General features: G+C 41.7%; 3 protein-coding genes, 1 long non-coding RNA gene, 3 pseudogenes and 2 gene segments (V, D, J or C); 3 read left to right on the top strand and 6 right to left on the bottom strand.

Moving 5' to 3' along the window:
• Nucleotides 1–21,037: 21,037 nt before the first annotated feature.
• Nucleotides 21,038–21,480, top strand: LOC147303246 (Ig kappa-b4 chain C region pseudogene; annotated as a pseudogene).
• A 19,810-nt stretch (nucleotides 21,481–41,290) lies between these two features.
• Nucleotides 41,291–44,848, bottom strand: LOC147303245 (Ig kappa-b4 chain C region pseudogene; annotated as a pseudogene).
• A 1,276-nt stretch (nucleotides 44,849–46,124) lies between these two features.
• LOC147303241 (Ig kappa chain V-III region MOPC 63-like) lies at nucleotides 46,125–88,967 on the bottom strand. The segment is given in 5 exon segments: nucleotides 46,125–46,450; nucleotides 68,807–68,824; nucleotides 69,684–69,694; nucleotides 88,490–88,808; nucleotides 88,916–88,967. Coding segments are annotated over 5 exon segments (726 nt in total).
• Nucleotides 53,472–105,841, top strand: LOC147303240 (immunoglobulin kappa light chain-like). Its single transcript, XM_086279559.1, has 4 exons — nucleotides 53,472–53,640; nucleotides 53,748–54,081; nucleotides 94,410–94,444; nucleotides 105,272–105,841. Exons 1-4 carry the CDS (start codon nucleotides 53,589–53,591, stop codon nucleotides 105,604–105,606), a joined length of 756 nt encoding a protein of 251 aa, XP_086135685.1. The 5' UTR covers nucleotides 53,472–53,588; the 3' UTR covers nucleotides 105,607–105,841.
• LOC147303244 (uncharacterized) lies at nucleotides 55,120–56,716 on the bottom strand. Its single transcript, XR_015126807.1, has 3 exons — nucleotides 55,763–56,716; nucleotides 55,628–55,684; nucleotides 55,120–55,195 (listed from the first exon to the last, which is right to left on the bottom strand). It is a non-coding gene; the product is annotated as an uncharacterized LOC147303244 (long non-coding RNA).
• On the bottom strand, nucleotides 65,334–67,700 carry LOC147303243 (histone-lysine N-methyltransferase set-1-like). Of its 2 annotated transcripts, none has more exons than XM_086279561.1 (4): nucleotides 67,138–67,700; nucleotides 66,318–66,443; nucleotides 66,072–66,234; nucleotides 65,334–65,958 (listed from the first exon to the last, which is right to left on the bottom strand). In XM_086279561.1, exons 2-4 carry the CDS (start codon nucleotides 66,418–66,420, stop codon nucleotides 65,718–65,720), a joined length of 507 nt encoding a protein of 168 aa, XP_086135687.1. In that variant the 5' UTR covers nucleotides 66,421–66,443; nucleotides 67,138–67,700; the 3' UTR covers nucleotides 65,334–65,717. The 2 variants fall into 2 exon arrangements, with proteins under 2 accessions (XP_086135687.1, XP_086135688.1); XM_086279562.1 differs by having other exon boundaries at nucleotides 65,345–65,470; nucleotides 65,766–65,958; nucleotides 66,318–67,700.
• LOC147303242 (uncharacterized) lies at nucleotides 70,832–84,848 on the bottom strand. Of its 3 annotated transcripts, XM_086279558.1 has the most exons (17): nucleotides 84,332–84,848; nucleotides 83,518–83,638; nucleotides 83,272–83,434; nucleotides 82,962–83,154; nucleotides 81,539–81,640; nucleotides 80,572–80,643; nucleotides 80,302–80,403; nucleotides 79,351–79,422; nucleotides 79,081–79,182; nucleotides 78,118–78,189; nucleotides 77,848–77,949; nucleotides 76,899–76,970; nucleotides 76,629–76,730; nucleotides 76,314–76,419; nucleotides 72,024–72,182; nucleotides 71,889–71,945; nucleotides 70,832–71,459 (listed from the first exon to the last, which is right to left on the bottom strand). In XM_086279558.1, exons 1-17 carry the CDS (start codon nucleotides 84,368–84,370, stop codon nucleotides 71,212–71,214), a joined length of 1,884 nt encoding a protein of 627 aa, XP_086135684.1. In that variant the 5' UTR covers nucleotides 84,371–84,848; the 3' UTR covers nucleotides 70,832–71,211. The 3 variants fall into 3 exon arrangements, with proteins under 3 accessions (XP_086135684.1, XP_086135682.1, XP_086135681.1); XM_086279556.1 differs by lacking the exons at nucleotides 76,314–76,419; nucleotides 76,629–76,730; nucleotides 76,899–76,970; ... (9 more) ...; nucleotides 83,518–83,638; nucleotides 84,332–84,848 and adding an exon at nucleotides 72,481–74,612 and having other exon boundaries at nucleotides 71,889–71,942; XM_086279555.1 differs by lacking the exons at nucleotides 76,314–76,419; nucleotides 76,629–76,730; nucleotides 76,899–76,970; ... (9 more) ...; nucleotides 83,518–83,638; nucleotides 84,332–84,848 and adding an exon at nucleotides 72,481–74,611.
• A 7,443-nt stretch (nucleotides 105,842–113,284) lies between the features above and the next one.
• LOC147303239 (Ig kappa-b4 chain C region-like) lies at nucleotides 113,285–116,937 on the top strand. The segment is given in 4 exon segments: nucleotides 113,285–113,382; nucleotides 114,822–114,889; nucleotides 115,625–115,732; nucleotides 116,462–116,937. Coding segments are annotated over 4 exon segments (597 nt in total).
• A 5,357-nt stretch (nucleotides 116,938–122,294) lies between these two features.
• Nucleotides 122,295–122,841, bottom strand: LOC147303238 (immunoglobulin kappa variable 6D-21 pseudogene; annotated as a pseudogene).
• Nucleotides 122,842–144,179: the final 21,338 nt, after the last annotated feature.

Genomic DNA, 144,179 nt, shown 5'->3' with positions numbered 1-144,179 from the left:
GTGCAAACTGTTTCTTTTCTGGGTTTCATTGTGGAACAGGGGCGTTTGCGAGCTGACCCAGCCAAAGTCAAAGCCGTAGTGGAATGGCCTATTCCCAAGACCCGCATGGAGGTGCAGAGGTTCCTGGGCTTTGCCAATTTCTACCGCCGCTTTATCAGGTATTTCAGCAAGGTAGCCCTTCCTCTAACCAACCTAACTTCTCCTAAGTTGTCTTTCCAGTGGTCCTCCGCAGCCCAGCAAGCGTTTGATCGGCTCAAGCACCTGTTTTCCTCGTCCAGGCGGACCTCGGCCGGCCTTTCACCGTGGAGGTGGACGCGTCCGATTCGGGCGTGGGGGCGGTTCTCTCCCAACGGATCGACGGCAAGCTGCATCCCTGTGCGTTCTTCTCCCGCAGGTTGTCTCAGGCCGAGAGAAATTACGATGTGGGTGACCGGGAGTTGCTCGCCATCAAGTGGGCCCTCGAGGAATGGCGACATTGGCTGGAGGGCACTGAGCAGCCTTTCGTTGTGTGGACGGACCACAAAAATCTGCCGTATCTCCAGGCAGCCAAGCGCCTCAACGCCCGACAAGCCAGGTGGGCCTTATTTTTTTACTCGTTTTCACTTCTCCATTACTTACAGGCCCGGTTCTAGGAACACTAAGTCAGACGCGTTGTCGCGCCAGTTCGCACCCGTGACCGATGAGGATGAGAAGGAAAAACCCATCCCCCCACCTGCATTGTGGGTGCACTGACATAAGAGATTGAAAAGGTGGTCAGGGACGCCCAGCGACAGGAGCCCGACCCTGGCACGGCCCGAAAGGGAAACTGTATGTTCCGGCCACAGCGCATAGTCAGGTCATTCACTGGGCACATACTGCCAAGTTTTCGTGCCACCCAGGTAAAAATCGCACTGTCTCCTTTCTACGACGTTTGTTTTGGTGGCCCTCTCTTGTTCTCGATGTCCAGAACTATGTTGCGGCAAGCCCGGTGTGCGCACGGAACAAAACCTCCAACTCACCTGCTTCTGGCCTCCTGCGACCGTTACCCACTCCAAAACGCCCGTGGTCACACATCGCCCTGGACTTCGTCACCGGCTTGCCTCCCTCTTCAGGTAACACCTCCATTCTAACCATTATTGACCGTTTTTCCAAGGCCGCCCACTTCATTGCTCTGCCCAAGCTCCCTTCTGCCTTGGAGACGGCCCAGTTACTGACGCAGCATGTGTTTCGGCTCCATGGCATACCCCAGGACATCGCTTCCGACCGTGGCCCTCAGTTCACCTCGCGGGTTTGGAAGGGGTTCTGTGCAGAATTGGGAGCTCAGGTCAGTTTGTCCTCCGGGTTCCACCCCCCAAACTAATGGTCAGACCGAAAGAGCCAATCAAGAGCTGGAGGCCATGTTGCGTTGCGTTGCATCATCGAACCAAGCGACCTGGAGCGACCAGTTGGCCTGGGTGGAGTATGCCCACAACGCAAGCATGTCATCAGCAACTGGACTCTCGCCCTTCGAGGCATCGCTGGGGTATCAACCCCCCCTCCTCTCCATCTCTGAGGGAGAGCTGGCGGTTCCCTCGGTCCAGCACCACCTTAGGCGCTGTCGTTGGGTCTGGCGGGCCACGCGCGCAGCACTCCTGACAACGGCCGAGCAGAACAAGGCATTGGCGGATCGCCGTCGCACTCCTGCTCCGGATTATCAGGTCGGCCAGCGGGTGTGGCTCTCCAGCAAGCACATCCCTCTTCGGACTGAGTCCAAGAAACTGGCCCCTCGGTCTCTTGGCCCCTTTGCCATCCAGGAGGTCCTGAACCCGGTGACGGTCCGGCTGGTCCTTCCGCCTGCTATGAACGTACATAACGTCTTCCATGTTTCTCAGGTTAAGCCCGTCCGGACCAGCCCTTTGTGCCCGCCCTCCGGGCCCCCACCACCCGCCCGGGTTATCGACGGCGCCCCGGCGTATTCCATTACTCGCATTATGGATGCCCGGCGCCGCGGTAGGGGCTTTCAGTTTTTGATGGATTGGGAGGGGTACGGTCCGGAAGAACGTTCTTGGGTGCCGTGGTCTGCCATTCTCGATCATCGCATGAATTACGCCGCTGGCATCTGGACAAGTTTGCCAGGTCACCCGGAGGCTCCCGTTAGAGGGGGGGTACTGTCACGGTCGGGCGGCTCTTTCCGGACGACCCTGCTTGTGTTTATGTTTTCTGTGTGTGTGTGTGTGTTTGCTTCTTCCTCCCTGGTCCTCGGGGCTGTTTACGGAAGTACGCGCCATGGGAGAGGCATGTCCTGGCGACTGTCGTCATTGGGAGTCCCTCTTCGCTGTTGCCAGCCCACCTGCAGCTGATTACCTGACCAGCGGTTGGTAATCTTTCCTCCAGGCTAGAAAGGGGTATTTAACCTGGACTCGCGGCGACAGTCGACGTGGGATTATTACTCCGAACTGGTATAGTCTGTGCGAGCAGTGTGAGCGTGTTATTCGGCTAGCGTGTGGCTAATGCTGGATTTTCCTTCTTCCTCCAGGAGGGGCGAGCGGAGAAGCGAGTTGGGGAGCACACACACTAAGGGAGTTACAACACGGAACGCACTGGGAGCAAGGGACGAGCACGATTGGAAAATTGCACTTTTGAGTGAATTGTTGGACTTGTCTGTTTCACTGTAAATAAACGCACTGTGTTTCTGTGAAGAAGAACCACGCCTGGGTCCCTATTTTCCGTGACATCACATCAGCTGTCAGAATTACACAGGGAATAAATCGACCAAAAAAAACCCCAAAAGTGCAGCCATAGCTCAGTACTTAGCTGGTGATGGGAAATCCGGCTCTTTTTAGAGAACCAGCTCTTTCCCCATATGGAAAAGATATATATAAATCTCATAAATTTTGTATCTGTCTTGTGTGAAACTTGTATGAAAAGCATACAAGAGTGAAAACGGATATAAGATCCCTTGAAAAATTATATAAATGAAACTTGTATGTTTTGGATACTTCCTAAAACAATATATGGAAGTGGCCACTTTCATGAGTAACTACGAGTGTAACTACCTCCCCTTCTCCCTCTGCCCAGCGCAAGCACAATGAGTTAAATGCACAGAGCTAATTTTCTACAGGATTAATAAAGTGTGCAAAAAAATTGTTTGTTTGTTTCAGAGTCAGAGAGCCGTGTCTCTCTACAGTCAGAGGTTTTTGTACGGCGGCTCAATGAGTTTGTATCACTGTGGTACACGTTCGGTGGAGGAACCAGACTGGAATTTGGAAGTAAGTCAAAAACAAAGTTACTTCTATGTCCCGTTTTTTAGAAGAAAAAAAAAAAAAAAAAAAAAAATATATATATATATATATATATATATAGGCTTGGAGTTGGCCTCTAGTGTTGTACGCCACATCCCCATTGAGTTCCTGATGAAGGCTCTTAGGGTCCCATTGATCTTGTACAATTCTAGGCATTCCAGTATCCAGCTGTGGGGCATTGAGTCATAGGCCTTCTTGTAATCAATCCAGGCAGTGCACAGGTTGGTCAGTCTGGTCTTGCAGTCTCGGCTGATTGTTCTGTCTACCAGTAGCTGGTGTTTTGCACCTCTGGTATTCTTGCCAATTCCTTTCTGTGTCCCGCTCATGTATTGACCCATGTGCCTGTTCATCTTAGCCGATATGATGCCTGACAGGAGCTTCCATGTAGTACTGAGGCAGGTTATTGGTCGGTAGTTGGAGGGGACCGGTCCCTTCTTGGGGTCCTTGGGGATCAGGACCGTCCGGCCTTCAGTTAGCCATTCCGGGTGTCTTTCGTTAACTAGCAGCTGGTTCATTTGTGCTGCCAGACGCTCGTGGAGTGCAGTCAGCTTCTTCAGCCAGTAGGCGTGAACCATGTCGGGCCCTGGTGCTGTCCAACTCTTCATACTGGAGACCCTTTCTTGGATATCTGCCACTGTGATGGTTACTGGACCCTGTTCAGGGAGGTCGCTGTGGTCTGCCCTCAGATCCTCTAGCCACTGAGCATTGCCGTTATGGGTTGCATCCTTCTCCCATATGCTCTTCCAGTATTGCTCCGTCTCCAGCCTTGGTGGTGCTGTTCTCTTATTGTTCCCTTGCCACTGAGAGTACACCTTTGCTGGTTCTGTGGAGAACAGCTGGTTTATTCTCCTGCCTTCTATCTCTCTGGTGTACCTCCTCAAGCGGCTGTGAGTCTTTGCTTGGCAGTTTCCAAGGCCTCAGGTATGGACAGCTTGCTGTATTTCTTAGGCACCTTATTTGTCGCACCTTTCTGCAACTCCGTTAGTTGGCTAACCTCCCTCCGTGCTACTTTGATCTTGCCCTCTAGCCTCCTTCTCCATGGAGGGTACTGCCCCTTGTGGCTGTTCAACTTGTAGCCAAGCATCTCACTGATCACTGCTGCCGTATTGTAGATCAGCTTGTTAGTGTCGGTAATCGTGGTTGTAGGTATTGCCCGTAGTGCTGCATTAACATCATCTAGCAGACCTTCTGAGGGTACTTCACGTAATCTTGGTAACCGGCTACGGGGGATCCAGGTTTCAAGCTTGGCCATGATCCTATTTTTCAGGTCAGTTCCTCTCGCACTCAACGATCCTTCTCCTATCGCACTTGGGGCTATGTACCCAATCTCCGGTGGGGGTGATGATATCTCCCCCCTGACCTGGCGTCCTGACTCCTCCTTGCCGTAGCATTTGTGTTGTACCTCGTCAATCTCTAGCTGTGAGAGCAGTCCCTTCTTTCGAATGTTGGAACACTGAGCTACTAGTTGTTTCGCCGTCATTGTGGATGTTGGGTATCGAAGAATCCATAGGTCCCTCATCCTATTCATGTAGCCCCTTCCGCCGGGGTTACTTGCGTAGTAGCATTCCAACAACACCCTGTTTTCGTCCCTTGCCCACCGCCAACTCCAAGCCCATAGCACAAGTTACCATCAAGTGCGGGATCTACCAAGGAGATGCTCTGTCCCCACTGCTGTTCTGCATAGGCCTGAACCCCCTCAGTGAGATCATTAACAAGACTGGCTACGGATACCGACTACGGAACGGAGCAGTTGTCAGCCACCTCCTGTACATGGATGACATCAAGCTGTATGCCAAGAGTGAACGAGACATCGATTCACTGATCCACACTACCAGGCTATACAGCAATGACATTGGAATGTCGTTCGGACTGGAGAAGTGTAGTCGGATGGTAACAAAGAGAGGGAAGGTAGTCAGAACTGAGGGGATTGAACTACCAGAAGGCAACATTGCAGACATAGAGGACAGTTACAAGTACCTGGGGATCCCGCAGGCAAATGGGAACCATGAAGAGGCCGCTAGAAAGGCTGCAACCACCAAGTACCTGCAGAGGGTCAGGCAAGTCCTGAGGAGTCAGCTGAATGGTAAGAACAAGATCCGGGCCATCAACACATACGCCCTGCCCGTGATCAGGTACCCTGCTGGGGTAATAAGCTGGCCAAAGGAGGAGATAGAAGCCACTGACATAAAGACAAGAAAGCTCCTGACCATGCATGGAGGGTTTCACCCCAAGTCCAGCACCCTGAGGCTGTACGCTAAGCGGAAGGAAGGGGGCCGGGGACTGGTGAGTGTCAGCACCACAGTCCAGGATGAGACAAGGAACATCCAAGAATACATTGGGAAGATGGCCCCAACTGACCGAGTGCTCAGTGAATACCTCAGGCAGCAGAAACCCAAGAAAGAGGAGGGAGACGAGGAACCATCATGGAAGGACAGGCCCCTGCACGGTATGTACCACCGGCAGATAGAGGAGGTGGCTGATATCCAGAAATCCTACCAGTGGCTGGACAAAGCTGGACTGAAAGACAGCACAGAGGCACTAATCATGGCAGCACAAGAACAAGCTCTGAGTACAAGATCCATAGAGGCTGGGGTCTATCACACCAGGCAAGACCCCAGGTGCAGGCTGTGTAAAGATGCCCCAGAAACAATCCAGCACATAACAGCAGGGTGCAAGATGCTAGCAGGCAAGGCATACATGGAACGCCATAACCAAGTGGCCGGCATAGTGTACAGGAACATCTGTGCCGAGTATAACCTAGAAGTCCCGAGGTCAAAATGGGAGATGCCCCCAAGGGTGGTGGAGAATGACCGAGCTAAGATCCTGTGGGACTTCCAGATACAGACGGACAAAATGGTGGTGGCTAACCAACCGGACATAGTGGTGGTAGACAAACAGAAGAAGACGGCCGTAGTGATCGATGTAGCGGTTCCGAATGACAGCAATATCAGGAAGAAGGAACACGAGAAGCTGGAGAAATACCAAGGGCTCAGAGAAGAGCTCGAGAGGATGTGGAGGGTGAAGGTAACGGTGGTCCCCGTGGTAATCGGAGCACTAGGTGCGGTGACTCCCAAGCTAGGCGAGTGGCTCCAGCAGATCCCGGGAAAAACATCGGAGATCTCTGTCCAGAAGAGCGCAGTCCTGGGAACAGCTAAGATACTGCGCAGGACCCTCAAGCTCCCAGGCCTCTGGTAGAGGACCCGAGCTTGAAGGATAAACCGCCCGCAGGGGCGTGCTGGGTGTTATATATATATTCTCATTGATGTCCATGTTATGATTTTTTTTTTTTTTTTTTTTTTGGTTTGGTTTTGGTGGGCTGAGAGTCTGTTTTCTAAAAGTAAACATTTAAAATTATTTAAATTTGGAAAAAAAGGTTATTCAAGACAATTATTTGCTTTAAATGTTTGAGCTTGTAGGTTTAGTTCAGTCTGACAGTCAACGAGTCGTGGTGGACTTTTGGTGGAGGAACCAGACTAGAATTTGGAAGTAAGTTTTTACTGTTTAAAGCTGTGAAAATAATATCTTATATTTGCTTCAATTGTTGACTGTTGGCTGAGAGAAAAACATCACAATTTATTTTTGATGTTTTTCCTGATATCACAAGGAGGCTGACAGAATTTTATGTGTAAATTTGTGTTTGAAATTTTTACCTACTTGCTGTTTTCTCTATATTCTTTATAGTGAGATGTGGATAAACTAAATTCTATTTGAATAAAAATTCTTCTGCATCATGTTCCCCCATTTCAGATTAAGGTTTACTGTACAGTAAATATCTCTGTTAATGAAGAAAATTTTTTGGGTGAATTGTGTTTTTAAACGTACTTCCAGATAACACTTAAAATCATGTGTGAGTCATATTTTCCTGACTTTGACACTCTTTTGTAAAATGTTGCACTTTTTTCCTTCTGTATGTGGTTTGGACATATTTCAGTGCTGTTATTTCTGTGCTGAGAGGTTTCTTAAAGGGAAGTGAAACAATGTGTGAGTGACTGTTGGAGCAGAAAAACATCTGACAGAAACTACCTGTTACCCGTTCTCTAAGCTGATTGGTGTCTCCTAGGTGATGTCCGTCCCACCCTGACGGTGCTCGCCCCTTCCAGTAAGGAGCTGGAGCAGGGGAATGCCACGCTCACATGTCTGGCCAACAAGGGCTTTCCCTCAGACTGGAGTCTGTCCTGGATCGTTGACGGCCGCAGATGCAGCGGCATTGGTTGGGAAGTGAGCAGGAGCCCCGGGGCGCTGCAGACGGACAGGCTCTACAGCTGGAGCAGCACCCTGATGCTGCCTGCAGACCAGTGGGAGAAGGTGGGCTCTGTGACCTGTGAGGCCACGAGGGGCTCCCAGACTCCATTCTCAGAGACACTGAGGAGAGACCAGTGTTCCCAGTCCTGAACTGATTCACTGGGGGGATGATGCTGATTTTTGTTATTGTTGGTGTTTTTCAAACTTTGCTACAGCTCTCAGTCTGCAGTCTTTTTCAATCTCAGTCTCTTTATTCTTAATCAGTTTGTTGCCTGTTTTATCAAGTTGTCAAGATTTTACAACAATAAAGATTTTTCAGCAGAACATGTCCTGTTATTTCTTCTGTTTGTTATATATGTTTATAAATATATTAACATGGATTTCAACGTTTTTAAAATTTCAACATACTTTATTAAATAACAGTTTTAATGTGGTTACAAGCACACTGATTAATTGAAATAAATAAACCAGTTAAAGAAAAAAGAAAAAAATGTATACTTGATAAGTCAACATGCTAACAGACAGTAAATTGTGTTTGTTTGTAAATAATTTATATTCATATGTATCATGTTGATGACAACAATCATGATATTTGTAAATAAAAATATTATATTTATTATTTATTATTTTTCCTGCACCTGACATAGACGAGCACATGACTTCCAACAATGACCCAGTCTAAAGTTTAAATGTTAAACGTCACCCTGACGTCCAGGTTGGGTCAGGGGTGGACGTCGAAATGTCCACAATTGATCATGGACCGACAGACCCAACATAGACATGATCTGCATGTTTATCTGATGTCCACTGTTCCTTTTATGGGTCACCACATTGGTCATCTTCTACATCCATGAACAAACTCTGAGATCTTCCTCTTTTCCTCCTGCCTGGAAGCTTCATATCACCTCAGCGCTCTTAAGGGTAATAACTGTAATCTTTGATGTACTCATTTATAATCTTATCCATTCTGGACACTCCTAATGGGAATCTCTGCCACCTCCACCACAGCCTCCTGTCTTTTAAATTTGTATCCAAATTTTGATAATTTTAAACATTTCTGCTTCTTTAATCTAATATTTTTAATTAACCGTTTAAACATGTGTGTGTATGTGTGCATGTGTGTGTGTGTGTGTCCTCAGTGAACTGTATCAGTCTCTGCAGTATCTTCCAGCTGCAGCAGTCAGTTCAGTTTCTGTTCAGTCTGACTGAGGGAGGTTTTTGTACGGCGTTGTATCACTGTGTGAACGGAAAGCTGTTACACTGCTGACAGTAATAAACTCCTGCATCTTCAGCCTGAACTCTGCTGATAGTCAGAGTGTAGTCAGTCCCAGATCCACTTCCACTGAAACGATCAGAAACTCCAGACTTACGGCCGGTAGCAGAATAAATTAAGAGTTTGGGAGATTCTCCGTCCTTTTGAAGGTACCACTGGAGGCATGAGTTTTCACAGAGAGTCTCACCCTGAACAAGGAGCCCCAGGGTGGCCAGCAGTAGAGTCAGTGACATCATCATTGTGCTGCTGGTGTGTGAGTGGCTCTGAAAGGCCTGGACAGCCACTGATCAACACTGGCCTCTTAACAGCTGTGAGCAGAGAGGCAGGACACATATGCAAACACACAGAGTCAGTCAGCTGCAGCTGTCCTGAGCTTACAAAGCTTCCCTCAGTGAGACTGAATAATGAAAGAATTCATGACATCTAGTGGAGAGAAATAGTTTTGATTTCTTCTCCTGAGAAATGCTGATAATTATTCAGAAACATAATGACTCCCAGGCCCTCCAAGGCCTATCTCCCCTCACCACACTCCCTGCCGGTGACTGATGCCCTCAGGGGTCGGTGCATTGGTGGTTCTTGGTGTCCGGGGCTGGGCGCTCAGGTATGTACCGGCTCACTCCCGGTGGCTACCTGGCGGGGCCTGGCGCCTGTTGCTCGGTCAGGCCTCCTCCGGGGTGCGGGGGGCCCTCGGGCCTCCAGCCTCTGGGCCTGCAGCTCGGTTCACTCTGGCACAGCTGGCTGCCGGCAGAGCCGGCGGGCACGCCGGTGCAGCCCCCTCTAGCTTCTGCTCGGTGGCTACTGGGTGACGCCTCGTCTGGGGATCCTCAGCCCTTCCCAGGAGGGTATAGCACGGATGCCCCTCCGGTGGTCCTCCTTGGGCTCTCGCACTCTGGGGCCTCTGGATGTCTGGGGCCTGGATCTCCTCCATGCCTGCTTCATGCCCTGGGGGATGGGGCTATGGCTCGCTACATCCTCTTGCAGACCATTACATGTGGAAACCATTTGAATACAAGCGCGCTGATCCACACAGGTGTGCACACGGATGTTCACTGCTCGTAGACTTAAATTACACCTTTCTTGGCTGCTACTTCAAAGCACATTGTGCGCTGTCTGTCCTGCGTGCTGCACAACAACATTGAATATTTAGTATTTACTGCTGTTTACACTTAGCTAGATTAATGCGATGGTGTTGTGTTTAGTATGTTGCTTTAGGTTTTTTTTTTTTTGCTTGTTTTCTATTCTTCTTCTCTCAACAGGTGATCCAGGAGATTTTTTTTCTCCCCCCCTTTCTCACTGTCCCTCTCCCCTTCTGTTTTTCTTTTCCTTCCTCTTTCTCTCTCCCTTTCCTATCCCTCACTCATGTCTGTCCCGTCTGTAACATCTGAAAATAAAATATAATAAATAATAAAAACAAAGGTCGATCAAACGATGATCCATTTGGCAAAGTAAATCCATTGGGTATCCTTGTTGGTCTTCAGACAACAATTCTGACGGCTAAAGAACCAAATGGGACAGGCAAAAAAAACAAACAAAAAAAAAACAAAAAAAAAAGAAACATAATGAACAACAGAACAGAAGACACAGTTCTAACATCAATGTATTTGTAACACTTAACATTGACACAGTAAAAAGCATTAGTAAGATATTAGTAAGTGCTAAATTCAGCATTTATAAAACATTGCTACATTACTATTATTACATAATGTGACCCACTGCAGAATTAAACTACCAACAGGCCGAGGTTACAGGAAGAACAACCTGTTTTCTAAATATCAAGATCATTTCTTTTACTGTGAACAGACATTTAATAATTAACATAATTACAATATTAAAGAAATCTCTTATACAAGAATCAGAATTTACAAGTATTAAAGAAACAAATGAATCTGCTGTATTTTGTAACCTTTTGTGGATCCTCAGCCTTCAGTCACACAGGCCGAGTGTCCCCCCATCAACCTCCAGTCACGAGGGGAAAATAAGTTTCCGTTGACCAGTTGGTGTTGCTGGAGTTTGTGGCTCCTACTGGTTGTAGTCAGAGCCAACAAACTCTTACTGCTGGCTCAAATCGGTTGCAATGACGGCGGTTTGGTTTCTAGCAGATCACTGCAGTCGCTGACTTGTCTGCAAACACTCGTTGATTCACCATGCAGGGGTAGTGAAACTTGTTAAAGTGCAACGCAAACAGGAAATAGAGAATGGATGATGCAGCTGTGTAATCTACAAACACGTGCAGGTACTACAGGTTAGTAACATTTACTAAACTTCCCAGTTTTAACATTTTCTGTTAATCTCTTTATCACAGGCCTGACTCACAGTGTGCAGCCTGACAGTGTGAAAGAAGGACAGACTGACACTATGAACATGTGAAACATCCTGCATGGACGTGGAAAAGACGTGAACCACCAGTTTCCATCCACTGGAGGATTTTGGGAATGATATTTGTTCTGCTGAAGGACAGAAATGAGGACAAATTGATATTTCTGGATGTTCAGTGAGACATTATGTACGGTGGCCCCTAGAGACAAAGCACGTACAAACTCCAAAACACTTGCAAAATCCAAAACACAACGGAAGTGCTCCAGGACGCTAGGGGCAGTGTTGAGCTCGATTTACAAAATAAACGGCAAGTTTGTCTGTATGGGACAGTCTAGTCTCCGTAGCGCTTCCCAGGTTGCCTAGCAACCATGATACTAACCGCTGGAAACGTGTCATACAACTTTGTTTGACAGAAATGAAGGAGAACATATTTTGTTAATTTGTTTGTTTGTTTCTACAAGAGCTTTGTGTGATTTGATAAGTATCTGAGGCTGAGACCACAGGACAGTAAAACATGATTTTTGGGCTTCATTTTTGTACTGAACAGTCATTTAAGATTAGCTAGTAAATAACAATTAGCTCATGTTGTTCATGAGACTAAAGTCATATCACTTTGGTAATGTAAATATAATATGGCCAATATTATAGTTATTATATTAATCATTATTAGCTATTACAGCAGTGAACATGAACTCTGTGTCAGCCTCAGTACAGATTCAAGTTGCAGTTATTTATATGTCTTATCACCTTAAATCTTCACTCAAAGACAAGTATCTTTGACAGTGTATATATAGGTGTATCCTATATAAGCAGTGTTGGGGAGTAACGGAATACATGTACCGCCGTTACGTATTTAGAATACAAAATATGAGTAACTGTATTCCGTTACAGTTACCGTTTAAAAAGGTGGTATTCCGAATACAGTTACTTTGTTGAAATAAATGGATTACATGGCGGTACTTTCCTGTTTCATTTTGTCGCGGGTCAGGACTGTTTGGGTTTTGTTTGACAGCTACGTTCTTTCGTTCCAGGCGGCAGCGTTACGGTTGCCATGGTTACAACAGGGCGACGCTCTCTCTCTCTTTCTGCGACTGTGTGTTTCCTGGGTGAGAGAGCGCCTTTTCGTTGTTGTTGTTGTTGTGCTAAGCTAACAGGCAGAATGCTACAAGCATAGCTCTAAAGAATGCAGCATCATGGGCAGTGTAGTCCGTGCTGCAGGGAGAATGGACTGCCATACACGTTATGTGTCTGTGAGCGCGAGGAGGGAGAAAAAGGCGAGTGGAAAGGTTGGAGTTGTCGTCGAGGAAAAACGGGAGCTGGAAGCATGTAAATATAATAATAACCACTTCAGCCAAGAAGAGAGCCTGACGAGCCCAGTTGTAAGTAAGCTATTAAGACTCGACTGTACACCGTGTTCGTGTTTTCCTCCAAAAACAATAAGTTCCGTTGGAGCAGCCTTTCAACGCCTCTCTCTGTCTCTCGCAAGAAAAATTGACCCACACAACAAAGTAAAGCTATTTTTCGGCTACGAGCCGACAGGGACCCCGCCGTATCAGTCAGAGGTCCCTTTACTACAGTTCGGAGTCGCGGACCTTCAGTAACAGTAATAAATCACACAGCAATAGTACATTCACGTTGTTGTAAAAAGCATGATAATATATTAAGTAATCCAAAGTATTCAGAATACGTTACTCTCATTGAGTAACGTAACGGAATACGTTACAGAATACATTTTGGGGCATGTATTCTGTATTCTGTAACGGAATACATTTTAAAAGTAACCTTCCCAACACTGTATATAAGAGACAAATATTGTTCCTTCAGTATGTTGGCATTACTAAATTTTGCTCATTGCTTACATATATTTATAAAAAGAAAATGTACAAGCTGTGATAACTGTTTCTGATAGAATGAAGAGTAGACTGATATATTGAATATTCCTTTATTGGGTGAGAAAATCAGACCATGTCATAACTGCTTTAAGTCATACAGAATAGATATCAGAGCCTTAAACAGGCTGACTTCTGCTAAATGGGTCAAACTGGGCAGAAAGTCTACAAACACAAAACATCCTTATAAAATATGATGTAACAGAGAGAGAGAGTGAAGGACAGACAGACAGGTGACAGTCTCAGGTGTACACACTGCTACAAAACAGCACAAAAGAAGGAGGATTTAGTTTGTGTTATTACGAAACAAAAAGAGTTCCCAGATGGTACAGTGGACACATGTGTGACTGCTGTGATTAAAGCATCTTTCTTTCAGCTTAACGAGTGAACCGTCAGCTCGTTCAAACACACGTTAAAGTGCGTTTGGCTCGACACCACCGAACAGAGGCAGCAATATAACATAGCTAACATTAACAGTGCAGTGAATCCTGCTGGTGCCGTGATATTCAGGACTGCAAACCGAGCAGCATCACCGACTTTCAGCTTGTTGTGTTTGTGGATATATGACTGACTTTAATTATCCATAAAATCATCAGATTCTCTTCAAGATTAAAGTCAACTATTGAACGGCGTAGATTTTGAAGTAAAGGCTTTAAAACCAAGTTAGTACAAACATCGCTAATGTCACATAACTTTCCCGACATGTGGCCAACAGTAATGTTTTAATGTTCTTCATTATAAAAACATTTGCGCATAAATAAGTGACATAATATTCAGTACTTACTTCTGAAAGTTTACTCTTCGGCGGCTCCGCTTCCGCCGTTTTTTTCGGCAAAATTATCAACACCACCGCCGCGCTATGAAATCCTGGATATGTTGGGCCCATCCTTAAAATTCAGGGAAATTAAGGATGCATTTGAGGGCCGCATTTCGAGCAGCCTTTGAATTGGGACAGCCTTCGTTGTGTCGCTGTGCCGTAATCGGCCTTAAAATGCGGCCTTTAAGGCTGCAGACCCTGAATTGGGATACAGCCCAAATCCGGTCATTGGTACTTCCTGGCTTGTGTAGTTACTAGGCTACAAAAGCTCAACGTCCTGGAGCACTTCCGTTGTGTTTTGGAATTTTGCATGTGTTTTGGGGTTTGCAAGTGTTTTGGATTTTGTACGTGCTTTGTCTCTAGGGGCCACCGTAATTATGAAACCAAACACGCCAAACTGTATCTGTAAAGTTGTTGGTGACTGTAAGTGTTTGTGGTTTTCATTTGTAGTTTGACTGAAGGTAATTTTCCTTGAAGCAAAGTAATTATTAAAAACAACTAAAACAAAGTAAATATGTGGTTTCATGCATTTTTCTGAATTCTGAAGAAAGTTTAAACTCAAAGGTAGAATTGTGTGAACTTGGAAGCCTAAAGAAAACATGAGACATTCTGACGTCAACAGAGTAACAGGAATCCTTGTTGATGGGTGTTTGGCTTGAAATGCTACTGATTTAGCATCAGTGTGTGAGCTAATGATAGTGAAGCTGTTTATTAAATGTGTGCCTGAGTTCTTCTGTGGCTGATCTAAATGAACAGAAGGTCCTCTTTGCAGAAGGCAATTGATGAGTTCACACTAATGCACTAAGTGACTTTATTCATCCTGAACTCTGCTCTGATTGACTGAAAGCTGCTAACATGCAGGCTAAAGGCCTCACTTTCAAATGTTTGTTGTCTGAACATGAAGACGAGAAAAAACTGAAAAACTCTCATAAGAGCTGAATGTAAACCTGGATATATTTTACTTTACACTGATTTGATATAATCTTCACAAATCGTTGAGCTTCAGGGTGACTGAGTGTTGAGATTTGTTTCTTTTATTTAAAGACAGTGTGTCTGTGATCCATTATGAAGCTGAGGTCAAAGTTCATGATCAAGCATCTTCTAACTACTCAAAGATTCACAGCAAAAACTGTGTTAGTTCGAGATTTCCTGAGTTTTGAGTGGGTAGAAAGAAGTTTCCACCATAATGATCATTTAATAGTGAACTTTAGATTTTTGAGTGATATGATGAAAAATTCAGTCCCTTCATGAAATTGTGTTTGTGCTCATTGAACTGTGTCAGTCTCTGCTGCAGCTGGAAGTTACTGCAGTTTCTGTTCAGTCTGACTGAGGGAGGTTTTTGTACGACTGTTTTTCACTGTGTGAAGAGCTCCCAAGTGCTAGAAGGGAATTCTCCTTTACAGTAATAAACTGCTGCATCTTCAGCCTGGACTCCACTGATGGTCAGAGTGAAATCTTTGTTTGATCCACTGCCTGTAAAACGAGCTGGAATCCCTGATGCTCGAGTGGTAGCATAGTAAATGAGCAGTTTAGGAACTCCTCCATCTTTCTGTTGGTACCAGGCTAAATGGTTGTTGCTATAAACATTCTGTCCAGTTGTACATTTAATATTCACAGTTCCTCCCACAGCAGAGCTCACTGCTCCAGGCTGAGTCACTGGGACCTGAGGTTTAGACTCTGAGGATACAGAGACAAAAACATAAAGCAGCTTCATGGTTTTGTGGGCTTCATTTCAGAGGGACAGATGTTGATAGAGGAGAGGAGTTTGATTCTCTGGACTTTACCTGTGAAGCAGCAGCAGAGAAGAGTCCAGATGAGGACGCAGATCAAAGTCATGTTTTTGATTAGGAGGATTTCTGTGGCTTCTGTTGTGATGAAGGACAGCTGTCAGTCATCCAGTGTTCAACTCTCAGGACTATAAACTCTCCCAGAGCACTGGAGCATGGTGCTGCTGATGCAAAGTGCCTCTATGGAAATCATCTGACTCTAACAGGACTTGCTTAAAAAAGTTTTTCACAGCATATTTAGCATGTGACACACATGAACCCTGTAGAATTTATAGACAGTGAACAAATGGTCTTTGAGCGCAAAATCTCCAACGGGAGATTGATGGACATTTAGATCGACTGTAAAATTGACATGCAGTTGTTCGCACTAAAGGAAACCACCATCATTTCATGTGGCTACCATATCGGCGCCAGCTGTGCTCTCAAGGCTGGAGCTGACCAACAGGAAACTCTGTTTCTGATGACAAACTCTGTAGACTCTTCGTTCCCATCCTGTGTCCCCCATCCTGGATTCCAAACACCTTTGAACGCTTATCTCCAAGGCTGAGGTCGAACGGCGGGTCTAGTCCCAGCGCATGCTGCAGGACCGGATGTGCTGTCTACACCGACTTACTCTCACCCCTTACTCATGCCTGTTTCTTGTCATGTGCTTCTATGGTGTATTAAGATTCATGTGCTTTTGTGCTGAGGTGGTTTTTTTCTGTCCTCAAACTGTTCACCCATCAGGAGCTCAGTCTGGGTGGAGCTTTTTTCTCCTTCTCTCACCTCATGTTGTGTATCCGGTCTTTAAGTCTGATGTCGTTAGCCATGTCTGGGCCCAAACTCCGCTGCAGGTCCTTAAGTCAAATGATCACTGCAGCATTACTGAGAGTTAAAATACTTTATAAATTCTTTCATCTTTAATAAAATGATCAGTGTGGCTGCTCTACCAGGTATAACAATTAAGTTTAACACCATGAAATCCATGAAAACAGAATTTATATTTAGACTTCCATCTAAATATATTACACCATGTTCTGACTGAGAGATTTATGAAACAAATTAAAATGTACAGCTCTGCTATCACTTCCTACATAAACAAAGACAGGAAAGTAAACAGCAGTGACGTTTGTAGGGTTACTGAAGTTGGACTACCTGGTATATAATGATGTGCTACGTGATCGCTAGCACGACAAAGCTATGTTAGCATAACATAAACAGTAAAGCTGGAGGACGAACGCTAACGGAGGACTTTTTTCCACTCGATAAAAGTTAATGTGAGGGTTCCCAATGGTTAGGGGCAAATGCAATCGCATGGCAGGATGCTGTAAAAGGACTAAACGTCAGTCCAGTGTTGCCAACTTAGCGACTTTGTAGCTATTTTTAGCTAGTTTTCAGACCCCCTTAGCGACTTTTTTTCTAAAAAGCGACTAGTGACAAATCTGGCGACTTTTTCTGGTGTTAGGGAAAAATATAACTCGACCCCTACAGTGAGGGGATGTGAACGCTGTATGAATTTGAACAGATGTGTTAGAGCTCACCTTTATCCTCCTGTATCATCACCATCATTGACACTGAATGAGGCGACATAATCATAATTATAAGACTTTAGAACAAACAGGAGAATCAGTGCCAAAGAGCACCGAAGGTTTTATAATCAATGTTGACTCAACAATGTAAACAAACACTTGTTCAGTTTTTGCTCCTTTGTTGTGAGTTACTTACCTCACTTTGTCACTGCAGAATGATGTCATGGAAATTTCATTAACAGTCCACAGACACGATGAGCAGTAGCCCACACCTTTTAATTCCCAAGCAGGTGAGAGAGAGGACATTCAGTGGGGCACTGAAACACAGTCTCTAAGGCTACGTCCTCACTAATGCGCTTTCATTGGAAAACACATCGTTTTCTCTCTGTTTTGGCGTCCCGTCTACACTGAGACAGCGTTTTCGCTCAAGGAAAATGCTGCGCTCTCATAAACGCATACATTTGAAAATGGTGCTTACGCGTCACAGTGTGGACAGCGAAAACAGAGACTTACTAAAACGATGATGCATGTTAGTCATGTGATGCAGTCATTTGACCAATTAAAGTAAGATAGCGGAGGGCATTATACAGCAGTTGTTTTGTTTGCTCTACTAAGACTAATATCAGTCTGTACATGCTCCAGATAGCTTTTCTTCAAATTCTTTAACTCTTACTCGCTTTTGCAACTTTGTACTTTTGTGTTACTCGCAGCAACAACTCCACCTCATTGTTAGTCCATTTAAAATACTCGGTGCTTTTCCTCAACATTTTGCCGCGACGTTTAAAGAGCTGGAAAATAAATATGTGGCAGACAGAAATGAAGCAGGTCGAATCTTCTTGCGTTTCACACATGCGCAGCACTGGAATTTAAACATTTTCAGCCGTTTCAATGTGGACCCGCAACTCTGTGAAAACAACTGAAAACCCTAGTGTGGACGTGGAGTGTTTTCAGATGAAAACACCGTTTTCAAATCTATCTGGGCTAGTGTGGACGTAGCCTGAAGATGAATGCCACAGCCCTCTTTAAATACAGTCAAACAGTTGTTGTTCTCACCCTTGTCCCGTCCGAGAGAGTTTACAACCTTGTCTCCTCTTCCAGTGTCACATAGAGACTGCTCTTTGCCTCTTCTCCCCATCCTCAAAGACCTGATTAACAAAAGACTTCACCACCTGTTGAATTCTCCCCCTCTGGGTGTCACCAACTTTCTCACGATGCCTGACTTTGTGCAATAGAGTTAAAGCTGAATGCTTCCCCACATGTGAACCTTGAAGTGACCCAAAAGTGATATTACTAAAACATGTGACAAATTCATAAAATAAAAGAAATTTCCAGCACATTTCCACTCTTTGGATTACTCTGCTAATCACATCAATAACAGACATTTCTTTTCTGGCATTCTGTATATATTACATCAACATCATTTTGTTCATCTCCAATCGTCCTCATAGCCTAAACTTCCATATGCAAAAGATAACAATAATGATAAAAAGAAAAAACTTCCCAAAAATGTCAAATTACACATGGACACATGATGTTCATTCAAAAGAAACTGTGGCTAAGATAACTGGCGTACTAGAAAAGCAGTGGTAGTTCTGACCGCTGGTATACCACAACTTTATGCTTTCAACAGCTATCGTTAAGCGACCTAGCTTGTATGAAGCTTATCTGATATTTATATAGTGATCCTCCAGCTTCCAACTGTATTACCCTTCCAGGACCTGAAGCTCAGTAAAGCACCCCTCCGACAGCCAAAGCCATCTGTTCTCTGATTGAATTGTTAAATTTGTGATTGACATGACATTGACCAATTAGCTGAAAGGAAGAAAAATCGGGTCAAAATTTGTACTTGTAAGTTGAGAGTCACACACATGAGCGCAGAGATTTGCACATAGTTTTTTGCTTTATATCTGTAACCAGACCTCAACAAACAAAAATTATAACTCGTGTATATTTTTGACACACACACAAATTTTTATCTGTAGATGCACAAACATAAAACTTTCACATATTTTGGTTTACAAGGTTACAAAACTCAGTTCACAACTATGCATTTGATTCACAAGTACAAAATATTTATGACCACAATTTGAGCCCATAAATGGCCTTCATCCCTCCAGTAGAGTTCACAGTCTTAGGCTATGTTCAAGCTGCAGGTCTTAATGCTCAATTACGATTTTTTTGTCTGGTTGTTCACACTACAAATAAAATGTGACATCAAACGCACTCTACTGTGAACGGTTCACGGCCCTCGAATCGGCCCGCATGAGCAAAAGAAGACGTCACACACAACGCGCTCTGTTTACGGAAGTAAAAATGGCGGCTACAGAGCTAGTAGGTGTTGTTGCAGCAGTCTATCAACTTTTGCACAACCAACAGAATTTTACAAATTAATTAGAGAATGAAGGACACTGAGAAAAAAGAGAGCTTGTGCTTTAACAATGGCCTTGTTTGGAGCAGTGGCTGCTACCTCCGTGTTGTTTAGCTTGAATAGAATTGTCTCCCCATATGCTAATAAAGTCGAAAACCTCAGTTTCTGTCCATTGACTCGCTCCGTCTCCAGTTTCCGCCGTCATGCTTTCTCGTTTGTCTATTCTGGCGCTGATAATTGGCACCTGTCTTGTGTCAGTGACGTAAAAGACGGATTTAATGCAACATGACCATTCACACAGCAGTCGCTTTCTAAAACATCAGATATGTATCGGATTCAGTACCACAGACAAAAGTGAACTAGGTCGGATTTGGAAAATATTGGATTTGTGCTTTCTGTCATACCATGATCGGATATGAGTCGCTTAGGGTCAAAAAAGTTGGATTTGATGCACTTTCGCCTGCAGTGTGAACGTAGCCTTAGTCTTGCTGTTCAGTGCTGGCTCAGTACCGTTGTATGTTTGTGTCCTTTCTCAATATATATGCATCTTTGTATGGAGTGGATCAGCCAGTTTATCAGAGCATCAAACACAAATATATCTGATTTTTCTATATTTATGAATATAGTCTCTAAAAATGTAGAAAATCAGCAAAGTCTTCATTTACACTGATGCATTTTAATTAACATTTAAATTTCTGTAAATTGGATCCACTCTGTTATTCTCAGATTTTGATATCAGAAAAAGTCCCAAGAAATCAAAGTCAAAAGTTTTACATTCCAAATAAATTATTCATTATTTAAATGTGATGCACTGTAATATTTTCAGTTTTCACATGAGCTGACAAAATGATACAAACAGTGAATGATTTTGTTGAGTTTGTTTGTTTCAGAGTCAGAGAGCCGTGTCTCTCTACAGTCAGAGGTTTTTGTACGGCGCCTCAATGAGTTTGTATCACTGTGGTACACGTTCGGTGGAGGAACCAGACTGGATGTTGGAAGTAAGTTAATTAAACTGTGTTTATTATTAAATGTTTTATCATTTTATGTTATAACTACTTGTTAGGCTGCTTAGATGAGAGAAAAATACTTTTTTATTAAAAATAATTGAGTTTTTGATGTTTGTCCTTTTTACTGGACTAATTCAGATGAGCTCTGCGAGTTTCTCTTGTTTAATCTACATTTCTGTCACAGTAAAATGTAGACAAGAGTAAACTTCATCATCTTATGATTAGTTTGTAAATTTCCACCACATCAGCTGCTGTTTGGATGAGTTAAAGTTTGCTTTCTGATGTTTTTATCGTGTCAGATGTTTCAGATTTAGTTTGAAATCATGTGAGCTGTTCAATAACATTTCAAATCTACATGAATGAGTAGCTGCTCTGTGCTTGTGTCCACTCATTTCTTCAGTCGTCCATGATTTAGACTTCTAATCATTTTAAAGCCAAACTTCTGCTGTAAATGTTTCCACATCTGCTTCTTTTATTTCCAGTGTAGTTTGAACATATTTCAGCTCAAACTGTGTGATGATTCTCTCTGTGCTGATATGCATGAGAGGTTTCTTGCAGGGAAGTGAAACAATGTGTGAGTGAATGACTGGTGGAGCAGAAAAAACACCTGACAGAAACTTCTTAACGGAGAAATTCAAATTGTGGTTCGTGTCCTCTAAGCTGATTGGTGTTTCCTAGGTGATACCCGCCCCGCCCTGAAGGTGCTGGGTCCTTCCAACAAGGAGCTGGAGCAGGGGAAGGCCACGCTCATGTGTGTGGCCAACAAGGGCTTCCCCTCAGACTGGAGTCTGTCCTGGAAGACGAGCGACAGCAGTGGCAGCAGCAGCATCAGAGGGGAGGAGAGCAGGACTCCTGGAGTGCTGCAGAATGACGGCCTCTACAGCTGGAGCAGCACCCTGACGCTCACTGCAGACCAGTGGGGGAAGGTGGGCTCTGTGACCTGTGAGGCCACCCAGGGCTCCCAGTCTCTGGTCTCAGAGATACTGAGGAGAGACCAGTGTTCCCAGTCCTGATGTCAATCACTGAGTCTTTCATGCTGTTTTTCCTCTTTCTCTCTGTTTCTTTGTGTTTGCAGATTTTAAAAAAAGCATCAAACAGTCATGTTTCCATCTCATAATGACAACAATCAGAGCAACAATCTCCTCTAGTTTCATCCTTTGGTGTCTGTTGTAAAGCTGATATTTCAAACTCTTAAAAGAATAAAAACATACCGAGAAAACATGTTCTTTGACTCTGTGAGTTTAATAAATGCACATTAAAAAATAAAAATGTTGTAAAATTTAGTTAGAAGGACCAAAAAAAATGTCAGGTGTAATGTGTAGTTTAAATAGCTTAATATATTTTTAAATCCACATATTAAATATTTTCTATAAGATTTAGAGGTCAAACAATAGATTATCTGTGTGCTCTTCATAATTTCTAGTCTCAAAGCTGTTTCATGATCTATATTTTAATCTGACCTAAAACCTAATAAGTAAATTAAAGAGCAGGGTGTCATCTGTATGTTTAAACAGAGATCATTTAAATGACATTTAAATGAAGATTTGCTGACGTTTGATTAATGAACTTTTTGACAGTGAAACTGTGATGAAGCACCAAAGCAGAGAAGAGTCTAGAAGCTGGCGGTGGCAGAGGTGAAGCAGGTGGAGACTTAGTTGAGGATCTCTAATTGAACTTTCTCAACAAATTACAACCATAAAGAATGAATGTGTGCAAAAGAAAAAAGGAAATTATCTTCAGTTAGAGCTCAAAAATCTTTTAAAAATCTTTAAAAGTAGGTTTTGTGTGTAAAAACAAACCATTCAGTATTTGATCCTCAGGTTTGTATTTCATGACCTTCAACAGCACAAAGTTTATAGAGTTGTAAATGAAAATTAACTAACTTAAATCTCCAAAATCTGAGAAGAGGGACATTTTGAGCATTTTATTGTTTCTGAAAATGAAAGCTTTTAATTGCTGGGGAAGTTCTTGCTTTATGATTTATTTTCAGACTCTCATTTTTGATAACGTTCATGGAGAAGTTGCTCTTATTAATTATCGTATTTATAATCGGCTTCATGGACCTGGTCCAATATATTTAAAATCATGATAATGAAATTTGTGTGTGTGTGTGTGTGTGTGTGTGTGTGTGTGTGTGTGTGTGTGTGTGTGTGTGTGTGTGTCCTCAGTGAACTGTATCAGTCTCTGCAGTATCTTCCAGCTGCAGCAGTCAGTTCAGTTTCTGTTCAGTCTGACTGAGGGAGGTTTTTGTACGACTGTTTTTCACTGTGTGAACGAATACTGACTGTTAGCATAGAATTCACCAAGACAGTAATAAACTGCTGCATCTTCAGCCTGGACTCCACTGATGGTCAGAGTGAAGTCAGACTTTGATCCACTGCCTGTAAAACGAGCTGGAATCCCTGATTCTCGAGTGCTAGCATACTTAATGAGCAGTTTAGGAACTCCTCCATCTTTCTGTTGGTACCAGGCTAAATAGTTGGAGCCAAAAACATTCTGACTGGTCGTACACTTGATGCTCACAGTTCCTCCCACAGCAGAGCTCACTGCTCCAGGCTGAGTCACTGTGATCTGTCCTCTGGACTCTGAGGACACAGAGACAAAAACATAAAGCAGCTTCATGGTTTTGTGGGCTTCATTTCAGAGGGACAGATGTTGATAGAGGAGAGGAGTTTGATTCTCTGGACTTTACCTGTGAAGCAGCAGCAGAGGAGAGTCCAGATGAGGACGCAGATCAAAGTCATGTTTTTGATGAGGAGGATTTCTGTGGCTTCTGTTGTGATGAAGGACAGCTGTCAGTCATCCAGTGTTCAACTCTCAGGACTATAAACTCTCCCAGAGCACTGGAGCATGGTGCTGCTGATGCAAAGTGCCTCTATGGAAATCATCTGACTCTTTTGTTGTGAGTCAGTTTGCTGCATTGACTTGGAACCAGTTGTCCTCTTAGAGTGAAGGGTCACTGAAAATGTATTAAAGTTGCTCTAATAAGTCAACACTATCCCCTAATCACATATTTATATCCTGATGGTTTAGTCTCTTCTTTTTTATGCAAATGTATAGACAGAGCTCTCTGTCACATCAAATATGTTTGGGAAAAATAATTTCCATCCCTTCATTCCTCGTATACCACGGAGACTCTCTCACATCAGCTGTTTTCTCTACATTTATGTCAAACGGATTTTTTTCTGTAAACAAGATTACAAAACTACATCCTCATATGATTCATTTTGAAATTTGTACCACATTAGTTGTTCTTTGGGTTCATTAAATTGGCTTTGTTTAAGTAAAACTGTGTATTTGTAAATATTATTTAGTCAGTTATTGATTCAGATTTATTCTGGTCATGATTGAAAAGTACATGAAATATATTTTATAGCAGAGAGTAGCTGTAGTACTTGTTTCCTCTGATTCCTTCAGTCTCACGTATGATCCAGACAAAAATGTTTCTGTAAGTGTTCCCATGTCTGTCATGCTGTATAGTCCTGCCTACATGTAGGGGGAAGAATGAAGAAGTCATCACATAAAACCACATAAAGTCCTACCAGGACAAAGACAAGGCACATGTCTGCTGCTTTTTCTCACATGTTTCTTTGTCTGAAGTTTATATATTACCATGTGTGTACAGCAATGTGAGTGTTGTGAAGCTCTTCGTGTTTCTTTAAGAATATTTCAATCATTCTGGACTCTTGAGGAAACAGAACAAGTTCATGCTTGATGATAAAACAGAGATAATGTCAGGGACCTGGGTCTGATGACCCAGAGTCCGGAGCAGTTTTGGACTTATCTTACTTGTTATATGTATGTTTGATGTATTCTGTGGCTCTCCCTGCTTAAAGGGAACCCAGTGTGTATGGGTGTGGGTGTTTCTGGTAGGCCGGCTTGCAGGAACCGTCAGGCCTGGTGGGTGTGGCCTGCCAGGTGGCTGGCCACACCCACCCCTAAGGATGAGGTTCACACACCTGTAGCTGATCAAGCCTCGTCGGGGAAGCTACTTAGGAGTGTGGTGGAGCTCTCTTTATCTCTTAATATTTTAAATTCCAAAAAAGAGGAACCTTGGTCCAGTCATGAAGAATTTTAATAATTCTGTTTCTTTAAAGACATTTTTAACATATTTAAACTGTGCGGTTAATGAATGGGGAAATAAAAAATTTTATGTCGTTTTTTACAAGTCAACAAGTGCCAAAAAATAACTTGAAAATCTCTTGAATTAAATAATTGTACAGAAGTAATGCCTCATCGATTTAAGAAAAATGACCAGTGAGGTATGGTGTAATGGTATCTGCATTCTCATTTGGGGTGTTTCTCACCTCAATTAATTTTGTTTGCACGCCACCAATCTTCCAGTCAAAGTACTGAATTATGATCGGGAATATTTTCTCGGCTCCATGTTTACTTCCGTCTGTAGAAACACCGCATTACTGGATTTCATTAAGAACTTCATGAATGACTCCCAGTGAATGTAGTGCTATCACACCATTGACAATCAGTCTTCAGTCGTGATGCGGGCACTGCTGAACCTTTTAGCTATGTTAAAGTCTGCAAATGCTTTTTTTAGCAACACACTAGTGCAATCCATGGATCTGTAGCTATTGTAATGCTTCACAGTATGAAATGCCAGTGCACCTTCTGCTGCAGATACCGCAGCATTGTCGTTTTTCCCAGGTGTAACAAACAACTCAGTAAACTGAGCCTTTTTATGTTTTTCTGTATCCTTGTGAGCAACAAGACTTCCAGCACCTTTGTTAGACACATAAGGGTATGTGCCAGCTCTGCAAACGGTGCACTCCGCCTCCCATTTATTCCAAACGGGGTGATACGAAGGAAATTTCTTTTGCAGTTCTTCTGAAAAGATACACTTGCTCTTTGGCATCTTTTAAACATCATCAGGTGTACCCGTCTGTGAGAGCAGAACAACCACTCACAAAGCAGCACCTCGGAGATGGCGTCACACATATAAGTCCTCTGTAGGCCTGTAGGAAAACCTGGACAGAACGTGAAAAGTAGCCATGTCCCAGGTGTGGCCTAAAATAGGGTGATGTAATGTCCTATGATGTGGACAAGGAGAGGAGAGAGAAGAAGAACATATATAAAAAATCCCATGCAGACGGAATAAGTAGTTCTGCCTCTAGTGGCTTGTGGCTCCAAACCGTAGTAAAGGGACCTCTTGCTAATACGTCGGGCTCGTAGCCTAAAACTAGCTTTACTTTGTTGTCTGGGAGAACTTTGCTAGCGAGAGACAGAGAGAGGCGCTGAAAGTCCTCATATTGTCTGAATGTTGGTAGTGTATTGTCCAGTGTGACATGGTTGAAGTCACCCGAGATCACAATGAAGGAACTCGGGTGCTGAGTCTGTAACCGGGCTATGGCAGAGTGGATAGTGTCACATGCAGCTGTGGGGTTAGCAGAAGGAGGGACGTAAACAGCCACTGAGATGACATGAGTAAATTCCCTGGGCAAATAATACGGCCTGAGTCCAACAGCACACAGTTCAATGTCCAGGGAAAAAATCCTTTCTTTGATTGTTACGTGGGCAGGGTTACACCACCGCTTGTTAAGAAAAACAGCAAGCCCACCTCCTTTTCACTTACCGCTAGCGATGCTGTCCCTGTCCCCCAAACAGTATGGAAGCCTTTCACGGATGCGTTATCGTTGGGAATGTCCTGGTACATCCATGATTCAGTGAAACACATCAAGCTACGCTCCCGGTGTTCCCTCTGACTCCGTACAAGTGCTGAGAGCTCATCAATTTTATTTATTAATGATTGCACATTTCCCATTACAATAGACGGCAGTCACGGTCTGTACCTCCTCCTCGCTTCGAGCCTCCGCTGTCTCACCGTCTCCTTCTTTCTTCTTTTCTGTACTTGACCTCTGCATCCCCGATGTGTTTTTCTCCAACTTTCAGCTGTTACGTCGGCGGTTCTGGCCGGCTTGCATGTGTTTTTGTCACGATCCTGGGTCTTATGACCCAGTGTTTTGAGTTTTAGTTCATTTTGATGTTTATAGTATGTTTAAGCTCATTAGGTCTCCTATGTTCATTTGCTTATTAGTTCCCCCTTGTGTTTCCAACCCATGTTAAGTCTCCCCTGCTCTTCATGTGTTTCATGTCTGCGTCTCATTACGTTTCCTATTTTATTTTGAAGAGATCTCATGTTTTTATATTATGGATTATGTTTTGAGTCCTTTTTTGTACTGTTTCTTGTTTCCCTAGGTCTCAGTTATGGTTATCATAGGTTTAGTTCTTTGGCTTTGTAATATGGCTTCCCTGTGTTCCATGTTGTGTCTACTGTGACGTTTTTGTACCATGTTTCAGGTTCCTATGTTCTGTCTCCCCAGTTGCTGTTAAGTTTACATGTCTAGAATTCAGTCAGTGTGTTTCCTGTTTTACTTTGAAGGTCCGTGTCTCATGTCAGTGTTTCTAGTTTTGCTTCCCTTGCCTCGTCCAGCCTGATTACTCCCAGCTGTGCTCTCCTTCTGTGTCTTGTTCCCTCGTTATCCCTCTGTGTATTTGAGCCCTGTGTTTCTCTTTGTCAGTGTCGTAGTCTCCCTCATGGCTGTGTTTCCCTGTGTGTTAGTTATCCATGTCCCAGTTTAGTTTTCCATGCCATTCTGCAATAAAGCAGCTTTTTGAGTTTAATTTCGTTGTCGTGAGTTTTGTGTTTGGGTCCTTCTCCTGCCTGTACACAGCTGAAACATGACAGTTTTACTCTAATTGAATAGTGTGCATGGTTGCAGTCTCCACAAGTGTGCCTTTCTAGACGTTTCTTAAGCCCCTAGTGTGTTAGATTAGCATTATACAAATTTCCGATTGCTGCAACGTAGAATTTGCCCTTACTATTATTTATTTTATTTTTTTTTAGCCACACAGATTCACATTGTCAGAATAGAACATTACAAGATTGAAAGACACAAGTGGAATATATTTGTGTGTTTTGTTCAATTTTGTAAGTATTTGTAGTAAATCTGATTATTTAAAAAATATCCTTTTCATATCCTGAATGTTGCAAGCTGTGCGTGTGAAATGCAGAGAACAACAGCTTCATCAAGTTCATCTGTTTTGAGGGCCAATTGACCTACAGATTGTTTTTGGAATGTGGTTAGTAAAAAACATCAATGTTTCCAGCGTTTATCATAGTGTCAATCAGTCAAGCTTTGGGAATGATGCTATAATTGCTACTATACCCACTTTTTAGGTTTATTTTGTTGAATTTATTTAACTTCACTTTCTTTGCCTTGTTTTGGTGTTTATAGTTACTAGTGTTCAGTTACCAGCTGTCAGATACGTAGAAACGGATCCTGGTGTTATTTGTCTCTCAGAAACAGTTCATAACTTCCCTTCAACTCATTCATGTCACCTAAAAGGTAAACCCGTTTCTCCATCACCTGTTCAGCTCTGATGGTTCAGTAAGGACATCTCCTGGTTTCATCTTCATGTTTCCCTCTCACCACATATCTAAACAGACATCATGACCAGCAGTTTTACAGCTGTGGCTCCAGCAAACATCAGCTGATATTAGAAATTAATATTAAATAAATTCTAACAACAGCTGATCAAGCTTAAATGTGCTGCTGTTGTTTAGCGAACATCCGCTGGTTTCCTTTTTCTGGCGCAAAGTGGGCGATAAACAAACAAGCGAGAAAAGCCGATCAGCTGATCATTGATCAGTTTCATGATTGAAGTAGAAACAGGGGTGGGGGGGGGGGATGACAGAAGAAGAGGCAGCTGTGCAGCAAAGACACAGAATAACTCCAGCTTCATGTCTTTTTTTCATTCTAGCTGAAGTACGGGACAAACTGCATTCCTTTTCACCTCAATACCATTTTCTTCTGTTTGTCTGTGATAAGATTGCTTTCAGAGCCATTGCCTAAGCAACGGGGCGGGTGCATCCAACCTCCTCAGCTGTAATTGGTCCAGCCCAGAGTCCATCATGACACACTGGCCAATCCACTACCTTTCTTTTAGTGATGGGACTTCCGGCTCTTTCGGTTCGGCTCACTAAAAAGAGCCGGCTCTTCAGGTTGTTTTGTTGCTTTAACTAATTTATTATTAACAATAATATAAAATTATGCACAAAAGGAATTACTAATGTAAAAAAAGTGGTTTTATTTATATGTTTTTATATATAAATATATGCGGTGGCCCCAAGAGACAAAACGCGTACAAACTCCAAAACACATTTCTAGCATGAACTGAACTTCCAAAACAGAGCTACCTAGATCACTTAAATTACACAATTGAAATCATATGTGTATCGTTTGTGTATTTATACACAAGCACTCATATATATTCAAATAATTTAAAAAAAAGTTCATTTACCTGTTACTACCACACATCAAATCCGGTCGTTGGTACTTCCTGGCTTGTAGCCACGAGGTAACAAAAGCTCAACACTGCGCCCAGCATCCTGGAGCACTTCTGTTGTGTTTTGGAGTTTGTACGTGGTTCGGAATTTTCAGCTTTTTCCATTTTAAACTAATTTTCCTTTTAAACAACACAAAACACTGCAAACCACAACACAATTAAATATAAATTAAAATATGAAAACAAAAAGAAGATGCACATTCTCTGTCATATGGGCCTGCATGACTAAACTTTCTGAATCCTTTATCATCTGCAACTGAAAATAGTTGTGGATGATTACTATACCTGTCACGGTCTGGCTGGCAGACCGTGGGGATGTGGGGAAAGGAGGACCCAAAACGCAGACTCTGCGATGCAAACAGTGCTCTTTATTTACAGTGGAAAACTGTAAACACAATAACTCCCCGTTGCTCCCTCAAACCCCGTGTGCGTGCTTCCCTCCGACGTCTGTGCTCGTGCTCGTGCTCCCCGCTGTTGTGTTACTGCACACCCTGTGCGTGTTGCCCTTCTGGTCCCTCGTTTCACCTGCAGGACAATACAGAAGCAGCCTACACACTGACTTGGAGTCTTAGCTTAATGATCCCGCGCCGGTGGGAGCTCCAACTCTCTCCTAAGTAGCTCCCCCGACGAGCCCTGATCACCAACAGGTGTGGCATGAACTTCAGGTGTGGCCAGTCCTTCCGCAGGGCCACACCCCTCAGGCCTGCAGGTGGCTGAGCTCCATCCTCCAGCCACACCCGCAGACATACACACCCATACCCTGCCTATACATATGAGTGGGGCACAGACTAACACAGCACAGTGCAGAAAAACACACACATCACCAAAATAATAAACAACAACAACATCAACAGTCAAAACTGCTCACGGACCCCGAGTCCTCCAGAGCTGGGTCCGTGACAGTACCCCCCCTCTAAGGGTCGGCTCCCGACGACCCAAAAACACAAACCAAAAACCACAGTACAACCAACCCAGGGCGGGCGGCGGGGGGTCCAGGACGGAGGGCCCCAAAACCACTCCGCTAAACAGCCACCACAAAGCAACAAAAGAAAAACACAGTTCAACAGTCTAATCCCCCGGTCCAGTGGCAGCAAACACAGTTCTGGCGGCCGACCTGCAGGACGGCAAAACAAGCAGGACCCGCTGCGGGTTAGGCAGTGGCGGCAAAACAGTTCAGGTGGCCTACCTCTAACCCCTTGATGGAAACGCAGCAGCTCCGGCGGGCAGCCACGGGTCCGGCAGCCGCGGCGGAACGGTTCTGGTGGCCTGCCACGGGTCCAGTGGCGGCGGCGCTGCTCCTCCAGCAGCCTGCCACGGGTCCGGTGGCGGCGGCGGAACGGTTCTGGTGGCCTGCCACGGGTCCGGTGGCGGCGGCGGAACGGTTCTGGTGGCCTGCCACGGGTCCGGTGGCGGCGGCGGCGCTGCTCCTCCGGCGGCTTGCCACGGGTCCGGTGGCGGCGGCGGAATGGTTCTGGTGGCCTGCCATGGGTCCGGTGGCGGCGGCGGCGGCGCTGCTCCTCCGGCGGCCTGCCACGGGTCCGGTGGCAACGTCGCTGCTCCGGTGAGCAACAGCGAGGCGTGCCACACGGTCTATGACACGCTGGTCGCTGACGTGGACGCACTGGACGTCGATGGCGTGGATGGCGTGGAGGCCGCGCTAGACGTGGAGGTCCCTCCGGTTCGCTGACCTCCGGCTGAGTGGGTCCCTCCTCAGCTGGCGGCTCGCCGAGCTCCTGCTCGGGCAGAGCGAGCTCCTCCCGCTCGCTGAGCTCCTCCGGCTCGTAGGGCTCCACGGCTGGCCGTGCGGGCACCTCCCACTCTCTGAGCTCCTGCTCCGCCTCGCTGAGCTGCTCCTCCCGCTCTCCGGGCTCCTGCGCCGGCTCGCAGGGCTCCACAGCTGGCCGTACGGGCATCTCCGGCTGCGCTTCAGCCACAGATGGATGACACTTTTCTTTGCAAGGACACTCAAAAGCCTGCCATCCATGGATTCTGTCAGTGTTTTGATCTGTTCACCATCAACATTGCGTGCAGCAGCAACCACAGCCTCCCAGACACTGTTCAGAGAGGTGTACTGTTTTCCCTCCTTGTAAATCTCAGATTTGATGATGGACCACAGGTTCTCAATGGGTTCAGATCAGGTGAACAAGGTGGCCATGTCATTAGTTTTTCTTCTTTTATACCCTTTCTTGCCAGCCACGCTGTGTAGTACTTGGACGCGTGTGATGGAGCATTGTCCTGCATGAAAATCATGTTTTTCTTGAAGGATGCAGACTTCTTCCTGTACCACTGCTTGAAGAAGGTGTCTTCCAGAAACTGGCAGTAGGACTGGGAGTTGAGCTTGACTCCATCCTCAACCCGAAAAGGCCCCACAAGCTCATCTTTGATGATACCAGCCCAAACCAGTACTCCACCTCCACCTTGCTGGCGTCTGAGTCGGACTGGAGCTCTCTGCCCTTTACCAATCCAGCCACGGGCCCATCCATCTGGCCCATCAAGACTCACTCTCATTTCATCAGTCCATAAAACCTTAGAAAAACCAGTCTTGAGATATTTCTTGGCCCAGTCTTGACGTTTCAGCTTGTGTGTCTTGTTCAGTGGTTGTCGTCTTTCAGCCTTTCTTACCTTGGCCATGTCTCTGAGTATTGCACACCTTGTGCTTTTGGGCACTCCAGTGATGTTGCAGCTCTGAAATATGGCCAAACTGGTGGCAAGTGGCATCTTGGCAGCTGCACGCTTGACTTTTCTCAGTTCATGGGCAGTTATTTGGCGCCTTGGTTTTTCCACACGCTTCTTGCGACCCTGTTGACTATTTTGAATGAAACGCTTGATTGTTCGATGATCACGCTTCAGAAGCTTTGCAATTTTGAGACTGCTGCATCCCTCTGCAAGATATCTCACTATTTTTGACTTTTATGAGCCTGTCAAGTCCTTCTTTTGACCCATTTTGTCAAAGGAAAGGACGTTGCCTAATAATTATGCACACCTGATATAGGGTGTTGATGTCATTAGACCACACCCCTTCTCATTACAGAGATGCACATCACCTAATATGCTTAAAATACTCATTTGCCTAATAATTCTGCACTCCCTGTACATCAATACTTTGGAAACTGACTAAATAACTTTAGGTTTTTACAACAGTAACAGTGATTTGTTTTTGTTGGAAATATCCAAATGAGGCTAAATCTTCACTGAACACATTTCCTACAAATACTGTTTACACAGCATTCTTGATTTGTTAATCAGCAGAATATCAGAATATTATAGACACTAGTTGTGATGTGACTACAATGATTTTCTGGATTTGTGTGATAACAATGACTGCAGCTGAGCTCCAGTTTAATATTTAACAGCTTACAAATAGAAAAGAGCTGCTCATCAGTGCAGAAACACTGACAACAGCATTTGTATTTTTAATAACAGCTTGTTATATTTTACCTTTCAGTTATGTCTTTTTATCTGAACTCTAAAGTCTATTTTCTCTTTCTGTAGTAGGTCGAGCCTCTCTCTCTGGACAGACTGTCTATTGTTATAAATGTAGAAACTAAGAATGAGTCAGACTGGTGGACTACAGAGAACATCAGTCATCTAAAAATAATGTTAATGTGTTAAAAATCTGGAGCCAGTGTTGTGTCTGTATTCTGTGACTCATATTTTTATTTGGGTACACCACTTCATTTTTTTTTGTTTTGTGTGTTTTATGTTACTAACAATTTATCTAATAAATCCTTTTAAATTTAAACTTGAACTGTGATTGTTGTTAAATTCTCCCAATTCTGTCATCTTTGGGCTGAAGGAAGGACAACACTCGGTGTATAAATGCTCAACAATCATTTTATACAATTCTCATTATTCCATGCAAACACTTTTGAGCATAAACCATCCGGAGGGGAGATGAGCGCGGGAAGGTGTCTGCCTGATCTCGACGTGTCTGACCGTTTGTCACATTCTTATAGCTTCAGCCCCCTCCAAACTAAGCATTCACATTCTTTCTCTCTTACGGCGCCTAAGTGACGGCCTTGGCTTCCTGTTTTATCTCCTCCTGATGAGATGGGGCAGAAAACCTCTCCAGTATCTTCTGTTCTCTTCTAATCAGACAAATAAGGCCATGATTCTCTGAAAACAGTATTTCTTATATTCAGCAGTATAATGCATCATAAAACAATATCATTCATTCACAATAAATCAGCAGTCTAATAAATGTAATAGTTATCACCTTCTTCTAAGGAGAATAATGCAAACTAAAACTACATAATAGTTTCACAACCTTTAATTAGGGGTATAATGTGGCATAAGATAATATAATAATCTCACAGTGCACACAAATGAAATTCCACAGTAAATATTAAAGTAATCGTTCCTCCCAGTCTTTTAGTTTGTTCTGCAGCTGTTGCTTCAGATCAGTTCCTCTTCAGCTGAGAGGTTTTTGTACGACAGTTTTTCACTGTGTGAACGGGCGGCTGTAACCACTTTGTCCACAGTAATAAACTCCTGCATCTTCAGCCTGAACTCCACTGATGGTCAAAGTGAAATCAGTCCCAGATCCACTTCCACTGAAACGATCAGAAACTCCAGAATGACGGTTTGTAGCATGATAAACGAGCAGTTTAGGAGCTTCTGAGGGTTTCTGAAGATACCAGTGGAGGTAGCTACCCATACTTGAACTGGCTTTACATCTGACAGAGACAGTCTGTCCTGGAACAACAGACTGAACTTCTGGAGTCTGAGTCAGGATGACATCTCCAGATGAACCTGAAACATAAAAAGAGGAGAAAAGTTATTGAGACAAATCGAGCTCTGTGAAAGATGACCAACATCCAAACATTAGAGGATCATTTCTCTAACACGGAGAACAGATGGAAGAAGGTCAGTGCTGCTGGTTTCAGAGTTTCTCCATCATAGCAGAACATCAGTGATGCTTTTCCCCAATCAAATTAGCCTTTCTCGTTGTTTTATACACACATACACACTGCTGTTGTTTCTACACTAATAAAGGGATTTGTTACTTCATTGATCCACAACTCACAGCTCACAACTGTTGTGATCGGGCTGTGTCCAGGCAGGAATTGGACCCAAACGCAAACTCACTGGAAAAAGGACTGAACTCAAAATGGCAGCTTTTATTGCTGAACAGAAAACTCCACAAAACCTAAACTGGGAAGAATCTAACAAAACACACACAGCACGAGGAAGATCACGGCACTGCAGTAAACAATCAATCGATCAATCAATCGATCGATCAATCTTTATTTATAAAGCACTTTTTGTACAGAAATGCAGCACAAAGTGCTTTACATGGTTAAAAGCAGCATTAGTCATTGGTCTTTTGGGTTTGAGAAAGTTGATTCGAGCTTTCATAATCCAAAGATAAAATATTTAATTGATTGCTTTCAATCGTTGCTCGTATCGATATTCTCTGTTTTACAGATAATTAATTGTAGCAATAAAATTCTATTTATAGGATAAATAACTTCTTGCTTAAAAATAAAAATAATAAAAACATTCACAAAATGATCATATTAACATTTATAATATGTATTTATAAAAAAATATATAAAACTATTTTATACAGATAAAATAATGTGTGTTTCTGAGCAGCTGTCAGTTCAGATGATCTTTTTTCTCAGTTCCTCTCCAGCTGTGTGAGGTTTTTGTACAGCGTTGTATCACTGTGTGAACGGGTGGCTGTAATACTGCTGACAGTAATAAACTCCTGCATCTTCAGCCTGAACTCTGCTGATAGTCAGAGTGTAGTCAGTCCCAGATCCACTTCCACTGAAACGATCAGAAACTCCAGACTGACGGTTTGTAGCATGATAAATTAAGAGTTTGGGAGATTCTCCGTCCTTTTGAAGGTACCAGTGGAGGTTGTTGCTAACACTTGAACTGGCTTTACATCTGACAGAGACAGTCTGTCCAAGAACAACAGACTGAGCTTTAGGAGTCTGAGTCAGGACTTTTTCTCCTGATAAACCTGAAAACATGAAAAAGTGGAGAAAAGTTATTGAGATGATGAACATCCAAACATTCGAGGATCATTTCTTTAACACGGAGAACAGATGGAAGAAGGTCAGTGCTGCTGGTTTCAGAGTTTCTCCATCAGAGCAGAACATCATTGTGGTGAACCTGGCTGCATGCTGAAGCAAAGTTTTCACAGAGAGTCTCACCCTGAACAAGGAGCCCCAGGGTGGCCAGCAGTAGAGTCAGTGACATCATCATTGTGCTGCTGGTGTGTGAGTGGCTCTGAAAGGCCTGGACAGCCACTGATCAACACTGGCCTCTTAACAGCTGTGAGCAGAGAGGCAGGACACATATGCAAACACACAGAGTCAGTCAGCTGCAGCTGTCCTCAGCTGAATAATTAAATCATTCATGACATCTAGTGGAGAGATAAATTTGAATAAAAAAAAATCAAATGGAAAATGTGAAATAATTCAAATATGAATTCTAATACAAATAAATATAGACATGCATGGATTTAAGACGGGCCTTAAGTTTGAACAAAGACTGAGACTCAACAATGTTAAATCAAAAGCTGTAAAATGGACTGGAAGAGTTCATGGAGTCAGGGGCAATCTTTTGAGACAGACTCAGGTTTCTGAACATTTTGCCTTGAACATCCTGTTTTTGCTGATTAAAATTTCTGCAACAAAAAGCAGTTTGCTTGTGTTTGAGATTTAGATCCTACCACATTTCTTTGCCATGTTTATGTCTCTTCAGGTTGAATCCTTTCCCCCCTATTGCTATTTTCTATCAATGATTGCAACTTCTTCTGTTTAACAGTCATATATATAAATCATATCCTCCAATGAGTGCGGCCTGTGTGCCAAAATAAATACTATGCTTTTCAGTTCTTCAACGGGGCTTAACACTTTTACCACGTTTGGCTGGACTCCAAACGTGAATTTAAAGTAAAAGATGGGAGTGATCTGTTTACTGTTCATGTTCTGTCATATATGGCAACAAACATCCACGGATACATCAGTAAGATGGCCCCAACCGACCCCGTGCTCAGCAGTGAATACCTCAGGCAGCAGAAACCCAAGAAAGAAGACGAAGAGGAGGCACCATCATGTAAGGACATATATATATATATATATATATGTATACATATATATATATATATATATATATATATATATATATATATATATATATATATGTATATGTATGTATATATATTAGGGGTGAAACGATATTCGTATCGATATTGAACCTGTCGATACAGTGCTTTCGGTTCGGTACGCATATGTATCGAACAATACAACATTTGTAATTTATTTTATCAACTTTCCTTCTGACGATGCTGTCTGTGTTGAGCACTCAGTGAATCTGCGTTTGACTACTCCGCCTAGGCTGCACTGTCGAGAGCAGATCCACTGAGCGTTCAACACAGACAGCATCGTCAGAAGGAAGAGCGCAGGGCAAGCTAGCGAGACAGAAGTTAAGCTCTCCTTGCAACATGGACCTCCTCGACCCTCATTCAGATCTGGCGTTTGGAATTATTTTGGTTTTCATGTGACATATGACCCTGAAGGTAAGCGCGTCATGGACTAAAGTAAAACAGTATGTTGGATGTGCCACGCAATGCTCAATTACATGGGTGGGAACTAGTGTGTTAGCGCAGTTAGCTCGTTAACGTGTTGGCCGTCTAGCCCCATGCACGGGGCGATCGGCGGTAGCTCGTTAACGGAGATTTGCCGTGTTGTGGCGTTAAGGTCATTTCAACGAGATTAACCTGAAAGCACTAGTGGGAACACAACGAATATGACTGCACATTTACGCCGACATCATCCTAGTGCAAAGACAAGTGGAAGCAGAAAAAAAACAAGCAAGCATGCTACTAACTTTAGCCGAGTCATTTAGACAGCTGTTTAATATGCTGCTGAGAATATAGCCCAGAAGAAGCCTATAGTATACCTTTTATTTTGGAAAGAGCCATTTCTCTGTAATAAACTCTCTTTTCCAAAGATGAGTGATTCCTCAATCAGATACAGGGCTCGCAATATCGCTAGCCCGACGTCCCGGAGCTAGCGATTTTTTCAGTCGGGCTACCAAAATCTATCTCTGCCCTGCCCGTCGGGCTATTGTAGGAAGGAAAAATATATGTCAATGCTTTTGCATTCTTTCAGAAATGTAGCTGGGTAATTATGGCATTGGCATCGGTGAGCCACTGTCAATATGTGACATATTGAAGTCGCGTTTGAATTTGCGCTTGTTTTTTTGCTTTCACTTTGCAATCGCGCGAACTGTGTATAGAGAGCGACAGCACTGATCTGTGAGTGATGATAATTTGTGCACCAATTCCTCTGACATCGTCTTATTAATCGTTAGCTTACTATGCAAACATGACAAGTGAAATCTCCCGCAGCTTAAACATGTGAGAGGTTGATCACGCAGAGAATCGCTGAGCTTATGTGAGTGCGTGTGTAAAAGCAGCAGGATTTATATTTGACTACGATGACCTGGATGACTGAGAACCTTCACAGACAGATATATATTTTAGTTCTGCTGAGCCAAATAAGACAGGTCAGGGTGAAGAAGTGACAGCCAAAGAAAAGCTTACCACAAAACGGAGAAGTTATGACAAATCAGGCAAAAAGAAAGTGCAGCTTTATGGTTTCATGGACAAAAGAATTTCTGTGGCTGCAATATGACGAGCTAAATAACCAGGGCTGCACATAAGTGGTCCGCAGGTGAGCATTCGCTGTCAAAATAAAAAACACGCACAAGGGTTAGGGTTAAATTTAAAAACTGTACTTTTGAGTTAAAATATATATTTATAATTTTAATAAATGACAAATTAAAAAGGCATGAACATTTTTTTGTATCGAAAAAATATCGAACCGTGACACCAAAGTATCGAACCGAACCGAACCGTGAATTTTGTGTATCGTTGCACCCCTAATATATATGTATATATTGTACTATTCTTAGCTAGCGTATTGTCTGTCATGTTAATGTTGGTTTATAATGGAGCATTGTAAGAAAAAATAATTTCCCCAGGGATCAATAAAGTATTCTGATTCTCTCTCTCACCTGCTTGGGAATTAAAAAGTGTTGGCTACTGCTCATCGTGTCTGCAGACTTTGTTAATTAAATTTCCATGACATTATTCTGCAGTGACAAAGTGAGATATGTCAAAACAAAGGAGCAAAAACTGAAGAAGTGTTTTTTTACATTGTTGATTCAACATTGAATATAAAAGCTTCAGTGCTCTTCGGCACTGCTTCTCCAGTTTTTTAACTATTATGATATGATTAGGATTATGTCCCCTCATTCGGTATCAATGATGGTGATGGTACAGCAGGATAAAGGTGAGCTCTAACACATGTGTTCAAATTCACCCAACTTTCACATCCCCTCACTGAAGGGGTCAAGATTTTGTTAATTTGTTACCTGTCTATAAATTCTACAGGGTTCATGTGAGTCACATGCCAAATATGCTGTGAAAACTCTTTTTAAACAACTCCTGTTGGAGTCAGATGATTTCCATAGAGAGACACTTTGCATCAGCAGCACCATGCTCCAGTGCTCTGGGAGAGTTTATAGTCCTGAGAGTTGAACACTGGATGACTGACAGCTGTCCTTCATCACAACAGAAGCCACAGAAATCCTCCTCATCAAAAACATGACTTTGATCTGCGTCCTCATCTGGACTCTCCTCTGCTGCTGCTTCACAGGTAAAGTCCAGAGAATCAAACTCCTCTCCTCTATCAACATCTGTCCCTCTGAAATGAAGCCCACAAAACCATGAAGCTGCTTTATGTTTTTGTCTCTGTGTCCTCAGAGTCCAGAGGACAGATCACAGTGACTCAGCCTGGAGCAGTGAGCTCTGCTGTGGGAGGAACTGTGAGCATCAAGTGTAGGACCAGTCAGGATGTTTATGTTTATAGCAGCAACCACTATTTATCCTGGTACCAACAGAAAGATGGAGGAGTTCCTAAACTGCTCATTACCTATGCTAGCACTCGAGTATCAGGGATTCCAGCTCGTTTTACAGGCAGTGGATCAAACTCTGACTTCACTCTGACCATCAGTGGAGTCCAGGCTGAAGATGCAGCAGTTTATTACTGTCAGAGTCTTCACTATCCTAACAGTCAGAATGTGTTCACACAGTGAAAAACAGTCGTACAAAACCTCCCTCAGTCAGACTGAACAGAAACTGAAGTGACTGCTGCAGCTGGAAGATACTGCAGAGACTGATACAGTTCACTGAGGACACACACACACACACACACACACACACACACACACACACACACACACACACACACACACACACACACACACACATTTGCTTCCAATCTAAAAATCGTTTCTTTTTCTCTTTTCCCTAAAAATTAAGTAAAAATCAGTCAACATGTTCAACAAGTCGAATAGTTATAGAGAAAACTCATCGTGACCTTTGACCTCCATTCCATACTAGAACCACCATAATATCATCTATGATTTGTTAAATTTTAACAGTTATCAGTAAAATAAGACCTTTATGTTAAAATATATGAAAATAAACTCAATAAATATCATACAGCTCGACATTAAAAATAAAGTTTAATTTAAATAATCTAAACATAAATTTGAGGCTCAAAAACAAACACTCTGTTTACACAGTGAAAATCTGTCGTACAAAAACCTCTCAGCTGAAGAGGAACTGATCTGAAGCAACAGCTGCAGAACAAACTAAAAGACTGGGAGGAACGATTACTTTAATATTTACTGTGGAATTTCATTTGTGTGCACTCACAGTTTAACATTCATAAAGTTATTGAATACGTTGTTAGTAACATGAAAAAAAAAATGAACACTGGCTCCAGATGTTTAACACATTAACATTATTTTTAGATGACTGATGTTCTCTGCAGCCCATCAGTCTGACTCATTCTTAGTTTCTACATTTATAACAATAAGTTCAGATGAAAAGACGTAGCTGGAAGGTCCACAAAGAAAAAAAATGTTGTTTTTGCTCATTAAAGATTTTTATATTAATCCAAGTTGTAAAATATAACAAGCTGTCATTAAAAATACAAATACTGTTGTCAGTGTTTCTGCACTGATGAGCAGCTCTTTTCTATTTGTAAGCTGTTAAATATTAAACTGATGCTTCTGTGGAGCTCAGCTGCAGTCCTTGTTATCACACAAATCCAGAAAATCATTGTAGTCACATCACAACTAGTGTCTATAATATTCTGATATTCTGCTGATTAACAAATCAAGCAGGCTGTTATAACAGTGTTTGTAGGGGATGTGTTCAGTGAAGATTTAGCCTCATTTGGATATTTCCAGCACAAACGAATCACTGTTACTGTTGTAAAAACCTAAAGTTATTTAGTCAGTTTCCAAAGTATTAATGTAGACAGAACAAAGAAGTAAAAAGTTTCTCTTTAAAATAATATCTTACTAATGCTTAAAAGTGTGACATTAATATAAAGTCGTACAAAAATCTGAAACCAATGAAAATAAGATGTGATCATCCTCCTGACAGACCGTGGTCTTTGTCTTGTGTTAAGAGGTTTAGTGAAGTGAGTTTCTCTCATTTTGCTGTGAACACTAGAAGAGATTAACTTCTATATAAGCTGATTAAAGCAGACCTGTAGTCTCTCATCTGCCTGCATTCCTGTGTTTGTTCTGTTAGTCTGTTCTTAACATCATGTCCACTTCAAGCTCAATTCTGTCGTCATTATTTGAGTCCAGTTGTTGTCTCGCTGCCTTCTGTGAGTTACTCAGCCTCTGTTTTGTGTGCTTTAACTCTCAGACTCCTGATCTCCACCTCATCCTGACAATTAGAGATCCTCAGCTAAGTCTCCACCTGCTTCACCTCTGCCACCACCAGCTTCTAGACTCTTCTCTGCTTTGTTGCCTCGTCAGAGTTTCACTGTCAAATAGTTCATTAATCAAACTTCAGTAAATCTTCACTTAAACTTGATTTAAATGATCTCTGTTTAAACATACAGATGACACCCTGCTCTTTAATTTTACTTATTAGGTTTTAGATCAGATTAAAATGTAGATCATGAAACAGCTTTGAGACTAGAAATTATGAAGAGCACACAGATAATCTATGGTTGACATGACCTCAACAGCTTATAGAGAAATATTTAATATGTGGATTAAAAAATATATTTAACCATTTTCACTGCACATTACACTTGATGTGTCTGTTTACATTTTTATTTTGGTCTGGTTTTACAAATATTACAAAATCTTTATTTTTTAATGTGCATTTATTAAACTCACAGAGTCAAAGAACATGTTTTCTCGGTACGTTTTTATTCTTTTAAGAGTTTGAAATATCAGCTTTACAACAGACACAAAAGGATGAAACTAGAGGAGATTGTTGCTCTGATTGTTGTCATTATGAGATGGAAACATGACTGTTTGATGAGTTTATTTTTTAAATCTGCAAACGCAAAGAAACAAAGAGACAGAAGAAAATCAACATCAAAGACTCAGTGATTGACATCAGGACTGGGAACACTGGTCTCTCCTCAGTATCTCTGAGACCAGAGACTGGGAGCCCTGGGTGGCCTCACAGGTCACAGAGCCCACCTTCCCCCACTGGTCTGCAGTGAGCGTCAGGGTGCTGCTCCAGCTGTAGAGGCCGTCATTCTGCAGCACTCCAGGAGTCCTGCTCTCCTCCCCTCTGATGCTGCTGCTGCCACTGCTGTCGCTCGTCTTCCAGGACAGACTCCAGTCTGAGGGGAAGCCCTTGTTGGCCACACACATGAGCGTGGCCTTCCCCTGCTCCAGCTCCTTGTTGGAAGGACCCAGCACCTTCAGGGCGGGGCGGGTATCACCTAGGAAACACCAATCAGCTTAGAGGACAATTCAATTCAATTCAATTCAATTCAATTCAATTTTATTTATATAGCGCCAAATCACAACAAAAGTCGCCTCAAGGCGCTTCATAGATACAGAGAAAAACCCAACAATCATATGACCCCCTATGAGCAAGCACTTTGGCGACAGTGGGAAGGAAAAACTCCCTTTTAACAGGAAGAAACCTCCGGCAGAACCAGGCTCAGGGAGGGGCGGCCATCTGCTGCGACCGGTTGGGGTGAGAGAAGGAAGACAGGATAAAGACATGCTGTGGAAGAGAGACAGAGGTTAATAACAGATATGATTCAATGCAGAGAGGTCTATTAATACATAGTGAGTGAGAAAGGTGACTGGAAAGGAAAAACTCAATGCATCATGGGAATCCCCCGGCAGCCTACATCTATTGCAGCATAACAAAGGGAGGATTCAGGGTCACCTGGTCCAGCCCTAACTATATGCTTTAGAAAAAAGGAAAGTTTTAAGCCTAATCTTAAAAGTAGAGATAGTGTCTGTCTCCCGAATCCAAACTGGAAGCTGGTTCCACAGAAGAGGGGCCTGAAAACTGAAGGCTCTCCCTCCCAGTCTACTTTTAAATACTCTAGGAACAACAAGTAGGCCTGCAGAGCGAGAGCGGAGCGCTCTAATAGGGTGATATGGTACTACAAGGTCATTAAGATAAGATGGGGCCTGATTATTTAAGACCTTGTATGTGAGGAGCAGGATTTTGAATTCAATTCTGGATTTAACAGGAAGCCAATGAAGGGAAGCCAAAACAGGAGAAATATGCTCTCTCTTTCTAGTCCCTGTCAGGACTCTTGCTGCAGCATTTTGGATTAGCTGAAGGCTTTTCAGTGAGTTTTTTGGACATCCTGATAATAATGAATTACAGGAACAGGAACCACAATTTGAATTTCTCCGTTAAGAAGTTTCTGTCAGGTGTTTTTTCTGCTCCACCAGTCATTCACTCACACATTGTTTCACTTCCCTGTAAGAAACCTCTCATGCATATCAGCACAGAGAGAATCATCACACAGTTTGAGCTGAAATATGTTCAAACTACACTGGAAATAAAAGAAGCAGATGTGGAAACATTTACAGCAGAAGTTTGGCTTTAAAATGATTAGAAGTCTAAATCATGGACGACTGAAGACATTAGTGGACACAAGCACAGAGCAGCTACTCATTCATACAGATTTGAAATGTTATTGAACAGCTCACATGATTTCAAACTAAATCTGAAACATCTGACACGATAAAAACATCAGAAAGCAAACTTTGACTCATCCAAACAGCAGCTGATGTGGTGGAAATTTACAAACTAATCATAAGAGGATGAAGTTTACTCTTGTCTACATATATTTTACTGTCCAAATCTGTCCAGGTTAAGTTAAGTTCAACCCCAAACCATTCTTCAAAAAATACTTATATTCAATAACATGTGAGCTGATAGATCCAAGTCCCTGTGTGAGTCAGTCAGATGATTTCCATAGAGAGGCACTTTGCATCAGCAGCACCATGCTCCAGTGCTCTGGGAGAGTTTATAGTCCTGAGAGTTGAACACTGGATGACTGACAGCTGTCCTTCATCACAACAGAAGCTACAGAAATCCTCCTTATCAAAAACATGACTTTGATCTGCGTCCTCATCTGGACTCTCCTCTGCTGCTGCTTCACAGGTAAAGTCCAGAGAATCAAACTCCTCTCCTCTATCAACATCTGTCCCTCTGAAATGAAGCCCACAAAACCATGAAGCTGCTTTATGTTTTTGTCTCTGTGTCCTCAGAGTCCAGAGGACAGATCACAGTGACTCAGCCTGGAGCAGTGAGCTCTGCTGTGGGAGGAACTGTGAGCATCAAGTGTCGGACCAGTCAGAATGTTCATTATTATTCCACCGTATCCAGCCGCCACCACGATTTAGCCTGGTACCAACAGAAAGATGGAGAAGTTCTTAAACTGCTCATTTATGCTGCTAGCAGTCGAGAATCAGGGGTTCCAGCTCATTTTACAGGCAGTGGATCAAACTCTGACTTCACTCTGACCATCAGTGGAGTCCAGGCTGAAGAATCAGCAGTTTATTACTGTCAGAGTCAGCACTACATCAACAGTCAGCATGTGTTCACACAGTGAAAAACAGTCGTACAAAAACCTCCCTCAGTCAGACTGAACAGAAACTGAAGTGACTGCTGCAGCTGGAAGATACTGCTGTCATGTTCGGCTGTGTGGCAGGCGGGAGGAGGACCCAATCGCAAGGTTCACAAACACGGGGATGAACTCAAAAGCAGCTTTATTGCTGACAGGCAGAACATAGGAAATACAGAACTCAACTAAACTGGGAATCAATAAACTAACACTCGTAGGGAGACACAGGGAATCCACACAACAATGAGGGAGAACGCGACACAGAACTGAGGGAGACGCAGACATAAATACACAGAGGGTTAACGAGGGAAGTGGGAGCACACGGGGAACACAGGTGACACTGATAATAATCACGGGACATGGCAGGAGTGAACACAACACTGACGGTAGAGGTGAAACAGGAAGTACAGAGGTTCAGACAGGAGGAGAGAGAGCACGGGGAGAACACCAACATAATGGGCAGGGGAGACACGGAATAAACACGAAAGGGGACGAGGGCTCATGAATACACAGAGGGGCACACAGGGGGTGAGAGTCACAAAGGGAAAGCACTCAGGGAACAACACAACAGGGCAACTCAGGAAACAGAGCCTAAACAGGGAACAAAATACAAACATACAAGAAAACTAAGAACACTGGGCCAACATGGCCCAGGACCATGACAACTGCAGAGACTGATACAGTTCACTGAGGACACACACACACACACACACACACACACACACACACACACACACTTTACCATATTCTCCATGTTCTTTAAAGCAACCACCAAATGATTTCAATATTTTAAACTCTGTTACAATATCCATGAATGAATCTCGACAAAATGAAAGACAGTCTTTCTAATGGAAATTCCAAATACAGCAAGACAAAACATGAGTGACCTACTACTAGTAACCCTACTGTACCAACATGAACACGCAGTATATAAAAGAAATCTGGGGAAGCTCCTAAACTGCTGATTCATGATGTTACCTCCCATCAGTCTGGAGCTGACTTCACTCTGACCATCAGTGGAGTTCAGTTTGAAGATACAGGAGTTTATCACTGTGAGCAGCATCACAACTACCCACTCACACAGTGAAACAACACTGTACAAAAACCTCCCTCAGCTGGAGAGGAACCGAGAAGAAGAAAATCTGAATCAGCAGCTGCTCAGAGACATAAACTATTTCATCATTTAATAATAGCTTCAATTAAACAATTTGCAGTTATTTGATTTTAAATATTTTTATGTTCAATTTTATCACATCAAATCAGAACAACAGTTACTTTAAGATTTTTATATTTTAGGTAAAGACACTACAATAATGTTCAATGAATTATGGTATAAACCATTAAAGAAATGTATGACTACTATATCTCTGGTTTATAGAAAATAACACCAAATATTAAGCTTCTGATAAAATGAGACCAATGCAGACTGTTTTGCGAGAGTTTTGAGTTTTACATTATTGATGAACTTTGATTTTGCCATTATTTATCATTTCTAGTCTTCTGGTTTCTGTCTCTGTGTTCCCTAGTTGCTGTGCCTCATCTGTCAGCTGTATCCCCTTGTCAAGTCTGTGTCTCTGTGTTATGTTTCCTGTTTTACTTTGAAAGTCTGTGTCTCATGTTAATGTGTCTGGTTTGCCCTGATTTGTCCCAGCTGTGTTTCCCTCCTGTCTCCCATTCCCTGATTGCTCCCTCTGTGTATTTGAGCCCTGTGTTTACTTTGGTCTGAGTTGTGTTCTCTCTGCTTGCCTACATTCAGCATTAAAGCTGTTTTGAGTTCATGTTTTTGCCTCTGTGTATCTGCACATTGGGTCCACCAATCCTGCCTGCACACAGCTCATGACGTACTTAAGTGGAGATGACATATAAGACGTCATGTCATCTGTGTGAGTGCGTGTAATAAAAAACAGGTGAAATAACTGTATGAAGACTAGAAATTATGAAGAGGAAATATATACCATCAACTTGGCTCCTATTTCTTTAAAAGTATATTAAATGTGGAAATAACAATATAGTCAATCTTTTCAAATTATATAACTCTTGTTTTTTTTATTTTGGTTGGGCTTATTAAATGTTTCTATTTTAAGGTGTATTTGTTAAACTCGAGTACTCAAAGACCATGTTTACTAATTTTATTCTTTTTAGAACAGATCATACACACAAAGGGATGAATGTAGAGGCATTTGTTATGATTTTGGTATTTATGAAATGGAACAATTTTTATTGTTTTGTTTTTTTTTTAATATGAGAAGTAGATGTAACAAGAAAACAAAGGATGTTACAGCACATAAGCAAAGAGCTGTACCACAAGAAAAACAGCAACAACGACTCAGTGATTGACATCAGGACTGGGAACACTGGTCTCTCCTCAGTGGCTCTGAGACCAGAGTCTGGGATCCCTGGGTGGCCTCACAGGTCACAGAGCCCACTTTCCCCCACTGGTCTGCAGGGAGCCTCAGGGTGCTGCTCCAGCTGTAGAGGCCGTCATTCTCCTGCACCACGGGGCTCCTGCTCTCCTCCCAGCTGATGCTGCTGCTGCCATCCACCTTCCAGGACAGACTCCAGTCTGAGGGGAAGCCCTTGTTGGCCACACACATGAGCGTGGCCATTCCCTGCATCAGCTCCTCACTGGAGGGACCCAGCACCTTCAGGGCAGGACGGGTATCACCTAGGAAACACCAATCAGCTTAGAGGACAGGAACCACAATTTGAATTTCTCCGTTAAGAAGTTTCTGTCAGGTGTTTTTTCTGCTCCACCAGTCATTCACTCACACATTGTTTCACTTCCCTTTCAGAAACCTGTCATGCATATCAGCACAGAGAGAATCATCACACAGTTTGAGCTGAAATATGTTCAAACTACACTGGAAATAAAAGAAGCAGATGTGGAAACATTTACAGCAGCTTTAAAATGACTACAAGTCTGAGTTATGGATGATATATACATACAAACATACATACATACATATATATATAAAAAAAAAAAACTAAACACCCAGCACGCCCCTGCGGGCGGTTTATCCTTCAAGCTCGGGTCCTCTACCAGAGGCCTGGGAGCTTGAGGGTCCTGCACAGTATCTTAGCTGTTCCCAGGACTGCGCTCTTCTGGACAGACATCTCCGATGTTGTTCCCGGGATCTGCTGGAGCCACTCGCCTAGTTTAGGAGTCACTGCACCCAGTGCTCCGATTACCACGGGGACCACTGTTACCTTCACCCTCCACAACTTCCCAAACTCTTGTCTGAGCCCTCGTCTCGAGCTCCTCATATTTCTTCTTTTTGATGTTGCTGGTGGTGGTTGCAGCTTTTCTAGCGGCCTCTTCATGGTTCCCATTCGCCTGCGGGATCCCCAGGTACTTGTAACTGTCCCCTATGTCTGCAATGTTGCCTTCTGGTAGTTCAATCCCCTCTGTTCTGACTACCTTCCCTCTCTTTGTTACCATCCGACTACACTTCTCCAGTCCGAACGACATTCCAATGTCATTGCTGTATAGCCTGGTAGTGTGGATCAGTGAATCGATGTCTCGTTCACTCTTGGCATACAGCTTGATGTCATCCATGTACAGGAGGTGGCTGACAACTGCTCCGTTCCGTAGTCGGTATCCGTAGCCAGTCTTGTTAATGATCTCACTGAGGGGGTTCAGGCCTATGCAGAACAGCACTGCTGTCCAGAGCATCTCCTTGGTAGATCCCGCACTTGATGGCGACTTGTGCTATGGGCTTGGAGTTGGCCTCTAGTGTCACAGGCCTTCTTGTAATCAATCCAGGCAGTGCACAGGTTGGTCGGTAATTTAGTAATTTAATGTTAGTGTCGGTAATCGTGGTTGTAGGTATTGTCCGTAGTGCTGCATTAACATCATCTAGCAGACCTTCTGAGGGTACTTCACGTAATCTTGGTAACCGGCTACGGGGGGTCCAGGTTTCAAGCTTGGCCATGATCCTACCTTTCAGGTCAGTTCCTCTCGCACTCAACGATTCTCATCACCCTTGGGAGCGTCTCCCATTTTGACCTCAGGACGTCCAGGCCATACTCGGGACAGGTGTTTCTGTACACTATGCCGGCCACTTGGTTATGGCGTTCCATGTATTCCCTGCCTGCTAGCATCTTGCACCCTGCTGTTATGTGCTGGATTGTTTCAGGGGCATCTTTACACAGTCTCTACCTGGGGTCTTGCCTGGTGTGATAGACCCCAGCCTCTACGGATCTTATGCTCAGAGCTTGTTCCTGTGCTGCCATGATTAGTGCCTCTGTGCTGTCTTTCAGTCCAGCTTTGTCCAGCCGCTGGTAGGATTTCTGGATATCAGCCACTTCCTCTCTCTGTCGGTGGTACATGCTGTGCAGGGGCCTGTCCTTCCATGATGGTGCCTCCTCTTCCTCTTCTTTCTTGGGTTTCTGCTGCCTGAGGTATTCACTGCTGAGCACGGGGTCGGTTGGGGCCATCTTACTGATGTATCCGTGGATGTTTGTTGCCATATATATATATATATATATATATATATATATATATATATATATATATATATATATATATATGTGTATATATAGAGAGAGACAGACAGAGAGAGAGAGAGAGAGATCTTTTTTTAAAACACAAAGTGTTTAAAAATAGGAAAATTTAATGGTCTTAAAGCATGAAACAAACAAAAAATACAGCAAGAGTGCAGATGAATAATGAGGTGTGGGAGCCCTGGGTGGCCTCACAGGACACACTGTGAAATGGCAAGAAATGAATCTTCTATGTGCTGTGACAGAACATGAACAGTAAACAGATCACTCCCATTTTTTACTTTAAATTCACGTTTGGAGTCCAGCCAAACGTGGTAAAAGTGGTAAGCCCCGTTGAAGAACTGAAAAGCATAGTATTTATTTTGGCACACAGGCCGCGCTCATTGGAGGATATGATTTATATATATATGACTGTTAAACAGAAGAAGTTGCAATCATTGATAGTCAAAGGAGCTTGCAAAGAAAAGCATCTGGACTTCTTTAAGTTGCTTGAAGACGTTTCACCTCTCATCCGAGAAGCTTCTTCAGTTCTAAGGTCAAATGGTGGAGAGTCCCAGATATAAACCTAGTGGGAGTGACCCCCCACAGAGGGACAAAAGGACCCCCTGATGATCCTCTAATCGCCTGAGCCAAGGTGTGAAATTGGGTGTGGGACCCAATCAGCCAGAGTTTCGGGTGTGTTCATTGTGAAACCTGGCCCCACCTTGTCATGCGAATTCCTGAGGTCAGATGGCCCAGGATGTGAGTGGGCGTTAAGGCGTCTGGGAAGGGATCTCAAAAACGGGCCTCACCACTACATATTTCAAGTACAACGAAGGCTTTTACAGACAAAAACATGGCTGTGCCATGGGCTCCCCCGTGTCACCTATTGTAGCCAACCTTTACATGGAGGAAGTGGAAAGGAAGGCTCTTGGCTCTTTCAAAGGAAGAGTACCCAGCCACTGGTACAGATATGTGGACGACACCTGGGTCAAAATCAAGACACAAGAAGTGGAATCCTTCACTGCGCACATTAACGCTGTGGATAAAAACATCAAGTTCACCAGGGAAGACACAAAGGACAACTGTTTGCCTTTCCTGGACTGCGCTGTGCACATTGAAGAGAACGGCAAACTCAACATCGAAGTTTACGGGAAGCCCACACACACGGACCAATACCTCCTCTTTGACTCCCATCACCCTCTGGAACACAAACTTGGAGTAATTAGGACCCTACACCACCGGGCAGAACATGTTCCCTCTAAGCCTGAAGGAAAAAAGAAGGAACACACACATGTAAAGGAAGCACTCAAAACGTGCGGCTATCCTAAATGGGCGTTCTTAAAGTCAGCAAAGAGGCACAGAAAAGAAGACCAGACACCAGCGAAGGAGGATAAGAAGGACAGACGCAACAACATTGTCATCCCCTATGTAGCCGGTGTATCAGAAAAACTCAGGAGAGTTTTCTCCAAGCATGACATCCCGGTGTATTTCAGACCCAGCAACACGCTCAGACAAAAACTGGTTCACCCGAAAGACAAAACGCCAAAACACAAACTTAACAATGTGGTGTATGCTGTACAGTGCAGCGAGGAATGCCCAGACCTCTACATTGGAGAGACCAAACAGCCACTTCACAAGCGCATGGCACAACATAGAAGAGCCACCTCCACAGGACAAGACTCAGCAGTCCATCTGCATCTTAAGGATAAAGGACACTCTTTCGAGGATGCCAATGTTCACATTTTGGACAGAGAGGACAGATGGTTTGAAAGAGGAGTGAAAGAAGCCATCTATGTCCACTGTGAGCGACCATCTTTGAACAGAGGCGGGGGTTTACGACACCAACTCTCTGCCATCTATAATCCAGTTTTGAGATCCCTTCCCAGACGCCTTAACGCCCACTCACATCCTGGGCCATCTGACCTCAGGAATTCGCATGATAAGGTGGGGCCAGGTTTCACAATGAACACACCCGAAACTCTGGCTGATTGGGTCCCACACCCAATTTCACACCTTGGCTCAGGCGATTAGAGGATCATCAGGGGGTCCTTTTGTCCCTCTGTGGGGGGTCACTCCCACTAGGTTTATATCTGGGACTCTCCACCATTTGACCTTAGAACTGAAGAAGCTTCTCGGATGAGAGGTGAAACGTCTTCAAGCAACTTAAAGAAGTCCAGACGCTTTTCTTTGCAAGCTCCTTTGACTACGATGACCTGGATGACTGAGAACCTTCACAGACAAATCATTGATAGAAAATAGCAATAGGGGGGAAAGGATTCAACCTGAAGAGACATAAACATGGCAAAGAAATGTGGTAGGATCTACATCTCAAACACAAGCAAACTGCCTTTTGTTGCAGAAATTTTAACCAGCAAAACAGGATGTTCAAGGCAAAATGTTCAGAAACCTGAGTCTGTCTCAAAAGATTGCCCCTGACTCCATGAACTCTTCCAGTCCATCTTAAAGCTTTTGATTTAACATTGTTGAGTCTCTGTCTTTGTTCAAACTTAAGGCCCGTCTTAAATCCATGCATGTCTATATTTATTTGTATTAGAATTCATATTTGAATTATTTCACATTTTCCATTTGATTTTTTTTTTTATTCAAATGTATCTCTCCACTAGATGTCATGAATGATTTAATTATTCAGCTCAGGACAGCTGCAGCTGACTGACTCTGTGTGTTTGCATATGTGTCCTGCCTCTCTGCTCACAGCTGTTAAGAGGCCAGTGTTGATCAGTGGCTGTCCAGGCCTTTCAGAGCCACTCACACACCAGCAGCACAATGATGATGTCACTGACTCTACTGCTGGCCACCCTGTGGATCCTTGTTCAGGGTGAGACTCTCTGTGGAAACTTTGCTTCAGCATGCAGCCAGGTTCACCACAATGATGTTCTGCTATGATGGAGAAACTCTGAAACCAGCAGCACTGACCTTCTTCCATCTGCTCTCCATGTTAGAGAAATTATCCTCTAATGTTTGGATGTTCATCATCTCAATAACCTTTCTCCACTTTTTCATGTTTTCAGGTTCATCAGGAGTCTGAGTCAGTCCTGACTCAGACTCCTACAGCTCAGTCTGTTGTTCCAGGACAGACTGTCTCTATCAGATGTAAAGCCAGTTCAAGTGTCGGCGGCTGCCTCAACTGGTACCACAATATGTACGTCTCCCACAGTGTGTGTCTGACAAGGTGATCAGCAACACAGGGGCACCACAGGGGACTGTCCTCTCCCCCTTCCTCTTCACCCTCTACACCACAGACTTCAGCCGCTGAACAGAGACCTGCCATCTTCAGAAGTTTTCTGATGACTCTGCGGTGGTTGGATGCATCAGCAGGGATGATGAGACAGAGTACCGGGCTGTGGTCGACTCCTTTGTCACGTGGTGTGAGCAGAATCATCTGCAGCTCAACGTGGCAAAGACCAAGGAACTGATCGTGGACTTCAGGAGGACCAGGAAACACTTGACCCCTGTTTCAATCCAGGGGGTCAGTGTTGACATTGTGGAGGACTATAAATACCTTGGAGTACACATTGACAATAAACTGGACTGGGCTAAAAACACCACAGCACTTTACAGGAAGGGCCAGAGTCGTCTCTATTTTTTGAGGCGACTGAGGTCCTTCAACATCTGCCAGAAAATGCTGAGGATTTTCTATGAGTCTGTGGTGGCCAGTGCGATCCTCTATGCTGTTGCATGCTGGGGGAGCAGGCTGAGGGTCGCAGATGCCAACAGACTTAATAAACTGATCCGTAAGGCCAGCAATGTTGTGGGGATGGAGCTGGACTCCCTCAAGGTGGTGTCGGAGAGGCGGATGCTGTCAAGATAAAGACAATGTTGGATAACACCTCCCACCCACTCCATGACGTGCTGGTCAGTCACAGGAGCTCGTTCAGTGAGAGACTGAGATTACCGAAAAGCACCACTGAACGACACAGGAAATCTTTCCTGCCTGTGGCTCCCTGTACAACTCATCCACTTAACACACTGGTTACTGCTACAACTACACATGTTTCTTTTCCAGCTATTTATTTATGAGTGACTTATGTATGTATGTATGTATGTATGTATGTATGTATATATATGTATATATTGTACTATTCTTAGTTAGCGTATTGTCTGTCTTGTCTTAATGTTGGTTTATAATGGAGCACTGTAACAAAAAATAATTTCCCCCAGGGATCAATAAAGTATTCTGATTCTGATTCTGATGGTAAGTTTGATTCTTTTTACCGAATCGAGCTTGAATGAGTCACTCACCAAAATGAATCATTTTTTTTGAGTCACTGAGTCAGTTGCCCAGAGAGTGCAAAAAATGTACATTTTCACTCAAACTTAATTTGTTTCTCTTTTCATGTAAATCCTACTGCTAAGATGAGTGACTGAAAAAGAAAAACAACTATTTTTATAGAGCAAAACAGAGCAAAAAAAAGTAAGATTTCTAAAGGGAACATTTATTTAATTTATTTATTTTATTTTATTAGTATTTTCCTCAAATGTGTCAAATAGCTATGGAGAGCATCCTCACACAGAACATCACATCCTGGTTTGGGAACAGCTGTGTTAAGGACCAAAAAGCTCTTCAGAGAGTGATCCGTACAGCAGAACGCTGCTGCAGGTTTTCCCCTCCCCTTCTTCAGGACACCTACACCAGGAGATGCCGGACTAGAGCAGCACAGATACTGAAGGACCCGTCCCATCCTGGCAACAAACTGTTCCAACTTCTGCAATCTGGAAGAAGGTTCTGCATCATCCAGGCAAGGCCAGAGAGACTCAAGAGGAGCTTCTACCCCTAAGCCATCCGGGCCCTAAACCATAACTGGCTGTTGTTTTTTTCCCCACAATTTTAATTATAAGCTAGATATAATTCTACTAATGAAATTAGTTTGCAAACAGCAACAGGGATGAGTCAGTGAGTCAGTGGGGTTTGTGAATCATGATTCACGAGGCAGTAAAGTGATTCTTGAGTACTGAACGATTCGTTCATGATTCGCACATCACTAGTCCAGACACACGATTTAAATGTGATTAAATGGTGCAAAGGACTTTCATTTCACTGGGCACAAATCTGTCCAGGTTAAGTTAAGTTCAACCCCAAACCATTCTTCAAAAAATACTTATATTCAATAACATGTGAGCTGATAGATCCAAGTCCCTGTGTGAGTCAGTCAGATGATTTCCATAGAGAGGCACTTTGCATCAGCAGCACCATGCTCCAGTGCTCTGGGAGAGTTTATAGTCCTGAGAGTTGAACACTGGATGACTGACAGCTGTCCTTCATCACAACAGAAGCCACAGAAATCCTCCTCATCAAAAACATGACTTTGATCTGCGTCCTCATCTGGACTCTCCTCTGCTGCTGCTTCACAGGTAAAGTCCAGAGAATCAAACTCCTCTCCTCTATCAACATCTGTCCCTCTGAAATGAAGCCCACAAAACCATGAAGCTGCTTTATGTTTTTGTCTCTGTGTCCTCAGAGTCCAGAGGACAGATCACAGTGACTCAGCCTGGAGCAGTGAGCTCTGCTGTGGGAGGAACTGTGAGCATCAAGTGTACGACCAGTCAGGATGTTCATTATTATTCCACCGTATCCAGCCGCCACCACTATTTAGCCTGGTACCAACAGAAAGATGGAGGAGTTCCTAAACGTCTCATTTACCTTGCTAGCAGTCGAGAATCAGGGGTTCCAGCTCGTTTTACAGGCAGTGGATCAAACTCTGACTTCACTCTGACCATCAGTGGAGTCCAGGCTGAAGATGCAGCAGTTTATTACTGTCAGAGTTTTCACTGGCTGAACAGTCAAGGTGTGTTGACACAGTGAAAAACAGTCGTACAAAAACCTCCCTCAGTCAGACTGAACAGAAAATGAACTGAGTGCTGCAGCTGGAAGATACTGCAGAGACTGATACAGTTCACTGAGGACACACACACACACACACACACACACACATACGGGTCTATGTGGTATGGCGGGACTATACTACGTCAATCCGCCCGGTGGTGGTTTAAGTGGACTACCCTTTTGAAAGGACTTAGAGCCAAGGGAGCGAGGTTAAAGTGTTCGAAAAAATCTGAAAAAAATTTGGGTCACTTCAGACCTCATACACTCCCTATAGAAGTCTAGATACACTGATACACACCAACCAGACTCTATTGTGTTTTCTGGAGACATTGTCCACTTGACAACAATGTGTTTTATGAGGTCCAAAAAAAGCAATATTGGGTCTTTAAAGGGACAATGATGTAATATTTAAATAGCTCATCATTACCATGAATACACATCTGACAGGACACAGGATTACTGGAACATCATTTTATTAGTGTTCTTGGATCTGAACATTAATTTTAACCATAAATAAAAAAGAAATCTATGGACAAAAATGCCCACGCTTCCCACAGAAATATAAAAATATAGAAAACAGAAAAATTAAAAACATTTAAAATGAATTTTAATAGTTTAAAGGTAAATATTAAGGGGAGAAAATATGCATTTATAATTTTTTATTTTAAATATAACCCGTCAAAAAAAACCCTAAATAAATTAAATGTAAAAATTATGAAATACAAACTACTTCTGTATTTAACAAGAACTTTTTTTTCTTTAAACAGAACATCAGTGTTAACAACAATTGGCAATCTGACCAAGATGTAAAACCACAGCTCTCTAAACAGTTATTTTAGTTCATTTTTTTCTGCCTTTTTGCAGTTAATCCTCTGTTTCTTACAAAATCTCTTATGTTTTGAACTGTTCTTCCTGCCAACACCGGATCTTCTACCAATTTGCAATGACTGCATTCATTTTTGGTGGCTAGTTTCCCTTCGTTTATGTGGTCTTTCAAATGCCTCATCACTGCAGCAACCTCAGCCTTGGACCACATGTTTTTGGGAGCTCTTCGGGAATTGTGGGATTGAGCAGCATTTTTCTCTGGAAGATATATAAAGTAGTAGTAGTTAAAACAAACAAAAAACCAAACAAAAAAAACAAAAAACATTTGCTTGTTAAAAGAATGGATGCTACCCTGTACTAACTTCTGAAATGTGTTGCTACCATCAATATCAAAACGAGCTAAAATTCTGTTTGAAAATTTATCAAATTTCTAAAATGAGACAACATTTAGTGTTCCGCTGTGAATAAAAGACTGAATAAAAAGTTGAATAAAAGTCTCTTGATGCATGCTCAATCATCCAGGTAAGTAAATCCCAAAACGTTGATTCTGTTAATCTGGACGTAGCGTTTTCAGTGGGAGAAACATTTTGTCACTCATCCAAGTGACTTTTTGCCACCACTCTGCAGTTTGCCATATGTTGCAAAGTGATGAAACAATAATAAGCTTCGAGAACCAACTGCACCCCTTACCTTCAGAGGGAGCAGCAGTCTCACTTGCTGCAGGCATTGTGAGTAGTCCTTCATCTGCTGATTACACAATTTGATTAAGTTTTAATATTTGTAACAAACATTTTATCCACAGAAACCAAGCTAGTGGTAACTTACCACAATCTACAGTGTCTTGGGGCTGCGCTGTGTTTGTGGAATCAGCTACTGCATGTACAGGCTCACTGGTGCCACACGCCGACATTGTGAGTGATGTGTCATCATCATCTGATTCACTCTCACTGTCCTTTGTTTCAGCATCACTTAATGCAATTTCATCTGAGAAATTGTGGGGGAAAAAAACCAAAAAAACCAAACACATACAACCCCCCCAAAAACCTCACATTAACAACGAGATATGACAAAAAACAGAGCAAATACTGGAAATTATAGTACATAGTTTTACTATTTAAGGCCTGCTGCTGGGTTGTTGCCCTCCTATGGCCTACTCCACATCCAGGTAGCACCTCCATGCTCTGGACACTACACTAACAGACACAGCAAACCTTCTTGCCACAGCTCACATTGATGTGCTACGCTAGATGAGCTGCACTACCTGAGCCACTTGTGTGGGTTGTAGACTGTCTCATGCTACCACTAAAATGAAATCACCGCCAGCATTCAAAAGTGACCATAACATCAGCCAGAAAGAATAAGTGCTGAGAAGTGGTCTGTGGTCACCACCTGCAGAACCAGTCCTTTATTATGGTGAATTGACTATAATTTCCACTTGTTGTCTACTCTATTTGCAAAACAGCATGTGAAACTGGTTGTCAGTGTTACTTCCTAAGTGAACAGTTTGATATAACAGAAGTGTGACTGACTTGGAGTAACATCGCATTGTTTAAGTGTTCCCTTTATTATTTTGAGCAGTTTATGTTATGGAATGGGGAATTGAGGACAATCCCAAGTATACCATTTTTACAAGGTCCTGCACCAATGAGGTAATACTACATTTCTTTAATTAGACGTGACCACCCATTAATTAAAAAGGGAGCAGTGTTCATTTCAGCTAGTCTTAACTTGTTGAACTCCATTAATGCTTTTTACTATATAATGTACCTATTCACTAAATGTCTCACCTTTGCACTTATAGCCAAGCCACTTGAGGGAGGAAACCAGTCCCACACACTGAATGCACTTGTCCAAAGATGATATTGTTGTGCACACCAGACGATGATTGTGACACTGTTAGCAAAATATTGCAACATTTATTTGTTTTGGACAGTTGGAAAGGTGAGGTGTTTTCAATTCAGTTGCAGATATCAACTAATAAACTTCGTCCATGTAAATCACATCACACCCAGGTGACTGCCAAACACACACACACACACACAGCATCCATAAAGAATGATGATAGATTAAATTATTAGTTCATTAAGTGGTACACTGGATTATATTTACCCTTTCAGGCTCTGGATGTTTCAGGTCCAGATCATTGTTTGGAAAGCTGTTTGGTTGCGGCTTTAGGCAGCTCACAGTCTTCTGAATCTGGCTGGTCTCAGTCTTCGTGTGTAACAGATAGAGAATGAAGACAAAAGAACAGTAATCTGACAGTTACTAAAAATGCATCACTCAAGAGGATGAATAGACCATTTCACTATCGGCAAATAGCGTAAGGTACACATCGTGCATGAGAAACATTCATTAAAATCTGTCCTAGGTCAATGTTACCTCTTCAAAATCTTGCACTGAAGAAGAATGCATGGCTTCTGAGCCTTGCTGAGGCATTTCTTCATCAAGATCCTGCAACAAAGAAAAGATGGCACAAAGATTAGACCAAGTGCTCTTCTTGCAACTGTACTGGGCAGGCCTGTGCTTCTGTTTTTAATTTGCATGTGTGTGTGTGTGTGTGTGTGTGTGGGGGGGGGGCTTTCCACTCAAGAAATGTTTTCTTCTGAAAAAAATACTGGCTACAATAATTAACAACTGATTCCTTTGCAATCATCCATCCTCTTCCACTTATCCTTATCAGGATTGTGGGGTAGCAGTTTTGGGGCCTATACCAGCTACCATAGGGCAGTACAACCTGGACAGATCACCAGTCTAACATGGAAGGACAAGCATTTGCATTCACACCAAAGGGCAGTTTTGAATCACCAGTTAACCTAACCCCATAAGCTACATCTTTGGACTGTGGGAAGAAGCCAGAGTACACAGCCAGAGAGAGCCCATGCACTAAAGCAGTAAAAAGTGCCTAAAACAAGTTAAGAAGTTGTATAGTACTATCTATCTTAATGTTCAAGCCTGAGTTTCAAAAAATTTCAACATAGAAACAAAGCACATGCAGTCAGTTCTGCATGCTGTAGGTCAAACTGTCAAGACATACAAGAAGACCCCTCCTAAAACCAGAGTGATGTCACCATGAAGCAAACTTTGACGGAGTCCCCCAATAACAGTGTGGTCCTCCTAAGTCACATTTGGGTGGTTAACACACACACACACACACTCAGATGTTATCCAGACTTGCACTTTGAAACAATGAAAAGGACCTACAAGCCACGGTCCATGTAAATCACATCACACCCAGGTGACAGCCAAACACACACACACACAGCATCCATAAAGAATGATGATAGATTAAATTATTAGTTCATTAAGTGGTACACTGGATTATATTTACCCTTTCAGGCTCTGGATGTTTCAGGTCCAGATCATTGTTTGGAAAGCTGTTTGGTTGCGGCTTTAGGCAGCTCACAGTCTTCTGAATCTGGCTGGTCTCAGTCTTCGTGTGTAACAGATAGAGAATGAAGACAAAAGAACAGTAATCTGACAGTTACTAAAAATGCATCACTCAAGAGGATGAATAAACCATTTCACTATCGGCAAATAGCGTAAGGTACACATCGTGCATGAGAAACATTCATTAAAATCTGTCCTAGGTCAATGTTACCTCTTCAAAATCTTGCACTGAAGAAGAATGCATGGCTTCTGAGCCTTGCTGAGGCATTTCTTCATCAAGATCCTGCAACAAAGAAAAGATGGCACAAAGATTAGACCAAGTGCTCTTCTTGCAACTGTACTGGGCAGGCCTGTGCTTCTGTTTTTAATTTGCATGTGTGTGTGTGTGTGTGGGGGGGGGTGGGGGGGGGGGGGGGGGCTTTCCACTCAAGAAATGTTTTCTTCTGAAAAAAATACTGGCTACAATAATTAACAACTGATTCCTTTGCAATCATCCATCCTCTTCCACTTATCCTTATCAGGATTGTGGGGTAGCAGTTTTGGGGCCTATACCAGCTACCATAGGGCAGTACAACCTGGACAGATCACCAGTCTAACATGGAAGGACAAGCATTTGCATTCACACCAAAGGGCAGTTTTGAATCACCAGTTAACCTAACCCCATAAGCTACATCTTTGGACTGTGGGAAGAAGCCAGAGTACACAGCCAGAGAGAGCCCATGCACTAAAGCAGTAAAAAGTGCCTAAAACAAGTTAAGAAGTTGTATAGTACTATCTATCTTAATGTTCAAGCCTGAGTTTCAAAAAATTTCAACATAGAAACAAAGCACATGCAGTCAGTTCTGCATGCTGTAGGTCAAACTGTCAAGACATACGAGAAGACCCCTCCTAAAACCAGAGTGATGTCACCATGAAGCAAACTTTGACGGAGTCCCCCAATAACAGTGTGGTCCTCCTAAGTCACATTTGGGTGGTTAACACACACACACACACACTCAGATGTTATCCAGACTTGCACTTTGAAACAATGAAAAGGACCTACAAGCCACGGTCCATGTAAATCACATCACACCCAGGTGACAGCCAAACACACACACACACAGCATCCATAAAGAATGATGATAGATTAAATTATTAGTTCATTAAGTGGTACACTGGATTATATTTACCCTTTCAGGCTCTGGATGTTTCAGGTCCAGATCATTGTTTGGAAAGCTGTTTGGTTGCGGCTTTAGGCAGCTCACAGTCTTCTGAATCTGGCTGGTCTCAGTCTTCGTGTGTAACAGATAGAGAATGAAGACAAAAGAACAGTAATCTGACAGTTACTAAAAATGCATCACTCAAGAGGATGAATAAACCATTTCACTATCGGCAAATAGCGTAAGGTACACATCGTGCATGAGAAACATTCATTAAAATCTGTCCTAGGTCAATGTTACCTCTTCAAAATCTTGCACTGAAGAAGAATGCATGGCTTCTGAGCCTTGCTGAGGCATTTCTTCATCAAGATCCTGCAACAAAGAAAAGATGGCACAAAGATTAGACCAAGTGCTCTTCTTGCAACTGTACTGGGCAGGCCTGTGCTTCTGTTTTTAATTTGCATGTGTGTGTGTGTGTGGGGGGGGGGGGCTTTCCACTCAAGAAATGTTTTCTTCTGAAAAAAATACTGGCTACAATAATTAACAACTGATTCCTTTGCAATCATCCATCCTCTTCCACTTATCCTTATCAGGATTGTGGGGTAGCAGTTTTGGGGCCTATACCAGCTACCATAGGGCAGTACAACCTGGACAGATCACCAGTCTAACATGGAAGGACAAGCATTTGCATTCACACCAAAGGGCAGTTTTGAATCACCAGTTAACCTAACCCCATAAGCTACATCTTTGGACTGTGGGAAGAAGCCAGAGTACACAGCCAGAGAGAGCCCATGCACTAAAGCAGTAAAAAGTGCCTAAAACAAGTTAAGAAGTTGTATAGTACTATCTATCTTAATGTTCAAGCCTGAGTTTCAAAAAATTTCAACATAGAAACAAAGCACATGCAGTCAGTTCTGCATGCTGTAGGTCAAACTGTCAAGACATACGAGAAGACCCCTCCTAAAACCAGAGTGATGTCACCATGAAGCAAACTTTGACGGAGTCCCCCAATAACAGTGTGGTCCTCCTAAGTCACATTTGGGTGGTTAACACACACACACACACACTCAGATGTTATCCAGACTTGCACTTTGAAACAATGAAAAGGACCTACAAGCCACGGTCCATGTAAATCACATCACACCCAGGTGACAGCCAAACACACACACACACAGCATCCATAAAGAATGATGATAGATTAAATTATTAGTTCATTAAGTGGTACACTGGATTATATTTACCCTTTCAGGCTCTGGATGTTTCAGGTCCAGATCATTGTTTGGAAAGCTGTTTGGTTGCGGCTTTAGGCAGCTCACAGTCTTCTGAATCTGGCTGGTCTCAGTCTTCGTGTGTAACAGATAGAGAATGAAGACAAAAGAACAGTAATCTGACAGTTACTAAAAATGCATCACTCAAGAGGATGAATAGACCATTTCACTATCGGCAAATAGCGTAAGGTACACATCGTGCATGAGAAACATTCATTAAAATCTGTCCTAGGTCAATGTTACCTCTTCAAAATCTTGCACTGAAGAAGAATGCATGGCTTCTGAGCCTTGCTGAGGCATTTCTTCATCAAGATCCTGCAACAAAGAAAAGATGGCACAAAGATTAGACCAAGTGCTCTTCTTGCAACTGTACTGGGCAGGCCTGTGCTTCTGTTTTTAATTTGCATGTGTGTGTGTGTGTGTGTGTGGGGGGGGGGGGGGCTTTCCACTCAAGAAATGTTTTCTTCTGAAAAAAATACTGGCTACAATAATTAACAACTGATTCCTTTGCAATCATCCATCCTCTTCCACTTATCCTTATCAGGATTGTGGGGTAGCAGTTTTGGGGCCTATACCAGCTACCATAGGGCAGTACAACCTGGACAGATCACCAGTCTAACATGGAAGGACAAGCATTTGCATTCACACCAAAGGGCAGTTTTGAATCACCAGTTAACCTAACCCCATAAGCTACATCTTTGGACTGTGGGAAGAAGCCAGAGTACACAGCGAGAGAGCCCATGCACTACCAGCAGTAAAAAGTGCCTAAAACAAGTTAAGTTGTATAGTACTATCTATCTTAATGTTCAAGCCTGAGTTTCAAACCACATAGAAACAAAGCACATGCAGTCAGTTCTGCATGCTGTAGGTCAAACTGTCAAGAAATACGAGAAGACCCCTCCTAAAACCAGAGTGATGTCACCATGAAGCAAACTTTGACGGAGTCCCCCAATAACAGTGTGGTCCTCCTAAGTCACATTTGGGTGGTTAACACACACACACACTCAGATGTTATCCAGACTTGCACTTTGAAACAATGAAAAGGACCTACAAGCCACAGTCCATGTAAATCACATCACACCCAGGTGACTGCCAAACACACACACACACACACACACAGCATCCATAAAGAATGATGATAGATTAAATTATTAGTTCATTAAGTGGTACACTGGATTATATTTACCCTTTCAGGCTCTGGATGTTTCAGGTCCAGATCATTGTTTGGAAAGCTGTTTGGTTGCGGCTTTAGGCAGCTCACAGTCTTCTGAATCTGGCTGGTCTCAGTCTTCGTGTGTAACAGATAGAGAATGAAGACAAAAGAACAGTAATCTGACAGTTACTAAAAATGCATCACTCAAGAGGATGAATAAACCATTTCACTATCGGCAAATAGCGTAAGGTACACATCGTGCATGAGAAACATTCATTAAAATCTGTCCTAGGTCAATGTTACCTCTTCAAAATCTTGCACTGAAGAAGAATGCATGGCTTCTGAGCCTTGCTGAGGCATTTCTTCATCAAGATCCTGCAACAAAGAAAAGATGGCACAAAGATTAGACCAAGTGCTCTTCTTGCAACTGTACTGGGCAGGCCTGTGCTTCTGTTTTTAATTTGCATGTGTGTGTGTGTGTGTGTGTGGGGGGGGGGGGCTTTCCACTCAAGAAATGTTTTCTTCTGAAAAAAATACTGGCTACAATAATTAACAACTGATTCCTTTGCAATCATCCATCCTCTTCCACTTATCCTTATCAGGATTGTGGGGTAGCAGTTTTGGGGCCTATACCAGCTACCATAGGGCAGTACAACCTGGACAGATCACCAGTCTAACATGGAAGGACAAGCATTTGCATTCACACCAAAGGGCAGTTTTGAATCACCAGTTAACCTAACCCCATAAGCTACATCTTTGGACTGTGGGAAGAAGCCAGAGTACACAGCCAGAGAGAGCCCATGCACTAAAGCAGTAAAAAGTGCCTAAAACAAGTTAAGAAGTTGTATAGTACTATCTATCTTAATGTTCAAGCCTGAGTTTCAAAAAATTTCAACATAGAAACAAAGCACATGCAGTCAGTTCTGCATGCTGTAGGTCAAACTGTCAAGACATACGAGAAGACCCCTCCTAAAACCAGAGTGATGTCACCATGAAGCAAACTTTGACGGAGTCCCCCAATAACAGTGTGGTCCTCCTAAGTCACATTTGGGTGGTTAACACACACACACTCAGATGTTATCCAGACTTGCACTTTGAAACAATGAAAAGGACCTACAAGCCACGGTCCATGTAAATCACATCACACCCAGGTGACTGCCAAACACACACACACACACAGCATCCATAAAGAATGATGATAGATTAAATTATTAGTTCATTAAGTGGTACACTGGATTATATTTACCCTTTCAGGCTCTGGATGTTTCAGGTCCAGATCATTGTTTGGAAAGCTGTTTGGTTGCGGCTTTAGGCAGCTCACAGTCTTCTGAATCTGGCTGGTCTCAGTCTTCGTGTGTAACAGATAGAGAATGAAGACAAAAGAACAGTAATCTGACAGTTACTAAAAATGCATCACTCAAGAGGATGAATAAACCATTTCACTATCGGCAAATAGCGTAAGGTACACATCGTGCATGAGAAACATTCATTAAAATCTGTCCTAGGTCAATGTTACCTCTTCAAAATCTTGCACTGAAGAAGAATGCATGGCTTCTGAGCCTTGCTGAGGCATTTCTTCATCAAGATCCTGCAACAAAGAAAAGATGGCACAAAGATTAGACCAAGTGCTCTTCTTGCAACTGTACTGGGCAGGCCTGTGCTTCTGTTTTTAATTTGCATGTGTGTGTGTGTGTGTGGGGGGGGGGGCTTTCCACTCAAGAAATGTTTTCTTCTGAAAAAAATACTGGCTACAATAATTAACAACTGATTCCTTTGCAATCATCCATCCTCTTCCACTTATCCTTATCAGGATTGTGGGGTAGCAGTTTTGGGGCCTATACCAGCTACCATAGGGCAGTACAACCTGGACAGATCACCAGTCTAACATGGAAGGACAAGCATTTGCATTCACACCAAAGGGCAGTTTTGAATCACCAGTTAACCTAACCCCATAAGCTACATCTTTGGACTGTGGGAAGAAGCCAGAGTACACAGCCAGAGAGAGCCCATGCACTAAAGCAGTAAAAAGTGCCTAAAACAAGTTAAGAAGTTGTATAGTACTATCTATCTTAATGTTCAAGCCTGAGTTTCAAAAAATTTCAACATAGAAACAAAGCACATGCAGTCAGCTCTGCATGCTGTAGGTCAAACTGTCAAGACATACGAGAAGACCCCTCCTAAAACCAGAGTGATGTCACCATGAAGCAAACTTTGACGGAGTCCCCCAATAACAGTGTGGTCCTCCTAAGTCACATTTGGGTGGTTAACACACACACACACACACTCAGATGTTATCCAGACTTGCACTTTGAAACAATGAAAAGGACCTACAAGCCACGGTCCATGTAAATCACATCACACCCAGGTGACTGCCAAACACACACACACACAGCATCCATAAAGAATGATGATAGATTAAATTATTAGTTCATTAAGTGGTACACTGGATTATATTTACCCTTTCAGGCTCTGGATGTTTCAGGTCCAGATCATTGTTTGGAAAGCTGTTTGGTTGCGGCTTTAGGCAGCTCACAGTCTTCTGAATCTGGCTGGTCTCCGTCTTCGTGTGTAACAGATAGAAAATGAATATACAGTGCATTTTTGAAGAGGATTTTGAAACATTAAATAAACTGTATGAGAAAGATAAGTTTCAAGCTATTGTCTTTAAAATATTCACTGTCATGTATAGAGAATTTAAGGCCCTATGATTAAGAGACAAATAGTCAGTGTGATTTCTTTATTTTTTAAGCCATTGCTAAAGGAGTAAAACAATCACCTGTAGCAGCAACGAACTGTCACTAGGGCCCATTTATCTTCGAGGGACAAAATTTAAAATGAATCTAACTAAAGAGGCTACACAGCAAAATCTCCAGTGTTAAATTAACACTAGAGAGTGTCTATATGGGTCCACACAACACTGTTGAGTGTTGAATTAACACTTTTGACAGTGTTATATGTTTAAAAGTAACCTAGTCAGTTTTGAAGATTAACAAAGACTAACACTGAGCAGTGCTGATTTTCTAACACTGGAATATTTCTAACATTTTGAGTTATTTTCCAGTGTTAGAAAATCAGCACTGCTCAGTGTTAGCCATTGTTAATCTTCAAAACTGACTAGGTTACTTTTAAACATATAACACTGTCAAAAGTGTTAATTTAACACTCAACAGTGTTGTATTTAACACTCAGAGGTGTGGACCCTTATAGACACTCTCCAGTGTTAATTTAACACTGGAGATTTTGCTGTGTAGAATCACATTAAACATCAATCACTGTTAAAATTTAGAAACCGAAAGCCATTTTTTATTTCTGCATACCTGCTGATATTTTTTTAGTGCTTTTAGAGGGCTTTGATGTGGCAGCCATCAAAATTGCCTGTTTTCCATTAGTACATACCCCTGTTTTTCCAGTAGGTTATAGTACCATGTAGTTTTTCAGTAACTACTGCACCAAGGTTCCAAGTGATCCAAAGTGATCAGAAAATTTGACATAGACTGAATGCCACCAGGTGGCTGGTCAATGGTGTCACTCGATAAGTTATGAGTGCGCCTCCTTCGTGAAAATCCAAGCCATCATTTTTGAAACTCTGAAATGTTTGAAATAGCGACCAAAATTAACAGCGTGATCCCTGAATTGAACACTAAAGTATAGACTGAGCAGCAGGCATTTTGTCACCTTGACGTCCATGCTTGCTGTGGCATTTATATCACTGGATGCTCGGCTGCATTGCTATAGTTACCCCAGGCACAGTAGGTGATACTCAATTTCAGTGAAAAACTAGATGCCGTAAGTCACGTTAAGCCAATTTGAGTAGGTACAAATGTAAAAATGGCTTAGGGTATGCAATTTATCAGTTCCAAAAAGTACAATTGTAGAAATACCTTGCATCTCCAGAGCCAATCCGAGTCACCATAATTATAGTCTATTTCTTCACCTGGACTTATGTCTCTGCTTGCAAATAAGCATAGATGGGGCTTTCCATTGATATTTAATATTTTCATCTTAGCACTTGGACTGATGTGGTTGTCGTTGACAAGTCTGCCTAATGACCCATCTTCTTGAGATGCATCCACACTGTGGGGTTAGGCAAAAAAGTATTAGCTTAACTAGTTAGGAAGCTTTTTTTTCATAAATCAAAAGCAATGTGTAATTTAATCTTAATCAAACTACACTGATATAATACGCACCACCAGAGTTTTCCATCAAACTTGAATTCAAACATGAACACCTTCAGGCTGTCATGATAAACTCTGTGTCTCCGCTCACATTCTTCTTTTGTTATGAGTTTACCTCTGTATTCCAAAAGAAAGTCTCCTTTTTGGAATGGAACAGTCGTGAAAATGCCCCGACCTGAATTGCAGAGGCATACCAAGTGAGTGACAAAAGACAAAGTGACAAACTCCAAATCTAATCCAAACTAAAGACCAACTTACCTTTGAAGGCATTTATGTAGTGGATATCAAGTCCCAGTTTGTCCCTTCCAGCAGAAACATGACAGACTGCATCCTCCCGTGGAGGAATGCGTCTCCTTCGCATGTTCTCCTGTACGTTTTGATTGGCTGTATTACCAAAGCATATAAAGTATTACGATTATCGTCATCATTGTCATCATCATCAGTAGTAGCAGAACTAGCAGTAGTGTAGTTTACAGCATAAACACAGCTGACTTATTCATAGTGCTAATTTATGCCTTCTTTTAAAATGTTAAAGGCCTAGTACTCAAAATGGCGACATGTGACATTTCTGTAATGGCGACTGCAGAGAGTGATACAAGTACTGAGAAAGCTTAGGCATCAAAACTGTAAGAAGTTTTTTCTTCAGGCATATAAATAAATACACGACTAAATACACTTATACCCTTGCTTTTATTTTAGGGCTGTCAGCAGAATGGACAGACATTGGACAAACTGCCCGAAATTAGCTAACAGCGACATCAGGGATTTTGACTCAGACTGCGCTGGTTTAATTGTTAATCGCGTTAGTCGCGATGTCGGCATTAACACGTTTAAGCCACAATAATGCTTTAACACCGAGTAAATCCTAACACGGGTTAGCCCGCTTTATCGCGTTGACGCGGTTAGTCGTCAGCCCTATTTTATTTACTCAATGACAAACGCTGGGGCCGTTTTACTTCTTCAAAGACTCACTAACAGTCCATAAAGCATAAATTAAACCAGTTTAATATAGGCCTGTGCACCTATAATTTCATATAGTATTAAAGTCATGGTGCATTTTACATTAAAAAAGGCTTACCTTTGTGTTTTTAATCCGTCTTCGTATTGCCGTCGACATACACTTGTTAAAGGGCACGCGCGCGAAAGTTGTGGCGCCGTTTCCTGTAGGTACCGCCTATATATATAGCCTACCAATCACAATGACTTCCGGCCGTGTGTATTGAAAATGTGTATTAAATTGCAGTACCTACACACATCCACTCTAACTCGAAACGTCGCTGTGCAATACACTGGAATACACAAAAATCAGGTGAGGGGGTATAGGTGGACTTTTAAGAAAATCAGAAAATCTTTTAATTATAGTTTAATAAATGAATTTACACTACAGTTTAAGCAAATACAGGTCAAAAGATAAATAATGACCTCATAAGAAGTAGAAAAAATTATTATTTAGACACTTAAAAATGCATTTACAAGTCATGTTTTAGGGGGACACATGAATACACAGCAAAAAGTCGAAATGTCCCCGGAGCCCAGGTACAGCGCAGGTCAAATGTCAATCCATACCACATAGACGCACTCACACACACACACACACACACACACACACACACACACACACACACACACACACACACACACACACACACACAGGTCTATATGGTATGGAGGGACTATACTACGTCAATCCGCCCGGTGGTGGTTTAAGTAGACTACCCTTTTCAAAGGACTTAGAGCCAAGGGAGCGAGGTTAAAGTGTTCGAAAAAATCTGAAAAAAGTTTGGGTCACTTCAGACCTCATACACTCCCTATAGTAGTCTAGATACACTGATACACACCAACCAGACTCTATTGTGTTTTCTGGAGACATTGTCCACTTGACAACGATGTGTTTTATGAGGTCCAAAAAAACCAATATTGGGTCTTTAAAGGGACAATGATGTAATATTTAAATAGCTCATCATTACCATGAATACACATCTGACAGGACACAGGATTACTGGAACATCATTTTATTAGTGTTCTTGGATCTGAACATTAATTTTAACCATAAATAAAAAAGAAATCTATGGACAAAAATGCCCACGCTTCCCACAGAAATATAAAAATATAGAAAACAGAAAAATTAAAAACATTTAAAATGAATTTTAATAGTTTAAAGGTAAATATTAAGGGGAGAAAATATGCATTTATAATTTTTTATTCTAAATATAACCCGTCAAACAAAAACCTAAATAAATTAAATGTAAAAATTATGAAATACAAACTACTTCTGTATTTAACAAGAACTTTTTTCTTTAAACAGAACATCAGTGTTAACAACAATTGGCAATCTGACCAAGATGTAAAACCACATCTGGCTAAACAGTTATTTTAGTTCATTTTTTTCCTGCCTTTTTGCAGTTAATCCTCTGTTTCTTACAAAATCTCTTATGTTTTGAACTGTTCTTCCTGCCAACACCGGATCTTCTACCAATTTGCAATGACTGCATTCATTTTTGGTGGCTAGTTTCCCTTCGTTTATGTGGTCTTTCAAATGCCTCATCACTGCAGCAACCTCAGCCTTGGACCACATGTTTTTGGGAGCTCTTCGGGAATTGTGGGATTGAGCAGCATTTTTCTCTGGAAGATATATAAAGTAGTAGTAGTTAAAACAAACAAAAAACCAAACAAAAAAAAAACAAAAAACATTTGCTTGCTAAAAGAATGGATGCTACCCTGTACTAACTTCTGAAATATGTTGCTACCATCAATATCAAAACGAGCTAAAATTCTCTTTGAAAATTTATCAAATTTCTAAAATGAGACAACATTTAGTGTTCCGCTGTGAATAAAAGACTGAATAAAAAGTTGAATAAAAGTCTCTTGATGCATGCTCAATCATCCAGGTAAGTAAATCCCAAAACGTTGATTCTGTTAATCTGGACGTAGCGTTTTCAGTGGGAGAAACATTTTGTCACTCATCCAAGTGACTTTTTGCCACCACTCTGCAGTTTGCCATATGTTGCAAAGTGATGAAACAATAATAAGCTTAGAGAACCAACTGCAGCCCTTACCTTCAGAGGGAGCAGCAGTCTCACTTGCTGCAGGCATTGTGAGTGGTCCTTCATCTGCTGATTACACAAATTGATTAAGTTTTAATATTTGTAACAAACATTTTATCCACAGAAACCAAGCTAGTGGTAACTTACCACAATCTACAGTGTCTTGGAGCTGCGCTGTGTTTGTGGAATCAGCTACTGCATGTACAGGCTCACTGGTGCCACACGCCGACATTGTGAGTGATGTGTCATCATCATCTGATTCACTCTCACTGTCCTTTGTTTCAGCATCACTTAATGCAATTTCATCTGAGAAATTGTGGGGGAAAAAAACCAAAAAAACCAAACACATACAACCCCCCCAAAAACCTCACATTAACAACGAGATATGACAAAAAACAGAGCAAATACTGGAAATTATAGTACATAGTTTTACTATTTAAGGCCTGCTGCTGGGTTGTTGCCCTCCTATGGCCTACTCCACATCCAGGTAGCACCTCCATGCTCTGGACACTACACTAACAGACACAGCAAACCTTCTTGCCACAGCTCACATTGATGTGCTACGCTAGATGAGCTGCACTACCTGAGCCACTTGTGTGGGTTGTAGACTGTCTCATGCTACCACTAAAATGAAATCACCGCCAGCATTCAAAAGTGACCATAACATCAGCCAGAATGAATAAGTGCTGAGAAGTGGTCTGTGGTCACCACCTGCAGAACCAGTCCTTTATTATGGTGAATTGACTATAATTTCCACTTGTTGTCTACTCTATTTGCAAAACAGCATGTGAAACTGGTTGTCAGTGTTACTTCCTAAGTGAACAGTTTGATATAACAGAAGTGTGACTGACTTGGAGTAACATCGCATTGTTTAAGTGTTCCCTTTATTATTTTGAGCAGTTTATGTTATGGAATGGGGAATTGAGGACAATCCCAAGTATACCATTTTTACAAGGTCCTGCACCAATGAGGTAATACTACATTTCTTTAATTAGACGTGACCACCCACTGATTAAAAAGGGAGCAGTGTTCATTTCAGCTAGTCTTAACTTGTTGAACTCCATTAATGCTTTTTACTATATACTGTACCTATTCACTAAATGTCTCACCTTTGCACTTATAGCCAAGCCACTTGAGGGAGGAAACCAGTCCCACACACTAAATGCACTTGTCCAAAGATGATATTGTTGTGCACACCAGACGATGATTGTGACACTGTTAGCAAAATATTGCAATATTTATTTGTTTTGGACAGTTGGAAAGGTGAGGCGTTTTCAATTCAGTTGCAGATATCAACTAATAAACTTCGTCCATGTAAATCACATCACACCCAGGTGACTGCCAAACACACACACACACACACACACACACACACACACATACGGGTCTATGTGGTATGGCGGGACTATACTACGTCAATCCGCCCGGTGGTGGTTTAAGTGGACTACCCTTTTGAAAGGACTTAGAGCCAAGGGAGCGAGGTTAAAGTGTTCGAAAAAATCTGAAAAAAATTTGGGTCACTTCAGACCTCATACACTCCCTATAGAAGTCTAGATACACTGATACACACCAACCAGACTCTATTGTGTTTTCTGGAGACATTGTCCACTTGACAACAATGTGTTTTATGAGGTCCAAAAAAAACAATATTGGGTCTTTAAAGGGACAATGATGTAATATGTAAATAGCTCATCATTACCATGAATACACATCTGACAGGACACAGGATTACTGGAACATCATTTTATTAGTGTTCTTGGATCTGAACATTAATTTTAACCATAAATAAAAAAAGAAATCTATGGACAAAAATGCCCACGCTTCCCACAGAAATATAAAAATATAGAAAACAGAAAAATTAAAAACATTTAAAATGAATTTTAATAGTTTAAAGGTAAATATTAAGGGGAGAAAATATGCATTTATAATTTTTTATTTTAAATATAACCCGTCAAAAAAAACCCTAAATAAATTAAATGTAAAAATTATGAAATACAAACTACTTCTGTATTTAACAAGAACTTTTTTTTCTTTAAACAGAACATCAGTGTTAACAACAATTGGCAATCTGACCAAGATGTAAAACCACAGCTCTCTAAACAGTTATTTTAGCTCATTTTTTTCTGCCTTTTTGCAGTTAATCCTCTGTTTCTTACAAAATCTCTTATGTTTTGAACTGTTCTTCCTGCCAACACCGGATCTTCTACCAATTTGCAATGACTGCATTCATTTTTGGTGGCTAGTTTCCCTTCGTTTATGTGGTCTTTAAAATGCCTCATCACTGCAGCAACCTCAGCCTTGGACCACATGTTTTTGGGAGCTCTTCGGGAATTGTGGGATTGAGCAGCATTTTTCTCTGGAAGATATATAAAGTAGTAGTAGTTAAAACAAACAAAAAACCAAACAAAAAAAACAAAAAACATTTGGTGGTTAAAAGAATGGATGCTACCCTGTACTAACTTCTGAAATGTGTTGCTACCATCAATATCAAAACGAGCTAAAATTCTCTTTGAAAATTTATCAAATTTCTAAAATGAGACATTTAGTGTTCCGCTGTGAATAAAAGACTGAATAAAAAGTTGAATAAAAGTCTCTTGATGCATGCTCAATCATCCAGGTAAGTAAATCCCAAAACGTTGATTCTGTTAATCTGGACGTAGCGTTTTCAGTGGGAGAAACATTTTGTCACTCATCCAAGTGACTTTTTGCCACCACTCTGCAGTTTGCCATATGTTGCAAAGTGATGAAACAATAATAAGCTTAGAGAACCAACTGCACCCCTTACCTTCAGAGGGAGCAGCAGTCTCACTTGCTGCAGGCATTGTGAGTGGTCCTTCATCTGCTGATTACACAATTTGATTAAGTTTTAATATTTGTAACAAACATTTTATCCACAGAAACCAAGCTAGTGGTAACTTACCACAATCTACAGTGTCTTGGAGCTGCGCTGTGTTTGTGGAATCAGCTACTGCATGTACAGGCTCACTGGTGCCACACGCCAACATTGTGAGTGCTGTGTCATCATCATCTGATTCACTCTCACTGTCCTTTGTTTCAGCATCACTTAATGCAATTTCATCTGAGAAATTGTGGGAAAACCCCCCCAAAAAACCAAACACAAACCCCCCAAAAACCTCACATTAACAACGAGATATGACAAAATACAGAACAAATACTGGAAATTATAGTACATAGTTTTACTATTTAAGGCCACCACTCTGCAGTTTGCCAAATGTTGCAAAGTGATGAAACAATAGACTTCAAGAACCTTAAATCATGGACATTTAACAGAATGGTCTGTGCTTTTAGGTTTTAATTCTGTTGATAAAGCATAATATTCAACTACTGCCCTAATATTTGCTCCTTTCAATACAAACCTTCTATTTTGATCTCATCCAGTGATTTCCCCTGGATCTGGGAAAGTTGTCCTTTTTCCAGTGTTAAAAGCAGTTTGGAAATCTTGGCCAGCTGTGTTGTGGGAACTGGTAATCTGTAGAATTCGCGGTGAACGCGGATATCATGACCCAGGAAATCTGCAACCTGATCAAGTTCGTTGTTTTTCAAATTAAGGACTTGTGAGAGTGTGGCAACATGTTTTCTGAGCTGTGTCGATCTTAGATACTCAGGCTGCTTTGCTCCACACTGGTGTGCATGAACACGCAAGGAGTCCATTCCTCTGTAATGACTCATTGATCGGGGTCTTGCAAAGAGGTAGATATTAGTGGCACAAATACCACAGTCAGGCCTCCTACTAACCAGTAGTGACAGAGCATCCAGCATGCTTGGTGTTAGCAGAACTGGAACATTTCTGTCCCTTTTTCCCATTATTTCTATTCTACAGAAATAGTTACAGAGTCTCTGTTCCATTTCTGAGAGCCCCATGGCAACATCTGTGTGGAGTGCTGTTTTGTCTCTTTCAAGAAAACTTTTGAGGCGCATCTTTGAAACCTCTCCAGAACGTCTTCGGTTGAACACAATGATTTGTGAGAGTGTAACTTGTGCAAGTTGGGCATAATTCTGAGCTGTGGCTTCGTTCTCCAAGCTGCAAAAGGCACTTTCTGCAGATTTTTGAAGGTAGTGATGGAGAATCCGAACATCTTCTGTAAAGGGCAATGTTGATGGCTTGTTAAACTTTGCCTCACTCAATGTGTTCAAGGCACGGTGAGACACCATCTCAGACCATTTGGAGACATACAACTTCTTGAACGCATCAGTGGACTTGATTAGGGCTTCATCCTCTGTCATGAGGGCACGACAATGGATAATGTCAGACATTTTATGCAGTGTATGTCCCAGTTTCAGCGCAAGGCTTGGAGTTTTGTATGACAGTGTCTCTTCATCAAAACCTGAAACTTTCTTTACTGCTTGCACAACTCTCTGGAAATTAGCAGGCTTAATAGCTTCTTCCATGTTATGCACTGAGAATTCTGTGCGCAGACACAACAACAAACGTCCCGCTTCACGAAGCTTCTGTCGTATATAATCATACTTTGTAGGGTCTTGTCCATGTTTATTGTAGAGGGACTGGGCAAACTGAATAACAGTAAAGTCATTTCGCACAGCTGAGGCAATCTCATCTTGTTTCATAACAGCAAGAACCTTCCAGACTCCACTTGACACCTGCGGATAACACTGAGACTCCAGAGTTAAAGCCAGGCCGAGTACTTTGGTTCTTCCAGGTTCTTTATCCGTGTCATCTTTTGGTTTGTTAGGACATCTGCGGACATGTCTCCAAAGATCCTTGCGAACATACATCCCTTGACAATAAAAGCAATGAGCAAACTTTCCCTCTACTGCTTTAATCTTGGGTCTTCTCTTCACTTTCAGTGGTCCCACTCCACCATGCAAAACTGCAGCATTATGCTTAAAATTTCCCTTATTTCTCAATTTCTCTAACAGACTTTTACGCTCGTTTGAGTCTCTAGGCAGGGAAAATGCATGCACAACATCAGGAGCCGTTTTGTGCGTTTTCAGGTGGCGGGAAATTTTAGCTTGTGGTTTGCCACAAAAATAGCAGTAATTTCTTTTACTTAAAGTCATTTTTTCTGATTCAGTTTCGCAAAGCTCACTTTTATCTTGTGGCTTGTCCTTTGTCAAGTTGTGGATTAAATTCGTTGAATCTGATTGTTCATGCGCTTTGGAGATGTCATCTTGGCATAGCAGACCTTTTGATGTGCTTGGCAATAATGAGATGTCTTCATCTGAATCTTCATCATATGACTCTGAATCTGGCACATATTCTTCTTCTGATATGCTGTGGTTGCCATCATCATCGCTTGATATTTGATCCAGAACTGAATGTGGCAATCCATCCTCCCCTGAATATTCAGAAATTTCTTCTTTCTGGAATGTAAGAACAAAAGTTTTTTTAATTGATCAATACTTTAGACAGGTAAAAAATAAACTGAAAAAAAGTCAAGCCAAATATGAATGGGATACACACCTGTGTTGACTGGTGGCAATTCTGATTTGCCAATTTTGCAAGGCAAGATTTGTGCCAGACCCCTAAACAAACTGAAACACATTTTGATAGACTTAATTTAGCTTTGCAGTTCTATTTAAGTGAAGTAGTTTTTTGTCAAAGCATTGCAGTAATGTCAAATGCTGGAAAAAAACAAAAAAAAAAAACAAAACTGTTCACATTAAGGATATTTTAATGACTACACATACACTGCTAATCCCCCTCCCCCCCCCCCAAAAAAGGACATCCCAGATGTGAATGAAGGAATTATTCTTATTAAATACTTTGTTCTTTAGGTAGTTGAGTGGCATGAAAGTGTGTAGTTGAATGTGTGTGGCCTCCAGATGCCTGTACGACTTCCCTACAATGCCTGGGCATGCTCGGGATGAGGTGGCGGATGGTCTCCTGAAGGATCTCCTCCAAGACCTGGACTAAAGCATCTGCCAACCCCTGGACAGTTTGTGGTGGATGGAGTGAGACATGATGTCCCAGATGTGCTCAATTGGATTCAGGTCTGGGGAACAGGCGGGCCAGTCCATAGCATCAATGCCTTTGTCATGGAGGAACTGCTGACATACTCCAGCCACATGAGGCCCAGTGTCGTCTCGCATTAGGTGGACCCCAGGGCCAAATGCACCAGCATGTGGTCTCACAAAGGGTCCGAGGACCTCATCTTGTTACCCAATGACAGTCAGGCTCTCTGGCAGGCACAGAAATGCCACCCCTCACCATTACTGACCCACTGCCAATATGATCATGCTGGAGGATGTTGCAGGCAGCAGAACATTCCCCACGGCATCTCCAGACTGTCACGTGCTCAGTTTGAACCTCCTTTCAGCTGTGAGGAGCATAGGGTGCCCGTGCTGAAGTTGCCAAACTTTGTGTTTTCTGGCAAATGCCAAACATCCTGCATGGTGTTGGACTGCAAGCTCAATCCCCACCTGTGGATGCTGGACCCTCAAGCCACCCTCATGAAGTCAGTTTCTGACCATTTGAGCAGACAGATGCACATTTGTGGCCTGTTTGAGGTCATTTTGCAGGGCTCCTCTTGTTCCTCCTTGCACAAAGGTGGAGGTAGCGGTCCTGCTGCTGGGTTGTTGCCCTCCTATGGCCTACTCCACATCCAGGTAGCACCTCCATGCTCTGGACACTACACTAACAGACACAGCAAACCTTCTTGCCACAGCTCACATTGATGTGCTACGCTAGATGAGCTGCACTACCTGAGCCCCTTGTGTGGGTTGTAGACTGTCTCATGCTACCACTAAAATGAAATCACCGCCAGCATTCAAAAGTGACCATAACATCAGCCAGAAAGCATAGGTGCTGAGAAGTGGTCTGTGGTCACCACCTGCAGAACCAGTCCTTTATTATGGTGAATTGACTATAATTTCCACTTGTTGTCTACTCTATTTGCAAAACAGCATGTGAAACTGGTTGTCAGTGTTACTTCCTAAGTGAACAGTTTGATTTCACAGAAGTGTGACTGACTTGGAGTAACATCGCATTGTTTAAGTGTTCCCTTTATTATTTTGAGCAGTTTATGTTATGGAATGGGGAATTGAGGACAATCCCAAGTATACCATTTTTACAAGGTCCTGCACCAATGAGGTAATACTGCATTTCTTTAATTAGACGTGACCACCCATTAATTAAAAAGGGAGCAGTGTTCATTTCAGCACGTCTTAACTTGTTGAACTCTATTAATGCTTTTTACTATACACTGTACCTATTCACTAAATGTCTCACCTTTGCACTTAAAGCCAAGCCACTTGAGGGAGGAAACCGGTCCCACACACTGAATGCACTTGTCCAAAGATGATATTGTTGTGCACACCAGACGATGATTGTGACACTGTTAGCAAAATATTGCAACATTTATTTGTTTTGGACAGTTGGAAAGGTGTGTTTTCAATTCAGTTGCAGATATCAACTAATAAACTTCGTCCATGTAAATCACATCACACCCAGGTGACTGCCAAACACACACACACACAGCATCCATAAAGAATGATGATAGATTAAATTATTAGTTCATTAAGTGGTACACTGGATTATATTTACCCTTTCAGGCTCTGGATGTTTCAGGTCCAGATCATTGTTTGGAAAGCTGTTTGGTTGCGGCTTTAGGCAGCTCACAGTCTTCTGAATCTGGCTGGTCTCAGTCTTCGTGTGTAACAGATAGAGAATGAAGACAAAAGAACAGTAATCTGACAGTTACTAAAAATGCATCACTCAAGAGGATGAATAGACCATTTCACTATCGGCAAATAGCGTAAGGTACACATCGTGCATGAGAAACATTCATTAAAATCTGTCCTAGGTCAATGTTACCTCTTCAAAATCTTGCACTGAAGAAGAATGCATGGCTTCTGAGCCTTGCTGAGGCATTTCTTCATCAAGATCCTGCAACAAAGAAAAGATGGCACAAAGATTAGACCAAGTGCTCTTCTTGCAACTGTACTGGGCAGGCCTGTGCTTCTGTCTTTAATTTGCATGTGTGTGTGTGTGTGTGTGTGTGTGGGGGGGGGGCTTTTCACTCAAGAAATGTTTTCTTCTGAAAAAAATACTGGCTACAATAGTTAACAACTGATTCCTTTGCAATCATCCACCCTCTTCCACTTATCCTTATCAGGATTGTGGGGTAGCAGTTTTGGGGCCTATACCAGCTACCATAGGGCAGTACAACCTGGACAGATCACCAGTCTAACATGGAAGGACAAGCATTTGCATTCACACCAAAGGGCAGTTTTGAATCACCAGTTAACCTAACCCCATAAGCTACATCTTTGGACTGTGGGAAGAAGCCAGAGTACACAGCCAGAGAGAGCCCATGCACTAAAGCAGTAAAAAGTGCCTAAAAGAAGTTAAGAAGTTTTATAGTACTATCTATCTTAATGTTCAAGCCTGAGTTTCAAAAAATTTCAACATAGAAACAAAGCACATGCAGTCAGTTCTGCATGCTGTAGGTCAAACTGTCAAGACATACGAGAAGACCCCTCCTAAAACCAGAGTGATGTCACCATGAAGCAAACTTTGACGGAGTCCCCCAATAACAGTGTGGTCCTCCTAAGTCACATTTGGGTGGTTAACACACACACACACACACTCAGATGTTATCCAGACTTGCACTTTGAAACAATGAAAAGGACCTACAAGCCACGGTCCATGTAAATCACATCACACCCAGGTGACTGCCAAACACACACACACACAGCATCCATAAAGAATGATGATAGATTAAATTATTAGTTCATTAAGTGGTACACTGGATTATATTTACCCTTTCAGGCTCTGGATGTTTCAGGTCCAGATCATTGTTTGGAAAGCTGTTTGGTTGTGGCTTTAGGCAGCTCACAGTCTTCTGAATCTGGCTGGTCTCAGTCTTCGTGTGTAACAGATAGAGAATGAAGACAAAAGAACAGTAATCTGACAGTTACTAAAAATGCATCACTCAAGAGGATGAATAGACCATTTCACTATCGGCAAATAGCGTAAGGTACACATCGTGCATGAGAAACATTCATTAAAATCTGTCCTAGGTCAATGTTACCTCTTCAAAATCTTGCACTGAAGAAGAATGCATGGCTTCTGAGCCTTGCTGAGGCATTTCTTCATCAAGATCCTGCAACAAAGAAAAGATGGCACAAAGATTAGACCAAGTGCTCTTCTTGCAACTGTACTGGGCAGTCCTGTGCTTCTGTCTTTAATTTGCATGTGTGTGTGTGTGTGTGTGTGGGGGGGGGGGGGGGGGGGGGGTGCTTTCCACTCAAGAAATGTTTTCTTCTGAAAAAAATACTGGCTACAATAATTAACAACTGATTCCTTTGCAATCATCCATCCTCTTCCACTTATCCTTATCAGGATTGTGGGGTAGCAGTTTTGGGGCCTATACCAGCTACCATAGGGCAGTACAACCTGGACAGATCGCCAGTCTAACATGGAAGGACAAGCATTTGCATTCACACCAAAGGGCAGTTTTGAATCACCAGTTAACCTAACCCCATAAGCTACATCTTTGGACTGTGGGAAGAAGCCAGAGTACACAGCCAGAGAGAGCCCATGCATTACAGCAGTAAAAAGTGCCTAAAACAAGTTAAGAAGTTGTATAGTACTATCTATCTTAATGTTCAAGCCTGAGTTTCAAAAAATTTCAACATAGAAACAAAGCACATGCAGTCAGCTCTGCATGCTGTAGGTCAAACTGTCAAGACATACGAGAAGACCCCTCCTAAAACCAGAGTGATGTCACCATGAAGCAAACTTTGACGGAGTCCCCCAATAACAGTGTGGTCCTCCTAAGTCACATTTGGGTGGTTAACACACACACACACACACACACTCAGATGTTATCCAGACTTGCACTTTGAAACAATGAAAAGGACCTACAAGCCACGGTCCATGTAAATCACATCACACCCAGGTGACTGCCAAACACACACACACACAGCATCCATAAAGAATGATGATAGATTAAATTATTAGTTCATTAAGTGGTACACTGGATTATATTTACCCTTTCAGGCTCTGGATGTTTCAGGTCCAGATCATTGTTTGGAAAGCTGTTTGGTTGCGGCTTTAGGCAGCTCACAGTCTTCTGAATCTGGCTGGTCTCAGTCTTCGTGTGTAACAGATAGAGAATGAAGACAAAAGAACAGTAATCTGACAGTTACTAAAAATGCATCACTCAAGAGGATGAATAGACCATTTCACTATCGGCAAATAGCGTAAGGTACACATCGTGCATGAGAAACATTCATTAAAATCTGTCCTAGGTCAATGTTACCTCTTCAAAATCTTGCACTGAAGAAGAATGCATGGCTTCTGAGCCTTGCTGAGGCATTTCTTCATCAAGATCCTGCAACAAAGAAAAGATGGCACAAAGATTAGACCAAGTGCTCTTCTTGCAACTGTACTGGGCAGGCCTGTGCTTCTGTCTTTAATTTGCATGTGTGTGTGTGTGTGTGGGGGGGGGGGGGGGGGGGGGGGGGGGGGCTTTCCACTCAAGAAATGTTTTCTTCTGAAAAAAAATACTGGCTACAATAGTTAACAACTGATTCCTTTGCAATCATCCATCCTCTTCCACTTATCCTTATCAGGATTGTGGGGTAGCAGTTTTGGGGCCTATACCAGCTACCATAGGGCAGTACAACCTGGACAGATCACCAGTCTAACATGGAAGGACAAGCATTTGCATTCACACCAAAGGGCAGTTTTGAATCACCAGTTAACCTAACCCCATAAGCTACATCTTTGGACTGTGGGAAGAAGCCAGAGTACACAGCGAGAGAGCCCATGCACTACCAGCAGTAAAAAGTGCCTAAAACAAGTTAAGTTGTATAGTACTATCTATCTTAATGTTCAAGCCTGAGTTTCAAACCACATAGAAACAAAGCACATGTAGTCAGTTCTGCATGCTGTAGGTCAAACTGTCAAGAAATACGAGAAGACCCCTCCTAAAACCAGAGTGATGTCACCATGAAGCAAACTTTGACGGAGTCTCCCAATAACAGTGTGGTCCTCCTAAGTCACATTTGGGTGGTTAACACACACACACACACTCAGATGTTATCCAGACTTGCACTTTGAAACAATGAAAAGGACCTACAAGCCACAGTCCATGTAAATCACATCACACCCAGGTGACTGCCAAACACAAACACACACACAGCATCCATAAAGAATGATGATAGATTAAATTATTAGTTCATTAAGTGGTACACTGGATTATATTTACCCTTTCAGGCTCTGGATGTTTCAGGTCCAGATCATTGTTTGGAAAGCTGTTTGGTTGCGGCTTTAGGCAGCTCACAGTCTTCTGAATCTGGCTGGTCTCAGTCTTCGTGTGTAACAGATAGAGAATGAAGACAAAAGAACAGTAATCTGACAGTTACTAAAAATGCATCACTCAAGAGGATGAATAGACCATTTCACTATCGGCAAATAGCGTAAGGTACACATCGTGCATGAGAAACATTCATTAAAATCTGTCCTAGGTCAATGTTACCTCTTCAAAATCTTGCACTGAAGAAGAATGCATGGCTTCTGAGCCTTGCTGAGGCATTTCTTCATCAAGATCCTGCAACAAAGAAAAGATGGCACAAAGATTAGACCAAGTGCTCTTCTTGCAACTGTACTGGGCAGTCCTGTGCTTCTGTCTTTAATTTGCATGTGTGTGTGTGTGTGTGTGTGTGGGGGGGGGGGGGGGGGGGGGGGGCTTTCCACTCAAGAAATGTTTTCTTCTGAAAAAAATACTGGCTACAATAATTAACAACTGATTCCTTTGCAATCATCCATCCTCTTCCACTTATCCTTATCAGGATTGTGGGGTAGCAGTTTTGGGGCCTATACCAGCTACCATAGGGCAGTACAACCTGGACAGATCGCCAGTCTAACATGGAAGGACAAGCATTTGCATTCACACCAAAGGGCAGTTTTGAATCACCAGTTAACCTAACCCCATAAGCTACATCTTTGGACTGTGGGAAGAAGCCAGAGTACACAGCCAGAGAGAGCCCATGCATTACAGCAGTAAAAAGTGCCTAAAACAAGTTAAGAAGTTGTATAGTACTATCTATCTTAATGTTCAAGCCTGAGTTTCAAAAAATTTCAACATAGAAACAAAGCACATGCAGTCAGCTCTGCATGCTGTAGGTCAAACTGTCAAGACATACGAGAAGACCCCTCCTAAAACCAGAGTGATGTCACCATGAAGCAAACTTTGACGGAGTCCCCCAATAACAGTGTGGTCCTCCTAAGTCACATTTGGGTGGTTAACACACACACACACACACACACACTCAGATGTTATCCAGACTTGCACTTTGAAACAATGAAAAGGACCTACAAGCCACGGTCCATGTAAATCACATCACACCCAGGTGACTGCCAAACACACACACACACAGCATCCATAAAGAATGATGATAGATTAAATTATTAGTTCATTAAGTGGTACACTGGATTATATTTACCCTTTCAGGCTCTGGATGTTTCAGGTCCAGATCATTGTTTGGAAAGCTGTTTGGTTGCGGCTTTAGGCAGCTCACAGTCTTCTGAATCTGGCTGGTCTCCGTCTTCGTGTGTAACAGATAGAAAATGAATATACAGTGCATTTTTGAAGAGGCTTTTGAAACATTAAATAAACTGTATGAGAAAGATAAGTTTCAAGCTATTGTCTTTAAAATATTCACTGTCATGTATAGAGAATTTAAGGCCCTATGATTAAGAGACAAATAGTCAGTGTGATTTCTTTATTTTTTAAGCCATTGCTAAAGGAGTAAAACAATCACCTGTAGCAGCAACGAACTGTCACTAGGGCCCATTTATCTTCAAGGGACAAAATTTAAAATGAATCTAACTAAAGAGGCTACACAGCAAAATCTCCAGTGTTAAATTAACACTAGAGAGTGTCTATATGGGTCCACACAACACTGTTGAGTGTTGAATTAACACTTTTGACAGTGTTATATGTTTAAAAGTAACCTAGTCAGTTTTGAAGATTAACAAAGACTAACACTGAGCAGTGCTGATTTTCTAACACTGGAATATTTCTAACATTTTGAGTTATTTTCCAGTGTTAGAAAATCAGCACTGCTCAGTGTTAGCCATTGTTAATCTTCAAAACTGACTAGGTTACTTTTAAACATATAACACTGTCAAAAGTGTTAATTTAACACTCAACAGTGTTGTATTTAACACTCAGAGGTGTGGACCCTTATAGACACTCTCCAGTGTTAATTTAACACTGGAGATTTTGCTGTGTAGAATCACATTAAACATCAATCACTGTTAAAATTTAGAAACCGAAAGCCATTTTTTATTTCTGCATACCTGCTGATATTTTTTTAGTGCTTTTAGAGGGCTTTGATGTGGCAGCCATCACAATTGCCTGTTTTCCATTAGTACCTACCCCTGTTTTTCCAGTAGGTTATAGTACCATGTAGTTTTTCAGTAACTACTGCACCAAGGTTCCAAGTGATCCAAAGTGATCAGAAAATTTGACATAGACTGAATGCCACCAGGTGGCTGGTCAATGGTGTCACTCGATAAGTTATGAGTGCGCCTCCTTCGTGAAAATCCAAGCCATCATTTTTGAAACTCTGAAATGTTTGAAATAGCGACCAAAATTAACAGCGTGATCCCTGAATTGAACACTAAAGTATAGACTGAGCAGCAGGCATTTTGTCACCTTGACGTCCATGCTTGCTGTGGCATTTATATCACTGGATGCTCGGCTGCATTGCTATAGTTACCCCAGGCACAGTAGGTGATACTCAATTTCAGTGAAAAACTAGATGCCCTAAGTCACGTTAAGCCAATTTGAGTAGGTACAAATGTAAAAATGGCTTAGGGTATGCAATTTATCAGTTCCAAAAAGTACAATTGTAGAAATACCTTGCATCTCCAGAGCCAATCCGAGTCACCATAATTATAGTCTATTTCTTCGCCTGGACTTATGTCTCTGCTTGCAAATAAGCATAGATGGGGCTTTCCATTGATATTTAATATTTTCATCTTAGCACTTGGACTGATGTGGTTGTCGTTGACAAGTCTGCCTAATGACCCATCTTCTTGAGATGCATCCACACTGTGGGGTTAGGCAAAAAAGTATTAGCTTAACTAGTTAGTTAGGAAGCTTTTTTTTCATAAATCAAAAGCAATGTGTAATTTAATCTTAATCAAACTACACTGATATAATACGCACCACCAGAGTTTTCCATCAAACTTGAATTCAAACATGAACACCTTCAGGCTGTCATGATAAACTCTGTGTCTCCGCTCACATTCTTCTTTTGTTATGAGTTTACCTCTGTATTCCAAAAGAAAGTCTCCTTTTTGGAATGGAACAGTCGTGAAAATGCCCCGACCTGAATTGCAGAGGCATACCAAGTGAGTGACAAAAGACAAAGTGACAAACTCCAAATCTAATCCAAACTAAAGACCAACTTACCTTTGAAGGCATTTATGTAGTGGATATCAAGTCCCAGTTTGTCCCTTCCAGCAGAAACATGACAGACTGCATCCTCCCGTGGAGGAATGCGTCTCCTTCGCATGTTCTCCTGTACGATTGGCTGTATTACCAAAGCATATAAAGTATTACGATTATCGTCATCATTGTCATCATCATCAGTAGTAGCAGAACTAGCAGTAGTGTAGTTTACAGCATAAACACAGCTGACTTATTCATAGTGCTAATTTATGCCTTCTTTTAAAATGTTAAAGGCCTAGTACTCAAAATGGCGACATGTGACATTTCTGTAATGGCGACTGCAGAGAGTGATACAAGTACTGAGAAAGCTTAGGCATCAAAACTGTAAGAAGTTTTTTCTTCAGGCATATAAATAAATACACGACTAAATACACTTATACCCTTGCTTTTATTTTAGGGCTGTCAGCAGAATGACAGACATTGGACAAACTGCCCGAAATTAGCTAACAGCGACATCAGGGATTTTGACTCAGACTGCGCTGGTTTAATTGTTAATCGCGTTAGTCGCGATGTCGGCATTAACACGTTTAAGCCACAATAATGCTTTAACACCGAGTAAATCCTAACACGGGTTAGCCCGCTTTATCGCGTTGACGCGGTTAGTCGTCAGCCCTATTTTATTTACTCAATGACAAACGCTGGGGCCGTTTTACTTCTTCAAAGACTCACTAACAGTCCATAAAGCATAAATTAAACCAGTTTAATATAGGCCTGTGCACCTATAATTTCATATAGTATTAAAGTCATGGTGCATTTTACATTAAAAAAGGCTTACCTTTGTGTTTTTAATCCGTCTTCGTATTGCCGTCGACATACACTTGTTAAAGGGCACGCGCGCGAAAGTTGTGGCGCCGTTTCCTGTAGGTACCGCCTATATATATAGCCTACCAATCACAATGACTTCCGGCCGTGTGTATTGAAAATGTGTATTAAATTGCAGTACCTACACACATCCACTCTAACTCGAAACGTCGCTGTGCAATACACTGGAATACACAAAAATCAGGTGAGGGGTATAGGTGGACTTTTAAGAAAATCAGAAAATCTTTTAATTATAGTTTAATAAATGAATTTACACTACAGTTTAAGCAAATACAGGTCAAAAGATAAATAATGACCTCATAAGAAGTAGAAAAAATTATTATTTAGACACTTAAAAATGCATTTACAAGTCATGTTTTAGGGGGACACATGAATACACAGCAAAAAGTCGAAATGTCCCCGGAGCCCAGGTACAGCGCAGGTCAAATGTCAATCCATACCACATAGACGCACTCACACACACACACACACACACACACACACACACACACACACACACACACAGCATCCATAAAGAATGATGATAGATTAAATTATTAGTTCATTAAGTGGTACACTGGATTATATTTACCCTTTCAGGCTCTGGATGTTTCAGGTCCAGATCATTGTTTGGAAAGCTGTTTGGTTGCGGCTTTAGGCAGCTCACAGTCTTCTGAATCTGGCTGGTCTCAGTCTTCGTGTGTAACAGATAGAAAATGAAAATACAGTGCATTTTTGAAGCCGCTTTTGAAACATTACAGTTTTTTTCAGTCGCTAACAAGCGTTTGTCCAAACAGTTGTCACATTTGCAAAACTCTAAACACAATTAGCACAGCATCGGTCTGTTGTGGCCATACCATTCACACATTTCATGTCGTGTTCACCCAATGCAGTCAATGAACACATTTCCACAATGCTTACATTTTCTGAACAGACAAGCTATACCTCCCAACAAAATCATGGACTGTTTTTGTAGTATCTACGAATGTTAACACACAACATCCCACAATAGCAAAAACAATATTCCAAACCTTAGATACAGTATAAAAACCTCTGCCTCTGCAATGATATCAGTACAAAAACAATATCAATATCAAAAATATATCTCAGCTGATAATAAACAAACAATTGAATAATTGACACACAGCTGATTTATGTTGGGTAAATTGGGCCAACCACAGCTTCTTCCATTCTGGCTTAGACTCAGTGGGGTTTATAAGGCAAGACCTTGAGGAGTGATGTTTTTGGAAACAAACAAAAGACAAACACTGTAATGTCTGGTCGAGGAAGAGTAAGAGCAAGGGGCCCAGGGAGAAGAGAAGGCCCAAGGAGAGGGCAAGGTAGAGGTGTAAGAATGCGTGGTGGTGGCATTCCAAGGGCTGCAAGAACAGTAGTCAGTGATGAAATTCGTGCCACTATCATTGACCATGTAATCAACCATGGTCTTTCACTAAGAGAGGCTGGTGAAAGAGTGCAGCCCAATTTGAGGCGGTCAACGGTTGCCTCCATTATACGCATCTTTCAACAAACCAACAGGTAAGTATTGCATTTTACATGGATTGTTTCTATTCTCACTTGACATGTCAATATGGTCATACAGTAATGCATATGTTGAATTTTTTGTCTTTCTAAAGAATGCAACGTCTTCCACCCTCTGGGGGAAGAGGAAAGCTCCTCAGTAATGATCAGGAGCTTGCCATTGTAGAAATGGTTACTGCAAATAATGCAATAAAACTGCGTGAAATTCAAACTAGAATTGTGGCGGACCATGAGATATTTGACAATATCGATAGAATCAGCCTCACAACCATTACGCGGACATTGTCCAAACACAGAGTGCGGATGAAGCAGCTCTACACTGTTCCCTTTGAGAGGAACAGTGAGAGGGTCAAGGAGCTACGACGACAATATGTCCAGGTATAGTGTATATTCAATCCAATGTCCAGTTCTATAAGCTTTGCACTTTGCAAGTAGGTAACCTACACAATACTAGGTTACAGTACAGTATGGTATACAGTACTAACACGACTTACATAAACTTTGTTTCAGAGAGTTATGGAATTGGAGGCCAACCAGGCCCCTCATGAATTCATACACATCGATGAGGCAGGATTCAATCTGGCCAAAAGGCGTCGACATGGACGAAATGTAATTGGAAAAAGGGCCACAGTTGATGTGCCAGGACAGAGAGGGGCAAACATTACCATGTGTGCAGCAATTGCAAATGCAGGATTACTCCTTCACAGATGTCAGGTTGGACCCTATAATACAGAGCGCTTGCTTGCCTTTCTCAATGATCTCCACCAGCGCCTGGTTCCATAGCAGGGTCAGGAGGGTGAAAACATGAGGACCTTTGTAATTACCTGGGACAATGTGGCTTTCCATCACTCGCAAGCAATAACAACATGGTTTGAAGTCCACCTAAGACTGGTAAGTCTCTTCCTTCCACCCTATTCACCTTTCCTCAACCCCATAGAGGAGTTCTTTTCTGCATGGCGGTGGAAGGTTTATGACCATCAGCCACATGACCAGATGTCCCTCCTTGAAGCCATGGATGCTGGCTCCAGGGACATCACAGTTGACGATTGCCAAGGGTGGATCTGACATACCAGGCGGTTTTATCCCAGGTGCATCGACTTGGATAACATCAGATGTGATGTTGATGAAAACATGTGGCCTAACCCTGAAGATCGCAGAGATTAGATGCAAATTTTTTGCCTTTTTTTAGCCCCCCTCCCCCTCCCCCCCTTTTTATCTTGGCTTTTTGCTGTTGTTTTTTTGTTCAGAATGCTCTTGTGTGTTTCATGGATATTTTGTTCACTGTAAGCAATACTGTAAAACTTTCTCTGTCCTATCATACTGTGTTTCTACTGTACCTCCTGTAGTAAACAGTAAAGAAACAAAAACTTGTTTGCTTTTTACTGGAATGCTTTTGAATGTGAACATTACTGTACATGTGGACATACAGTTACCAACCAAGACATTTCTGGTGTCAAAATGGTGGATTGCATGTTTCGCATGCAAATACCTGTAAAACTGAAACATAAAAGTCCATGCAGTTTTTGTAATGTCAATAATAGCCAGTATTTTGAAACCTGGTGTACTTTGATTGACTGCATGTACCTTGTGAAGTGAAAACCAGTGTTATTCTTTGACAGACTTATTTCATTTTGAGTCAGATTTATAGTGTTTTTGTACAGTTAGTGTGTGCAGAGAAAGATGTGTTCTATTTTGAAATGAAGAGTTAGTATATATTTAACAAAATGTATTTTTGAGAAGGAAATTATCCATTTGGCCAATTGTGTTTTGTAGGTGTGAGTCTGTGTTAAGAGTTTAGAAAAAGTATCTGAAGTATGGGTAGGCGCTTGTTAGCGATTGAAAAAAACTGTAAATAGTTTCACAGTCTTTTGTAGATGCATAATTTTCCATCATGTTGGACTTTGTGCTGAAATTTAATGTTGGGTGTAGAAGAAGTAGAAAACATGGTGACAGATTATTGTAACCTGCATGTGACCCGTGATGAGACCCGTCCTGGTTTTCTTCAAAGTCAGAATTGATAAAATAACCCAAAGAAAATCTAAACTTTCTTTATCAACATAGGAGACACTAAAAATGTCTCTTTCAGAACATCAGTGCAGTTTAAAAAGTGTAAATGTCAGAATAACTTATGTCACAACGATGAAGTTAAAGACTTGATGAACTAAACGTTAAATCTTCAGATCAAATCATGTGAAATATTTCTGTGACCAAGAATGTAGCTGAGCAATCTACATACATACATATATCAGTACTGCAGTTTACTAAAATATTCTCATTTAATAACTACTTCCCAGTTTGAATATTTACAGGAGAGTTTCTTCATCACAGATCTGACTCACAGTATCAACTGTTTTGTGTTTCACATGTTCTTCTGTGCGAGCTCGTCAGGATGGACACAAGTCTGATGTTTTGAGTCAAACCCACATTAACATTAGTGTGTGTGTGTGTGTGTGTGTGTGTGTGTGCGTGTGTGTGTGTGTGTGTGTGTGCGTGCGTGAACTGTATCAGTCTCTGCAGTATCTTCCAGCTGCAGCAGTCACTTCAGTTTCTGTTCAGTCTGACTGAGGGAGGTTTTTGTACGACTGTTTTTCACTGTGTGAACACAGCTTGACTGTTGATCTCATGAACACTCTGACAGTAATAAACTGCTGCATCTTCAGCCTGGACTCCACTGATGGTCAGAGTGAAGTCAGAGTTTGATCCACTGCCTGTAAAACGAGCTGGAATCCCTGAATATCGAGTGCTAGCAAAGTAAATGAGCAGTTTGGGAACTCCTCCATCTTTCTGTTGGTACCAGGCTAAAGCGATGGAAAGAAAAACATCCTGACTGGTCGTACACTTGATGCTCACAGTTCCTCCCACAGCAGAGCTCACTGCTCCAGGCTGAGTCACTGTGATCTGTCCTCTGGACTCTGAGGACACAGAGACAAAAACATAAAGCAGCTTCATGGTTTTGTGGGCTTCATTTCAGAGGGACAGATGTTGATAGAGGAGAGGAGTTTGATTCTCTGGACTTTACCTGTGAAGCAGCAGCAGAGGAGAGTCCAGATGAGGACGCAGATCAAAGTCATGTTTTTGATGAGGAGGATTTCTGTGGCTTCTGTTGTGATGAAGGACAGCTGTCAGTCATCCAGTGTTCAACTCTCAGGACTATAAACTCTCCCAGAGCACTGGAGCATGGTGCTGCTGATGCAAAGTGCCTCTCTATGGAAATGACTGCAACAGGGAGTGGGATCGATCTGATGATGCTGTTGATGATGTTCACTGTAAATTATTTCAAAAAGAACATTCTTCCTCCTTCTATGAAAAATTCAATTCTTTTTATCTTGATCTGGTGGTGAATCAACTGATTTTATTATTAGTTAGAAAGATATTTCAGATTTTGTATAATTATAGTTTTGAGTGAATGTATGATTGTAACCTCGTGTCTTAGGTTACAATCATACATAGGTATGTTTTTAAATAGGACATTTTCTGCAATCCTCTTAAAAAAACATCTCAGCTGAAGGAGAAGACAAGAAAATATTTCAAGAGCAAACCTGAGCCCTACATTGTAATATAATACTAAGTGTTGACCAGTCTGGACTGTGCAGGGTGCCAGTTCAAGCTCAGTGGGTGCACAGACGACCACATGCCCCATGGGATTAGGGTATCGCTGTCATGGTACTGGGTCTGAGACCCAGTGTTTTGTGTATTTTAGTGCTATTTCGTTGTTTATTGTATTTTTTGGCCGTGTTCCCTGTTTTATTTTTGTTTTATTTTAATTTTGAGTCTTGTGTTCTTTGTTCGTTGGATTAGGTTCACTTCTCCTGTCCCGTCATTATGTTAATGTCAGTCAGCTGTTTCCCCACTTGTTCCCACGTCCCCATATCACCTCCTGTATACAATCCAATACAATACAATACAATTTTATTTATATAGCACATTTAAAAAAACGCAGGTATGCCAAAGTGCTTCACAGAACGAGTTAGAGCAATAATAAATACAAATACAAAACACAAAATACAAAATACAAATAAAATATACTAACAGGCGGGTGACATAACTAACCAATAATACACCAGGCGTAGTAGGCACAACCCAAAAGGCTGAAGGTTAAAACATTATAAATATTAATAAAGCGAAAAAGATAACTTACAGTACACCAAAAATGCAGGTTCTAGGAGGCGGGGAAAGCAAGGCTAAACAAATAAGTTTTTAATCGAGATTCAAAAGATTGAATTGAATCAGACGCCCGAATAGCTAGAGGGAGGTTATTCCAGAGGTAGGGTGTGACAGCAGCAAATGCGCGGTCACCTCTGGTCTTGAGCCGAGATCTAGGTCGCACCAGGAGCATTTGGCCTGCTGATCTAAGCGCTCTCCCAGGGGTATAAAAGCTGAGAAGATTCCTAAGATAGCTGGGCGCGGTGTTACTTACGATTTTAAAAGTGAGCAATAAGATTTTAAAATCAATACAAAATTTAATAGGGAGCAAGTGCAGGTCGGAAAGAACTGGAGTAATAGAGTCAAACCTGCCAGTTCCAGTTAAAAGACGCGCAGCCGCATTTTGAACGAGCTGTAGTTTGTGAACAAGGGCAGAATGGAGACCAGTGTAAAGGGAATTACAGTAATCTAATCTTGATGTAACAAAGGCATGGATAAGTTTCTCCAGGTCCTTACGTGGTAAGTAGGGCTTGGCCTTAGAGATTAGACGTAGTTGATTGAAACTCGATTTAACTACAGAGGACACATGTTTGTCCAACTTGAAGGAACTGTCCAAGACAACACCCAGGTTCCTCACAGTGTCATAAAGGGAGTCAGCAAAGGGCCCAAAAATACCAATTAGTTCAGCCCGAGAGAAGGGAGTATCAAAGATTACAATTTCAGTCTTCTTATCATTTAGAATGAGGGAATTGCTCAGTAGCCAGATTTTAACTTCATTCATACAATCGGAGAAATGTTGCAACGACAACATGACATCCTCAGCTAGTTCAAAATAGATTTGAATGTCATCCGCATAAAAGTGGAAATATTGTATTTATCAAAGATTCGGCCCAAGGGTAACAAGTATAAAGAGAACAGCATGGGACCCAGCACAGACCCCTGGGGGACACCAGAGGTAACAGGGGCAATGGAGGAGGCGTAGGTACCCATGGTGACAGAAAAGGACCTGTGTGTATTTTTTTCATACACTTGATTAATGAAAACATTCTTGGCAAATGCTTTCGCTTTCGTCCGCCGTATGTATTTAAGTCGGTGTGTTTTCTGTATGTCTGTCATGGTCCTGAGTCTGACGACTCTGTGTTTTGTGTGTATTTATATTATTCTATGTTCTTTGTTTATTCTGTTACATCTTTTGTTAAGGTTTACCATTTGTTAGGGTTTTGTTCTGTGCCTGCCTGCTCCCACTTCTCCGTGTTCGTTAGCGCTTCAGGTTTGTTTTCTTAGTTTTTTCCAGTTTAGGTTTTGTTTAGTTTCCTCCACTCCTCTGCCGTTTCTGTTTGTACCTCCACCTTCTCTATAAAAACTCCCCTGCATCTCAGCTGCCTGCATCTTGGGTCCTCATTAAATTCCACACGGCTCATCCCACGAGCCCTGACAATGTCATTGTCTGTTATACCCACCACAATTGTCACCGTTGTCACAGTTCTCATAGTTTTTTCATAGTTTTCATTTTTGGTTCAGCCCTCAACCCAAATAAAGGCTCGTTTTTTTTGCTGAAACCTGCAACTCCTCTGTCATCATCTGCTTTTGGGTCCTGTATCAAAAAAGCACAGGCACACCCTGCCGTGACAGAACGATCTGACGCAAGATGGACCCAGTGGATGCTGTTCGTGAGGAGGGTGTCACCGTCTCTGGAACCTGTGAGCATACATCTCTGGCACCTCGGATGTGTGGACAAAGCTGGTGGGAGTAAACACCATGGAGGTGATTCTTCACGGCAATCCCGAACTGCTGGAGATCCCGTCGGCTTCGGCGCTGATCTGCTATCTGGTCCGAGCCAAGGAGACAATCCAAGCCCGGGAGTTGCTGGATTACTCTGCCCACTGCGGCTGCAGCTGCCAGTGGACTGCACGCCTGCCGTTTCTGCTTCGTCCCCGCCAGCAGTCCCCGCGCTTGCTGGTTCGGCTTCGTCTCAGTTACGAATCCGTCGCCAGCAGCTCCACTATTCGTGGCTCTCATGCTGCCGTGACATTCAGCGTGCCTGACGCCTGCCAAGCCAATGCTATGCAGCTGCGCAGAGTGTGTGTAGCCAAGCCACTGGGGGCTTTTCTGCCATGGCCTCACCAACGACGTCACCGCTTTGTATGCAGTTCGCCACCACAGGCCTCCCCACAACTATTTGATCATGGGCTATTGTGTTGCCGACCTCCGGGTCATCCTCTGGAGCTTCATTGAAACTTCATTGATTATCATTCTTTTGATTTTTGGGCCATGTGCTTTTTGTATTGGATTGTCTTGGACTAAAGTGCTGTTAACATGTAAGCAGGACAGAATAAATAGAAAAGTCTGTTTTCCAAAAGACGCCTGCACATGTAAACAGGGCCTCAAAAGTGAAGGACATTTAAAAAATATTCAGAGGAAAGGTTCAATTTGTAAAACTTACTTTAGATTTTTAGAAAACTCACTCAGTTAAACACACTTTCAGTGATTCACAATGATGTACAATGCTGACCACAGCTCAGAATCATTCATCTCTGTTTTAACTTCACATTTGTATATGTTTTGTAGAATAACAGGACAACCTGTGACACTGGACAGACTTGAGTTTCATGCCCTGAACAGGTTTTGTGATGTAGTGTGTAATAACTGCTCCTTATCGTTTGTAACCTGTGTGTGGGAGTACACACAACATAGTTTTTTGATGCAGTTTGAAGTTTAGTGAATGTAGGTTGAAAGTACATTTTAATGTTTAGAGTAGTGCTGTTAGCGTTAATTTTGTTAAAATGACGTTGAAGTCACAACTGCATTAACACCACAAATCTCTCTTAGCGAGTTAACGCAGATCGCCCCGTGCGTTGGCTGCACGGCGTCAACGCATTAGCGCAGTTAGATCGTTAACGTGTTAGTGGCGTGCAGCCCCATGCACAGAGAAGGGCTGCAGCCACTGGGGAGCGCCATATTGCGACCTCCACAGTAACAGGAAGCATGTGACCTCCACACTAACCGGAAACACGTGATCTCTACAGTAGGTGGAAATGCGTTCCTGCATGGATCATCGTCTGTGGAAACCTTGCAAGTGGATTGTAAAGGTTGGGACAGAGTCTGTCATGTATAAATTTGCCGTTAATAATTATATAATTCTAGGAATCATCTAGTTTGCTTACACTGATTATGTTGGCACTTTGTTAGCGTTACAACAACGGTCAGACCCCCGAGGTATCTAAACTTGCAATGTGTGTACTTTTGACACCTCTGGTTAGCTTTTAGTGGTCAGTTTCAAACGTATTAGATTTTTGCTTGTTATTGAACAAATTCACTTCACTACTTTTCACTATCTGACATCAGTGCACATTGTTCCCTTTACTGCATATTGCACTTTATTTATGTCTCTCATTCCACCTGCATCAACATTGTAGCGTTTGTCACAAAGACAAACTTACATTCTGCTCTGTTTTTTATTGCCCAGATGTTAGTTAGCCTTTGCTAAATTGTCTGTTATATGTCAATAGATACGTATGTCACTAATAAAAGTGTCTGGTAAATTATGTTTTTGTAAAGAATTTTCTCCCAAATCTCTTACATGCTAACTGTAACGTGTTATTTCTGCTAAAACCTGAACTTAAATGTGTATATGGTGTTTATCTGTTTTTCTCTCTGTTTATTCTGCCTCCAAGCCAGAATTGCAGGGTTAGGGTTTTTTTTGTCCTTGCTACATTTGGAGCGCTTAGGCCTAATAAAATATTGTTAAACCATCTGCTGTCTCTGCTCTGGGTTTCTGCGCCTGAGTTCAGTTCAGTACAGACCACTCGGTCCCGTGGCAGTAACAGCATTGTTTATACTTCTTACTTCAAAGTAAAAAGCTTACAGTTGCTATTAACATTAATGTATTACCCTGTAATCAATAATATTTTTATACATTTTATGCATTAACCCTCTGGGCTCTATCCTGGCCATTTGTGGCCACTTCACTTTTCTTTTGACTGCTACACTGCAGTGGACCAAAAGAATGGTGCAGGTTTGATCTTAATGTGGTTATGGCGTTAACGTCATTTTAACAAGATTAACGCTGACAGCACTATTTTAGATTTTTCTAACTCTAAAATACACAATATATCACAGCCATAACCTTTTGGTTACTGAGGACCAAAACTGGATAAAAACTCTAAAATAAATGCAAATTACATTTTTGGAAAATTGTTTTAATGTGTTTCATTCATTTTTATTTCATAATTATAATAATAATCTGTCATGAAATTATGATTTAAAGAATTCATATTGGTGAATTTGTTTGTTTCAGAGTCAGAGAGCCGTGTCTCTCTACAGTCAGAGGTTTTTGTACGGCGCCTCAATGAGTTTGTATCACTGTGGTACACGTTCGGTGGAGGAACCAGACTGGATGTTGGAAGTAAGTCAAACTTAAACCGCTTTTACTTTAACAGATTTCTTTCTTGTAATTATCTTGACTTTTCTGTTCAGTGTGACAAAAAAAACTATGTAAATTAATTTTTACATAAATTTTCATGAAGAAACAAAGTTTCGCTAAAGTGATATTAAAAGTGAAGGCTGTGAGATTATTATACTATCTTATGCCACGTTATACCTTTATTTAAAGATTGTGAAATCATTATGTAGTTTTAGGTTGCATTATTCTCCTGACTTAGAAGAAGGGGATAACTATTACAGACTGATTTGTATTACATTAGACTGCTCATTTATTGTGAATGAATTACATTGTTTTATGATGCATTATACTGCTGATTTATAAGAAATACTGTTTTCAGAGAATCATGGCCTTACTTGTCTGATTAGGAAGAACAGAACATACTGCACAGGAAGCCAAGGTCATAACTTAGGCTCACTGAGAAAGCAAGAATGTGGATGTTTAGGTTTTATGACTGTGGAAGGGGGGCCAAAGCTATACGAATGTGAGAAACGGTCAGACACTTTGAGGTCTGGCGGACACCCTCAGGTCCACATCTCCTGTTAGGATGTTTCTAAAGCTCAAAGTGTTGTATGTAATATGGAATAAAGAGATTGTTGATTGAGCATTTATACACCGAGTGTTGTTCTTCCTTCAGCCCAAGGATGAAAGAATTGGGATATTTAACAAGGCCAAGCCTTTTCTCATGAGTTCCCTTTTTACTTAAAAATCAGATGTCATGATGGATTTATGATGAAAACTAAACAAAAGAATCAGTTATGTAAATCTTACTAGTTTTTAAGACATTGCCGTAGAGTGATAACGTGTTTAAAGAATACCATCGCTCTCGTGTGTCTAAGTGTGTGGCGCACACACACAAACACAGCTGTCAGCTGCAGCAGTCAGTTGAGTGTCCCTTAGTAAGGGAGGTTTTTGTACAGCAGTTTTTCACTGTGTGAACACCCGTTGACTATTGATCATATGAGTACCCTGACAGTAATAAACTGCTGCGTCTTCAGCCTGGACCCCACTGATGGTCAGAGTGAAGTCAGAATATGATCCACTGCCTGTAAAACGAGCTGGAATCCCTGATGCTCGGTTGTTAGCAAGGTAAATGAGCAGTTTAAAGGTTTCTCCATCTTTCTGTTGGTACCAGTGTAACTCATGCACACTAACATAATAAACATTCTGACTGGTCGTACACTTGATGTTCACAGATCCTCCCACAGCAGAGCTCACTGCTCCAGGCTGAGTCACTGTGATCTGTCCTCTGGACTCTGAGGATACAGCGACAAAAACATAAAGCAGCTTCATGGTTTTGTGGGCTTCATTTCAGAGGGACAGATGTTGATAGAGGAGAGGAGTTTGATTCTCTGGACTTTACCTGTGAAGCAGCAGCAGAGGAGAGTCCAGATGAGGACACAGATCAAAGTCATGTTTTTGATGAGGAGGATTTCTGTGGCTTCTGTTGTGATGAAGGACAGCTGTCAGTCATCCAGTGTTCAACTCTCAGGACTATAAACTCTCCCAGAGCACTGGAGCATGGTGCTGCTGATGCAAAGTGCCTCTCTATGGAAATGAACTGACTCCAGCAGGACTTGCTTAAAAAAAGTTTTTCAAAACATATTTAGCTTGTGACACACATGAACCCTGTAGAATTTATAGACAGTTAACAAATGCTCTTTGAGCGCAAAATCTCCAACGGGAGACTGATGGACATTTAGATCGACTGTAAAATTGACATGCAGTTGTTCGCACTAAAGGAAACCACCATCATTTCATGTGGCTACCATATCAGCGCCAGCTGAGGTCTCAAGGCTGGAGCTGACCAACAGGAAACTCTGTTTCTGATAACAAACTCTGTAGACTCTTCGTTCCCATCCTGTGTCCCCCATCCTGGATTCCAAACACCTTTGAACGCTTATCTCCAAGACTGAGGTCGAACGGTGGGTCTAGTCCCAGCGCATGCTGCAGGACCGGATGCAAGCGGCAGAAATGAGCTTCCTCCGAAGGGTGGCTGGCCTCTCCCTTAGAGATAGGGTGAGAGGTTCGGCCATCCGGGAGGGGCTCAGAGTAGAGCCGCTGCTGCTTCACATCGAAAGGAGCCAGCTGAGGTGGTTCGGGCATCTGACAAGGATGCCCTCTGGGCGCCTCCTGGTTGATGTGTTCCAGGCATGTCCCACCGGGAGGAGGCCCCGGGGCAGACCCAGGACACGCTGGAGAGATTATATCTCTCGGCTGGCCTGGGAACGCCTTGGTGTTCCCCCGGATAAGCTGGAGGAGGTGGCTCGGGAGAGGGAGGTCTGGGCTTCTCTGCTTAGGCTGCTGCCCCCATGACCCGGCCTCGGATAAAGCGGATGAGGATGGATGGATGGAAACTTAAAGACAGTTTCAGATTAAGTATAGTAATAGTATAGTATAGTATAGTATTTTACTGTATAGTAAAAATCTCATGTCCACCTACATCCACGAACATATTCTGAGATCTTCCTCTTTTCCTCGTGCCTGGAAGCTTCATATCACCCGAGCTGTTTAGGTGTGATCATTCTAATATGTGATGTACATTGTTGTGGAAGTTTTTTAAAATAAACTGCAAACGCTTAATGAGCATCTTTTGATTTGGATTAAATATTACACTGCAGCAGAGAGAGGAAACTGGTCAAAAGCCAAAATGGTCTCTAAAGATAGGTGCAGCCTTGTGCCTTATGTACAGACTGTCAAAACACCCACAGACCCAGACATTTCACAACACATCACTTGCGCCTATACTTTTAGCCAATCCTTGCAGGGAGAGAGAGAGTCACGACCTTGTTTTTCCCACCTAACACAGTCAGGGTCACAAGACATACCCTCAAGACCTCCTCCACCACCTCCTCTCAAAGGCCAGAGAAGGGTCTCACTATCTGTCTACTCCCCACGGCGCCTGAATGTCTCCAACTTACTCACAATGTCTCACTGCATGTGTCATAAAGCACATATGTGCAGTGGAGTGAGTGACATCATCATTGTGCTGCTGGTGTGTGAGTGGCTCTGAAAGGCCTGGACAGCCACTGATCAACACTGGCCTCTTAACAGCTGTGAGCAGAGAGGCAGGACACATACAAACACAGAGTCAGTCAGCTGCAGCTGTCCTCAACAAAAAAGGCTGTTTTACTCTCAGTAAGCACTGAATAATTAAAAAATGTATGATATCTAGTGGAGAGAAATTAGTCAGATTTTAAATAGGGATGATGATTAAAACTGTGTAGTTATTATAAAGTGTAGTGTCAATGTTACAGGATAGTACAGTAGCTCTTAGGCTGGTAGGAACTGGTGTGAAACGATGACAAGCAAGAGCAGAGACTTTTATGCTACATTTTTACCTTTCATGTTTCCGTTTGCACTTTTTTTTGCTATGACCACAACTTCTTGATTTTACATTGAGACTTCAAAAGATCACCATTACCAACTGAGTCAGTTTCTTTTGTGTTTTCTTCAACTCAATTGTATGTGTGCTCTATCATATTTTATTAATGAAGAATGTAAGTTATTCTACATACTTCTATTCATGAAGCATAATCTGGTTCCTCACAAAATTTAGGGAGTTCTTAAAAAAAATACAATGTGTGTCTGAGTGTGTGTGTGTGTGTGTGAGTGTGAGTGTCTGTGTGTGTGTGTGTGTGTGTGTGTGTGTGTGTGTGTCCTCAGTGAACTGTATCAGTCTCTGCAGTATCTTCCAGCTGCAGCAGTCACTTCAGTTTCTGTTCAGTCTGACTGAGGGAGGTTTTTGTACGACTGTTTTTCACTGTGTGTTCACCCACTGACTGTTAACATTGAATTCCCCCTGACAGTAATAAACTGCTGCATTTTCAGCCTGGACTCCACTGATGGTCAGAGTGAAGTCAGACTTTGATCCACTGCCTGTAAAACGAGCTGGAATCCCTGATTCTCGAGTGCTAGCAGCATAAATGAGCAGTTTAGGAACTCCTCCATCTTTCTGTTGGTACCAGGCTAAACGGTTGTTGTCATAAACATTCTGACTGGTCCTACACTTGATGCTCACAGTTGCTCCCACAGCAGAGCTCACTGCTCCAGGCTGAGTCACTGTGATCTGTCCTCTGGACTCTGATGACACAGAGACAAAAACATAAAGCAGCTTCATGGTTTTGTGGGCTTCATTTCAGAGGGACAGATGTTGATAGAGGAGAGGAGTTTGATTCTCTGGACTTTACCTGTGAAGCAGCAGCAGAGGAGAGTCCAGATGAGGACGCAGATCAAAGTCATGTTTTTGATGAGGAGGATTTCTGTGGCTTCTGTTGTGATGAAGGACAGCTGTCAGTCATCCAGTGTTCAACTCTCAGGACTATAAACTCTCCCAGAGCACTGGAGCATGGTGCTGCTGATGCAAAGTGCCTCTCTATGGAAATGACTGCAACAGGGAGTGGGATCGATCTGATGATGCTGTTGATGATGTTCACTGTAAATTATTTCAAAAAGAACATTCTTCCTCCTTCTATGAAAAATTCTATTCTTTTTATCTTGATCTGGTGGTGAATCAACTGATTTTATTATTAGTTAGAAAGATATTTCAGATTTTGTATAATTATATTTTTGAGTGAATGTATGATTGTAACCTCGTGTCTTAGGTTACAATCATACATAGGTATGTTTTTAAATAGGACATTTTCTGCAATCCTCTTAAAAAAACATCTCAGCTGAAGGAGAAGACAAGAAAATATTTCAAGAGCAAACCTGAGCCCTACATTGTAATATAATACTAAGTGTTGACCAGTCTGGACTGTGCAGGGTGCCAGTTTAAGCTCAGTGGGTGCACAGACGACCACATGCCCCATGGGATTAGGGTATCGCTGTCATGGTACTGGGTCTGAGACCCAGTGTTTTGTGTATTTTAGTGCTATTTCGTTGTTTATTGTATTTTTTGGCCGTTTTCCCTGTTTTATTTTTGTTTTATTTTAATTTTGAGTCTTGTGTTCTTTGTTCGTTGGATTAGGTTCACTTCTCCTGTCCCGTCATTATGTTAATGTCAGTCAGCTGTTTCCCCATTTGTTCCCACTTCCCCATATCACCTCCTGTATACAATACAATGCAATACAATTTTATTTATATAGCACATTTTAAAAAAACACAGGTATGCCAAAGTGCTTCACAGAACGAGTTAGAGCAATAATAAATACAAAACACAAAATACAAAATACAAATAAAATATACTAACAGGCGGGTGACATAACTAACCAATAATACACCAGGCGTAGTAGGCACAACCCAAAAGGTTGAAGGTTAAAACATTATAAATATTAATAAAGCGAAAAAGATAACTTACAGTACACCAAAAATGCGGGTTCTAGGAGGCGGGGAAAGCAAGGCTAAACAAATAAGTTTTTAATCGAGATTTAAAAGATTGAATTGAATCAGACGCCCGAATAGCTAGAGGGAGGTTATTCCAGAGGTAGGGTGTGACAGCAGCGAATGCGCGGTCACCTCTGGTCTTGAGCCGAGATCTAGGTCGCACCAGGAGCATTTGGCCTGCTGATCTAAGCGCTCTCCCAGGGGTATAAAAGCTGAGGAGATCCGTAAGATAGCTGGGCGCGGTGTTACTTATGATTTTAAAAGTGAGCAATAAGATTTTAAAATCAATACAAAGTTTAATAGGGAGCCAGTGCAGGTCGGAAAGAACTGGAGTAATAGACTCAAACCTGCCAGTTCCAGTTAAAAGACGCGCAGCCGCATTTTGAACGAGCTGTAGTTTGTGAACAAGGGCAGAATGGAGACCAGTGTAAAGGGAATTACAGTAATCTAATCTTGATGTAACAAAGGCATGGATAAGTTTCTCCAGGTCCTTACGTGGTAAGTAGGGCTTGGCCTTAGAGATAAGACGTAGTTGATTGAAACTCGATTTAACTATAGAGGACACATGTTTGTCCAACTTGAAGGAACTGTCCAAGACAACACCCAGGTTCCTCACAGTGTCATAAAGGGAGTCAGCAAAGGGCCCAAAAATACCAATTAGTTCAGCCCGAGAGAAGGGAGCATCAAAGATTACAGTTTCAGTCTTCTTATCATTTAGAATGAGGGAATTGCTCAGTAGCCAGATTTTAACTTCATTCATACAATCGGAGAAATGTTGCAACGACAACATGACATCCTCAGCTAGTTCAAAATAGATTTGAATGTCATCCGCATAAAAGTGGAAATATTGTATTTATCAAAGATTCGGCCCAAGGATAACAAGTATAAAGAGAACAGCATGGGACCCAGCACAGACCCCTGGGGGACACCAGAGGTAACAGGGGCAATAGAGGAGGCATAGGTACCCATGGTGACAGAAAAGGACCTGTGTGTATTTTTTTCATACACTTGATTAATGAAAACATTCTTGGCAAATGCTTTCGCTTTCGTCCGCCGTATGTATTTAAGTCGGTGTGTTTTCTGTATGTCTGTCATGGTCCTGAGTCTGACCACTCTGTGTTTTGTGTGTATTTATATTATTCTATGTTCTTTGTTTATTCTGTTATATCTTTTGTTAAGGTTTAGCATTTGTTAGGGTTTTGTTTTGTGCCTGCCTGCTCCCACTTCTCTGTGTTCGTTAGCGCTTCAGGTTTGTTTTCTTAGTTTTTTCCAGTTTAGGTTTTGTTTAGTTTCCTCCACTCCTCTGCCGTTTCTGTTTGTACCTCCACCTTCTCTATAAAAACTCCCCTGCATCTCAGCTGCCTGCATCTTGGGTCCTCATTAAATTCCACACAGCTCATCCCACGAGCCCTGACAATGTCATTGTCAGGTCGTCTGTTATACCCACCACAATTGTCACCGTTGTCACAGTTCTCATAGTTTTTCATAGTTTTCATTTTTGGTTCAGCCCTCAACCCAAATAAAGGCTCGTTTTTTGCTGAAACCTGCAACTCCTCTGTCATCATCTGCTTTTGGGTCCTGTATCAAAAAAGCACAGGCACACCCTGCCGTGACAGAACGATCTGACGCAAGATGGACCCAGTGGATGCTGTTCGTGAGGAGGGTGTCCCCGTCTCTGGAACCTGTGAGCATACATCTCTGGCACCTCGGATGTGTAGACAAAGCTGGTGGGAGTAAACACCATGGAGGTGATTCTTCACGGCAATCCCGAACTGCTGGAGATCCCGTCGGCTTCGGTGCTGATCTGCTATCTGGTCCGAGCCAAGGAGACGATCCAAGCCCGGGAGTTGCTGGATTACTCTGCCCACTGCGGCTGCAGCTGCCAGTGGACTGCACGCCTGCCGTTTCTGCTTCGTCCCCACCAGCAGTCCCCGCGCTTGCTGGTTCGGCTTCGTCTCAGTTACGAATCCGTCGCCAGCAGCTCCACTATTCATGGCTCTCATGCTGCCGTGACATTCAGCGTGCCTGACGCCTGCCAAGCCAATGCTATGCAGCTACGCAGAGTGTGTGTAGCCAAGCCACTGGGGGCTTTTCTGCCATGGCCTCACCGACGACGTCACCGCTTTGTATGCAGTTCGCCACCACAGGCCTCCTGGTTGCCCCCAGAGTTACATCGGTATCAACTGTTAAGCTGTCGACCCCCACAACTATTTGATCGTGGGCTATTGTGTTGCCGACCTCCGGGTCGTCCTCTGGAGCTTCATTGAAACTTCATTGATTTTTGGGCCATGTGCTTTTTGTATTGGATTGTCTTGGACTAAAGTGCTGTTAACATGTAAGCAGGACAGAATAAATAGAAAAGTCTGTTTTCCAAAAGACTCCTGCACATGTAAACAGGGCCTCAAAAGTGAAGGACATTTAAAAAATATTCAGAGGAAAGGTTCAATTTGTAAAACTTACTTTAGGTTTTTAGAAAACTCACTCAATTAAACACACTTTCAGTGATTCACAATGATGTACAATGCTGACCACAGGATGCAAAAGTTAAACCTGACCACAGCTCAGAATCATTCATCTCTGTTTTAACTTCACATTTGTATATGTTTTGTAGAATAACAGGACAACCTGTGACACTGGACAGACTTGAGTTTCATGCCCTGAACAGGTTTTGTGATGTAGTGTGTAATAACTGCTCCTTATCGTTTGTAACCTGTGTGTGGGAGTACACACAACATAGTTTTTTGATGCAGTTTGAAGTTTAGTGAATGTAGGTTGAAAGTACATTTTAATGTTTAGAGTAGTGCTGTTAGCGTTAATTGTGTTAAAATGACTTTGAAGTCACAACTACATTAACACTACAAATCTCTCTTAGCGAGTTAACGCAGATCGCCCCGTGCGTTGGCTGCACGGCGTCAACGCATTAGCGCAGTTAGATCGTTAACGTGTTAGCGGCGTGCAGCCCCATGCACAGAGAAGGGCTGCAGCCACTGGGGAGCGCCATATTGCGACCTCCACAGTAACTGGAAGCATGTGACCTCCACAGTAACCGGAAACACGTGATCTCTACAGTAGGCGGAAATGCGTTCCTGCATGGATCATCGTCTGTGGAAACCTTGCAAGTGGATTGTAAAGGTTGGGACAGAGTCTGTCATGTATAAATTTGCTGTTAATAATTATATAATTCTAGGAATCATCTAGTTTGCTTACACTGATTATGTTGGCACTTTGTTAGCGTTACAACAACGGTCAGACCCCCGAGGTATCTAAACTTGCAATGTGTGTACTTTTGACACCTCTGGTTAGCTTTTAGTGGTCAGTTTCAAACGTATTAAATTTTTGCTTGTTATTGAACAAATTCACTTCACTACTTTTCACTATCTGACATCATTGCACATTGTTCCCTTTACTGCATATTGCACTTTATTTATGTCTCTCATTCCACCTGCATCAACATTGTAGCGTTTGTCACAAAGACAAACTTACATTCTGCTCTGTTTTTTATTGCCCAGATGTTAGTTAGCCTTTGCTAAATTGTCTGTTATATGTCAATAGATACGTATGTCACTAATAAAAGTGTCTGGTAAATTATGTTTTTGTAAAGAATTTTCTCCCAAATCTCTTACATGCTAACTGTAACGTGTTATTTCTGCTAAAACCTGAAATTAAATGTGTATATGGTGTTTATCTGTTTTTCTCTCTGTTTATTCTGCCTCCAAGCCAGAATTGCAGGGTTAGGTTTTTTTTGTCCTTGCTACATTTGGAGCGCTTAGGCCTAATAAAATATTGTTAAACCATCTGCTGTCTCTGCTCTGGGTTTCTGCGCCTGAGTTCAGTTCAGTACAGACCACTCGGTCCCGTGGCAGTAACAGCATTGTTTATACTTCTTACTTCAAAGTAAAAAGCTTACAGTTGCTATTAACATTAATGTATTACCCTGTAATCAATAATATTTTTATACATTTTATGCATTAACCCTCTGGGCTCTATCCTGGCCATTTGTGGCCACTTCACTTTTCTTTTGACTGCTACACTGCAGTGGACCAAAAGAATGGTGCAGGTTTGATCTTAATGTGGTTATGGCGTTAACGTCATTTTAACAAGATTAACGCTGACAGCACTATTTTAGATTTTTTCAAACTCTAAAATACACAATATATCACAGCCATAACCTTTTGGTTACTGAGGACCAAAACTGGATAAAATTGTTTTAATGTGTTTCATTCATTTTTATTTCATAATTATAATAATAATATGTCATGAAATTATGATTTAAAGAATTCATATTGGTGAATTTGTTTGTTTCAGAGTCAGAGAGCCGTGTCTCTCTACAGTCAGAGGTTTTTGTACGGCGCCTCAATGAGTTTGTATCACTGTGGTACACGTTCGGTGGAGGAACCAGACTGGATGTTGGAAGTAAGTCAAACTTAAACCGCTTTTACTTTAACAGATTTCTTTCTTGTAATTATCTTGACTTTTCTGTTCTGTGTGCCAGAAAAAAACTCGGTAAAATATTTTTTCCATCAATTTTCATGAAGGAACAAAGTTAGCTTCAGAATAAATGTTAAAATGAATATTAACAAATGATATAAAACATCAGAGTGGACTTGAGGATATTTTACATATACATACATCTGGTTAAGTCTAGAGAGCTTTTAGTTTTAATCCAGTCTGTCAGAGTCAGAGAGCCGTGTCTCTCTACAGTCAGAGGTTTTTGTACGGCGCCTCAATGAGTTTGTATCACTGTGGTGGACTTTTGGTGGAGGAACCAGACTGGATGTTGGAAGTAAGTTAATTAAACTGTGTTTATTATTAAATATTGTATCATTTTATTTAATAACTACTTGTTAGGCTGCTTAGATGAGACAAAAGTATTTTTTTTATTTAAAATAATTTAGTGTTTGATGTTTGTCCTTTTTACTGGACTAATTCAGATGAGCTCTGCGAGTTTCTCTTGTTTAATCTACATTTCTGTCACAGTAAAATGTAGACAAGAGTAAACTTCATCATCTTATGATTAGTTTGTAAATTTCCACCACATCAGCTGCTGTTTGGATGAGTTAAAGTTTGCTTTCTGATGTTTTTATCGTGTCAGATGTTTCAGATTTAGTTTGAAATCATGTGAGCTGTTCAATAACATTTCAAATCTACATGAATGAGTAGCTGCTCTGTGCTTGTGTCCACTAATGTCTTCAGTCGTCCATGATTTAGACTTCTAATCATTTTAAAGCTTCTGCTGTAAATGTTTCCACATCTGCTTCTTTTATTTCCAGTGTAGTTTGAACATATTTCAGCTCAAACTGTGTGATGATTCTCTCTGTGCTGATATGCATGAGAGGTTTCTTAAAGGGAAGTGAAACAATGTGTGAGTGAATGACTGGTGGAGCAGAAAAAACACCTGACAGAAACTTCTTAACGGAGAAATTCAAATTGTGGTTCGTGTCCTCTAAGCTGATTGGTGTTTCCTAGGTGATACCCGCCCCGCCCTGAAGGTGCTGGGTCCCTCCAGTGCAGAGCTGGAGCAGGGGAAGGCCACGCTCATGTGTGTGGCCAACAAGGGCTTCCCCTCAGACTGGAGTCTGTCCTGGAAGACGAGCGACAGCAGTGGCAGCAGCAGCATCAGAGGGGAGGAGAGCAGGACTCCTGGAGTGCTGCAGAATGACGGCCTCTACAGCTGGAGCAGCACCCTGACGCTCACTGCAGACCAGTGGGGGAAGGTGGGCTCTGTGACCTGTGAGGCCACCCAGGGCTCCCAGTCTCTGGTCTCAGAGATACTGAGGAGAGACCAGTGTTCCCAGTCCTGATGTCAATCACTGAGTCTTTCATGCTGTTTTTCCTCTTTCTCTCTGTTTCTTTGTGTTTGCAGATTTTTAAAAAAGCATCAAACAGTCATATTTTCATCTCATAATGACAACAATCAGAGCAACAATCTCCTCTAGTTTCATCCTTTTGTGTCTGTTGTAAAGCTGATATTTCAAACTCTTAAAAGAATAAAAATGTACCGAGAAAACATGTTCTTTGACTCTGTGAGTTTAATAAATGCACATTAAAAAATTAAGATTTTGTAACATTTGTAAAACCAGACCAAAATAAAAATGTAAACAGACACATCAAGTGTAATGTGCAGTGAAAATGGTTAAATATATTTTTTAATCCACATATTAAATATTTCTCTATAAGCTGTTGAGGTCATGTCAACCATAGATTATCTGTGTGCTCTTCATAATTTCTAGTCTCAAAGCTGTTTTATGATCTACATTTTAATCTGATCTAAAACCTAATAAGTAAATTAAAGAGCAGGGTATCATCTGTATGATTAAACAGAGATCATTTAAATCAAGTTCAAATGAAGATTTACTGAAGTTTGATTAATGAACTATTTGACAGTGAAACTCTGATGAAGCACCAAAGCAGAGAAGAGTCTAGAAGCTGGTGGTGGCAGAGGTGAAGCAGGTGGAGACTTAGCTGAGGATCTCTAATTGTCAGGATGAGGTGGAGATCAGGAGTCTGAGAGTTAAAGCACACAAAACAGAGGCTGAGTAACTCACAGAAGGCAGCGAGACAATAACTGGACTCACATAATGACGACAGAATTGAGCTCGACAGTGGACATGATGTTAAGAACAGACTAACAGAACAAACACAGGAATGCAGGCAGATGAGAGACTACAGGTCTGCTTTAATCAACTTATATAGAAGTTAATCTCTTCTAGTGTTCACAGCAAAATGAGAGAAACTCACTTCACTAAACCTCTTAACACAAGAAAAAGACCACGGTCTGTCAGGAGGACGCTTGCTGGTTTTACATCTGACAGAGACAGTCTGTCCTGGAACAAAAGACTGAGTCGGCACTTTTTCTCCCAGTTAATAATAAAGAATATCAGAGTTATTGAAGTTACAGCTTTCATGTTTCATGCTTCATGCACGACATTCACAGTGTTGGTTTTTGGCCAGTTTAGGTATTTGTGTCTTAGTCCTGCTTTTCCTTTGCTTTGTATTTTTCATGCAGTCTCAATGAACGCCTCGCTTTCTGGTAAATTCCATCCTGTTTCCACGTGTCTGATTTTGGGTCCTCTCACTCTCCGCTCCACACAATCTGCTGCTGCAGATCGTGACATTATTGGAATTATTCATTCTTTTTGTTAAAGTCTTTATTAGTTTCACTATTTGACTTGTCCAGGGTGTACCCTGCCTCTGACCTTAAGACAGCTGGAATAGGATGGGATGCATGTATAGTTTCATTATTATCATTATTGTCAGATCATCAGCATGTGATAATGTGGATATAACACCAAAATAGTAAAATGCCTTCTTATTTTGCATTTATTTATTACAGTTTTTTCATTTTTGATTTCAGACAACCAAACTGTACGATTAAGAAGAAAGCTGTGTTTCTTTACACTCAGAGGTTTTAGCTCAATCATGATGATACAAACGCTTTTCTTTCAGGATCCAGACTGGATGTCTGGAAATAAATCAATTTTAAATGAGTATTTTAAACAATACTTTGTCCTTCTGTTTTTGTTTTAGCATGCTAAGTATGTAAAAAAAAGTCCTGTTTAGAAGCGGACATGTCACATTTCTTGATCTGTGACCCAGTGTTTTGTCTGTGTTGTTAATTTATATTCTTTGATTACTTTTATTCATGGTTTTGGTTATCTTTTTTTCTTAAGTTCTTAGTGATCCTAGTTCTCCCTCCCTCAGTGTCCATCTCAAGCCTGTGTATAAGCTCTTGTCTCCATGTTTATTGTTCCCTCTGTTGCACAGGCAGTCATGTCTCCATGTCTCAGTGTCTAGTGTCTGTCTCTGTTTTTGTTCCCCCAGTCACAGTGTCTTTTCTGCATCTACATATTCGTCATGCTTCCTGTTTTCTTCTGATAGTCCTTGTCCTGTGTTCAGTATTCAGTTTTGCTTCCCCTTGGTCTCCTTATGTGTGATTATTTCCATCTGTGCTCTCCTCCTGTGTGTCATTCCCTTGTGTGTTTCCTCTGCCTGTTGTCGTGTTGTCCCATGTGCTGTAAGTTTCTCCATGTTTCTGTCCATCATTCCTAGTTCCATGCTCCTTATTTCCTAGTGTTTCTGTCTCTAGTCCCGCAGAGTCTAGTTCTTATTTTCCATGTTCAAGTTTTGGTTTGTTTTTCGTAAATGTTTATTTTGTGCATTATTTCCCAACAAATAAAGCTGCCTCTTTAAATTTGTTTCCGTGTAAGAATCCTGAATCCAGGAACCTTCATGCTGCCTGCCATACAGCAAACATGACAGGACATTGAATAACAAACATTAGTATACACAGAGCCAGCCAGATGTAGAAGTGTGATGTGTCTCATGTGATGGTGTTTTAACCTGAGTGAGCACTTCATTTAATTATTCACGATATCCATATCCATTTCATCTTTCCAGGATATCAGTGTATTTAAACTTTTAGCGTCCGAGAGAAAATAAATAAATATTTTACTTTTTACCACTTTGCTTCAGTTTAGTTAATTTTATATCTAAATGTTTACAAATTGCATTTAATTCCTGTTTGAATCATGACATTAAAATGGGAAACAGAGACATTGTCCTGGTAATTTGATGTTTTTGTGTTTCTTTTTAAATTCTTAAATGGTTTTGTCCTGCCTTACCTCTGAGCTACTTTACTCAAATACTCCTGTACAGAAACATGTTATTAATATATGTTGTTTAATCCTGTCATGTCTGGCAGTTTATGCAATCTGAATTATGATCTGAATGCACTGTGGTGCCAAAAACATGTTGCAAGATCAGCTCTATAAGTTCTCTATGGTTCCTCTTGTTTCCTCTGCCTGTTGTCGTGTTGTCCAACAATGTGTCACCAACTGCTGCACCTGTAAGAAAAAACAAAGGGAACAAAAACATACAGCACCTGGAACACAAAGATATGAAAATGCACAGATACATAAATTAACAATCTTTTTGTGGTGTGTGTCATTGTCACAAAAGGTAGACAATAATGAGGGCAGGGAGGTGCAATAATGCCCTCCTGGGTGTCAGAGGCAGTGTCACGGTCTGGCTGGCAGACCGTGGGGATGAGGAAAGTAGGACCCAAAACGCAGGACTCTGCGATGCCACAGTGCACTTTATTTACAGTGAATAGACAGGTAAGTCCAACAATTAACTCAGAGATGTAATTTGCCAATGGTGCTCATCCCTTGCTCCCAGTGCGTCCCGTGCTGTAGCTCCCTTAGTTTGTGTGCTCCCCAACTCGCTTCTTCGCCCGACTTTCCTGGAGGAAGAAGGAAAAACCACAATAAGCCACACACGCTAGCCGACTATACCGGTCAAGAGTAATAATCCCACGTCGACTGTCGCCGCGAGTCCAGGTTAAATACCTCTTCCTAGCTGGGAGGGATGATCACCACCAGCTGGTCAGGTAATCAGCTGCAACAGCAAAGAGCGACTCCCGATGACGACAGTCGCCCGGACACGCCTCTTCCACGACGCACGCTTCCGTCAACAGCCCCGAGGACGGGGGGAGAGAGAGAGAGAAGCAGACACATACATACAAACGTGGACAGAACAGTAGACGACAGACCCCAAATAATAGTCGTAATAATAATAATAACAACAATAATAATAACCACTGCTCACGGACCCCTGAGTAACCTCCAGAGCCGGGTCCGTGACAGTCAGACAGCGATAGATCCAGGAGATCCAGGAGATCCAGGAGCCCACAGCAGGAGAACGAGGAAGGCCCCAGATGGGGCACCCAGAGGGTGAGAGTCTCAGAGAACCAGAGGCAACAGGCATCAGTCAGATGTCCTAGCACGAGCCGAGAACAGTGCCCAAGGACCACCTGGCACGACTTTGAAAAGTGGAATGAGAGGCAGAGTCTTCAGCTCAGAGAAGATCAGCTTCCAAGTTGAAGTCATGAATCACAATCACACACAAATCTGTGTTTATTGATACCAAATACAGTTACAATGCATTCATTGTATACTCTGATTACATTGTATAAAGAGTGAAATGCATGTTTATTACTGCTTCTATTAATAGTGTTGTTATGAGTGGTTATGATGCTGTTTAAGGTAAATCTGGAGGAAATCCATCAGTCTCTGCAGCAGTCAGCTCAGCTCTTATTCAGTCTGAGGTAAAATAATATTAAAATGTGTAAACACATCTGTGCTGAGATAACTCTGAATTCTAAACTTATTTGTTCTCTATCATGTAGGAACATCTGTGAGCAGTAAAGTGGTTTTTCTTTAGCTCCTTATTTATTCATGTTGCTTTAAAATTTAAGACTTAAGATTCAAACTAATAAAATCATTTAAAGATTTCAAAGTTATGCTCTGATAAAGCAATTAACAAAGTGGAGTCTAAGCAATGATGGGAAAGAGGAAACGAATGCTGGATTCAAAAGTTTACTATTTAAATTTCTACAGCAGCTAATTAATAAATACTTAATTTATCTACTGATGTTTTCTGTGTGTTCAAAGTATTTGGTGGTCTTTTAATTTACAGCAATACACTCAATGTTAATGCTGTGTGTGTGTGTGTGTGTGTGTGTGTGTGTGTGTGTGTGTGTGTGTGTGTGTGTGTGTGTGTGTGTGTGTGTGTGTGTCCTCAGTGAACTGTATCAGTCTCTGCAGTATCTTCCAGCTGCAGCAGTCACTTCAGTTTCTGTTCAGTCTGACTGAGGGAGGTTTTTGTACGACTGTTTTTCACTGTGTGAACACATACTGACTGTTGATAACATGAAAACTCTGACAGTAATAAACTGCTGCATCTTCAGCCTGGACTCCACTGATGGTCAGAGTGAAGTCAGAGTTTGATCCACTGCCTGTAAAACGAGCTGGAATCCCTGATTGTCGAGTGCTAGACCAGTAAATGAGCAGTTTATGAACTCCTCCATCTTTCTGTTGGTACCAGGCTAAATTATTGCCATAAACATTCTGACTGGTCGTACACTTGATGCTCACAGTTCCTCCCACAGCAGAGCTCACTGCTCCAGGCTGAGTCACTGTGATCTGTCCTCTGGACTCTGAGGACACAGAGACAAAAACATAAAGCAGCTTCATGGTTTTGTGGGCTTCATTTCAGAGGGACAGATGTTGATAGAGGAGAGGAGTTTGATTCTCTGGACTTTACCTGTGAAGCAGCAGCAGAGGAGAGTCCAGATGAGGACGCAGATCAAAGTCATGTTTTTGATGAGGAGGATTTCTGTGGCTTCTGTTGTGATGAAGGACAGCTGTCAGTCATCCAGTGTTCAACTCTCAGGACTATAAACTCTCCCAGAGCACTGGAGCATGGTGCTGCTGATGCAAAGTGCCTCTCTATGGAAATGAACTGACTGACTCACACAGAGACTTGGATCAGTCTGATTTCTATCAGTGGATCAATCACTTCACGATAATATTGACCAACAGTCTCCAATTAGACGCACTTGTGTTGAAATTGTTCCTTTCTTAATGTCTGTTATTTAAACCCACTTCATTTTTCTACAACATTATGGTTTTCATACCACTTTAAAGCGCCTTAAAGAAGTTAAACATTTTCCACTTTATAGTTTTACAAAATGACAGAGAAAACTGAAGAAAACTATTTTCAGGAAAATGGATAAAATCAGTCCTGTCACTATTATTAAATGAGATCATTTAATTTATGATCATTAGATCATTGAGGGTCACGCGATTATTTTTAAATTCATGATTCACTGTCTTCCTTAGATTTGATTGAACACAAGTTTGACATTTTATCGATTTCAGAGTCAGAGAGCTGATCAGTGAGTTTGTATCACTGTGGTGGACTTTTGGTGGAGCAACAGGCTGGAAGTGAACTGTTAGTAGATTTGAGTCACTCAAAGAACTAAATTCTGTACTTTTATTGATTCATTTTAAAACCCTGATGCTGCTGCTACATTTTGTTGAACTTTACTAATTATATATTCTGACTCTTGGATGTGTTACATTTTGTCTTCAGACAGAGTAATATCTTCTTCACTTCTTCTTTTGTCTCCCTGAAAATGTTTCAGTAGAACCTTTGTCTCTAAAGCAAATATTGTTTGAAGTTTTTCAATTTCAGAGATAATATATTTTACATTTTGTGCTCCCTTTGTCAAAGGTTTACTTTTGCATAGCAGAAATAAAAGCACTTAATCAGCATGTTGTCCGAGTTTAACTAATTTAATGAGTTTTCTTTTTTTAAAAATTTAATATCTGTCATTGACGAGAGGCCCTCCAAGAACATAAATCTCCACCAAGGCAGCTCATTCTACTGGCAGTATTTACTTTGAAGGAAATAGTTTTGTATTTTTTTCTTTCTATATTTTGTTTTCTTGGTTTTTAAAATAAATACATTTTAAGAAGTTTGGAGTGCTGTAGAAGTCAGATAAGGGTAGAATGATGGATTTTTACACAAACATTGTATTATTCCTTTATATAGGAGCAGATTGTCAGGGGCCTGGGAGAGTCTCGCCATGTTTGGTCATGACACTGCTCCCAGGCGGGGTCCTCTCCAGTTTTCCTTACAGCCGCACCTTTTCACAGTCAGAGGCATTTCATAGAGTGACAAGTTTTCTCGTCATTTTTACGTCAGGGACATGAGCTCCATGTCAGGAACCAGTCACACGCAGATGACAGGGACAGAGAAGAATTTGATGTTTCAGACATGATCACCTGCACAAAGCCTGCACAACCTGATCCTAAGGCTACGTCCACACTAGCCCGGACAGATTTGAAAACGGTCAAAACAACTGCTGTATAATGCCCTCTGCTATCTTTGTTTAATCGGTCACATGACTGCATCACATGACTAAAATGCGTCATCGTTTTAGAAAGTCCACGTTTTAGAGTGTCCACACTGCGACGGGACAGCTCCGTTTTGAAATGTATGCGTTTTCGAGAGCGTTCTCAAAACTCTCAAAGCCGAAGTTTATAGTAGTGCAGAAGCGAGCTGAATGTGTGTTGTCGTTTCAACAATAACGATTCACAACTTTTCCTTGGTTGCATAACAGTGTACAAGGGGGGCTTATTTTCCACTGTGCCAAAGTTTATTCAAATCAGTCAACAAGTGTGACCCAGCCTTTGTCCGTGTAGGCTTTAGAAATTTAGGGAAAAGGCTATCTTCAGGTTCTCAGGACATGCAAAAAGTCAGTTACATATCCATGCCATTAACATCTTTGCTCAAAAAGAGAATACTGTTGTCACAAACAAGGATGCAGTGGACTCGAGAGCAGACTCAATTGCTCGAACTATGTACAATTTATTTGAAGGAAAAAGGTACTTAAACAAGGCTGGGTCTAACAGAAACTATTCGCAGGAACTGAAGGAGACCAGAGGACGGGAAAACAGACGTGGAACACAAAGACAACACGGGCGGGAACTTCTGCAAACACAGGAAAGAGGTTTTACTGATCTGGTAAACAATTAAAGGGCTGAGGTGAGTGGTACTAGTGGAGAGTCTTGTGCTTACTTGAAAACACCGACTATTAGGCAGAGGAGGGGTTGCCGTGGGAGCATCCCAGGGATGGCTGAGAATGTGGGGAAGCTGGTCCAGGTTCCAGGGTGTCCAGGGGAGAGGGATCCACCGTTGAAGTACGGGCTGGAGGGCAGGCTGAGGAGAAGGTGAGTGTGTAGTCCTAGGGTTCTAGGCAGACTGGAGAACGGAGTGGAAACAGAGCACGACGGGTGATGTATCTGGAGAACACAGGAGACGGAGAACACATTTACCCACGGTCCAGACAAACAGAGTCCAAACACAGTGGAGGCTAGTTTACCACTAGTGGTAGCAGGACGAACTGGCGAGGAGTGGCAGGCAGCGCTGGCTTGAAAACCCTCCAGATGGAGGCCCAGAAATTGGAAGCAGGTGATGAGCTGGCCAACTCCACCCCAGGGGACGGGCAACAGGAACCTGGACCACACCCGACCAGACACTCCCACGGCATATGACAACTGTAGCTTCACAGCTTTCTTCAGCTGTTGCCAGATAAAAGGAGGAAGCAAGTTATGGATTATTGAAGACTGTAGGCTCCATCAAATACTTAGCTTGGCAAGGTTTAGCTCTACGACTCAAGACTCAAGAAGTTTATTGTCATTTCGTATGGTGTTACCCGGGCTGAAACAAAATACTGTTTCTCACCAGCCTCTACAGTGCAATAAACAATACAGTTTAAAAAGAATACGTTTAAAAAAGAGCAGCAATAAATAATAAAAAAGGCAGTAATAAACTGCAACAATATAGATAGGGATAAATAACATAAAATCTAAATTCTAAAACAAACTCATTCAGGTAGGTAGCAGCAGTCCTTTCAAAGAAGGTCATGTAGGTGTAGTTGTTGGTATAGTTTATTGGTGTCAATACATTGATATAAATGATTGAATAGAAAAAACATAAATAAGCAGAGTTGCCATGTGGAATTTCTTCCATCTGGCAATAATTTCCTTTGGCATTAATAAAGTATTCTGATTCTGATTCTGAATACAGCAGTGGAGAGCCGACAGGCAAACATTCCGGTGGGCCTCTGGCATTTAAAACAAATCTATTTATTTATTTAGAGAAAAAGAAGAAGGTTGAACTTTTTTGATGTCAATAAAAAAAGTTAATAAAGGCCGGCACATGGATGTGGAGAGAAATGCAGATTCAATCACAGGAAGTCAGGATAAAGTTCACTCAGAAGCTTTATTATGCAACACAATAATGAACAATGGCACTGGAGACGATTTCTTAGTGTGGGGATCACAAAAGTGAAGGTTTTGGCAGGTGGAGTGGGGGTCGCTCCAGTGGGAGTGATGTTGGCTGAGTGAGCTGGATGGATGAGTGTACTGAGCTCAACATGATTAATCCAGTGATGAAGAACAGTTGAAGGCAGGAGAGCAGACAGGTGATGAAAGGTGAGTCTGTGAACATGAAGCAGCGTGAGCATGACCTGCGTACAGGTCGGTATGCAAACTGCTGATAATGTGACTGGTGGATCTGAGAAGCTCCTGAGAGCACAAGGAGAACAAGGAAAGGTAAACACAGCACGAGACGTAAAGGCAGCCTGTTACTAACATGTTTTGAGCAGACGGACCAGCAAAGAAGAGATGCTGATGCTGGTCTTAAACACTGCCGCTTGTCCTGGATCACAATCAGGTGAGCATGGCAGGTGTGCTGATGAGGGCTCCGCCCAGAGGTGGAAGCACAGAGACATCATGGAAAAACACAGCCAGCTCCCCCTGACCATGACACTTTTAATGCCCATTTATAGAAAGTCATTTCTTGAACTGCTGGTTCAGTGTTTTATTTATAAATACCTGCTCCAAAACCACGGAGGTCAGGCAGAGAGACACTCTGAAAATGAAGGACAAAAACATTATTATCCATCCTGAACTTGTTTTGTCATCTGAGTTCAGGAAGTTGTTCTCAGGTCACCGTTACCTTGTACCTCAGTGTAGAACAAACAGAAACTTCAAATCCTTCATTCCCTCAGCTGTTAGATTCCTGAACACTGACAGGAGTCGTTTAGATGAATGTTTCTGTGATTCTTCATTTTCAGACATTTACCCTTCATATTCTATTTATTTTGAACATTTTTGTTCATTTTGATGTATTTATTTACTTTTTCCTTGACCTCATTGCTTGTTTATCTCTGCCTTGACGTGCAACACTGCTCGTGATTATTGTTTAAAGACTGTTGGCTGTGTGAGTTTGACCATGTGAGCAGGTAGTGTGGGAAAGCTGCAAACAAACTTTGGAATTAATAAAATTATCTGAACTGTGAATCTAATTTTAAAAATGCAATTTATAAAAGCATGTTGCACTGTTTCTTTTTTATTTTTATAACATTATGCAAACAGTGAATGATTTTGTTGAGTTTGTTTGTTTCAGAGTCAGAGAGCCGTGTCTCTCTACAGTCAGAGGTTTTTGTACGGCGCCTCAATGAGTTTGTATCACTGTGGTACACATTCGGTGGAGGAACCAGACTGGATGTTAACTGTAAGTACATTTCACTCATTTATGAAGCTCAAACTTGTATCATTAAGGTTCATTTCATTTCCTTCTACATAAATACTTCATGTTTCTCATAAATATAAAATCTAATATCAGTGTAAATTTTGAATTCAGACTAAAATCGTCTTGTGCATTTATTTTTACTGGAAATTAAACTTTCAAAAGTTTTTTTTTTCTTGAAGAAAAGTAGAAAATGTTTATATATTTTACATTTCCATAAAAGTTTTGTCTTCAACCTTTTGCTGCAAATAATGTGACATCCATCTAAAATCAATAGTTCTTAAAGATTTAACATTATTAACGACACATTAACAGTTTGCTGTCTGAGGGTTGCTGATTTTATGGATTTTAATGTGTGAGTAAGTACAGTTATCTTTATTGTTCCCTAATAGACCAAAAAAAGGTCTATGCTTTTTTCTGTTTTACATACAATTGTTTATGACAAGTTTATGAGAAAAATCTGACATGTTAATTTCTGTTTGTTTTCTAATTATAAAACTAATAAATAATACAAACATAACGCACATGAGTACATCAGAAGTCAAAGAAACGCTTTAATATTTTTATCTTTGGTACTGAAACTCGTCTGTTGCCATGGTTCAGCAGTGAAGCCTGTCTGTTACCATGGTTACCAATCTCAGATAGAGAAGTGAAACAGCTGAAGAGCAGTTTCAACTCCCAGTTTCTCTAACATCTCTCTCTCTCTCTCTGCAGTGGGCCGAGTCCCCCCCTCCCTGACCGTGCTGGCGCCCTCTAGTGAGGAGCTGCAGCAGGGGAAGGCTACAGTCATGTGTGTGGCCAACAAGGGCTTCCCCTCAGACTGGAGGCTGTCCTGGAAGGTGGATGGCAGTGGCAGCATCAGCTGGGAGGAGAGCAGGAGCCCCGGGGCGCTGCAGAATGACGGCTACTACAGCTGGAGCAGCACCCTGAGGCTCCCTGCAGACCAGTGGGAGAAGGTGGGCTCTGTGACCTGTGAGGCCACCCAGGGCTCCCACACTCCACTCTCAGAGACTCTGATGACAGACCAGTGTTCCTAGTCCTGAGCTGACTCACTGGGACTCTGATACTGGCTTTAGTCTGCAGCTTCTCTCAGTCTGCTCCCTCTGTGTCTGTATTGCTTTGATAGTTTTCATGTTTTCATGCTTGTGGCACTGTTGATGGTTTTAATACTTCAAATAAAAACTGAGGTCTTCAAATAGTGGTTTTCATGTGTTTCCATTCAGCTGCTCTTCTGTCTGATAATCATCCTTCAGCTTCAGCAGTGATGCTTCCATACACTGAAAATCTCTGCTTCAGTAACTTTGACTGAGAGAATCACATGTGCTGTATCACATCAGAGTGTAAATGTAAAAAAATGAAAACAACTAAAAAAAAGAAAACAAAAAGCAATAAGTTAAAAATAGAATCACAGCCAACAGCTGCTCCCTGTTATAAATAGTTTTAAAGTCTTTTGCAGCTGCATTATTTTCCATCATGTTGGATTTTGTGATGATCTTTGCTGTTGGGTGTAGAAGAAGTAGAAAACATGGTGACAGATTATTGTAACCTGCATGTGACCCGTGATGAGACCCGTCCTGGTTTTCTTCAAAGTCAGAATTGATAAAATAACCCAAAGAAAAACTAAACTTTCTTTATCAACATAGGAGACACTAAAAATGTCTCTTTCAGAACATCAGTGCAGGTTAAAAAGTGTAAATGTCAGAATAATTTATGTCACAACGATGAAGTTAAAGACTTGATGAACTAAACTTTAAATCTTCAGATCAAATCATGTGAAATATTTCTGTGACCAAGAATGTAGCTGAGCAATCTACATACATACATATATCAGTACTGCAGTTTACTAAAATATTCTCATTTAATAACTACTTCCCAGTTTGAATATTTACAGGAGAGTTTCTTCATCACAGATCTGACTCACAGTATCAACTGTTTTGTGTTTCACATGTTCTTCTGTGCGAGCTCGTCAGGATGGACACAAGTCTGATGTTTTCAGTCAAACCCACATTAACATTTAGGGTTAGACTGTGTGTGTGTGTGTGTGTGTGTGTGTGTGTGTGTGTGTGTGTGTGTGTGTGTGTGTGTGTGTGTCCTCAGTGAACTGTATCAGTCTCTGCAGTATCTTCCAGCTGCAGCAGTCACTTCAGTTTCTGTTCAGTCTGACTGAGGGAGGTTTTTGTACGACTGTTTTTCACTGTGTGAACACACGCTGACCGTTGATAACATGAAAACTCTGACAGTAATAAACTGCTGCATCTTCAGCCTGGACTCCACTGATGGTCAGAGTGAAGTCAGAGTTTGATCCACTGCCTGTAAAACGAGCTGGAATCCCTGATTGTCGAGTGCTAATATAGTAAATGAGAAGTTTAGGAACTCCTCCATCTTTCTGTTGGTACCAGGCTAAATAATTGCTGTAAATGTTCTGACTCATCTTACACCTGATGTTCACAGTTCCTCCCACAGCAGAGCTCACTGCTCCAGGCTGAGTTAATGTAATTTGTCCTCTGGACTCTGAGGACACAGAGACAAAAACATAAAGCAGCTTCATGGTTTTGTGGGCTTCATTTCAGAGGGACAGATGTTGATAGAGGAGAGGAGTTTGATTCTCTGGACTTTACCTGTGAAGCAGCAGCAGAGGAGAGTCCAGATGAGGACGCAGATCAAAGTCATGTTTTTGATGAGGAGGATTTCTGTGGCTTCTGTTGTGATGAAGGACAGCTGTCAGTCATCCAGTGTTCAACTCTCAGGACTATAAACTCTCCCAGAGCACTGGAGCATGGTGCTGCTGATGCAAAGTGCCTCTCTATGGAAATCATCTGACTGAAAACAAGATCTTGAAATGTTTATATGTAACATACAGTTAATGCTAAAACTCACCAAATGTAGCATTTTCAGTCTTTTGTAGTTCACAGCTGTCATTTCAGAAAATAAAATTAGGGGATGATATCAAAGAAAGTACATTCGCCTTCAGTTCTAATTCTCTACATTTACAAAAAAGATTTTCACATTGTTAGAAAATTATTTAAATACAATCTCTGATGAACAACACCACAACATATTAAACGATATCACCTTTTATTAAAGAAGAATTGAGGTGTAATGGAGACACATTGTGTGGAAACTACCCTCATAATCAACTAAAAACCCAGAATCATTTGAAGTAATAGCTTTCTGTACGACTTTAGCATTTCTCATATCGTCAGTGGCACTGACATCTCTGATCTTTGTTTTTCTAATCACATGCCTGTGATGGCTGAACTTGCTTTTCTCAAAAATAATCAAGAGTCTTAACTGTAAAGCTGAGCTCAGACTAAATAATGCAGCTCCCCAACCAATCAGACAGATGTATAGGAGAGCTGAGAGAAGATGGATGAAAGAGAAACAGGCGTCATATGTTGTACTACGAGATCCTTAAATCTCAGGAGGCTGTCATCATGAAGCATTTTCCTGATGTTGTGTAACAGACCCCATATCTTATTTAGCAGTTTTAACGCTGTTGCTAATCCTCCTTGTGCTGCTCCTCTTGTAGAGTCTTAAGGAATGTGGGAGAATTTATTGAATATTTTGTTGACAGGATTGTCTGCAGTCTGTCTTTTGACAGTTTCAAGCAGCTGTTGCCTTCATTGTTGGCCAAAGCAGTTACCCACTTGAAACCTCATCTAAACAACAATTGGGACTGGGCCATGTTCAGCACTGTGTAGTATAACCTGTTCCTTTAACAACAGTCTATTAAAGTCTAAGAACTGTTGAGAAAGAAAGGGCTGGACTGCAGGTAGGCCAGTGCACCATCTGTACACTTTTACTATGAAGCCATGCTGTTTAATAGATGCCGTATGTGGTTTCGCTTGTTTAATTCAAATGTTTGTTTTTTCCATTGGTGTTCATGAGTTCAATAACAAAATGTCAGATTCTGTAACATATTGCAGTCTGATAACTCAGTCAGTGTAATGTGCAAGTGTCCATGTTTAACTCGTGTGTTTTAAAGGAGATCAGAGCTGCTATGAAATCACAACAGAAGGTCATTTTATGGAAGCAGAGCGTCTGTGCACCGTAACTTTGTTCTGTATACCTGTTAATGGATTAACTTGTTCATCACAGCACTGAGCAAACAATAATCAAGACAATACCATACTTGTATCTATACTGAATTGTGCTGTATTAAGTTGTTTTCTGGGAATGTTTAATAACTTACAAGATATTCAAAATGTTTATTTATCAAGAGTATTAGTGGCACTGCATACAAACATTTTGAAATCATAAAATATAAGCTTTTTAAATAGAAACTTTTCTTTTATAATGTAATGTTTTTATAATATAAGCTTTTTTCTGACATTATAAAACAAAGATTAATAAAAATAAAATGAAAGGAGTTGCTACATTTACTCTAAAAAGTTTTTTTTTTTTTATCAACAATGATATTTACACTGTATTTTACTCTTTTAAGCCAAGTTGATGAGATATTTCAGTTCTCTATATTTCAATATTTTCAAGCTGAGTTCAAAGGTCATAGCTAAGCTTTTTTCAATACATGGCCCAGCTTTCTTTATCATCATTTTGCAAGCAAGAGGAGATTCTCTGGACTTTCTTCAACTTTTCCTTGCTACGTGGAAAATGATGGTAGTTGTTTAAGAGATAACAGCGAGTATCTGTCAGTGTGTGTGTGTGTGTGTGTGTGTGTGTGTGTGTGTGTGTGTGTGTGTGTGTGTGTGTGTGTGTGTGTGTCCTCAGTGAACTGTATCAGTCTCTGCAGTATCTTCCAGCTGCAGCAGTCACTTCAGTTTCTGTTCAGTCTGACTGAGGGAGGTTTTTGTACGACTGTTTTTCACTGTGTCATCACATATGGGCTGTGGTAACTCTGACAGTAATAAACTGCTGCATCTTCAGCCTGGACTCCACTGATGGTCAGAGTGAAGTCAGAGTTTGATCCACTGCCTGTAAAACGAGCTGGAATCCCTGATACTCGAGTGCTAACATAGGTAATGAGGAGTTTAGGAACTCCTCCATCTTTCTGTTGGTACCAGGCTAAATAGTAATTTGGCCAGCTATAATGAACATTCTGACTGGTCGTACACTTGATGCTCACAGTTCCTCCCACAGCAGAGCTCACTGCTCCAGGCTGAGTCACTGTGATCTGTCCTCTGGACTCTGAGGACACAGAGACAAAAACATAAAGCAGCTTCATGGTTTTGTGGGCTTCATTTCAGAGGGACAGATGTTGATAGAGGAGAGGAGTTTGATTCTCTGGACTTTACCTGTGAAGCAGCAGCAGAGGAGAGTCCAGATGAGGACGCAGATCAAAGTCATGTTTTTGATGAGGAGGATTTCTGTGGCTTCTGTTGTGATGAAGGACAGCTGTCAGTCATCCAGTGTTCAACTCTCAGGACTATAAACTCTCCCAGAGCACTGGAGCATGGTGCTGCTGATGCAAAGTGCCTCTATGGAAATCATCTGACTGACTCTGGACTACTGGAGTTCGTTATTATCAGGATATCCTAAAAACTGCCTGAAAAGTTGATTCAAAATTAAATATGCGAACTGATAAGAATTTAGTGATTCAAATTCCATTATTGACAAATAACTGACTGATCGTTATTCCTTAGATATTTCCTTCTATTGAGAAAATATGTAAATGTGAGTTATTATTATTGTACAGCACTTTAGATTTTCTCAACTTTGCAAGTTCAGATTGTGTTACACTCCTACATGTTTATCTAATAGTGTGTGTGTGTGTGTGTGTGTGTGTGTGTGTGTGTGTGTGTGTGTGTGTGTGTGTGTCCTCAGTGAACTGTATCAGTCTCTGCAGCTCAGACTCTAGAGCAGTGTAGACGTGTTCTCTAGAGTGATGAGTCTTCTGCTCTGGATAACTGTGTTTGTCATGTAATTGATTGCACTTTTAATTTCCCCCCCTGAGGAATTGCCACCTTAACGTCATCAGGGGGTTTGCCTGCCTAAAAAACGGAAAATGAAAACAACAAAAAGTAAAATAAAATATTGCAAATCAGATTCTAACAACTAAAAACATGACATTTACCTGAGTTGGATGGCCTATTCTAAAAATATTCAAACCCAACAATAGCACTTCTCACTACTGCCAATATTACCAAAACTAAAAAGGGTAGGCCAAGTTATTAAAAAAAACAATTCACCATGTCTTTTCCTACAATTCTCAAATTAATTTGTAGAACACAAAGGATTTCTTCTTGTTTTAAGCTTATTTGTTTTGTAAGGAACTCAACTCTGTTTGCAGCTCAACTCTCCTTTCTCCTTAATTCAACAGTCTCCTGTTTCCCTTTCCAAAAACTTACAGATTTATCCATATCCAAGTTATTTGTTATGGATTCCTCGTGGGCCAAGATTAGCAAATTTGATATTAACATTAGATTAACATTTATAAAATGTTATTATAACAAAATTTAAAAACTATTTTTAAAATTATCAAAATATTTTATCAATGTAAAATAATGTGTGTTTCTGAGCAGCTGTCAGTTCAGATGATCTTTTTTCTCAGTTCCTCTCCAGCTGTGTGAGGTTTTTGTACGGCGTTGTATCACTGTGTGAACGGCCACGTGTTACTCTGCTGACAGTAATAAACTCCTGCATCTTCAGCCTGAACTCTGCTGATAGTCAGAGTGAAGTCAGTCCCAGATCCACTTCCACTGAAACGATCAGAAACTCCAGACTGACGGCTGGTAGCAAGATAAATTAAGAGTTTGGGAGATTCTCCGTCCTTTTGAAGGTACCAGTGGAGGTTTGAGCCAACACCTGAACTGGCTTTACATCTGACAGAGACAGCCTGTCCAAGAACAACAGACTGAGCTGTAGGAGTCTGAGTCAGGACTTGTTCTCCTGATGAACCTGAAAACATGAAAAAGTGGAGAAAAGTTATCGAGATGATGAACATCCAAACATTAGAGGATCATTTCTTTAACACGGAGAACAGATGGAAGAAGGTCAGTGCTGCTGGTTTCAGAGTTTCTCCATCAGAGCAGAACATCATTGTGGTGAACCTGGCTGCATGCTGAAGCAAAGTTTTCACAGAGAGTCTCACCCTGAACAAGGAGCCCCAGGGTGGCCAGCAGTAGAGTCAGTGACATCATCATTGTGCTGCTGGTGTGTGAGTGACTCTGAAAGGCCTGGACAGCCACTGATCAACACTGGCCTCTTAACAGCTGTGAGCAGAGAGGCAGGACACATATGCAAACACACAGAGTCAGTCAGCTGCAGCTGTTTCCTCCTCGGAGCATCACTCTTCATATTAACATTATTACATGTAGAGGGCACTGAATGGTCTGATAGTGAACTGTGATTTGTGGTTCTGTTATCTAGTTTTGTGTTTTTCTGTGTTCCATAGCAATTATTGATAATGATATTATTACACTCACTGAACACTGAATTACTTCTATTCATCTGCTCCTTAATGTAAATGTATAATACGCTAAGTCCATGACATCTCCTCAGTAAACTTAGCCATGGGGAAATATGGCTGATGATCTGTTCAAACCAAGGATCAGATGGGAGAAGAAAAGTTCTTTAAATGAATTTGAACATGGCATGATTGTTGATTTTAGACATGCTGTTCTGAACATTTATGAAACTGCTTGGATTTTCCCACAGTCTCTACTGTTCACAGAGAACGGACAGGAAAAGAGAAAATGTGCAGTGAGCAGTAGATCTCTGGGCAAAAAAACCTTGTTGATACCAGAGATCCAGGGAGAATGGCCAGCATCTGATTCATTAAAATACTCATCAAGATGTTGTTAAGCCAAACTGATCAAATAACGGAGGCCATACTTTCTAAACGTATTACAGTAGGCTGACAAAAAAGCCACATCTGCCTGTGTCAGATAACAAAAAGGAAAGAATGAAAAACATGGTTAAATCATTTGTGCTCATGAGTCCATGAAGAAATTGTCTCATTCTGTAACATTTTTCAATCTGATATTCAGTCAGTGTGATGTGTTAGTGTCCATGTTTAGGCCTTGTATTTTAAAGCAGGTGAGAAATGCTACGAAATGACAAATAAGATTTCAAGGAAGAAGATGCATCCATCCTGTCTCCCTTTGAATATTCCTCACTGTTCTGTAGATACTGCTGCAGACACAAAGAGCACAGATTTACTTTTAGCAGAAGTATTGGTCATGTTTGTCTTCCACCTCTGTCTATGGTGAGACCAGCTGAGAAGATCATTGGAGCCTCTCTTCCCTCCATCACAGACACCTATTGCACCTGCTGCATCTGTAAAACGCTGCGAAGGACCCCACACACCCTGCAGATACACTCTTCACCCTGCTGCCTTCTGACAAGAGGTACCAGAGCAATCAGGCCCTCACGGCCAGAATGCAAAGCAGTTTCCTCCCCCAAGCCTGACACACACACACACCTTCATACACGACATACACGTATCTGCACATTCTCATACACAGAAACATGCACATCTCCATACATCAAGTTATTTTTTGCACAATCCACTGTCATTGTTGCACTTTTCTATTGTACTGTCTTGTGTCTGTATCTTTCTGTTCTGTCTGGTGTTGCACTCTCTTTGTTTTGTTTTTGTTTGTTTTTTTCAATTTTTGTACACTTGCAGTTTATGTATTCCTGTTTTGATTTTCTGTTATATATGGTATATGTATCAGCATGGTCTTGGAGGAACATTGTCTCATTTTACTGTGTACTGTAACACTGCATATGGTTGGAATGACAAATAAGGCACTTGACTATATCTTCAGTGAACTGTATCAGTCTCTGCAGTATCTTCCAGCTGCAGCAGTCACTTCAGTTTCTGTTCAGTCTGACTGAGGGAGGTTTTTGTACGACTGTTTTTCACTGTGTGAGCAGAAGCTGACTGTTTGGCCAGAATTCACCCTTACAATAATAAACTGCTGCATCTTCAGCCTGGACTCCACTGATGGTCAGAGTGAAATCTTTGTTTGATCCACTGCCCGTAAAACGAGCTGGAATCCCTGATGCTCGATTGCCATAGTAAATCAGAAGTTTAGGAACACCTCCATCTTTCTGTTGGTACCAATATAGGTCTGTCCCACCATCTACCGTATGACTGGTCGTACACTTGATGGTCACAGATCCTCCCACAGCAGAGCTCACTGCTCCAGGCTGAGTCACTGTGATCTGTCCTCTGGACTCTGAGGACACAGAGACAAAAACATAAAGCAGCTTCATGGTTTTGTGGGCTTCATTTCAGAGGGACAGATGTTGATAGAGGAGAGGAGTTTGATTCTCTGGACTTTACCTGTGAAGCAGCAGCAGAGGAGAGTCCAGATGAGGACGCAGATCAAAGTCATGTTTTTGATGAGGAGGATTTCTGTGGCTTCTGTTGTGATGAAGGACAGCTGTCAGTCATCCAGTGTTCAACTCTCAGGACTATAAACTCTCCCAGAGCACTGGAGCATGGTGCTGCTGAAGCAAAGTGCCTCTCTATGGAAATGACTGCAATAGGGAGTGGGATCGATCTGATGATGGTGTTGATGTTCACTGTAAATTATTTCAAAAAGAACATTTCTTCCTCCTTCTATGAAAAATTCAATTCTTTTTATCTTGATCTGGTGGTGAATCAACTGATTTTATTATTAGTTAGAAAGATATTTCAGATTTTGTATAATTATATTTTTGAGTGAATGTATGATTGTAACCTCGTGTCTTAGGTTACAATCATACATAGGTATGTTTTTAAATAGGAGATTTTCTGCAATCCTCTTAAAAAAACATCTCAGCTGAAGGAGAAGACAAGAAAATATTTCAAGAGCAAACCTGAGCCCTACATTGTAATATAATACTAAGTGTTGACCAGTCTGGACTGTGCAGGGTGCCAGTTCAAGCTCAGTGGGTGCGCAGACGACCACATGCCCCATGGGATTAGGGTATCGCTGTCATGGTACTGGGTCTGAGACCCAGTGTTTTGTGTATTTTAGTGCTATTTCGTTGTTTATTGTATTTTTTGGCCGTTTTCCCTGTTTTATTTTTGTTTTATTTTAATTTTGAGTCTTGTGTTCTTTGTTCGTTGTATTAGGTTCACTTCTCCTGTCCCGTCATTATGTTAATGTCAGTCAGCTGTTTCCCCATTTGTTCCCACTTCCCCATATCACCTCCTGTATACAATACAATGCAATACAATTTTATTTATATAGCACATTTAAAAAAACACAGGTATGCCAAAGTGCTTCACAGAATGAGTTAGAGCAATAATAAATACAAAACAGAAAACACAAAATACAAATAAAATATACTAACAGGCGGGTGACATAACTAACCAATAATACACCAGGCGTAGTAGGCACAACCCGAAAGGTTGAAGGTTAAAACATTATAAATATTAATAAAGCAAAAAAGATAACTTACAGTACACCAAAAATGCGGGTTCTAGGAGGCGGGGAAAGCAAGGCTAAACAAATAAGTTTTTCATCGAGATTTAAAAGATTGAATTGAATCAGACGCCCGAATAGCTAGAGGGAGGTTATTCCAGAGGTAGGGTGTGACAGCAGCGAATGCGCGGTCACCTCTGGTCTTGAGCCGAGATCTAGGTCGCACCAGGAGCATTTGGCCTGCTGATCTAAGCGCTCTCCCAGGGGTATAAAAGCTGAGGAGATCCGTAAGATAGCTGGGTGCAGTGCTATTTGTGATTTTAAAAGTGAGCAATAAGATTTTAAAATCAATACAAAATTTAATAGGGAGCCAGTGCAGGTCGGAAAGAACTGGAGTAATAGACTCAAACCTGCCAGTTCCAGTTAAAAGATGCGCAGCCGCATTTTGAACGAGCTGTAGTTTGTGAACAAGGGCAGAATGGAGACCAGTGTAAAGGGAATTACAGTAATCTAATCTTGATGTAACAAAGGCATGGATAAGTTTCTCCAGGTCCTTACGTGGTAAGTAGGGCTTGACCTTAGAGATTAGACGCAGTTGGTTGAAACTCGATTTAACTACAGAGAACACGTGTTTGTCCAACTTGAAGGAACTGTCCAAGACAACACCCAGGTTCCTCACAGTGTCATAAAGGGAGTCAGCAAAGGGCCCAAAAATACCAATTAGTTCAGCCCGAGAGAAGGGAGTATCAAAGATTACAATTTCAGTCTTCTTATCATTTAGAATGAGGGAATTGCTCAGTAGCCAGATTTTAACTTCATTCATACAATCGGAGAAATGTTGCAACGACAACATGACATCCTCAGCTAGTTCAAAATAGATTTGAATGTCATCTGCATAAAAGTGGAAAGAAATATTGTATTTATCAAAGATTCGGCCCAAGGGTAACAAGTATAAAGAGAACAGCATGGGACCCAGCACAGACCCCTGGGGGACACCAGAGGTAACAGGGGCAATGGAGGAGGCGTAGGTACCCATGGTGACAGAAAAGGACCTGTGTGTATTTTTTTCATACACTTGATTAATGAAAACATTCTTGGCAAATGCTTTCGCTTTCGTCCGCCGTATGTATTTAAGTCGGTGTGTTTTCTGTATGTCTGTCATGGTCCTGAGTCTGACCACTCTGTGTTTTGTGTGTATTTATATTATTCTATGTTCTTTGTTTATTCTGTTACATCTTTTGTTAAGGTTTACCATTTGTTAGGGTTTTGTTCTGTGCCTGCCTGCTCCCACTTCTCCGTGTTCGTTAGCGCTTCAGGTTTGTTTTCTTAGTTTTTTCCAGTTTAGGTTTTGTTTAGTTTCCTCCACTCCTCTGCCGTTTCTGTTTGTACCTCCACCTTCTCTATAAAAACTCCCCTGCATCTCAGCTGCCTGCATCTTGGGTCCTCATTAAATTCCACACGGCTCATCCCACGAGCCCTGACAATGTCATTGACAGGTCGTCTGTTATACCACCACAATTGTCACCGTTGTCACAGTTCTCATAGTTTTTTCATAGTTTTCATTTTTGGTTCAGCCCTCAACCCAAATAAAGGCTCGTTTTTTGCTGAAACCTGCAACTCCTCTGTCATCATCTGCTTTTGGGTCCTGTATCAAAAAAGCACAGGCACACCCTGCCGTGACAGAACGATCTGACGCAAGATGGACCCAGTGGATGCTGTTCGTGAGGAGGGTGTCACCGTCTCTGGAACCTGTGAGCATACATCTCTGGCACCTCGGATGTGTGGACAAAGCTTGTGGGAGTAAACACCATGGAGGTGATTCTTCACGGCAATCCCGAACTGCTGGAGATCCCGTCGGCTTCGGCGCTGATCTGCTATCTGGTCCGAGCCAAGGAGACGATCCAAGCCCGGGAGTTGCTGGATTACTCTGCCCACTGCCAGTGGACTGCACGCCTGCCGTTTCTGCTTCGTCCCCACCAGCAGTCCCCGCGCTTGCTGGTTCGGCTTCGTCTCAGTTACGAATCCGTCGCCAGCAGCTCCACTATTCGTGGCTCTCATGCTGCCGTGACATTCAGCGTGCCTGACGCCTGCCAAGCCAATGCTATGCACCTGCGCAGAGTGTGTGTAGCCAAGCCACTGGGGGCTTTTCTGCCATGGCGTCACCAACGACGTCACCGCTTTGTATGCAGTTCGCCACCACAGGCCTCCTGGTTGCCCCCAGAGTTACATCGGTATCAACTGTTAAGCTGTCCACCCCCACAACTATTTGATCGTGGGCTATTGTGTTGCCGACCTCCGGGTCGTCCTCTGGAGCTTCATTGAAACTTCATTGATTTTTGGGCCATGTGCTTTTTGTAATGGATTGTCTTGGACTAAAGTGCTGTTAACATGTAAGCAGCACAGAATAAATAGTAAAGTCTGTTTTCCAAAAGACGCCTGCACATGTAAACAGGGCCTCAAAAGTGAAGGACATTTAAAAAATATTCAGAGGAAAGGTTCAATTTGTAAAACTTACTTTAGATTTTTAGAAAACTCACTCAGTTAAACACACTTTCAGTGATTCACAATGATGTACAATGCTGACCACAGCTCAGAATCATTCATCTCTGTTTTAACTTCACATTTGTATATGTTTTGTAGAATAACTGGACAACCTGTGACACTGGACAGACTTGAGTTTCATGCCCTGAACAGGTTTTGTGATGTAGTGTGTAATAACTGCTCCTTATCGTTTGTAACCTGTGTGTGGGAGTACACACAAAATAGTTTTTTGATGCAGTTTGAAGTTTAGTGAATGTAGGTTGAAAGTACATTTTAATGTTTAGAGTAGTGCTGTTAGCGTTAATTTTGTTAAAATGACGTTGAAGCCACAACTGCATTAACACTACAAATCTCTCTTAGCGAGTTAACGCAGATCGCCCCGTGCGTTGGCAGCACGGCGTCAACGCATTAGCGCAGTTAGATCGTTAACGTGTTAGCGGCGTGCAGCCCCATGCACAGAGAAGGGCTGCAGCCACTGGGGAGCGCCATATTGCGACCTCCACAGTAACAGGAAGCACGTGACCTCCATGCTAACCGGAAACACGTGATCTCTACAGTAGGCAGAAATGCGTTCCTGCATAGATCATCGTCTGTGGAAACCTTGCAAGTGGATTGTAAAGGTTGGGACAGAGTCTGTCATGTATAAATTTGCCGTTAATAATTATATAATTCTAGGAATCATCTAGTTTGCTTACACTGATTATGTTGGCACTTTGTTAGCGTACAACAACGGTCAGACCCCCGAGGTATCTAAACTTGCAATGTGTGTACTTTTGACACCTCTGGTTAGCTTTTAGTGGTCAGTTTCAAACGTATTAGATTTTTGCTTGTTATTGAACAAATTCACTTCACTACTTTTCTCTCTCTGACATCAGTGCACATTGTTCCCTTTACTGCATATTGCACTTTATTTATGTCTCTCATTCCACCTGCATCAACATTGTAGCGTTTGTCACAAAGACAAACTTACATTCTGCTCTGTTTTTTATTGCCCAGATGTTAGTTAGCCTTTGCTAAATTGTCTGTTATATGTCAATAGATACGTATGTCACTAATAAAAGTGTCTGGTAAATTATGTTTTTGTAAAGAATTTTCTCCCAAATCTCTTACATGCTAACTGTAACGTGTTATTTCTGCTAAAACCTGAACTTAAATGTGTATATGGTGTTTATCTGTTTTTCTCTCTGTTTATTCTGCCTCCAAGCCAGAATTGCAGGGTTAGGGGTTTTTTTGTCCTTGCTACATTTGGAGCGCTTAGGCCTAATAAATTATTGTTAAACCATCTGCTGTCTCTGCTCTGGGTTTCTGCGCCTGAGTTCAGTTCAGTGCAGACCACTCGGTCCCGTGGCAGTAACAGCATTGTTTATACTTCTTACTTCAAAGTAAAAAGCTTACAGTTGCTATTAACATTAATGTATTACCCTGTAATCAATAATATTTTTATACATTTTATGCATTAACCCTCTGGGCTCTATCCTGGCCATTTGTGGCCACTTCACTTTTCTTTTGACTGCTACACTGCAGTGGACCAAAAGAATGGTGCAGGTTTGATCTTAATGTGGTTATGGCGTTAACGTCATTTTAACAAGATTAACGCTGACAGCACTATTTTAGATTTTTTCAAACTCTAAAATACACAATATATCACAGCCATAACCTTTTGGTTACTGAGGACCAAAACTGGATAAAAACTCTAAAATAAATGCAAATTACATTTTTGGAAAATTGTTTTATTGTGTTTCATTCATTTTTATTTCATAATTATAATAATAATCTGTCATGAAATTATGATTTAAAGAATTCATATTGGTGAATTTGTTTGTTTCAGAGTCAGAGAGCCGTGTCTCTCTACAGTCAGAGGTTTTTGTACGGCGCCTCAATGAGTTTGTATCACTGTGGTACACGTTCGGTGGAGGAACCAGACTGGATGTTGGAAGTAAGTCAAACTTAAACCGCTTTTACTTTAACAGATTTCTTTCTTGTAATTATCTTGACTTTTCTGTTCAGTGTACCAGAAAAAAACTCGGTAAAATATTTTTTCCATCAATTTTCATGAAGAAACAAAGTTAGCTTCAGAATAAATGTTAAAATGAATATTAACAAATGATATAAAACATCAGAGTGGACTTGAGGATATTTTACATATACATACATCTGGTTAAGTCTAGAGAGCTTTTAGTTTTAATTCAGTCTGTTAGAGTCAGAGAGCCGTGTCTCTCTACAGTCAGAGGTTTTTGTACGGCGCCTCAATGAGTTTGTATCACTGTGGTGGACTTTTGGTGGAGGAACCAGACTGGATGTTGGAAGTAAGTTAATTAAACTGTGTTTATTATTAAATATTGTATCATTTTATTTAATAATTATTTGTTAGACTGCTTAGATGAGAGAAAAGTATTTTTTTTATTAAAATAATTGAGTTTTTGATGTTTGTCCTTTTTACTGGACTAATTCAGATGAGCTCTGCGAGTTTCTCTGGTTTAATCTACATTTCTGTCACAGTAAAATGTAGACAAGAGTAAACTTCATCATCTTATGATTAGTTTGTAAATTTCCACCACATCAGCTGCTGTTTGGATGAGTCAAAGTTTGCTTTCTGATGTTTTTATCGTGTCAGATGTTTCAGATTTAGTTTGAAATCATGTGAGCTGTTCAATAACATTTCAAATCTATATGAATGAGTAGCTGCTCTGTGCTTGTGTCCACTAATGTCTTCAGTCGTCCATGATTTAGACTTCTAATCATTTTAAAGCCAAACTTCTGCTGTAAATGTTTCCACATCTGCTTCTTTTATTTCCAGTGTAGTTTGAACATATTTCAGCTCAAACTGTGTGATGATTCTCTCTGTGCTGATATGCATGAGAGGTTTCTTAAAGGGAAGTGAAACAATGTGTGAGTGAATGACTGGTGGAGCAGAAAAAACACCTGACAGAAACTTCTTAACGGAGAAATTCAAATTGTGGTTCGTGTCCTCTAAGCTGATTTGTGTTTCCTAGGTGATACCCGCCCCGCCCTGAAGGTGCTGGGTCCCTCCAACAAGGAGCTGGAGCAGGGGAAGGCCACGCTCATGTGTGTGGCCAACAAGGGCTTCCCCTCAGACTGGAGTCTGTCCTGGAAGACGAGCGACAGCAGTGGCAGCAGCAGCATCAGAGGGGAGGAGAGCAGGACTCCTGGAGTGCTGCAGAATGACGGCCTCTACAGCTGGAGCAGCACCCTGACGCTCACTGCAGACCAGTGGGGGAAGGTGGGCTCTGTGACCTGTGAGGCCACCCAGGGCTCCCAGTCTCTGGTCTCAGAGATACTGAGGAGAGACCAGTGTCCCCAGTCCTGATGTCAATCACTGAGTCTTTCATGCTGTTTTTCCTCTTTCTCTCTGTTTCTTTTTGTTTGCAGATTTTTAAAAAAGCATCAAACAGTCATGTTTCCATCTCATAATGACAACAATCAGAGCAACAATCTCCTCTAGTTTCATCCTTTTGTGTCTGTTGTAAAGCTGATATTTCAAACTCTTAAAAGAATAAAAACGTACCGAGAAAACATGTTCTTTGACTCTGTGAGTTTAATAAATGCACATTAAAAAATTAAGATTTTGTAATATTTGTAAAACAGACCAAAATAAAAATGTAAACAGACACATCAAGTGTAATGTGCAGTGAAAATGGTTAAATATATTTTTTAATCCACATATTAAATATTTCTCTATAAGATGTTGAGGTCATGTCAACCATAGATTATCTGTGTGCTCTTCATAATTTCTAGTCTCAAAGCTGTTTTATGATCTACATTTTAATCTGATCTAAAACCTAATAAGTAAAATTAAAGAGCCGGGTGTCATCTGTATGTTTAAACAGAGATCATTTAAATCAAGTTTAAGTGAAGATTTACTGATGTTTGATTAATGAACTATTTGACAGTGAAACTCTGATGAAGCACCAAAGCAGAGAAGAGTCTAGAAGCTGGTGGTGGCAGAGGTGAAGCAGGTGGAGACTTAGCTGAGGATCTCTAATTGTCAGGATGAGGTGGAGATCAGGAGTCTGAGAGTTAAAGCACACAAAACAGAGGCTGAGTAACTCACAGAAGGCAGCGAGACAACAACTGGACTCAAATAATGACGACAGAATTGAGCTTGAAGTGGACATGATGTTAAGAACAGACTAACAGAACAAACACAGGAATGCAGGCAGATGAGAGACTACAGGTCTGCTTTAATCAACTTATATAGAAGTTAATCTCTTCTAGTGTTCACAGCAAAATGAGAGAAACTCACTTCACTAAACCTCTTAACACAAGAAAAAGACCACGGTCTGTCAGGAGGATGATCACATCTTATTTTCAGTGGTTTCAGATTTAGGTAGGACTTTATATTAATGTCACACTTTTAAGCATTAGTAAGATATTATTTTAAAGAGAAACATTTTAGTTCTTTGTTCTGTCTACATTAATACTTTGGAAACTGACTAAATAACTTTAAGTTTTTACAACAGTAACAGTGATTTGTTTGTGCTGGAAATATCCAAATGAGGCTAAATCTTCACTGAACACATTCCCTACAAACACTGTTATAACAGCCTGCTTGATTTGTTAATCAGCAGAATATCAGAATATTATAGACACTAGTTGTGATGTGACTACAATGATTTTCTGGATTTGTGTGATGAAGGACTGCAGCTGAGCTCCACAGAAGGATCAGTTTAATATTTAACAGCTTACAAATAGAAAAGAGCTGCTCATCAGTGCAGAAACACTGACAACAGTATTTGTATTTCTAATGACAGCTTGTTATATTTTACAACTTGGATTAATATAAAAATCTTTAATGAGCAAAAACAACATTTTTTTTCTTTGTGGACCTTCCAGCTACGTCTTTTCATCTGAACTTATTGTTATAAATGTAGAAACTAAGAATGAGTCAGACTGATGGGCTGCAGAGAACATCAGTCATCTAAAAATAATGTTAATGTTTTAAAAATCTAAAAATCCCAGTCTTGTAGTTTGTTCTGCAGCTGTTGCTTCAGATCAGTTCCTCTTCAGCTGAGAGGTTTTTGTACGACAGATTTTCACTGTGTAAACAGAGTGTTTGTTTTTGAGCCTGAATTTATGTTTAGATTATTTAAATTAAACTTTATTTTTTATGTTGAGCTGTATGATATTTATTGATTTTATTTTCATATATTTTAACATGAAGGTCGTATTTTACTGATAACTGTTAAAATTTAACAAATCATAGATGATATTATGGTGGTTCTAGTATGGAATGGAGGTCAAAGGTCACAATGAGTTTTCTCTATAACTATTCGACTTGTTGAACATGTTGACTGATTTTTACTTAATTTTTAGGGAAAAGAGAAAAAGAAACTATTTTTAGATTGGAAGAAAATGTGTGTGTGTGTGTGTGTGTGTGTGTGTGTGTGTGTGTGTGTGTCCTCAGTGAACTGTATCAGTCTCTGCAGTATCTTCCAGCTGCAGCAGTCACTTCAGTTTCTGTTCAGTCTGACTGAGGGAGGTTTTTGTACGACTGTTTTTCACTGTGTGAACACATTCTGACTGTTGATGTAGTGATAACTCTGACAGTAATAAACTGCTGCATCTTCAGCCTGGACTCCACTGATGGTCAGAGTGAAGTCAGAGTTTGATCCACTGCCTGTAAAACGAGCTGGAATCCCTGATATTCTCTCATGAGCACGCTTAATGAGCAGTTTGGGAACTCCTCCATCTTTCTGTTGGTACCAGGCTAAATAGTGATAGTTGCTAGAAACATAAACATCCTGACTGGTCGTACACTTGATGCTCACAGATCCTCCCACAGCAGAGCTCACTGCTCCAGGCTGAGTCACTGTGATCTGTCCTCTGGACTCTGAGGACACAGAGACAAAAACATAAAGCAGCTTCATGGTTTTGTGGGCTTCATTTCAGAGGGACAGATGTTGATAGAGGAGATGAGTTTGATTCTCTGGACTTTACCTGTGAAGCAGCAGCAGAGGAGAGTCCAGATGAGGACGCAGATCAAAGTCATGTTTTTGATGAGGAGGATTTCTGTGGCTTCTGTTGTGATGAAGGACAGCTGTCAGTCATCCAGTGTTCAACTCTCAGGACTATAAACTCTCCCAGAGCACTGGAGCATGGTGCTGCTGATGCAAAGTGCCTCTCTATGGAAATGAACTGACTGAAAACAACAAGTAGGTGGATCAAATAGTCGATGCTGTTTATCAATTAATCAGTCAGTTTATGAAAATGTTTTCTTTCTTGTGTTTTAGGACACATCCACACATTGATGGATGTGTGGGATTTTTAAATTTGGGTATTTTTTGCAATCTTTTACAAAAACATGTTCATTGACTGAGAGAGGCAAGAAAATGTTTCATGATCAAACCAGAGCAGTACTTTGTGATATAACCCCAAGTGTTGCCAAATGCCAACAAAACATGCAAACAATGTCTGAAGATAAAGGCTCAGACATTCGTCCTTGTAAGACAAAATCTGATTTCCTCTTGTTCACTTAAAAAAGAAGAAGAAAAGAAATGTTGTACTTGTCTACTCAAACACATGAACAGAGTTTCAGAGAATCTTCACCCTGAAAGAAGTTTTAGAAACCTACCTGTCAGCAAATCAAAGAACCGCTTACATGTAAGCAACAGGACAGAATAGAAAAGATTTCCCCCAAAAAAGAACCTGCACATTTGAACATGGCGTCAAAAATGAAAGACATTAAAAAAAATCAGAGGAAAGGTACAATTTGCAAAACCTATTTTAGAGTTTTGTAAAACTCAGTACAAAAAAACTTGCAGTGATTCACATTGATGCATGATGCTGACCACAGGATGCAAAAGTTAAACATGACCACAGCGCAGAATCATTCATCTCTGTTTTAATTTGATATTTTTATAACAGGACAACCTGTGAGGCTGGAAAGACTTCGGTTTCATGCCCTGAACAGGTCACTTTCTGTTTTGTGATGTAGTGTCTGCAGTGTTGGGAAGGTTACTTTTAAAATGTATTCCACTACAGATTACAGATTACATGCCCCAAAATGTATTTTGTAACGTATTCTGAATACTTTGGATTACTTAATATATGATCATGCTTTTTACAACTACATGAATGTACTATTGCTGTTTGATTTATTACTGTTACTGAAGCCTACTTGCCGTACCAATAACAACTCGATTTTTACATCTTAATATAAATGGGTAACAGTAGGTGGACATTAGGTAAGGCTGCACTTTTTGCAGTGATCTGCAAACGCATATATAAAACAGGTCCGCGGCTCCGAACCGTAGTAAAGGGACCTCTGGCTAATCCGTCGGGTTCGTGTCGGCTCGTAGCTGAAAACTAGCTTTACTTTGTTGTCTGGGTCAAGTTTGTAAGAGACAGAGAGAGGCGTTGAAAGGCTGCTCCAGCAGAACTTATTGTTTCGGAGGAAAACACGAACACAGTGTCCAGTCGAGTCTTAACAGCTTACTTACAGCTGGGCTCGTCAGGCTCTCTGTTTGGCTGCTGTGGTTATTAGTATATTTACATGCTTCCAGCTCCCGTTTCTGCTCGATGACAGCTCGTGCTTTTCTACTCTCCTTTTTCTCCCTCTTCGCGCTCACAGACACATAACAGGTACAGCAGTCCATTCTCCCTGCAGCACGGACTACACTGCCCATCAGGCTGCATTCTTTAGGGCGATGCCTGTAACACTCTGCCTGTTGCCTTCATGTTAAATCATTTTTTGAATAATAATTTTTAAATATTTCTTCACGTCATAATGCTGGCAGCAAGTAGAGATGACATGGGCCGCAAGATTGAGACACAGACATTAGAGCCTCTTAATGTTTTCTTTGGGTTTCAACCAGCGTGGAATTACCATAGAGAGTGCACAGCCTAACATATGAAACAGGAGAAGACGTGTAATCCATTTATTTCAACAAAGTAATTGTAATCTGAATTGATGTGATTAGCAGAGTAATCCAAAGAGTGGGAATGTGCTGGAAATATCTTTTATTTTATGAATTTGTCACATGTTTTAGTAATATCACTTTTGGGTCACTTCGAGGTTCACATGTGGGGAAGCATTCAGCTTTTACTCTATTGCACAAAGTCAGGTATCGTGAGAAAGTTGGTGACACCCAGAGGGGGAGAATTCAACAGGTGGTGAAGTCTTTTGTTAATCAGGTCTTTGAGGATGTGGGGAAGAGGCAAGGAGCAGTCTCTATGTGACACTGGAAGAGGAGATAAAGTTGTAAACTCTCTCCCTCTCTTGGAGGGGTCAAGGGTGTGAACAACAGCTGTGGAAATGCCTTCTGTTTGACTGTATTTAAAGAGGGCTGCTATTCATCTTTAGAGACACGCATCAGTGCCCCACTGAATGTCGTCTCTCCCTCAACTGCTTGGGAATTAAAAAGGTGTTGGCTCATCGTGTCTGCAGACTTTGTTGATTATATTTCCATGACATTATTCTGCAGTGACAAAGTGAGATATGTCACAACAAAGGAGCGAAAACTGAAAAAGTGTTTGTTTACATTGTTGAGTTAACACCGAATATAAAAGCTTCAGTGCTCTTTGGTACGGATTCTCCAGTTTTTTATTTAAAAGTTTTATAATTATGATTTTTGATTATGTCCCCACAGTCGGTGTCAATGATGGTGATGATACTGGAGGATAAACGTGAGCTCTAACACATCTGCTCAAATTTACACAGCTTTCACATCACTTCATTGTAGGGGTCGAGTTTTTCTTTATTTGTTACCTGTATATGAATCTACAGTGTTCAGTTGAGTCGCATTCCAAATATGCTGTGAAAAACTCTTTTTAAACGAGTCGTGCTGGAGTCAGTCAGATGATTTCCATAGAGCGGCACTTTGCATCAGCAGCACCATGCTCCAGTGCTCTGGGAGAGTTTATAGTCCTGAGAGTTGAACACTGGATGACTGACAGCTGTCCTTCATCACAACAGAAGCCACAGAAATCCTCCTCATCAAAAACATGACTTTGATCTGCGTCCTCATCTGGACTCTCCTCTGCTGCTGCTTCACAGGTAAAGTCCAGAGAATCAAACTCCTCTCCTCTATCAACATCTGTCCCTCTGAAATGAAGCCCACAAAACCATGAAGCTGCTTTATGTTTTTGTCTCTGTGTCCTCAGAGTCCAGAGGACAGATCACAGTGACTCAGCCTGGAGCAGTGAGCTCTGCTGTGGGAGGAACTGTGAGCATCAAGTGTACGACCAGTCAGGATGTTAATGGCAACAACCGTTTAGCCTGGTACCAACAGAAAGATGGAGGAGTTCCTAAACTGCTCATTTACTTTGCTAGCACTCGACAATCAGGGATTCCAGCTCGTTTTACAGGCAGTGGATCAAACTCTGACTTCACTCTGACCATCAGTGGAGTCCAGGCTGAAGATGCAGCAGTTTATTACTGTCAGAGTGGTCATGTTATTAACAGTCAGTGGGTGTTCACACAGTGAAAAACAGTCGTACAAAAACCTCCCTCAGTCAGACTGAACAGAAACTGAAGTGACTGCTGCAGCTGGAAGATACTGCAGAGACTGATACAGTTCACTGAGGACACACACACACACACACACACACACACACACACACACACACACACACACACACACACACACACACACACACACACACACACTAGTACAGGTCCTCCATCTTTTTTTTACCCAAAAAGGGTTTAATTTGTGAGAGTAAACTTGTGCAGTGTAAATAGTCAAACAGTAAAATGTAAACCTTGCAGCAGTTAAGGAGTGAAAGGCCATTTTTGTTGAAACACTTGTTTCCTGGTTAAGAGCATTGCTTAGAAACTCGTCTTTGGTTTACTTTTACTTTTCTGTTTGGGAAGATTGGGGAACATAAGGACCTGTTTTCTTGTTTTGGCATTGCTCACATCCAAAACAAATAAACTCCTCTATACCAAAAACGAACCTTCTTATCAACTCACATTGTTGTGCAAATAAAGTCATCCTGTTTTTATTAAGCTGTATATTTTCAAACATGAACATTGTTAAAATGATTTGGTCGATGTTTCATCTTTCACTTTGTTATTCTCCTGGTGTTTCATTTGTTCAACTGTGATACTAAAGTTCAAAAAACAAATCCCAGAATTGTTTTCAGTTAAGCTAAGCAGTGGCTTCATGTTCTAATTATCTTTAACATTACAGGGCTCTAGAATAACTTTTTGCCTTGGTTGCACTGGTGCGCCACTTTTTCAACCGCATCGCTTAACACCGCGGTTTTACATGTGCCCTTTTTTGGGGGGAAATTGCTGTCCATACAGACAATATTGATTTGTAAATGATTAACTAACAATCTTGTTCTTGTGCTTAAAGTGCTTTGGCACTCTTTGGCCATAAGAATGCAGAGATGGCACCGGGTGTTATGGCACGCCGTCTTTCTCTCGGTTCTGCAATGTTTGTTTGTTGTGTTCTTAGTGGTGTCCCTGCTAGCTTGGAAAACCCACTCCCTGTTGGTGTATGAGCGACAGACGCTTTTTAACATCCGTGACTCACTGCTGATGCTCCACAGTGTTAGCGAGCGATCTGGAGGAATCCCGCCGCCGTGCCGGAGGAGCAGCTTCGCCGCGATCGCTGCTCTGCGCTTCCACAGGCCCCGCTGGTTTAGAAACTTATTCCCGTTAACGACAAGGAAGCAAGATGAACAGCAATTTTACTTGCTAGCAAGGGAGGCTGGTTGGAACCAGGCTCTTGGAGCTAAACGCTCCTCACCTGTCTGCTAGCCAGCATCAAGTAAACAGCCTTCCTTGCAGCTTTTTATTCTGAGAACACAAGCACTGTGTTTGTGTGTATGTGAGTGTGTATGTTTGTTTGGTGGTGCGTTTGTGTGACCTCCTGCTTATCAAAAGGGTCATAAAAGCAGGAAGCTTACTAACCAAGAAAACAGAACCCTCACATAGGATGTCCCTATAATGAAACACTACAGCCTCCCCCACCAACAAACAGGCTGGAGAGGTGGTCAGAGACAAAGGAATGTCTTTGACCATGCTGCTTGAACTAAGTCTTACACATTTAAGTAACACAATGACAACATTTAACAATTTGACTCCAACAGTCCCCCCTTTTTGTCAACTTTGTACATAAATTTCCACTTATGCACCCTTGTGTTTGACAGTTCAGTATAGGCTTCATTCACACACAGCTCCTCACATCATTCACTTCCTACTGCTGCAAAAGTTCACAGTTCATACATGTACGAAACGTGCTTAGCAATTATCCTACTTCTCATTCATCTCACACACAGTAAACTACATCCTGCAAGGAAACAAATGAATGTCAACAGTCAAAAACAAGAATCAACGTTCTCAAAAGAATATGCACTACAATCCAAATGTATGCAGACATAGGCATTCAAACACATCCGTTGGTTTTTGGTTTGTCCATGTGGCTTCCAGCTATCTTCAAAGCTGTAGCCTGGTCAACACTCCTCTTTATGACCCCTTTCAAACCCCCACATCTTCTCACTGTACACATCCTGTGGGGTGATCGAGTCACCTGGTGAATCATCTGCATTTACAACTCCTCTCCTTTCCTGTTGTCACTGCAGAAAAAGTTTTTTAAAGGAAATTGGATCAAGTTGTTTATGATCTTCTCCCCCATTTTTGAGTCATGTCCACCCATGGCTCAAAACTCCAACCAACTTATATAAGTGTACATGATGTAAATGTAAACAAAAGAAAGCCTCTTTGACTGTCTGGCTTTTTCTTCATAATGATAGCCATATTAGGACACATAAAGGCAATGGTTATATATCTATATATTTTAGCACAAATGACAATATAAAAAATATCAATCCTAACAATGTCCATGTGTCAAAGTAACTGAGAATAAAAAACAGAAAACATGAAGGAGATATTCCTGGCCTGGCTTTTTATAGCAGACAATCTTAAAAATATTCTGCAATTTTGCATAATTTTAAAAAAGTTTACATTTCTTCAGTGTTGAACAGCAGAAAATAGGCTTTCTTGTCCGAGGTCATTGAAGTAAAAGAAAAAAAGAAAAAAACACAGAGGCTGACAGAGCTGCAAACAACGGTAGACTGGTGGGTAATAAGCGAAGGAATAATGCAGAAAACAGAGATTTGAGACGGGAAACTGTTCTTGAAGTACAGAGAGAGAGAGAGCTGTGCATGAAGTGCGATTTTTATCTTGGTGGAAACAAAACAGTAAAGTAAGAGGGAATTCATGACGATGTTTATCAGATGTGAAGCATAGTTTGTTGCTTCTTTTGCTGCTGGTTCAGTCAATTTTGCTTGGAGAGAGACAAAACCTGCAGCTCAGAATCAGCGCAAAAACGACGTAAACAGCGCGGACCCGACGCATCAGAATCAGTGAGCTGTCGGCTTTCAGCCCGATGGCGTGTCCGTCTACGTGCCGTCGTGTGAGAAAGCAGAGAAAGCTGATTCTGATGCGTCGGGTCCCTCTGTGTGTTTACACTGTGTGTCTTTGTGTGGAATCCGTTTACCTGCTCTCATTTACTGTTTGGTGGTTGATAAAATACTTTTGTGATCTTTAACCTGAGATTCCGGCGTTTCTGGGAGAATATATTTATGTTTAAAACTCGATTTAGGATTTAATGAATGCACACATGGGTATTTCTTTCTTGGCTGCTGCCTCAAAGCACACTGTGCGCTGTCTATCTTGCGTGCTGCACAATATCGTTTATTATTTAGTAAATATTGATATCTATGACTAGCTAGTTTATTGTGATGGTGCTTTGTTTTCTCTATTATTATGTTGCTCTTTGTTGTTTGCTGTCTCCTCTGTTTGTTTTTTTTGTTTGTTTGTTTTTTTTTTCTCCATACAGGTGACCCAGGAGTTCTTTTTTTTTTTTTCTCTCTCTCTCTTCCCCCCCCTTCTCACCGTCTCTTCTCCCCTTTGGTTTTCTTTCTTTCTCTCCCCCTCTTTCTCTCATTCATTCCCCCTGTCGTATTTATTAAAAAAAAAAAAAAAAAAAATGACAAAGGATGAACTGAAGCTCTGCCATCACGTAATGTCGCATACTGCTGTTTCTGATGTCATTTAGAAAAAAAAAAAAAAAAAAAAAAAAAAAAGGATTTAATGAATCAATGTCGCTTTATTCAAGCTACTCACCTCTCTCTATCTGCCTGTACTTTCAAACGTACAGACGGACTACATGAATATCTGAACTACGACCAATCAGAGAGGTCCCACCCTTGATTATCTCTGATTGGTTTAGACCACGATAGGAGCATAATGTGTGTCGGTTGTTGACCACAGGGAGAGTTTCAGAGTTGCAGAGAGTATTTTTTTTATTTATTTTTTACTCGAATAGTTGGTCGTACCGCTGCGACCTGAGATTATTTTTAATCGCACTTGCGACCAAATTGGTTGCACTCTACAGCCCTGCATTACATTTAATTTTTCTAACTTAGCTTTGCTCCAGTGGTAATTAGAGTGAAAGGACTTGAAAATCAAAGTTTTACTCGTCTCTGTAAAACAAATTATTCATACCACCTTTACTTAACAGGAGCTTTACTGTGATAGTTTTAATGCATTCTTCTATATTTAGTATGGTTTTAATATTTTCGTATTTTAAATTACGCAGGATATATGATAAAACAATAATTTACTTGCAAAGAGTTTTAATTTCTACACAAATACTTTCATTATGTGGAAAAAAAGTATTTGAGATGGAATTGTTTTATTTGATCTGAGAACAAAAAGAAATTGTTCATTGTTAATATATTTAGATCATATAAACAATATACAGGTACATTTAGCAAAGAAAGTAAGAGAGAAAAAATACTACAGACGGGCATCTGAGGGTGAGGGGAGCGTGCCAAGCTCCAATCGACAGCACAGAGGGAGTTCAATGATGGCATCGTGATTCTGTGAGCAGCACAGAAACCAGAAGCTAGGGTGGTGATGGGGAATGACCGACGGCAATTTCCTATGAACATCACCTAATGCTGTGTCACTGTGCTAAGCATACTTTGACAATCTGAAGAGGGTCTTCCTTTGTGTCATTGTTGTTGTCATTTGCATCATGACCACTTCTACAAGACTGCTAAAGTGATTCAACAGGTGGGATCATAACAGCAGTAAAACAACTGGATCCAATACCCTTTCCGAGAAAGGTTTTCTGCAGAGATAAAAAGGACAATAGAGGAGTCATAAGTATTCCCCCCACAGGAAGAATGCCTGAAGTGAGGCGATGAGGGTTGATAGAGGCCATAAAAAAGGGCTCTATCATATAATCATATATGCTTAGAGGTATCAATTGTATAATGATAGAGGTCTGATCCTTGGTAGTCTGCAAAGACTATTCCAGAGTGTTCTGGCATGCACACACATCCTAAGGTCATGAGTGAGGTCGTACCTTCTTTATATAGTATGGGAGGACACCTACTCTGTATCTGTTTAAGTATAAGAGCCTTTTGTTTAGGTGGACCGCTGGACTCCTGGCACCAGCTTTTAAGGAGACGTTCACAGGGCCATATCTTGATACACACACACACACACACATACATACAGTGCCTTGTCTTTGTAACCAAGGAGGGTTTACGAGGGGAGGTACTATTGTATTGTGTGAACTGTTTTCCCAATAGCAAGCGGAGGCCGTCGTTGGGGTCAATTTGTGGTAGACACCGACGAGGCCTCCATTGCAAATAAATCGATCGATCGCTGACTGTCTCGTTTTCTTCATGATGAATTAGTCTCTAAACCAGCGGGGCTTGTGGAAACACAGACCCAACAACACCCAGATGGAAGACTAGTATTAATAACTGAGTGCACACTTATTTCCACACTGTCATCCTCGAGTAGGTTTGAGGGAACGAAGTCTTGCCCCAAAGACATTTTGTAGGTTTGGTGGCTCCTTAGAGTACGAGCACCTGGATGACTGAGAGCCTTCACAGATCTATTTTCAAGCTGAGCTCAAAGGTCATAGCCAAGCTTTTTTCAATACACTGCTCAGCTTTCTTTATCATAATCGTACACATCATGGTTTTGGGAGCTTCGTTTCAGAGAAATAATTTTTTGCAAGATGAGAGATTGTTTCCCGAGACTTTCTCCAACTTTTCCTTGCTGTGCAAAAAATGATGGTATTTGTTTAAGAGACATACAGTGTGTGTGTGTGTGTGTGTGTGTGTGTGTGTGTGTGTGTGTGTGTGTGTGTGTGTGTCCTCAGTGAACTGTATCAGTCTCTGCAGTATCTTCCAGCTGCAGCAGTCACTTCAGTTTCTGTTCAGTCTGACTGAGGGAGGTTTTTGTACGACTGTTTTTCACTGTGTGTTCACCCACTGACTGTTAGGATAGTGCCAACACATACAGTAATAAACTGCTGCATCTTCAGCCTGGACTCCACTGATGGTCAGAGTGAAGTCAGAGTTTGATCCACTGCCTGTAAAACGAGCTGGAATCCCTGATACTCGAGTACTAGCATAGTAAATGAGACGTTTGGGAGATTCCCCATCTTTTTGTTGGTACCAAGCTAAATAGTTGTTGTTATAAACATTCTGACTGGTCCTACACTTGATGCTCACAGATCCTCCCACAGCAGAGCTCACTGCTCCAGGCTGAGTCACTGTGATCTGTCCTCTGG

The sequence above is a fragment of the Aulonocara sp. 'chitande type north' Nkhata Bay genome, linkage group LG22 (assembly GCF_057382095.1).
Source record: "Aulonocara sp. 'chitande type north' Nkhata Bay isolate Kocher_YH1m ecotype deep benthic linkage group LG22, A_spYH_male_GT1.1, whole genome shotgun sequence".
Taxonomy (NCBI): domain Eukaryota; kingdom Metazoa; phylum Chordata; class Actinopteri; order Cichliformes; family Cichlidae; genus Aulonocara; species Aulonocara sp. 'chitande type north' Nkhata Bay.
Note: the sequence above shows the minus strand (reverse complement) of the source record. Positions and strands in the feature narration are given on the sequence as shown.

Coding starts and splice junctions, on each gene's coding strand:
- LOC147303240 (XM_086279559.1), top strand. CDS start 53,589: ATGACTTTGATCTGCGTCCTCATCTGGACTCTCCTCTGCTGCTGCTTC. Junction 53,641..53,747: donor CCTCTGCTGCTGCTTCACAG/GTAAAGTCCAGA, acceptor CTGTGTCCTCAG/AGTCCAGAGGACAGATCACA. Junction 54,082..94,409: donor CTGAACAGTCAAGGTGTGTT/GACACAGTGAAA, acceptor ATCACTGTGGTA/CACGTTCGGTGGAGGAACCA.
- LOC147303243 (XM_086279562.1), bottom strand. CDS start 66,420: ATGCGAAGGAGACGCATTCCTCCACGGGAGGATGCAGTCTGTCATGTT. Junction 65,959..66,071: donor TTTGATGGAAAACTCTGGTG/GTGCGTATTATA, acceptor CTAACCCCACAG/TGTGGATGCATCTCAAGAAG. Junction 65,471..65,765: donor ATTGGCTCTGGAGATGCAAG/GTATTTCTACAA, acceptor CAAACATTTCAG/AGTTTCAAAAATGATGGCTT.
- LOC147303242 (XM_086279555.1), bottom strand. CDS start 74,143: ATGACTTTAAGTAAAAGAAATTACTGCTATTTTTGTGGCAAACCACAA. Junction 72,183..72,480: donor GGATGAGATCAAAATAGAAG/GTTTGTATTGAA, acceptor ACAATTTCTCAG/ATGAAATTGCATTAAGTGAT. Junction 71,460..71,888: donor GACTGCTGCTCCCTCTGAAG/GTAAGGGGTGCA, acceptor TATATCTTCCAG/AGAAAAATGCTGCTCAATCC.